The following is a 123995-nucleotide window of genomic DNA, read 5'->3' on the forward strand; positions in this document are numbered from 1 at the left end:
GTACCTTTGATTTGCGAGAAAATAGATAGTATTTATTTCTAAAAAAATATGAATAAAAGAACACATTAAAATTGTTCCTGTAACGGACTGGTTGGCTTATCCTGACTTGCCACTGTGAAGGACAGAAAAAATATCCATAAATGGACTTATCAGTAGGTATGAGCTTGGAGCAAAGCTGCACGCTAACCACTAGACTAACAGCTAGTCTCTGAAATGAACATATTTTACTGAAAAAACGTTCATAGTGAAAAAAAATAATATAATGAAATTGAGCCCTGAGACTTTCTTCATTCTAGACTTGCCACATTTTCTAGACTTGCGTGGGCTTTCTTGGATATATATACTTCAGGGTCTGTACGGCAGACTAGCTAACCACCGATACATGAGTTTAAGAGTTTATGCTTGCTCACTGAGTTCCCTACAGACTGTTCTGCTGACGAACCTTCATTTAGGAACAGGAACAACACTCTAAAGACCTAAATAATTGTTTTTTGACTTTGAAAACTAAAACAATACTCACGGAACTTATGAAAAGAAAATCATCTTCATCTGTCGAGCTTTTGGTTTATTTCTGATACAGCTGTTGTCCTGAGTTCGAATCTTAGGCATCCCTGGTCATGCTTTTTCCTCTTTTTGTTTTATTTTCATATTATTCTTCGATGGCTCAAGTTCGATTCCACGCATGGGTACAACGTATGAAGTCCAATGATGGTATCCCACGCCGTGATATTGCTGAATATTTTATTTATTTATTTATTTATTTATTTATTTATTTATTTATTTATTTATTTATTTATTTATTTATTTATTTATTTATTTATTTATTTATTTATTTATTTATTCATTTTTGTAGTTGACAATTCTCATTTCCTGTTTCCCCTGTTACAGACAAGACAATAGAGCCATGGTACTCTAAGGTCCTTTGCATGATCGCTTCATTGATTACAGGAAAACAGGGTTTTTTTCTAACAAAGCACAAAAAAACAACACCTGGCAGCACAGCACATTCACTCACCAGTCGCACTTGCAAGTTTCACATGTTTTCAGCAGGTTTATTTAAGTTCATTCAGACTATATTTGTTTTCATTAGGGAACAAGATGAAAGAATTCAGAAAGTCATTTGAAATTTGCAAAATCATGACATAACATCCACTGTTTATGAAACGTATCTTGTTCACGTTTACTGAAGGATATTTTCTTTTCAATAAAATATCTTGTAAATACTGTCTAAAATGTTTAAAACTAAGAGTAGTTTTAATACCTAAAGTTTATACATGATGAATTTATACTGCTGGAATGTTGCTAAAAGTGTTTTAAAGCAGACCCATCTCTAGTGAGGTAAATAAAGCCGAATGTATAACTAGTAAGGTAAATACAACCAGGCTCATGGCAAATGCAGCTGAGCATATGGTAAATGCATCTTACAGGTATATACACCTAGGTTCGCATCAGCGTAAATGAAGTTCAGGCTGTTGTAAAGTATATACGGTCCCCAGTAAGTTAAACGTTTTGTACAAAGTAAACTATGGTAAACACCTCTGAGGTTGTTATAAGGTAAGTACGGGTAGGTCAATAAATAGCAAGGTAAACAGTTATGTAACCACATACAGGCTTATAATTAGCTAAACTCTGCGCGGCTTATAGAAATACAGATCGGTTTAAAAATAGATATTCATATACAGTGTGGATAAAGTAAAGGAACAGCACTCAGGCGACGTGCGAGTGCGTGAGTATGATTTTACACCGCTTTTAGCAATATTCCAGCAATACGACGGCGGGGATAACAAGCAGTAGGCTTCACACATCGTGCCCATACTGTTCTTGACCTGACTTCATGAAGCGCATATACAATTCCGCTTAACACTAGGAACTTATCATGTGTTCCGGTAGGGTGCCCGTCTTGAAGTCACTTTCCGTTGTGCCGTAGCAGTTGGATCATATGAACAAACTACTTTCTGCAGACTGCTGTTCTTTTCAGATCATAAAGGATTTTTCGTGGGGAATTTAAACAAACTGTGGGGTTCATTTGGAAAATAATACATTGTTCGAATTCAAGAAGGACAAAAGAAAGACACAAATTAAATTGCCAATACCATGTACGCATGGCTGTTCAGCTAAAGGTACATGGAAAACATGCGTATCTTGATTACACGTCGACGACTTAATCTGACAGTGTAAGCAGTTGGGGGTAGAAAAAAAAGCAAAACATTCTAATTCGCCCTCATTGAGCGTACTTATCTTGGATTTACACGCATAACCAAAATTCGATAATTAATTTTTCGCCAGGTGTGCCATGCATCGTCCCACGTGGCCAGGTGTGACCAGGTGTTGCTAGATGTGATGTTTCGGCATTTGGGGTCGATTCAATATCCGCAACACAGTTCGCTCACTGGACGCCGTTCATGATCTATGTAAATGTTGATATCATATATTTTAGATATTCAAATTTCCCCTGGTGTGAATTAATTAAGTGTAGCTGATTAGTTGAAGGTTGGTCCCTTCCACCTGTATTGTATGTGTTTGATAGCCGATCTGTAAGGTTGGGTCTATAAACCCGTAATATACTAAACACGTAATATACGCATCTGGCAGACCATGATCGTCGCACTTCACCACCGTCTGTTTAGGCGAAGTTTTACGTTGTCACCCCAATACAAAACACTGTATGACTGACGAGATCCTTACTTTCGATTTGTTCAATATAAATGAGCATCCTTAATCAATCACCGCCGTAGGGTAGTGGATAGGGTGTGTGCCTCGAGAACTGTAGGTCGATGGTTCAGTTTCGGATCTCACCATACCAAAGGATTTTAAAAGGTGTTACTTAATGTCTCCCTGCCTCGTGCTCGCCATTATTGGATAAAATAAGCGAAAGATTAATCGGTTATACCACGTCAAACTACGGCATGTTGCTGCAATGAGCCAACGTACACCGACACGCACGCACACACGCACGCACGCACATAAGATGTAAGTACAGTGGTCTTGAATATGAAGATAAATCCCATTCACATCACCGGAGTAATGCAGGTGTTAGACTAGGCGGTGGAGTAGCCTGGTGGTTAAAGCGTTCGCTCGTCACGCCAAAGGCCTGGGTTCGATTCCCGTAATGGGTACAACGTATGGAGCCCATATCTGGTCTACCCGCTGATATTGCTGGAATATTGCTATAAGCGGCGTAAAACTAAACCCACTCACTGACTCACTCTTAGGCATCCATATTTAATTTGTGCAGGATCCGGAATAAGGAAATTACTAGGGTTACCTCACAAGTCGGATTAAGGAGAAAACCAGTATGGCAAGCCATTCTCGACAAGTAGGCCCTGTTAGCGGGGCTGCCAGACGAAACACATTTTCATTGACAAGGAAAGTTCAGTTTCACGCAAACTATCATTTGAATATCGATCTCTATTTGAGTAGACAACATATGAGGGTCAAAATTGATTCTGTGGGATATAGATCCAATCACTCCAATTTCTGTTTGAGAAACGACTGTCCACAGTCAAGGACTTGACGAAACAAATGAAACAGTCACTTGGTAATGTGTCACGTGTAGCCGTCATTCAGGCTGATGCAGGGCAATGTTTCTTTCGTAAATCTGAAGGGATCGGAATCAACCCATGCTTACAGCACGACAAAGGAACTGCAACATGGCGACTACATTCATATGGTGGACATAAGAAAACCATACGTGATGTATCAAAGCCATTAGTGGGAACCGGGTATATTTTATGAGAACCCGTTGTCTGCTCCAAGAAGATATATTTCTGCAGACCGTTCTCCTAAATGTTAAATCAGTCAACTTTAAAAGTATCAATTTAATTTGTACTGTTAATAAATCTCCATCCACCACGTAACCGCATCTGCTCACTGTACATATCTCCCTTTTCATTGATTTTCTCCTTGCGTTATACTGTATGTTATATTTAGTTTATGCATGAGCCGAAACATTTACATGGAACAAATCTATTTTGAACAAAGTAAGAAGACAAATACATATTTTGAGACTACCCGTACACGTCTATGAATTTGTGCACCTAATAATATTTGCGGGTGTTGGTGAAACCGAATGGACAGTTGTTGCGAAATCGTCCATGCGACTTCTTGCGGATGGCGTGGTAACTAGGGTATTGGTAGTAGTCGTATTTAAACTGTGTACTCGGCTAGCCAAGTTGCCTAACGCGCATCACGGTGTCCTCCGTTCATAAGGCTCGTCATTGTGAGTGGGTGAGTTTAGTTTTACGCCTCATTCAGCAATATTCCACCTATATGGTGGCGGTTTGTAATAATCGAGTCTGGTCCAGACAATCCAGTCATTGTGAGTGGGTGAGTTTAGTTTTGCGCCGCATTCAGCAATATTCCACCTATATGGCGGCGGTTTGTAATAATCGAGTCTGGTGCAGACAATCCAGTGCTCAACATCAAGAGCATCGATCTGCGCAAATGGGAACTGATGACATGTGTCAACCAAGTCAGCGAGCTTGACCACCCTATCCCGTTGGTTGTCTCTTACGACAAGCAGAGTCGCCTTCTGTGGCAAGCATGGGTTGCTGAAGGTGGATTGTTTGGTCCAGACTCGATTATTTACAGACCGACGCCATGTAGCTGGGATGGTTCTGAGTGCGGCGTAGAACTAAACTCACTCACTCACTCACCTAAACAGGTTTGTTGTGCCACGTTTCTCGGAGCACCCTCTGAACACAAGGCCAGTCTTTGCAGGCGATAATGCTAGGCCACATCTGCATGTGCCGATGGTGATTTCTTACTGAAGAGGACCAGATCCCACTCACAAAAAACAAATGTCTGATATCGCTTTAACCCTGTCCCTTTGTTATCTTTTTTTGAAATTCGTTCATGTCCCAATCATTGATGCTGCACGCATAATACTATGCCATGACGTCAGCCTGAACAACAGACCACACTTGGCGAGCATGCACAAAGAGTTACTGTTTCTGCATTGAAAACATACCCTGATTTTAGAGAGAACAGAACCTAATCTCACATGCAAATCTTCATGCAGTGTCTAGACTGTTGTCCAATTACTTAAAATGATATGTGGCCGCCGCGAAACCTGGTTCTTGTGTACTTATCAGCTTCACCATTTGACCAATCTTGGGGTGAGTGAGTGAGTTAATATTTATCGTCACATCGGCAATATTGCAGCCATATCGTGACGAGAACAAGTAATAATGACATTGTAGATCAAGAATACAAGAAACTAAAACCCTGTTGGCGAAGAACAGTAAAACCAGTAGTATATGTCACAGATATCCATTTAAGACCAATCTTAGGCTGCATCAAAAAATGAAATGTTTCTTGGGCACAATTTTTTCAAAAGTGACGAGGGCGGTAGGATTTTAAAAAAAAATTGATAGAAACAAAAGTGACGAGAAAGGAACACGTTTTTATTTCTTTTCTCTCAGAAATACAGATTGGGAAGTTTGGCACGAGTTAATGAGTTGTAGATTCAGTCACACTCGCTCTTACAGACCCTCATTATTATAGTGGACAATTGATGATTGGGACGTGGCAAAGTCAAAATTATTTTTTAAATGGCAGCAAAAAACTGTTATGTTACGCGCCGATGCCCGAGAAACATTTCACTTCTTTTATTTGGCCTTATAGAGAGTTGGGAGAGATGTGAGTGCGTGAGTTTAGTTTTACGCTGGTTTTGACAATATTCTAGCATCGTATCTAGCGAGGGATACGAGAAGTAGGCTTCACGCAATTGCACCCATGTCAAGATTTGAATCCGGGTCTTCGGTAAGTCGAGCCAACGCTTTAACCACCTGACTACCCCACTGCACAACTGCACACACACACACACACACACACACACACACACACACACACACACACACACACACACACACACACACACACACACACACACACACGCGCACACACACACACACACACACACACACACACACACACACACACACACACACCCCAAAAACAAACAAACAAACAAACCAAAACACACACACACACAATAACGAAATCCAATAAAAAAGGTAACAAACTCGTTGTATGTTTCATGTTCGTGGGCATTCCACCTCCCTGGTGCACACACAAACACACACACACACACACACACACACACACACACACACACACACACGAACGCTCCCATTAGCTTCACCGTAGAGAGTCTGTGTATTTCTCTCTCTGTGTGTGTTTGTGTGTTCTCTCTCTCACACACACACACAAACACATAGAGAAAGAGAGAGAGAGAGAGAGAGAGAGAGTTGTTGACTGGTACATGAAGTATCATCCAAGTACAGAGGTTTAATTGTCGTAATTTGAGTGAAACAAAGGCTGCTTCAACTTCTGTCGCTTCATTTCTTTTGGTAATTACAGCAGACGTGTACATATGTTACCTTACGACATGTGTCGTTTGAAAGGAAAGCCACGCCTGCCACATGGCGTGAAGATTTATTGACGGCAAGTGAAATTGTTGCGTTTATGCGAACTGTTACGCACAGTATCATGGACAAGAAATTGCAGTATCACACGTAAGAACAATGTGGGTGGGCAACGTCATTATCAGTATACAGTAAGACTCAGAAGACGCGTCAGTAGTTGATCACGAAGTTCAATCCGAGGCACCGCTGTCTCCAAAACTGAAAGTACCGTTGGCGACGTCGCGAACGCTCCCATCAGCTTCACCGTAGAAAGAAGCGGAGCTAAAGTCACATTCCAAATGTAAACATTTGGTTGTAATAACAAAATCCAATACAAAAACTGTAACAAAATCGTTGTATGTTTCATGTTCGTGGGCATTCCACCTCCCTGATGCAGATACATGTACCTAACACCCCCACCCCCAGCCCTATATCCGTTTCATCAAAAGTAGCGGTCAACAGTTGCAAACTATTGAATGGTTAAAAAACTATTGAAAGCCTTTTGGAGACTATTGACGATGGAGATTTACTTATCACAAACTATTGAAGCCTTATTTAGGTTTAATTATAATCAAGAGCGACGTTCTGGTGTCAGTTCGGGCAAATTATGACAGTATAGAACCTACGCCAGTCTTAGCTGTGGTACTGTAACATCTGCATGAATTTCAGATAATTGATACTTTGAAACAAAAAATACAATTTGTTTATACAATTTCTATTGAATAGGGATTAGTTTCATGTAACCTGTAATTGTTAGTATCACTAACTGCATAGGTGCGCTCTATTATGCCTAGTGTCTGTACAAGTTCTGTTGAGTTGTAGGGCAGGGGCAGGGACAGGGACACCCTATTTGACTTTCACGGACTGTATACCCGTGGCGACAGTAAGAAGGGTTCAGTCCTGTATGGTGATTTCATTCATTTACACCCTGAAAACATGTGACCTTTAAACACAATTCTAAACATGTTTTAACCCAATTAGGGTTAAAGTTATTGGGCTTGGTCTATTTGATTTGAATTAAAACAGTATGGCGCTGCGACTTGTTAACGAGGTTGATAGATGTTGCAGTGAAATTTCGTTGTCTTCATACCAGTTTCATTGAGGGGTTTTCCGTATAAATCACTGCAGTCTGGTTTGTTATGTTCTCGCTCTTATCCCACGGGGTTTCAGTGTCAGATATAACGTGGTCCCAGTCTTCCCCGGGGACACCTGACCTCAGTTTGACAAACAGACTCACTCAGTCTTAAATTTACTAGTACCAATCTTTACTAGTATATAAAAATAATGATAAGAGTAATTTTTGTTGTTATTTCTGAAATGTTGATTTGTGTTTCTCTCTGATGATGATGTAGAGACTAGGGGTAAAGGATGTGGGTAAATGATATTTGGGGGCTGTCTAATAACGATGATGTTAGTGCGTATAGAAATGTACATATATTTTACCCATTTTGACGATGGTCATTTTTGTTAAATGATATCTGAATATTTAAAAGATTAAGAATGCATGATGATTAACGATAAATAATGACAAGAATTAGGAACGCGTTCGATATGACTGGACTGTTGATAATTATTACGTAAATATTCATCACTTCCGTGTTAACGCATCGCACAAACGCAAAGTAATTCATTACATAGCGGTGGAGAAATTCGATTGGTTTGTATAGGGTTCAAGGGTCAAACTACCATGCTTTATACTCGGAGAAGGCGCATTGGTCAATACTGAAGGTGAAGGTCTCAGTAAACAACATGGCTGCTTTAAGTTGGTTGTCGACGTGTGCACTGGTGTTGGCGATTGCGTTTGCTGACAATGAAGACGTCGCGAACAAAGATGTCATGCGAGGCGTAGTCAAGGTATAATTCTTAATCACTGGAATATTATTTTCAGAATGTTAATATGATGACACGTTTTGTTTGCACTTAGAGCCTTCAGATCAGATTGGATTTAAAAATTCACAGCCGAACCATTGTGAAGTTTGTCGTATCATTACATTGGCCTAAGTATCAAGTATCAAGTATTTTTCTTAATCAAATATGTATGCCAGCATGAATCAATACTGGTAACGTTATTTTCTATTTTTTTAGTCCCATCCCAAATTGCAATACAATAGAAAAACACTACTTTCAATGGATGTCAGTTTTGGGTATTTCAGTTTGCATTTTTTAGCTTCTACCGCGTATTTATTTGTTCTTAATTGAAAAAATAATCGACTGTTGTTCTCTGCGTGCTTTCTTTAATCACTGGTCAGTTCAAAGAAACGAGCCTTCAGCAGCATAAGATAGGCAGTTACACTTTGCTTTTTCAGCTGCATAACAGTTACATAAATATGACAATTGAACAACTAATAAGACGGACATTGAAGATAATGTTCAGTGGCACGGCACTTAATTGTTGGTCAGTAATACATACATGCAAGCTGATAGATCACATAGGTTAAATTACTACGGAGTGTGTGAAATTTGAAGCACATAGATGGATTTAGGGAAAACAACTTTATTTCGGTTTACTTTGCTTATTTTTTTCAAGTACATGAGGTGTTGGGGTACCCTGGTGGTTAAAGCTCGTCACACCGAAGACCCGGGTTTGATTCCCCACATGGGCACAATGTGTGAAGCCCATTTTCTGCTGTACCCCCACTGTGATATTGCTGGAGTATTGCTAAAAGCAGCGTAAAACTAAACTCACTCACTCACTGCAAGTGCACTCTGCTTCTGTGGATCTCTGAACATGACTGTGTCAAGCTTTTCAAGACCAGTCTTAATTATCTGCAGGACCCATGAAAGGTTTTGAAATATGACCTACCAAAATTCAAGAAAATGAAATAATCACTGCACTAGAGAGAATGGCCTCCTGACATAAAGAATGCTGTTTCTGTGCCAAGAGAATATGGCCAACATAGCTGTTCCAAGATCAGAGGAGATTATATGATTGTATATATCCTAACAATAGAGATTCACTTAATTGTAGGTCGGCTTTATGAGATAGGCTTTATTAAACTGCATGTATTTTTTAGTTTCGATATCCATAGCGGTTTCACCTTTGGCGATTGATTGGCGGTTTCGATAGTTATGATGAACAAACCAATTTGACTGATTGTACATTTTACTCGTAAAATTAGCTGATGATGGAGAAACAAGATAAGGTAGTGTTTATGTTGACAAGTAGATTAGTACTAATTCCAACCTTTGTTCTAGTTCTGCCATGGTCCCTACTATTGTGATGTAATGTCAGTTGTTGGCCTGTTTATATATTGTATATCTCTGATAAACTTGCTCGTTTACAGTCCTTTTGTGACAGGTGTTTATAATATACTTATTATTATCATGAAATTACAATTTGTTTTTAGAGACGATATAGCTGAAATATTGTTTAAAGTTCAGGTCAAGATATCCAATCACCCCGCTACGCCCTGTGACGTGAGAGTGAGAAAACAATAAATAAAATAAATAGATCATCTCATCTGATACTTTCACATCATCTCGTGTTTATTCAGTAATTAATTCCTGATAGGTGAATGTGCAAGCCTCAAGTAACCCTTTCTGGTCAGCTGCCGCTAACTGTTGAGCTGTTCAGAGATGCTTCACCCTCATCAGCCATCTGTCACCCATTTGTATCATCAGCTGGAATTATACTACTGTTATTTGATAGATAGGATTCTTATTTATTCTAGGCATCTCTTTAGTACACGTGCCAAAATATTTGTAATCAATAACTAGACACTATGTAAAAAATATATATAGTTTTATGATATATATTGCACTGCATTTCCTTTTTATTATGATATTGATATAGAGATGAATACAAGCAAAATAAGATACACATTCTTTTCTGTTGCATATATGGCTGTTTTTTTCTAGGAGCGGTGACTGATTTCTCCCGTACAGTAGCTGTTTCTGCGAATTTGTGGGGTTGGGGGTGTTTTTGCTGGTGGATGTTTTCACTATAACCTCCCATGAAGATCCATGTTGGAATTTGCATTCAGGAACACATGTCGTAAAAAGCGACAAACGTAATCGTGTGGTCAGGCTTGCTGATTTGGTTGACACATGCCTTTGTATCACAAGTGCATGAATCAATGCACATGTTTCACTGGATTGTCTGGTCCAAACTCGATGATTTACAGACCACCATATAGCAGGAATATTGCTGATCATGGCGATAGATAAACGTAAACTATATATGGAACAATTATAGATAAATAGGGGATCTGTAACTTCGAGCAAAACTGCCAAAAATGTCTGCTATATCTGTAAATAATTGAGTCTGAACCAGACAATCCAGTGATCAACAGCATGAGCATCAATCTGCGCAGTTTGGAACCGATGACAGGTGTCAACCAAGCCAGCAAGCCTGACCACTCGATCCCGTTAGTCACCTCTTATGACAAGCATAGTGGCCCTTTATGGCAAGCATGGGTTCTTAAAGGCCTATTCTATCCCGGGACCTTCAGGGATCCTGAAAAGAATAGATATATTTCATGTCACTGTTAAGTGGTGACATGTTGTATGGATCAGTAGCAAAACGGGGTCCTGAACACATTTTAGAAACAACAGATTATGAATAAAGTCCTAAACATTAAAACATTTTTCTTTTACAAAAGTTGATGTATGATATTGTCAATAGCACAATTTGCATAGTAATAATAATAAATTTCTCCTGTTTTTATTTCACATAACCAACAGAGGTTCAAAAATGTCTTTAAAAGCCACTTGCCACAGGACAAATGACTTGAAGAAAGTGATTTGTCCTGACTAGTTTTCCACTTGCACATATTTTTATGACATAATGGTGATGACGTAATTTTGAAAGAATAAATCAGCATGGTATTTGATGTTAATGTTTTGTGTACTACCGATTGAGAAGTGATAAACAGCATAGAAAGATAACCATACTTTATTATCATTGTGAAATTTAATAGCTACATTTGGAGCAGACATGAAATGAAAGTTATTTGCAGTTTAAACCATAAGTCTAAATTATCTAGTAGCCCATGGGCAAGTAGGTTACCGTTATTTGATTGCCCGATATGAACACTGAATTGTGCTGGGTGTAGGGCGATGGACATTTTGAACTCCTTACCAATCATTTTTGGCCAGCCCCAGCTGACTAGAATATGAGTTGCAAGAACTAGCATACAGTCAAGTGGTTAAAGTGTTCACTCGTCTGGCTGAAGACCAGGGTTCAATTCTACAAATGGGTACTTTGAGTGAAGCCCATTTTTTGTGTCTCCCATCGTGATATTGCTAGAATATTGCAATAAGTGGTGTAAAAGTAAACAAAACTGAACTCACTCACTAATATGCTTCATAACAACATGTATTACATTGTTGTTTCAGAGTTGTTCTGGATGACGACTGAATCGCTTGCCAGAGGTCAAGAGGTTTATTAGAATAGATCTCCCTCTGTTGTATCCTTTCTCATTTCTTATATTTTTGGAGGCAGTAATTTTTATCTGCTGGTTATTTGTAACTGTGGGTTGAAGATGGTTATCACTGATAGCATGGCAAGCTGTGGACAACCATTGCGGTCCTGATGTTAAAGTCCCAATCAGAAATGTTTTGTTGAGTAATGGGGAATGTAGCAGGAAAACTGATTTTGGGATTTGCTATTTAACTATTGTCTCCATTATGTTCATTACTTACATTTGTAGTCACAGTCAAAAAGAAAACAGGTCCTCGAAATTATGGTATATATTCACATCATATGAAGCACTGGATTTACAGATCTCTGAACCAGGAAATTATGAAGATAACTTGATAATTGTCACAAATCTTGGATAATTATTATGCAGAAATGGTTTTCTCAAGTAATGGAAAAATGGTGTCGGGTCATATTGTCAACTATATGTCGTATGTATTTGTTTCACAATATGTTGATGTTTGTCATTGGCTCTTAAATCATAACATCAGATTCTAACTCTTAACATTATACCAGAGTAAGTCATGCATTGGTTGTAAAATTAGCTTGTTCATCAGTAAAGCTGTCATGGTGGGCAAAAAGTAATGTTTCTTCTCAAGTCACTGCATTGCATATTCAGACAAATGGACTTGTTAAGAACCTTGACTGTTGTAGTCACAATGTTAAGTTCGAGACAGTGCATGGTGCCAACCCGGAGCTGTTTCTCCTAAACTCAGAAGATGATGTGGTTTCGGTGAGTTCACGTTGTGAAGGGTCGCTAGTTGCAAAGTGATGTGGAGGGTGGGTAGATTGATGAGGGTGTTGAGGGGGATTTGTCAAAGGATGAGGGAGCGTAGAGTGGGTCAAGTGACAAGGGTGTTGAGGTTGGGACAAGGGTGTGGACGATGGGTCAAGGTGCGAGGGTTTTGAGGGTGGGTTAAGGAATGAGGGCATGGAGGGTGGGTCTAACAAGGCTGTTGAATTTGGTTCTCTCCATTAGGGTGTTGAATTTGAGTCCCTTGATGAGGATGGGTCAAGGGATAAGTGAGGAGTGGGTTTGGTCCATGATGAGGGCATGGAGGGTGAGTCCAACAACGAGGGAGTGGAGGGTAGGTCAAGTGATAAGGATGTTGAGGGTGAGTCAAGGGACGAGGACATGGAGGTTGGGTCTAGTGATAAGGGTGTCGTGGTTGAATCAAGGGACGAGGGGATGGTGGGTGGGTCTATCAGTGAGGGTGTCGAGGTTGTGTGAAGGGATGAGGGCATGGATGGTGGGTCTAGCAATCAGGGTGTTGAGGGTGAGTCAAGGGATGAGGGCATGGATGATGGGTCTAGCATTGTGGGTGTCAAGGTTGAGTCAAGGGATGAGGGCATGGATTGTGGGTCTAGCAATGTGGGTGTTTAGGTTGAGTCAAGGGACGAGGACATAGAGGGTGGGTCTAGTGATAAGGGTGTTGTGGTTGAATCAAGGGATGAGGGCATGGATGGTGGGTCTAGCATTGTGGGTGTTGAGGGTGAGTCAAGGGACGAGGACATGGACGGTGGGTCTAGCAGTCAGGGTGTTGAGGTTGAGTCAAGGGACGAGGGCATGGTGGGTGGGTCTAGCAATCAGGGTGTTGAGGTTGAGTCAAGGGACGAGGGCATGGAGGGTGGGTCTAGCAATCATGGTGTCAGGGCTGTGTCAAGGGACGAGGGCATGGAGGGTGAGTCAAACAGTGAGGGAGTGGAGGATGGGTCTAGTGATAAGGGTGTTGTGGTTGAATCAAGGGACAAGGGGATGGTGGGTGGGTCTATCAGTGAGGGTGTTGAGGTTGAGTCAAGGGACAAGGGCATGGAGGGTGGGACTAGCAATGTGGGTGTTGAGGTGGAGTCAAGGGACGAGGGCGTGGAGGGTGGGACTAGCATTGTGGGTGTTGAGGGTGAGTCAAGGGACGAGGGCATAGAGGGTGGGACTAGCAATCAGGGTGTTGAGGTTGAGTCAAGGGACGAGGGCATGGAGGGTGGAACTAGCAATCAGGGTGTTGAGGTTGAGTCAAGGGACGAGGGCATGGAGGGTGGAACTGGCAATCAGAGTGTTGAGGTTGAGTCAAGGGACGAGGGCATGGAGGGTGGAACTGGCAATCAGAGTGTTGAGGTTAAGTCAATGGACGAGGGCATGATGAGGGTGTTTACGATTGGGCCAAATTGTTTGGTCCTGTTTGACAGATTGTAGAGGCTTTTAGGTTCAACCATATCTTTGAAAAAAGGTGATATCGTTGCATGAAACTGTTCACAAAAGTCAGGTTGTCAATGGGTTGTTTTGAACAGTTTAGGAAATTTAGATTATGTATGTAGTTTGTTTCCTTGACAACAAATTTGACTGACTCATTTACATTTAGGTGTGTGTGTACATGTATATGTTATATAGAGATATAACGATCGTAATCTTATTTACATTATATTGTTTTGATAACTCAGTAACTACTCTTGCATTCTGACAGGAAGATCAAATGGAAATTTTAACTTGGATATAAACTAATATTAATTTCTAATAGTTCGATAATCTGTTCTTTTGAATTTGTTGTGATGAGATTAGATGTTTTCAACATAACATTTTGTGTAGTATTGCATGCCAAGTGCACTTAATTTGGGAGCCAGGATCTTTGCTCAAGTCCTTGTCAACCATTTGTTTTTAGTGACCTTCAAATGTGATATTCTCCTAAAATGATCATATCTTTTGTATTTGCAGAAACATGACCTGTCAGAATTAACTCAGAATGAGTGCACAAGACTTTTGTTGCGAAAGGGATTTTTTAAGAAAGGCGATGCCGAAGAGAATGTTCCGGATGATCATCTGGATGGTCCATACACAGAAAAAACAGAGGCACAGATTGATGAAGATTTAAAGAAATGGCAAGAAGCAGCTCAGAAGCAGAAGGAGGAAGAAGAAGCATTATTAGAGAGTATTAAAGAAGGAAACAAGGACTCCAGGGATGAACTTTAACATGTTGAAGTAATAATTAGCTTTAATTACAGGTGCAACATGACTAGTCCAATTAAACTCGAGTAAAGGTGACATAAGTTCTTTTAGAAACTGTTTATTTTCATTTAGTACTGTGTTGGATATGGAAATGTGAAATTGAAACAAAAATATTTCTGCTAATTATCTTGGAACACAGTTGAGGTGTTAATTTACAATTTTGGGATGAGTCCAGACCAATTCTATTTCTTGTTTTAGGGGTTTTTGTCCTCTGAAAACTTAAAGGCAGGCGTGAAAAAAAAATAACAATAAAATTTCCAGTCAAAGTAATATTCCTTCTAAATGCTCTAAGTATTTTACTTTTGGCAATTTATGAAGTGAATACGGGTAAAAAAACAACTTAAAAAGTATTTTTTTGGTGAGTTTAAATTTTTAGCCAATAAAAACATTAATATTTTATTTTTTGAGAGGGAAAAATAAATTTATATTTTTTTCTTATTCTTGAGAAAATATGGCAAGCAGATTCGTAAAACAAGAAATGAAACTGGTCTAGCCTTAGGGGTAAAAAATACTGGTTAAAGTTATCCTATTGTCACCTACTACAGCAAGTCCATATGCAATATTTCTTTTGAGAATGAATGTAAGTGTATTTATGTGTTGTCATGGTATAATGAATACAATGTGAAACCACTTTTTATGTTTATTATAGATGTAATTTGACAAGGATCAGATTTCTGTCAACCCTGTTCAGTTGGGAATGTGTATGTTGAAAAATTGAAGATCTTTTGATCAACCTGACAGAAACATGAAATAAGGGAAAGAATTAAAGTGTATTCCATTGCATCTGAATTCAGTTTGATTGGGACTTGAATATTTGATATGGAACAATTTGATATATTTTGCTAAATATTTCTATATTTTGGGAATATACTATCTCCCTTTGATATTACACCAAATATATTTGATACATAGTTTTGACATTGAAATATTTATTCTTCAACTGTTCATTTATTTCAGGGAGAGTTTTCAGCACTTCTATGAGAACTAAGTTCATTGTTTTGCAAAGTTTTGATGTGAAAAGATACCCACTAGAATGAACTGAAGAATGGTTGGCTAGAGTACTTATGGGGGAAAAAAACATTTCTTTTTGCTGTTGTGATTTTGAGAAAATATGGAAAAATACTGTACTTAGAAAATGATATTTTTTATAAACTTTTGACAAACCATTTCAAGTTTCTAGATTTGTTGGTGATAGTGATTAAACAGAATGAAGTTGTGAAAATCCCTGCAATTTTTAAGAATACTTTGGTTCTGCTTGTGGTCAGTGTGTCAGGAACTTAACTGTAATGGTTGTTTTGGAAATTAAGTGATCGTGTTGTTAAATGATATTTATAAGGCTGTTTCCATTATTTATTGGTGTAATATTGTTTTGACAGTGCTCTCCTTGCAACTGTGAAAGCGTGATTTATGGTTCTTTATTTAGAAACTATGAGAATGTTTCTTACTTTGCTCAATCAGTTTTGCGTCTTGTTTTCGGATGGTGTCAGGCATATTGTTACTTGGAATTTGTAGCATGGTCGTATCCTTGTTCTTATGTTTTATCTTCTGCTGAAAACAATGTGCGTAATGTATTTGTGCATGTCCAGCCATCTGGTGGCTGTCTTGGCTCGTAAATGAAGTCAGGTGTCTAAACATTTGACACGTGATGGATTAACGTTAGGGTGCGAGACAGCCTCCATTTTGAGAGACGTGTACAGCTCTAAGTGATGTGAACACATCATGTTTGTCTGAACTCAATAAATTATTTTACTTTGACTTGTGTTTTGTTGAATGAATTTTGTCTGTAATTTAAGTCACCACACCTGCCTACCCAGAGGTCCTTGCAGTCACGATCCGTGAAGGTCCAGGGTAGAAAAGGCCTTCAGCAACCCATGCTTACCATAAAAGGCGACTATGCTTGTCATAAGAGGCGACTAACGAGATCGGGCGATCAGGCTTGCTGACTTGGTTGACACATGTCATCTTTCCCAATTGTGGAGATAGATGTTCTGTTGTTGATCACAAGGTTTTCAGGTCCAGACTGGATTATTTACAGACAGCTGCCATATAGCTGGAATATTGCGGAGTGCGTCTTAAAACTAAACTCACTCACGCACTCCTTACAGTCAAGAGATAAGGGTCGGTCAAGTGGAGGAAGTGTCAGCCATGCAGAAGGCCCCTGTTCTCAGGGTCCCCTGAGATGGGCATTGATATGATTAATGCAGCCAATTTTAAATTCACAAAACGCAATCGTTCACCTTCAGGGCACAATCATTATACTGATATCAACATGTAGAGGAGACTCTTCAACAGGAGGGTATTTCCGGGTAACAGCCACCCCGATGGTAGGCTAGCCCAGTTGATAAAGCGTTCACTTATCACCTCCAAAGACCTGGGTTCAATTCTTAAGTTGGTTCAAAGTGTGATGCGCATTTCTGCTGTTCCCGGTGATGACATTGTGGTAATATGGCTGCAGCTGAAGACGACGTAAAAGAATCCATAACGTATACTGACTATGAATATTATATCATCACCTTCGAGCGTGAAGTCGTCCAGCTGTATTGATCACAACGTCTTCGTTTAGGAAACCACGATTCCGATGCTTCTAATCTTGTAACTTCGTCTGCCGCATAAATAGTGTTGTGCCTCGCTTCAAGATGACATATTTAAATCAGTCTGTGAAACTCCCAAACATTTTAGCTAGAGCGGGTTAGATGTAAAAATGACCGAAACTTGCCAAAACAAAATATCCTCGCATACAACATGTCAAAATCTTAACCCGACCTCGGGACGGTGAATTTGAGAATCTGGCAGTCCGTGTTGAACTTGAAAATAACTCGTCCCAGGCGGTCGGAGAGGCAAGTATTTCGAATGCCGTTTAAATGTATGCGTGACAGTAGTAGCGTTGAATGTAAGTTTGGATAAGAAATGGATTTTATTATGTAATTGTTACCATCACTCATAACAATGTTTATATACTGAACACCCCCCATCCCGGTAGAGGAACCGGTGTAACATCTGTCCGATACATTGATCAAGCGCTGAGACCCTTCGTTCAGCCACATTTCGTTCGTCATGGAAAGCACGTCTTCCACAAGGACAACGCCCATGCTGCCAGAGTAACTGGAGACTTTCTGCGTCAAGACGATATACAAACTCTTCAATGGCCTGCCCTTTGTCCAGGCTTAAACCCGATAGAACACTAGTGGGACCGGATTCTAGGGAGGCTCAATCATGTGCGACCAGCCACCCCGATGGTAGGCTAGCTAGCCCAAGACAACTGCAGTTGAACTGTCTCAGGTGTATCACCGAGTCCGTGCGCAAGTTACTAAAACTTCTTCATCAGCTGTCTCATTCTCTTCATGTTCAGACGATGCAACGCTGTTGCCAACGCTCCGAAATTCGTCTTTACGTATTGATGATGAAACATGTCAATTGTGAAATCTTTCCGACAGTTATTATGTTGCTTACATGTGTTTGAATTCAACTGCATGATTTCCTGTTTTGAAATGGGAGTGACAACAAACATTACTCGGTTAGTGCATCATTATCGTGTGTAACCTCCTCGCGCTTCCACTACATATGTGCACCGATACCTCATGCTCCTAATCAAGTTCATGAAGTAGGCTTGTGGAATTGCATCCCATTCCTCCAAAAGAGCTCTCCTGAGTCCTGCAAGATCCACTGGTTCTGGATGGCGCCTGTAAACACGACGACCCAGTTCATCCCACGCGTGCTCAATAGGGTTGAGGTCTGGTGAACACGCTGGTCATTCCAGACGCTCTACATGTTGTTCCTGAAGGAATTTCGTCACCTGTCTTACCCTGTGTGGCCTAGCATTGTCATCTTGCAGTGTGGAGGGTCGACCATAGAAACCATGCATGGCCTGCAAGAAAGGCACTGCAAGAGAAGCCAAAATCTCATCCCGATAGCGCTGTCCTGTCAGATTGCTTTCAATGACGTGTAGTGGTGTTCGACCATGGCAGTGGAGGTAATCCCTGCCCAGACCACTGTAATTCTTTCTCCATTACGACGGTAAATCCTCTGCCTACCATCATGGAGGCTCAAGTTGAACCGACTTTCATCAGTGAATAAAACTGAACACCACTGACGTTGATTCCACCGCCCATGACCTCTACCCCATCTCAAACGCACCTGCCTATGACGTGGTGTCAGTGGTGGGCGAACTGCAGGCCACCAACACTGAAGTCCTGACGCCCTTAATCTTCGACGAACTGTGCTCCTGGATATCCTTGCATTGTTAACATTGAAATGTTCTGTCTGGAGATCAGCAGAGTTGAGGAACCTGTTACGTAACGCAGTATTAACCAAGTGTCTATCCTGACGATCTGTGGTGACTCTGGGACGACCTGGACGTCGTGCATATTCCACAGTTCCATTAGCTCTAAATCGTTGCTAAAGTCTACCAATTGCACTCTGACTCACACTGAATCGATAAGACACCTCTCGCTGTGTTTGACCAGTTTCCAGGAACGCTACAGCTTGACCTCTTTCAACAGGTGTCAAAAAACGTCTCATAATAAGGACCAAATTCAACCATCAAACTGACCAGATAACAGCAACAAAACAATCATTTATACATGTAATGTAATCATTTATACATTTCACACGTCTTGAAAAGCCCGTGCAACCCATGCACGTTGAATTGCAGGTTGCTTTCCATGTTAATGAAATTAACCAAAAAGGCACAATTGTGATATGAACTTATTGGCATTAAAGATGACAAAAAAAACCCTCATTATTATGACCTGGTGTCTTTGTCCAAGCTGTGAAACAAGGTATGAAACATTGGATATTTCACTTGAAGCATTATTATAAGTGAGCTTTATCGCTTTCATCAAACAGTGTTAAATTGGCTTGACCCTTCAATAATGACGTCGAGTACTATTGTTACTGTCCGCATTTATTCAGTCCACCCACTGCACGTGTGTGGACACATGTGGAGGTTCAGGTCAGTTAGTACCTGGTGACACCACCCTTGGCAGCGGTCGCTGCTCGACACCGACTTGGAAGAGATTGCACAGTCGTCGGAGATTTGGTAAATAATCGTCACTCCTCCTGCGACCCGTTGGCGTTTTGCAAAAAGATTGCCTTGAAGCACCACTAACTCTGATCTACCCGTGTAGGACATATCCCCCGCACACCATGACGCCTGCACCACCAAATCTGTCCACCTGTCGGACGCAGTTCGGCGCTAAACTTTCATGTTGACGGCGCTAGACACGATGTCTCACCATCCCGTCGCTGAAGGCGGAAGCGCGATTCATCGCTGAATCACACGCGTTCTCCATATACAATGCCATTATCCTTTTGCATCAATGGGCAAGTCATTGTCGGTGTAGCCGTGTCAGGACATGTTTAACTTCTGCTCGAATTCCAAGGCGATTTCTGATGGTTCGGCCACTAGAGACCATGGACATGTCCGGCAGTGTCCGCTTCTGCTAGAAACGTTGGTGAAAAGCCTGGATGAATCGGTCCATGAGTACTAGTGGTCACTCATGGTCTTTAACTTTTGGGATGATCTTGGTCCATTGACGTGAGTATATCGATGCCGTAACCGGGATATGGTGTTGTGGCAGACGTTGAAGTGACTTGTAATGGCAGACTAGGACTCACACAGCCTGCTTCCAAACGTCCAGTGGAGATATTTCGTTCAGTAGCATTCAATTTAACACTTTGGATTTTTTTTTTATCTCGGTTTATATTGTAAATTTAATAACAAAACGATGAATTTGGTGTGGCCTTTTATAGTCGATGTCTCTACTCATGTGTCCGACATATTGCACATGCATTAGGTGAACAACTTTTTCTGCATGCAATTTTCATGTATCGTTTTTGTATCACATGACAAATAACCTTTACAAATATATTTTGAGATGTGTTTGGGGGCAATACACATAAATCACGATGTTTGGGTCAATGTTTATACACTGAATACTGATTTGATAAATCCGTCCTGGAGAAAATGAGCTAGGTGGTTGCCCAAGAAACAAACAGCCAAGAAAATGCACGTATGCGTGCGTGCGTGCGTGTTTTAACTATAGATTTGTTTTGATGTTATTTATCTCACGTGTATGTTTCGCATAACTTTAAGACTGTGGACACAGCCACTCCACAAATCGGATTTCCGAAAACTGTGCACGTTGTTCTATAACTAGAACGCAATAAACAACAACAACAACAACAAAAACAATGGAAAATAACTTTTATAAAAAATGTTGTGATTAATATCACACTAAAAACGAACCACTGACACAAAAACTGTAAAACAACACGACGTCTACTCGGGAGTATTTGAGCAGATCTGAACCGGGACGAGGATCCCGGATACCCGAGACGGGTGGGTAATGAGTTGGACCCGGGTACCTATCACATTACCCAGATGTTATGATCTTGTGACTAATGTATAACAATGTAATATGTTATTCTTTCGAGATTAAAATGTTGTATTGTCTATGACGAATTAGATGTAATTATGCAGTCACCTATTTTGAGTGAGTATAGTTTTACGCCGCTTTTAGCAATACTCTAGGTATATCATTGCGGGGTCACCACAAATGGCTTCACACATTGTACCCATGTGGAGAATCGAACCCGTGTCTTCGGTGTGGCGAGCGAACGCTTTAACCACTAGGCTACCCCATCATCCCTCCTACGTAGGAAGATATGACAAGCGTAACCTCTGTGGGAAGAGAATGTTGTTTTGAATATAACACATGGTTAAGATATGGTAAAACTCGTTATCGTAGCCTCCGAGCTGAAGAATACATTGGCATTTCTTACATATTTGATATCAGGAATTAACAGGACGGGTATCCGGGCTGGGTAGGGTAATAAGGAGTGGGGTAGCCGGGCAGAAATTCAGGACCCGTTAGTTATAGCATTCAACGGCGTTTCTGTGTTCAAGCATACTGACGATCTTTCATGTCCATTTCTCCAGCATTGAAGGGCGATGAGAGTAGCCTGGTAGTTAAAGCGATCGCTCGCCATGCCGAAGACCAGGGTTCGATTCCCTACAGGCGTACAATGTATCTGATGTACCCGCCGCGATATTGCTGGAATATTGCTAAAAGCGCCGTGAAACTAACACTGAACACACTCCAACATTTTGTTCACAATTGAAGCTAAATTCTCTGCAACTTCACTTTGCTGTAAATGATGAGTATTGACTCTTCTGAGAATAAGTCCCCGATTCTTCAGCAAAAACATGAAACACCTTAGATGAAAACAGTGGATCATTGTCACTTTAAAGTTCCGTGAGTATTCCGTCTCTTGCAAAAATCGATTGTATGATGTGGTTTGTAGCTAATTCACTTAGAGTACTGTGCAACTTCACCGCTTCCTTGTATCGTCAACTGTAACCAGTCACTTGTAGTAGTCAGATCCAGATTCAAGCGTACCAAGCCAATATTTTGCATGTAAGCCCGATATGTTGCAAGTATTTAGATGGTATTGAGAGCTTGTCCAACATTTATTTTCAAATTCATGTGCAAGCCCGTTTATTTTTCTTTTAACATAATGATAGCCACGCCCCTGCATTCCACGTGATTAGGTTTGCAAGATCTTCTCTCACAGTGTGGAAGGAATACTAGTAAGCGTGATGTGACCTCTGGTTTCTTTTGTTGAGCATTTGAAACGTCTAACAGGTAGCACACTGTGAAATGATGTCCGCAGTCAGAGAGTTCGTGCCTCTCAAAAACAGTCCCTTCCTACTCCTCTTGCCCATCGCCCAGCGGTCTGTAAACAACATGGACGGGGCAAACCGACGGCTGATGGTCAGTCAGCCGAGTCTCTGAGTCAGACCACCCGATCCACAAAGTGGTAGCTGGGTTTTCCTCAAACAGGAGGTACAAAGTACTTATTCCAAGTCGGAGCACAAGCATCGCATAGGTTGTGGGAACAGAGGTGACGTAGTACTGATTTCTCACCTTATCAAGTTAACACACGTGATGCACAGAACCTGCCTTTACGAATGCAAACAAGAACGGTGTCACGTCTGCATTTAACTTTGTGCGACACATGTAACTAACTGCACTTTGGATTACATTGGACGGAAGCAATTTTACTTCTAAACAATTCCACACAGTCCATTCTCAGTTTCATTGGATACCCCGCAAGACTGGAACACAGTAAGAATTTGTAGGCGAACTTCCAGCGGCCAAAGTGACGTGAGGATCTCATATGACACCCAGTTTGATGCCGTAGCCTTGTATGTACTGGTGGAGGAACCCAGGTAACTGTAGGAAATAAATAGTGTAACATCAGTTTTAAAAAGCCTCTTCCTCACTGTGCGTGTGCGTGTGCGTGTGCGTGTGCGTGTGTGTTTTTGTCGATTTGACGGATGTTAACACAGATAGAATTTGCTGATATTTGTTTTCATTCTGTACCACAATAGAGAATTATGATATTCCTATTATCAACGAAAACGACATTGCCATGCTAAATTAAAACCTAAGCTTTATACAGAACACCTACTGTCTACACAGAACATACCTTCCATGTAGAACACCTACTGTCTATGTCAAACACCTTCCGCCTGTACAGAACACCTATCTTCCATGTGGATCACCCGTCATCTGTCAAACGCCTACCGCCTATACAGAACACATACCGTCTATGTATAACACCTACCATCTGTACAGAACACCCCCTTCCATGTGGATCACTAACCAGATATGTCGAACACCTTCCGTCTATGTAGAACACCTGTCTTCCATGTGGATCGCCTGCCATCTATGTCAAACATCTACCGCCTATACAGAACATCTATCGTGTATGTAGAACACCTACCATCTATACAGAACACCAACCGTCTAAGCATAACACCTACCATCTATAGAACACGTACCGTCTATATAGAACAGCTATCGTCTACGCAGAATTCCCCCATCTATACAAAACGCCTACCGTCTTCATAGAACACCCACCGTCTACACAGAACACCCACCTTCTACATAGAACACCCGCCGTCTACATAGAACACCTACCGTCCACTGTTGGCATGTGTCGTCCTCTATATATCCCTGTATGTCCGTGTAGGTCTGGTGTGGGCGGGTCTCGTCATGGAGAGCTTCACACAGCTTACAAAACAAATTCTCCATGTGATTGCTCCTGATCAGGCGATATTCACGGTGCCAGTCAAAATAACTGTTATAAGCAGTGTCGTTCTTGTCCAGATACTTGAGATACTCTGCCAGCTCTTGAATGGTGTTGAAGTCGCTGATGTCAATGAAGGAGTGCGGGGGAGCCACCTTACTGTATTCCCCACCCCCGGCAACAATCGGGATCTGCCAGTCAACCAGTGATGCACTAAACTTCTCAGTGATGTAATCACGGCAGTAGGAATTTTCTAAAGCCATGTAAAATTTATAATGCCTTGTGTCCGCCATGCTATTTAATTCGTAATCCCCACATTTCCCATACGTATCTACTTGGATGTGTTTCTGTAATTCTCTCACAACCATCTGTCGCCTTGCTTGGTCGCCACAGTTACTGGCCACCCAGAAGACACCTGCTGTTTTTGTGGCAGCAATGTCCTTTACTTTGGTCAATTTTTTGGGCAGCTTCTCTGTTTGGAAATACGGCAGCTGTATGTCACTGTCTGCCCTGTACATTAGCGTCCAATTGAACACGCCCCCGTACGACCGGAAGTCTTTAGCAATGTTAGGAGGTGGTTCGATGTTATACAAACCCCACACTTGGTCTGTTATACGATATTCTGGCATGGGATATCCTATGAAATAATTCAGTAAATCCATGGCATGAAACACAACAGCGTGACTCTGAGCTATGGTGGACTTATCACTACTCAACACGCAGTCCGACACAGGGCAGGATGAAAATGCGGATGCAAAATCAGTTACCCATGATGCATCACCAAACCATGGCGTCCAGAGCAGGATCTGCAGAGTTCTGTTCAAGTTGGTTCTGGTTTGGGGGAACTTCTGCACAAAAGTTCCTTGTTTCCGGGGAGCTTTTATGAGAATTCTTGGTAACCACATCTCCACTGGCGGCGTTAGTAGAGCCTGCAGCGACAGCATTAGAGCGACGATCACGACGAGCCCAACGAGGCGGCGGTTCCGTTTCTTACTGGTGCATCTCCAGGTCTCGGTTAACATTACTGTAAAGAGAAATAGTCTCCTGAAAAGTAACTCGGTATTTTTTTAAACACCGCTTTACACAGAATATCCTTTAATCACTTGGAATAAGATCTCATTTGTTGTGTCTAAGAATCGCTCGTGAAATATATTTCCATACAATATTGTAATGTATACACGATGACACAGCAACCGAATGGCTGTCGACCGAGTTATACGTATTCTAGCTATCGTATGTTATCACATTAACTGATAAAACTGGCGATAACAACAGGTTTGAACTTTACAGGCGCTATCTCCGCGGAAGATATCAACATGTACTGTCCAAGAGATAAGGTCCATTTATTTACCAGGAGAGGTTTAAAAGGTTTGAACATCGGTTCCCATGGAAAAATGCCTGACATTTCAGGAATAAGTGAATGAACACACGTAATCTAGCACAGACTATCTTTCAGTTTATTTACATCAGATATGTTAAGATGGATTACGTTAAGCGCATTATCATGTAGTAATTTTTAGCAAGAACTTCTAACTAGCTTTGGCGTATCATTCACAAATATGTACGGTTAACATGCTAATAATACGACAACTATTCATAAAGCTAAATAGAACGAGTTGAGTGAGTTTGGTTTTACGCCGCTTTTAGCTATATTCCAACAATATCACGGCGGAGGACACCAGAAACGGTGTTCACATTGTATCCAAAAGGGGAATCGAACCAGGGTCTCCGGCATGGCGAGCGAACGCTTTAAGCACTAGCCAACCCTACAATCCCCTACTAAGAGTTCAGAAGAGTAGGGTTGATCTCACGTTCAAAATTATTGCACTTATGTAGCGACGCAATATGACATGGCCACTGAGGGATCAAGTGTGACAGTGAAACTAAATAACTAGCTGACAAATGAACTAACTGACTGGTTAACTAAATAGCTAATTGAATAACTGATCGACTAATTACATAACATATAACTGGTCGACTGACTGACTGGCTAGCTAACTAGTTAACTGACCGACCAGCTAACTGTGTAACTAACGAACTAGCTGAGTGACTGGTCGGCTGGCTGCGAGCTAACTCACAATAGGCTGCAACTGAGTGACTGACTGGTTAACTAAGGGCACAAGGTAAGTATACTTCTTCGGGGAGCTCCTCTTTTAGTTTAATACTATAGGTTATGATTACAAAAAATCACGTCAATGCGACTTCCGCTGACCTGTGTTACGTGCCATGAATAATCACATAGCACATACACAGACGATAATGTGACTTAGAAGATAAGTAGTTTGGTTTGTTCAATTTCCGGGATTCACTGGAATTCAAAATAGGCAAATTTGGTTTAAAACCGACGGCGTCAGGGACAAGGAATCGCCCACAAACGTTGTTTAAACCTAAAACAGCCACCATTACACAACATATCGCTCCAATAATATTCGACACAAATGCAACTATTATAAATGACAACCTTCACAAATGCAATAACATCAGACGTAATTACAGTGTTCCAGTAACATGGCCATCGGTATCCACCAGAATATGACAATACGCCCCCTAGTTTCAGCTGAGAGAGGTGCTCCATACCACCCACAATTCCCTGTACAATGTTCATGTCGTTTAATATATCATATCTCGTGATCTCCACTGATCACGTGATGTTAGGTCGGAGTAGTCAATGAACGCGTGGTAAGCGTGATTGTTTGTTAATAAAGTTTGAGCCGTAAATGCATCCAGGGTATATAGTGGAGACTTTTCGGAACGTATACCCTGGAGATATCGAGGATGTGAGACTGGCTCATCTGTCGGTTAAAGTATCTGTAAAGTATTATACTTTTCTATTACAGATAGTAGCTCATATATATGCGTCCGCGACTATCGTCTCACGGCAATAACTGACGCCCTGTGACAATGTCGGACTGCTGGGTGGAAACTGGAGACCATTCGTGACCAAGTCGTGTTATTTCAGGACATTCCTGGGGGTTACGGAAAGGGGCGAGCGGTGACGAAAGTGCCGCTTGAAACACGAACCAAGCCAGAGAAACATTGTTTTAATCTGACTGGCTATTGATTGATATATACCATATTGCAAAAACGGCACTTACCTGACTAAATCCACGCCAACAGATGTGTGTCAGCAGTGTAATAACTGTCTACAGCCAGCCATCGACTGTCGGCATGAAGATGGTCAACGTTGCGAGTTCTCGTTCACCCAGCAACTGGGAGGGATTAACAGTTATTCATGCTTGACTGGACAAAAATATGTTCTTTTCATCCCTGTGAGATATGGTCGAGCAAGCTGAAGGATTATCGCACAGGATTAGTCTGCTCAGTGCCGTTCACCATGCCACCGCTAGACAATAATTTTAATTTGTTGCAAGATCACTCCATACTAACTGAATACATACATGGTGTTGCATTGTGGTCTACGTTTAAATCCAAATCGTAAAAAGGTCAGTACTTAATATTTAGGGGCTGAGATTTAGTATCGGGAGCCATCTAAACCTATACAAGATGAAAGACTTTCTGCAGCATGTTTGTAAAGAGCATTGATGATAGTACTATGTATGTTCAACATCAAAAAATGATGGTGCCGACCACGGTGCCGTTGTTTTGGATGACGTCACACAATTGAAGAAGAGGTGCGCGATAAGGAAAGCGCGGGCCACTGGTTGACTGACGGTTGCATTCACTAAAGCCGCCTGTCACGCTAAAAATAGATATACTTGTCCGTTATTTACACACAAATCTAGATCAGGCCAAGCAATTCTCGGTGTACAGTCACGCCACGTTAACATACCTGTGTATGTTTAATAGCTATGAAGGGCCATGGCAAAATGGTATAACTCTACGCTTTGCCTCTCGTACACAGCAGGTGAACCAAATGTGATTACAAAATCAGTCAAATTGTGATTTAATTATTGTTGTAAACTTCATAAGTGAGTTTATTTAAGCCATTGAAACATCGACATATACATCAGAAGACAATTAGTTAAAATGAATCCTCAGTTATTACTACACACAACCGTTGTGCGCTTAAAAAAGCAGGTCACAATAAGTAGTTTGCATTTGAAATCAAGGAGTGATCATCTGGTTTAGACAGGTTGAGACATGTTGAAGATGTATATGTATTTCAAACTTACCGCCCACACCCTTTCACTTACAGCTAGCTCACATTGCTTTGTCATCAGTCCACGATAAACTAAGCTGCGATACACATACATGACCTCACACACTAAATTACAAAACTTATTAAACATTGAGAATATTTTACGCAAACTCAGTGTATACCGCAAACCGATATACAGAGAGACAGAGAGGCGACAAACTCTCGCACCCCTCTACAGCGATATGGCAACTATATGGTTACTCGATGATTTCACCAACAAACAGCTGTGAAGTATTATCATAACGTGTTATCCAGATATCTCTTACAATGCATTCCACTGGGTCCACAGCGCGGGGCTTTGGGTAACGGTTGGTCGAGTTAATGATAAAGGGGTGATTCACTGACCCATTTAACGTGAGTAGGCTTAAACTATGAATGAATGCCACCTCGCTAACCCCCCGGTGGAAATGAACCCTCCCTTCGCTGACTTTTGTGAAAGGTTTTACTAATTTCAAATCACTCCAGCAGAAGACGAGCGACCGAACAGGACGTGAGAAGAGAACGCGCTGCGCTGACATTGCATCAGAAAACCTGTCTTGTTTCTCATTTCATTAGCTGACACCGCTCAAGAAGTTCGCGTTTTTTACAAGCTCTCGGGAGACAGATACTTTGTGCCGGTCACAGCTTCTCTCCTACCGTTAGCGAGAGACAGGTGTAGTGTTAAAGCTTGGTATGAATGAATTATCTCCTTTGCTTTAAAACTGATGTATTTATCTGTTTTAAGTTATACATCCCCACTAGGTACTATATATTGCTCGTGGGTGAGAATTATTTCTTGTTCATTCACCGGCTAGGGAGGCTGACTGATGTTTCTAAACCCGACTGTATGAGAATAATGGAAGTGTACACGTCTCATATGGAGGTCGCTCCCGTAGCTCACTTCGAATTGAGTAAGTCATGGTAAATGAGAAAGTGTCCCCATTCAAATGATGCGAGAACCTGGTCTCTGATGTTCGCAATGCATCTTGAATAGAGTTACTGAAACCAGCTCTCAGTGACTAAGGGAATTCTCATTATGACGTGACTCACTCATTAGTGTTAGACAGACTAAATGTATTTCCTATTTGAAGTAAGGTGATATCATACAGGGTTATTTTGCTATATAACATTCTTACGGGAAGTAAATGAATGAAGTGATAGTTTAAGGGAAATCGCCACATGTTACTTAAGGGTAATTTGATTATGATTTAATAAGATCTGTCGGCACCGGCTAGGGAGGCTGACTGATGGTTCTAAACCCGACTGTATGAGAATAATGGAAGTGTACATGTCTCATATGGAGGTCGCTCCCGTAGCTCACTTCGAGATGGGTTAGTCATGGTAAATGAGAGAGCGTCCCCGTTCAAATGATGCGAGAACCTGGTCTCTGATGTTCGCAATTTATCTTTGAATAGAGTTACTGAAAACCAGCTCCCAGTGACTAAGGGTACTCTCATTATGACGTGACTCACTCATTAGTGTTAGATTACTTGGTGTACGATTGTCTGGTTTGAACAGGTTACACATGGTGAAACATGTCTGAACTACATATGACGATAACATTGCTAACGGGAAGGGGTAAAATACTGCTTCTTGTTTATTCTTTAAGTTATGCTGCTAAATGTTAAATCTAAAAAATACATATGATGTGTGCATATGAACTATATAACATGAACTCATACTTTAGCATGAGTGTGAAAAAAGGCTGGCACAAGATTACAATTTCATTCGGTAACCAGCAGCTGAACAATTCGGAAGGTTTTGAAGAGATCTCTCACAGAAACAACTGATACCTATCACCTAAGGGTAAGAGCCAATTTCCTATGATTAGTTTCAACTGCATGTTCAAAATAAGAATTCTCATCCGCCATGTAATGTTTAAATATGTACTTCCCTAAGTACTATAATAATATAGTTTCTATATTAGCAAATGTACTTACATAATAATGTTTTGAGTAAAGTGCACATTATAAATAAAGTTTTACATTCCTTTTAGATGGAGCAGAAGCGAGATTTCCTCAACAAGGTGAAATCCTTACAAGAGCTGGAAATATGGGCTTCAAATCACCACTGTGCAAATGATCCCGAAGTGAACCTAAAACGCATTGAACTGTTAGCCACCCGAAATGTGAAAACGTCAGAGCAGCGTACTCAACGGGAACCAACACATTCCATGCTGCACCATTGTCACCTGTGTAATCGGACATTTACACAGAATAAATCCCTTTTACGTCATGTTCGGACCGTACATGACAACAAGAGATTTCAGTGTGAGCAGTGTAAGAAGTCTTATTCTCGCCTCGATGCACTTCATGGTCATAGCTGTCAGTTATTCTGATGTATGTTTAACATTTGGTGTTTGTATGTCTGTGTGATTGTGAATATATTTGAATGCTTTATGTAAACTCTATGATATAAAGGTTATACAGGTATTAGTTCTATTAACTTACATCGTATGTTTGAGTAGAATTTTGTGATTATCATATTATGTTTGTGTGATCATGAAATAAATAGTTTAATGTTTATTTAGATTTGTGTTATTTTTTATGAGTGTTGTTATATTACCGGTGACTTAGCATTCAAAGATTACTACTTCTATCGCAGGTCTCCATATATAAAACATGGATTTTGGCATGCTTAAGAACAACTCAACTCAAAAGTTGGCTAAGTATGAATCACAAAGGTTCCCATAAATAAATTTGAAAAAAAACCCCCCAACCCTGCCGTGTTATGTACACATTTTATTACGTAAAGACATCAATACAGGGATAAACACAAACATACATTACATTCTTGTTAGTGATTAGATATTCGGTGTACATATGTGTCATATACAACCACAAGTGTTTTTTCATGACTTCTCAAAGTTCATCGTCTGAAGGTTCATTGTCAGATTGTTCATCAAGTTCTATGTCTTCAACCTTGGACAGGTCCACCTTGGAAAGGATATCCTTCACTATTGGTTTCATCCACTGTGTGATTTTAGCATCCATATCTGCATGATCCATGTCAGGGTCCAGAGCTCTCACTTTCTCAAAAAGAGGCTTGAAGAGCGGTCCAAAACCAAAATAGCTGGCGAACCTGATGGCTCTTACAAGTCTTTCCAAGAATGTCTGTTCCCAGCACTTCTTCAGTTTGTTCTCAATCCATCTCTCACTCTTGCCTTTATCTTCGTATTCCTCCCTCTTTCTCAAGATGTCGCCCTTACAGCTTTTCAGTGTCTGATCCCACATGAATTCAATACCCTTCACTTCTCTCTCTTTGTCAATGCCAGTGGCGTTAGATGTTTCAATAGGGCGTAGGATGTCATCTTTGCTTTCACTGATGGATTCAGTTTTAGTCCGTTTCTTTAAAGGTTCACCATCATTCTCGGGACACCAAGTTCTCACATGACGCTGGAGGTCGTGATTGTTCTCAAATACAATTCCACACTCGTCACAGGAAGGCATGTTCTCGTCTTCAAGGTTGTCTTCAAGGCTGTCAGTGGCAACAGGGTCAGAGATGTTCACCTTTGCAGTGTCTGCTGTAAACTGCTGCAAGAACTCATTTGGCTCCTCTTTTATACTCTTGCTGAAAGTCTCAAACTGTCTCGATACTGGCGGTCCTTTTCTCTCCATTTGAGATGGTCCTCTGTCATCTTTTGATAGTATATTTGGTTGTAGTCGTTCTGATTCAAGAGTAGTGGGTCGTAGATCAAGTGTCAGATTCCCATACGGTCTTTGAACAACTGTCTCATAGGCTGACAAAAACCTATCCGCATTGTTTGGGAAAATGCGTCTAGCAAACAGTTGAACCTGAAGTCTATCCACTGGCGAATTAAAAAGGGTCACATAGTGCGAATTCAGAGCAATGTCACGTGATTCTTTCCCTCGTGGAAACAGATTTTGTAGCAGCAAGAAGATAATGATATTTTTGTGATGAGAGGTTCGGGTAAATAGCTGACTGACACGTTTGTCATCCTTGGCTTCAGACATCAAGTCATCCAACACAATCATGTTGTTGTTTCTTGCATCTAAGTAGGTGTCGTCAAGTACATTGTAAGGAATTCCTTTCACAAACACCACATGGGGTAACTGTTCACAGATCACCTGGTACAGGGGCTGCCATTGAGTATAGCACCAGATAATGTGATTAGGTGCTGGCTGTATACATCCTTGCATGAGAAGGTTGTAAACAAACATAGATTTACCACTGCCAGTAGGACCCACAACAACTGCATTAGAGGGGATGGCAAACTTGAAATGTTCTAAACCATTGTATCCCTTAAGTAACGTTGCTGTTGGTGGCGGTGGTGTCCTTGGTGGTGGTGGTGTCAGTGGTGTCCTTGGTGGTGGTGGTGGTGGTGGTGGTGTCAGTGGTGTCCTTGGTGGTGGTGGTGGTGGTGGTGGTGGTGGTGTCAGTGGAGTCCTTGGTGGTGGTGGTGGTGGTGGTGGTGGTGGTGTCAGTGGAGTCCTTGGTGGTGGTGGATATGCTGCACTGGATTTAGTCAAGTGTGTATTCCGCCGGTGACGATACATGGCATCCTTTCTTGAAAATACCTTTCCACATTCAGGACATGACGTTGACCCCATGGTGCATAGACATCATCTGAACATAGACATCAAGTTTGTCCTATTTATACCTCCTGGACATCTGTCTCTGGGACCCAGCTGTTGAATTTTTTAGGATAGCCCATCCATTTCACAAAAACCTCTCTCCGACCAGCTCGTTTCCTCTTCTTTAAAACTTTCTCCACACGCCACATGGTGTTTGCAGGCTTATAGACTTTCTGAAGTTCATTTGCATAGAAGGAACCAGTGATGTGATCCCCTGCCATATCCTTGACTTTATAGACTGGTAACCCATCTCTGTAGTAGCGTCTTCTTATAACGAATATTTCCTCTGTCCATTTCTCCTGATAGTCGCGTTGAAAGGGGCGTCTCAAATGTGACAGCCTTACTTGATCTCCTACTTTGAACTTGAAGGGTTTCCGTCTGCTTTCATTCATCTTCTCTGCTTTGGGTTTGACTTGTTTGATGAGGGGATCAATGTACTGTTCTTTCCAAACAATAGGTTCATTGACTTTGTTGATATCAGCAGGTGGTCGTTCATTCAGCGATCTATGGGGTCTATGGTTGTAGTCCCTTACAAGATCTTGTAAAATGTGTAGATAGTGGTATGTTTGCTTGTAAGTAAAGTATCTGTACATGGTTGTCTTGAGAGTCCGTATCACCCTCTCTGCATAAGACGCCTTTGTCTCATTTTGAGTGACATAGTATCTAATTCCCTTGCTGGCTAGGAAGGATCTCACTTTCTTGTTATCAAATTCGCGACCTTTGTCAGACCTTATGATATTTGGTAGAGTACCTCTGGAAAATATCCTCTTCAGTGCTTTAATAACAGCATCTGGAGTTTTAGTTTTCAATGGCTGTACCCAAAGAAAACGAGTAAACACATTGATAACTATCAGTAAATATTTCACTCCATCATTTTCTGAAGCAATATTTGAAACATCAGCCAAATCAATATCCCAGCGATCATTCAATCCCGTAGCTATCACTCTGTTCCGTTTGAATCCGTATCTCAAAGGTCGCTGAAGTGAATAGCCATCTTGAGATGCGAGCCATTTCTTGATGTGATGTGAACTGATTTCAAATTTGCCATCCTTTTTCACCATGTGATATAACTTAGTTGGCCCCGAGAAGGAGGCTGGATGTTTGGGATTAAAGTAAATACTGGACAAGTAGCCTTCCCATCCTTCATCTGGCATGATTACGAGTTAAATGAAGTAAAATAACACAAAACCCACATTTATAAGCTAACACTATAAGCTTTAGGGTTGTCTCCTACTTGGTTAATTCTATAAATACCCCTTGTTGTAATAAGGTTAACAAATTAGGTCAGCACCATGGTCGGCACCATCAATTTTTGATGTTGAACATACATAGTACTATCATCAGAGCATATTGTTAGATTTTAAGTCATCGTCATAGTAAACTTATATGAAGTAAATTGATAACCTGAACCTAAATACTTAATGACCTAAACCTTACTAGGTAACGTTTCGTTTCCTTAAATACCTGTTTTAACATCAGCACTTATACATATGTTTCAGCAACCCATGCTTGCCATAAAGGGTGACTATGCTTGTCGTAAGAGGCGACTAACAGGGTTGGGTGGTCAGGCTCGCTGACTTGGTTGACACGTCCTTGCGCAGATCGATGCTCATGTTGTTGATCACTGGGTTGTCTGGTCCAGACTCGATTATAAATTTACAGACCGCCGCCATATAGATGGGATATTGCTGAGTGCGGCGTAAATCTAAACTCACTCACTTACATATATGTAATCTGTATGTTTTATCTAAAGGGATTTGTGAAGCATATAGAAATTAATTGTAAATCTTGAAACTATCACCATAAATATTGTTATGTTGTGTCTATGCACTGCCATGGCGATGTATATAAGGGTATTTCATGTATATTTAAGATGATGTATATGAGAGTATACATTTAAGATAATGAGTATATTTTATGTCTATTTGTGTATTATGGCGAAGTAAGTTATTATGTGTCATGTAAAATGTACACATTTTCGATCAATTATTCTGTCACAGCCATTCCTTTAATGAAAAGGTTTCAAAGTTTACAGGATCAAGCAACCCAGTGGCCAAATATCACAGGGAACAAAATAATAAACGCACCGTTTCTTTCAGGGGATTATCTCGCCCCATTGAGCAGGAACCCTAAACACAAAAGGTGCTGGGCAAGTCTGGTCACCCAGTCAGCAAGGTCGGTTGGGACTGTCCAAGCTGCAGCTCGTAGAAACATGCACCTGTTCACGCCCCAGTAGGCTTTGGATTACTTCAGCTAGCTCTTGTTAATAAAAAAAATGTTTTACTTTTTAATGGCAATGATTATTTTACGGCCAAAACCTGCTTTTATATACTTTAAACAAGAAAACGTTTTTTATATGACTAAATTTATATTGTTGCTTTTATCATATCACTTATATGTAACATATCATAAATAGTCTCTCATAACCCTTAAAGGGTGGCTCATCTGTACATTTATTAGATGAGACTTAAAGTATGTCTGTCAATAAACGACGAATATTCGAGATAAGGAGTACTATTTACCGATTAATTGGGCTGTTGAGCGGATCTCTGCGAAATTTGAAATGAACACTTGGATACTTAATGTATGCCATGCTGTTATGTGGGTTGAAGGTTATGGCTGCACACGCACACACGTATGCACACACGTATGCACACACAATGCATTGTAATGCTGGTCTTGCATTTGCCACAATTTATTAAGAAAGAGTCAATGGTTCAAAATTAAAAATTACACAAGTCAGAGTTCATTCTAAAAGCGTATGAAGAATCAGATAATGAAACAGGAGTCAGTGACGTCACCAGTAGCAAATGTGATCACCTTGGGCATCCATACACACGGATGAACATTTTAGCGCAGTTTGGCTTAAAACTTAACTCACTCACTCTACTACCGTCTGTTGTCATTACGTCTACTTTGGTGTCTATTGTTACAACTGGTTCTATGCTATTGATATCATGTGCTACTGTGTCTATTGGCACTACCCTTCCTACTGTCTTCAGTTACATGTCTAGTGTTACTACATATCCTACTGTCTTCAGTTACATGTCTAGTGTTACTACATCTGCTACTGTGTCTATTGGCACTACCCTTCCTACTGTCTTCAGTTACATGTCTAGTGTTACTACCTCTGCTACTGTGTCTATTGGCACTACCCTTCCTACTGTCTTCAGTTACATGTCTAGTGTTACTACATATCCTACTGTCTTCAGTTACATGTCTAGTGTTACTACCTCTGCTACTGTCTTCAGTTACATGTCTAGTGTTACTACATATGCTACTGTCTTCAGTTACATGTCTAGTGTTACTACATATGCTACTGTCTTCAGTTACATGTCTAGTGTTACTACATATCCTACTGTCTTCAGTTACATGTCTAGTGTTACTACATATCCTACTGTCTTCAGTTACATGTCTAGTGTTACTAAATATGCTACTGTCTTCAGTTACATGTCTAGTGTTACTAAATATGCTACTGTCTTCAGTTACATGTCTAGTGTTACTAAATATGCTATTGTGTCAATTGGCACTACCCTTCCTACTGTCTTCAGTTACATGTCTAGTGTTACTACCTCTGCTACTGTCTTCAGTTACATGTCTAGTGTTACTAAATATGCTATTGTGTCAATTGGCACTACCCTTCCTACTGTCTTCAGTTACATGTCTAGTGTTACTACCTCTGCTACTGTCTTCAGTTACATGTCTAGTGTTACTAAATATGCTATTGTGTCAATTGGCACTACCCTTCCTACTGTCTTCAGTTACATGTCTAGTGTTACTAAATATGCTACTGTCTTCAGTTACATGTCTAGTGTTACTAAATATGCTATTGTGTCAATTGGCACTACCCTTCCTACTGTCTTCAGTTACATGTCTAGTGTTACTAAATATGCTACTGTCTTCAGTTACATGTCTAGTGTTACTAAATATGCTACTGTCTTCAGTTACATGTCTAGTGTTACTAAATATGCTATTGTGTCAATTGGCACTACCCTTCCTACTGTCTTCAGTTACATGTCTAGTGTTACTAAATATGCTACTGTCTTCAGTTACATGTCTAGTGTTACTAAATATGCTATTGTGTCAATTGGCACTACCCTTCCTACTGTCTTCAGTTACATGTCTAGTGTTACTACCTCTGCTACTGTCTTCAGTTACATGTCTAGTGTTACTAAATATGCTATTGTGTCAATTGGCACTACCCTTCCTACTGTCTTCAGTTACATGTCTAGTGTTACTACCTCTGCTACTGTCTTCAGTTACATGTCTAGTGTTACTAAATATGCTATTGTGTCTATTGGCACTACCCTTCCTACTGTCTTCAGTTACATGTCTAGTGTTACTACATATCCTACTGTCTTCAGTTACATGTCTAGTGTTACTACCTCTGCTACTGTCTTCAGTTACATGTCTAGTGTTACTAAATATGCTACTGTGTCAATTGGCACTACCCTTCCTACTGTCTTCAGTTACATGTCTAGTGTTACTACCTCTGCTACTGTGTCTATTGGCACTACCCTTCCTACTGTCTTCAGTTACATGTCTAGTGTTACTACATATCCTACTGTCTTCAGTTACATGTCTAGTGTTACTACCTCTGCTACTGTCTTCAGTTACATGTCTAGTGTTACTAAATATGCTACTGTGTCAATTGGCACTACCCTTCCTACTGTCTTCAGTTACATGTCTAATGTACTGCTGTGTCTTTTGTTACTTTTGCTACTATGTTCATTGTTACGGGATCTGCTACTATGTCCATTGTTACTACATCTGACAAAGTAAGATGCACCTTGTGGAGATCGAGATAACATACATCATGTTGGGACTGAGGTAAGATACACCTAGTGAGGCCAAAGATATCATACATCTTGAGAAGACCGAGGTAAGATACACCTTGTGAGGTCCGCAGATAGCATACACCTAGTGAGGCCCAAGATAACATACACCATGTGGTGACTGAGGTAAGATAGACCTTGTGGGGATAAAGTGAGATAGACCTTGTGGAGGCCAAGGCAATATACACCTTGTGGTGACCGAGGTAAGATACAGTTTATGGCGTCGAGTTTTTAAAGATATCCCCTTTTACACAATGTGGGGTCTGGGATATCCCCTCATACACCTTGTGGGGACCTGGATTAGATGAGGTCTCTATTATTCTAATACTTGATCTGAGGTGACACATTAAAATTTTAGGATCATGCGATCAAACTACAATGCATTACAGAAATTAAAGACTATTCCATTCAAAACTGATACCCCAAGAATAGCCTCAGCAAGGTAAAACAAACACACAGACACTCTTGTAGGGGCCTGGATAACAAGAACACACAAACAGGTATCACTGACATGAGAAATTTATTCACAATAGCAAACAAATATAAATTATTCCTTAAGACAGAATAATTTCCTTTGTCCATTATTTGACTCATACAAGAAAATGAAGCCTGGGATGATAGTGACTGTCATCTTTATTTCACATCTAATAAAACTCATTTCCCCTTGGACACCTATAGGATAGACTGAGAACATCACTATTAGCAACAGACTGATCTTCTTCAGAGGACGCAGCTGACATTTCACCAGAAATAAACATGAACAACTTCAATGGACAGTGTAGTTGTGCTCATTCATGGTGCCATGTGGTCGTGGAAGCACGGAATCCATCCATCAAGAGACGCTAACATCAGTAAAAGAATTCAAATAAACCCTCTTGTGAGCCTGGCTGTTTATTTTCTGTAATTCTGGACCAGGGCAGCATTTACAGTTGTATAAAAATATCCTGTATCTCAGTCAGATGAAAATCCAGAAATGTCCCCCTCAAACTTCAAAGTGGGACATTAGAACAACCAACATGTAAAGTGGCCTTCACATGGCAAACTCGAGTTTGAGACTCAGAATGTGAACATTCCAACAACCCACCACCAACATCAATTCCAGAGTTGTCAGACTATTGTCAAGGAATAGGATCGGTGTCTATTCTCTATACTTTTCCATCAAACTTTCGGTGTTGTCAAACTCATGTTGGTCAGAAACAACCTATCGCAGTCAATGAAATTTGTCATGTATCCCCACCGATAAAAGCATGGCACTCAAATGACACACAAGTTTGACAACAGTTGTTTGACATAAGAAAGTGCAAGTTTGACGTTCTAACTTTTGGCATGTGTTGTCATACTTAAGTTTGCTGTGTGAAGGTAGCTTAAGGAGTCTAAAAGTTGTTTTTTCTGATTGAACACACCATTATGGCTGCATGGATGAATATCAAAAGTCTGTGTGATGCAACAGCAGAATAGGAAGGTTTCATGGTTTAGACATAAGCATCAAATAGTCTACAGATGTCAGAAAGCTTTGTCTGTGACTGGAGCAGGGGTGTGACACAACTCCCACCTCATTCACCACTACATACTGTGATACATGAGTCACAACATGAAACCTATAATATATAACATAACCTGCTTCATATTGTATGAGGAAGTGTGGTTTTATATCGCTTTTGGCAATATTCCAGCAAATATCACGACAGGGGGGCACCAGAAATGGACTTCACACATTGTGCTCACGTAGGGAATCGAACCTGATCTTCAGCGTGATGAGTGAATGCTTTAACCACCAGGGTACCGCACTGTTCTATATTCGAGGAAGAAGGGGTATGTTCTAGATGTTCCTCGCATTGCCTGTATGGAAGTCTTGAGCGTGTGTGAAATTTCACAAAACAGTGAATGACTCCTTTGCAACATATTCCATGCAGCTTGGATATACTTATACAGTGGACTCTGTAAACATCGGCATTCTGTCTACAATGGCACAAAGTTTCAGTCCCGGCAGAAATGCACTTAATTATCATATAGATACATCTGTAGACATCGGTTTCTGTCTACTTAGGATATCGGCATTGTTTTTCAGTCCCAACGTACAAATTGTTATGAAAACAAGGCACATGAAAAACGGCACAACCCTTTGATGCAATTAGGTCCAAATGATGTGACAACACAATTCGCGGTTACTACTCGAGATTATTCAGAAATGGGAAGTGTCAATTAGTGTCTTGTTAATTAGTGTGTCATACGTGCCCCTTACATAGAATGGTGAATAGTGGGCAGTTTGACTGTAAACACTGTAACAACATATTTCCCGATATTATTCAGAAAGGGGAAGTGTCAATTAGTGTCTTGTTAATTTGTGTGTGATACATGTCCCTTACATAGAGTGGTGATTAGTGGGCAGTTTGACTGTAAACACTGTAACACATTTCCCGATATTATTCAGAAACTGATGTGAGTTGACACTTCAACAAAAAAAGTGCAGTTGATACTTCTACATCATGTGCAGAACTTGGAAAGTGCAGCTGAGGACATTGAACTCGAGCCATCGGCACAGAAAATACAAAACATGATCAGAGACTTTTTTACAATGTGAATGACCTTGATATTATTTGAATGAGTAATAAATGACTGCATGCCTTGTTCCTTATTCAAACATGTTGTTCATGCTAACGAGACAGTACGACTTCCATTGTGTGTTGGTGTCATGAGGCAAACTGCCTATACCAGCACTTTGTCATAACTGGCATTTTGTTTGGTCCCGAGTGATGCCGGTATTGACAGAGTCCACTGTACTTATAATTTTCTCAAAGGACAGATGGTGAATACTGCTGACCTCCATCGTTCAGTTCATAGCTAAACTTAGAAATTGCTGTTCACAAATCAATACAGAATGAAGTCAATGAGCAACACATGGGAGGGTCAACTGTCACTGTGCCTTGATACTCTCAGACTTACTAGTATGACATCCATGAAGCTTATTCTATGTTTAATTTGAACTAATTGCGTGAGTTCCCACTTTCATTAAACCAACTATTGCAGTGTGATGTGCGGGAACTGAAACCACTGTTGAAATCCACAATCCTGTGACAAATAACAAATTGTTACCACACAGCTCTTACTGTACATATTACATTCTTGGCAAAAACTAGAAGCACCCTAAGTTCTGTAACTTTTAGCACTGGACACCTCACTCACACTTTGTCCAGCAAGATCATCCTATTCGTGGTGAAACCTATCAGCTGTGCCACACCGGTGTTTCTGTGAATCTTCCATGCTTCTACTGCAAGTGTAATGAGGATACTAGCCATTAGTTTGGTCTTGTGCTGCTTTTAGCAACATTCCAGCAACATCATGGCAGGGACACCAGAAATGGGCTACACATATTGTCCTTACTTGGGGAATCTGACCTCAGTTTTCAGCTTGACCATTAAGCTACCCCACTTCCCTTATTAGCTGTAAGAATGATTTCAAATAAAACATGATTTCTTTTTCCACAACAGATATCACTATATGTCAAAATATCCTGTGATGAGGAAGAATTCTGCAAGCAGAGCAAGTTCATCAAAGTATGCAAAGATTAAGATGAAATTCCGAACTGACAGACACCACAAACCAACAAATAAATAACTCAAATTAGCTCTATTAACAACCAACACTTACTGCCAATATTAAAACATTCCTGACAACAGTCAGCATACTGAATTATGGTTTAATACTGGCATCAAGTGTTTGGTGATACGGATAACAGTTTCACATTATCAATATGATAACGATAACCTTAGGGTGCTTTCACAGGTCTGCAGTTAATACCAGCTTGTATAAAGAAGAATGCTGTTTTCTTGACCAGCATGGTGGACCTGTCTGTATATCACATCAGCATTAGACTATGTAAAGCTGAGTTATCTCCCCTTGCTGTCCATGGAATCCATATTCCTGACCTGTGATTTGAGCACATGTCACAATACTGGGTATTTCATTTTCTACGAAGCTTGTCAACCAAATCCAGCTTTTCTTCCACTTCCTCATCGCTATGGTAACCATTACCCCCTACAGTGTATCCCCTGGTCGCTTGCAGAAGCTCAGCATCCGGTCCTTTGTCTCTGTGTTCGTACAATAATACATTCAATGTGTCCTCGTATATCCTGGCCTCTGGGAACTCAACCTGGAAAACATCAAACCATGATTGGTGGCAAAGGGAGGAAATAGTATAGGTAGTGAAGTAATACATGTCTCAAGGTTACATCTCTTGTAAAGCAATGAACAAACAATGTGACTGAATGATGGTTTTATTCACACACACTGTACCCATCGGTGTAATCCAACCTGGGTCTTTGGCGTAACAATCTAACGCTTTAACCAATTACCTTAACCAAGCCAATCCTTGTCCAAAATGAATTGCTTGGAAAGGTAGAAGGGAGGTATTTGTCCGATCCACTTGGTTTGAGGGACAGAGATGAAAGTAGGTATTAGCGTGGTCAGAGGGACATACCTTGGTGTGTTTCTTGTCAGTACCGTACACTATGGATGTACAGCACACCTCGGCTATCTTCTGTCCATGTCCATAGTAGGACCAGCAGCAGATCTCGCTGCTGCCTATGACATCCTTGATGAAGAGGATCCGTCCATTAAAGCGGAGTGACAGTTTGTCAAAGAGTTCTAAGTTCTTGAGTAAATTGTCATCAGAGTTACTGAAACATATCAAGGAATTCTATATCAAACACTGGCGTTTTCAAGGTAATGACAGAGAAACAACTATCAGCAGAATTATAATTTACTGTAACAGTCTGTTACATACAAATTATATTTTAAGCCTTTGAAAATTTAAGGTGCTCTTTAGAAAAGTTCACTGATGTTTCATGAAAACTCTCATAAAACCATGACTGCTAAACGATTTGGTTATTTGGAAAGCTATGAGTAATAATAAATGATACATTTTTGGCCAAACCAAAACACCTGGTGACGCAAGGAACATTTTTACACATATACCTTTATTTTGTTTCAAGAGTTTATGTTTCCTTTTGCCACCTGCAAAATTTACAGGTCTACAATGGCACAACTATTATATTCAAGTTACTATTGTTACTGCGTGAACGTAGCTAAATGCTAACAATATTTAAGTAGCGTCATGGAAACCTGTAATTAACTCTGTCTGTGATAGCCAAACTTGTGGTCGATGGCATGAGCAACAATCAAAACCACTCTGCATGATAAAACAACTGAAACAAGTCAGCTACTCAACAGGGTTCCAAATGAACTGAAGTCCACCAGTCTGAGACAAGAAAACTCAATGGCATGTGGAGAAGTGACAGTTCTTTAAAGACAAACAGAGTTACATTTGCCTGATGTAACACTGACATTTTACTTTTCAAATGATGTACATGTAATTTCAAATCCTGTCATGGTTTTAGTCTGGGTACAAGCACAGGAAACTCGGAATGTATTCTGCCCCACAGGTTTTGTCCTGTGTAAACATGGTAAATGTTCAGCATCGCTTACCTGGTGTAGGAGTACTTGTTGTTGTGTCTGTTGCAGATCAGCTTCACAACTGGCTGGAAAAAGCCCAGAAATACCAATTATCAGCATGTAGACAGCAATAAAAGTGATATTACTAGACATATTTCACTACGGCATTTATTAGTAAGGTGTCCCCATAACTGTTTTACCTTTAGAGTAACAAGCCACCCAAAAGGATTTGACTGTACTTGTAACTGTTTTACCTTCAGAGTAACAACCAACCAAATGTTATTTGACTGTCTAAGTAACTGTTTTAAGTTCAGAGTAAAAACCAACCCAATGTTATTTGACTGTCCAGGTAACTGCATTACCTTCATAGTGGATGATACCAGTTGTTGTTCCTCTCGTGTTGAAGTTATCAGTGGCACCTTACAGATTGGTTCCAGTTCTTCCCTCTTCTTGAGGGCAGCTTCAATCAACTTGACGAGATCCTGTACAAGGTAATACTTAGCTTCTTGAAGCAGTTCATACAATTCCCGGCGGTTCTCTGGCAGTGGAAGTGTTCCATCACGCAGGAAGTTGAGGATTGTCCCGAAGTGCTTTCCACATCGGTCAATGAGGATCCAGCCTGAAATATACCGCATAACCATTTGAAATAAATCTGTCATGTCACAATATGTCTTAGATTCCAAAGATTTCCAATGTTTTCTGATACCATCATGAGAAAAATGGGAAGCTTATAGTGCATCATATATGTTATGAACATTTAACATGGAAAAAGAGCATTTCATACTGGGTCAAGCAGATGAGGGAAAAGAATATATGCAAGGGTATCAGATGAGAAGTGTGGTCACAATAGCATAAAAAAACTTAAATGTCAAGACACACACTACAGAGATCACAAAAGAAAGTCATAACATCAACCAAGAAGTCCAATGCCCTCAGGAAAAATGTCAAAATGATCACAAGGATAACAACTGGACATCAAGTGAAAGCAGGAAGTGTACGGAGTAGATGTTACAGGTTTGCATTAATGTCTTTGAAACCTCTTCCAGTAAAGAAGTTCACTACTTTCTTTCACCAATGTGATCAAATTACTTTTCAATCACTTAACCATCACCTCTCCACCCCCAACCCTGCCTCAAAATCCAGATACACTTTGACTATCCTGAGACAACCTTTCATCGTTTCTTATTGCAACCTAATCTTTTCATTTTAAAAGAAAATGAAAGAAAGGTAGGATGGAGAATGTAGGATTGCAGTGTGAAAGGAGTGGCTATAGGTTAGGTTACACCTTTTACCTGATGCTGTTTAGTGTTTGGACTTTACCATTCTACTTTTTCTGATGCCGTTTTAACATTATCTTTCGAGGCCATTCTGAAATGCCATTTTGATCATGGTTCAATATCTTGTCAAATCCGAGATTCGAACCAACACAGTATGACTTAAACTAAGGGGCACAACTCCACATGGTAAACTGCAACATCTTTCATACATGGGAATACACACACCTCCAAAAGCCATCCATGAACTGTAAAAGCTGATATTTACACACACTGAACCCAAAACAATCATCAAGGCCGATTCTTCAAATGCCGATTACAGCACAGTGGCCATTTCTAAAGAAAACATACAAATAAACTAAAACATGAACATTCATAATGATAATGTGGATTCAGAAACAGAGCTGTTATCAGGTGGGACTAGATGCTTACCCTCAGAGTCTGTCAGCACTTCCATCCGTCCACTAAACATGGCTCTGAGCATTGTGTCATGCTTTGTTAGAGTTCCGATCGTCGTGTAGTGCAATGAGCCGCCGACATTTAACTTCACATATTTTGAAGTGTTCCCTTTGATGACCGTTTTGTGGGAGTCGCCCGACATTGCAGTAGGAACAGCCCAGTCTACTGGGCGAACGTTTGGGGAGAAAATTGTTCTGTTCGGTGTCTACGATGGCATAAAACGTATGTTCCACCGGGAAATAGACAAATTCTGAATGTTTTCAAAAGACTCACAGCTTAAATAGGCGTTTCTAAATATAGATATGGCCAAGAAAGTGTCATGATATATGTACTGGCTGGAAATGACGTCAACTTGTTCTATTTCCGGACACTTACTGATGTTGTTAGTTTCGAATAAACTGAGATTGTTGTTATCTGTGGACAGAGAAATATATAAATCCCCATAAACTTAACGAAATCAAGAGTTGCTGCAAAATATGAAACAGTTTGGCTAGGCAACAAAAACAAGCAAAAATCTATTTATAGATCAGGATACGTAGCACGGCTACAAATCACGGTTCAAGTACATGGTGTTCTACGAGGAAAAAACTAAAACGAACAATTACTTTTTTTAATAGGAAGCCTGATTTGGCTCCAAAAATATCTTAAGGTTCGCAGAGAAATCAGCTAACATAATTACATACAACTATTTTCAATTTTAAATTTACTTTTTGTACTTTAACACGGATTATTCTGCATTCTGTGGACATCCATTTTCGATTTTTGTTCGATTCCGAATGAGAAGTGTCTTTTCTGTTTACATCCTTGCAACATTCCATAAGCGAAATGGCGGACGAGGCGCTTGCACGGGCAGGACTTCATTTCGATGAACTCAATAAGATAAGAGTTTTAGAACCTGAAGTTGCACAACAAACTGTTGAATTGAAGGAAGAGTGCAAAGACTTTGTCGACAGTAAGATGGGGTTTGGTTTTTTCATAGGATGCTATGACATCTTTAATTGTTTATTTGTAAACAAACTTGTTCTTTTTTCACTTTACCGGGCGCACTTTTTACGGTTAATTAGCGCTCTCTAAAGATAGGAAGGTACCAGACTATAACCTCAAATCCTAACCCTAAAGATCGCAAAGGGTGTCTAACCCTAATCCGAAGGGACCGTTCATTTTGTGTGTGTGTGCGTGCGTGCGCGTCTCTCTCTCTCTCTCTCTCTGTGTGTGTGTGTGAGAGAGAGAGAGAGAGAGAGAGATGATTTTGGAAAGAGTACCTCCCTCTTTTTACATAGAATATTTCCACCTTCTATGTAACATTCCAACACTGAACGTCTGAAGTAAGTTCATTGATTGTTTTTTTTATACCAGTTTTAGTTTAGTGAAGGTATATTTAGGGTGAGCTGTGCATGTCAGTTTGTAATTTAAGCTTTGATTGGGGTTGGGGGTATGGGCAGAACTCTTGCCATGATTTTTATGGAGTTGTATGTACAATGTGAATGAATGCCCCACCTGTAGAGGCACTACAGTGAGATAGGCCCTGTAAACTGCATTCTAGCCATATGGTATTAGATACTTGAAATGATTCATGTTATGCGCATGCGCACAGCAAGTTGAAAATTAATGTGAAGCCAATGAATATGTAGTAACAATATGTAGTGGAACAGCTTTGTGAAGGCATTGCCTGTTTAATGCAGAGGTTCCATGACTATGTGTCTTATTTGTGTTTTGTGCAGTTATTCCTTTTTCAAGTTATTTTACCCTTCATGGTTCTCATTTGAACTGGAACAGACTGTATGATGGGTCCATTTCTGACAATGGTCACACCCCAGGGAATGCTGGTTCTTCCTAAGAGTCTTGTCTGTTAGTTTTATGTAGCATTCTGAATCTGAGTCATTGGACCAATCAAAACTAATTAAAACAATAATCTTGCTAAGAAAACTGACAGTTAAAACATCTTGTAATCATTACATAAACAGATGTGTGGTTGACTATACTCATAAAATAAACACTTAAACTCTATGAGCAACTGATGAGATATTCTAAATAAACAATACTGAGATGTTGTGAGATGTTTTCTCATAAAATAAACACTTAACCTGAGATGTTTTATATCAACAATGTGTGACATTCTTAGATGTTCAGGATTAGAACTACTGTAATGAATATATTCTAATCTTACTATTTTATACAATTTGGTCCCTTTGACTTAAATCTATGGCCCTTTTGACTTCTCGTTTGCTCCTTGACCTTTTCAGTTTTGTCCCGTTTGACCTGTTGGCAATGCCATACCTGGCGTATCATTCTGGTTTGCACCATCTGTGACTTAATATTTTTTATATACATGTCGCTTTGTGTAAAACAAGAAATGCATTCATATGTGAACATCATCGATGGCTTTCTTTGAAGTTAGACGTAAATGAATGTGGTAGTAACTGTAGTGGTTGGCAATACATCATTGCATGGGAACTACCCCTTACTGTATGGTGTCACACTGAAGGGTCTCTTTGAGTAATTTATATTATTTACTTCTTTAGAAATTGCTGATTTCCAGAAGATAGTAAGTGGCTTCATTGAAGTTGTGGATGGTGTTGCAACGGAAGTGGAGAAGGAAAAGATGAAGGTATGTTGTATCAATTACATTACACTTCCTTAACAGCATTTAGTGGTGTTCCAATGATCGAAAATCAATTGGAAGAAGGTTCAAAAACGCCTATCGATTGTAAAAATAATATTTTCAATTAATCAGAGTTTTATTGTTTTACTATTTAGTACAGGTATAACAAACTTGAATGAAGTATACTAACCATTAAATTTGATGAACATTCACAAACATACTCAAAAGTGTAAGGTTATGCTCATTGTAAAATGTACTCATGGAAACAAATAAGGGAACACATGAGAGTACAATAGTTCCGTTGTTTATTTCCAGACTTTCATCCACAGTGCAATGCATACCTTGTGAAGAAACCTGGAAAATAATAAAGGAACATGTGTACTTGCATGCGTTCCCTTATTTGTTTCCATGAGTATATTAGCCACTTTTTTTGGCTTATGTATGATTCTAGTTCTCTTTCATTTATGCGTGCATTTCATTTCAAGACAGTTTTAGTTAAAAAAAGAAAAAAACATTAATTAGAAAGTCTTGGGGAAACACCCTTAAAATTATTGATTACATTAAAAATGTATATATTTCAGTTTTGATCAATAATCGTTCAGCACAAGCCCTCTGTTAATCTACATGTATAGTGAGTTTGGTTTCTGATTCTGAACACTAACAGCATTACAGTTGAAACACTTCACAGGACATGTTGGAGCTTTGTAACAAGAAACATAACAAAGCTGTAATTTCCTGTGTTGAAGTGTTGTTCCATGTCAGATACATATAAATCTGTTGAAAGAATAATTCTTTGCAAATTCTGTTCGTATATTGTTACAAGTATCGGAAACTACATAAATATATGTGATAAAATTCTTGTAGGTTCATACTCATACGATGGGATGTCAAAAAGTAGTGAATCTCACCATAACAATGATGTAAAGGCAGCTGTTTTTTATGTTTTATTTTTCTACATATCTGTCTACCTCAAGAAAATTGGTTTGCTGTGTACCAGCCTTGTGATCCCCCATTTTGTTTGACTTTTTATCTTGGTACCTGCAAAAAACGCAAAATCTGCAATAAATGCATTACAAACTTCAGGAAACAAAATATGCAGGAAACATTTTGTGTGTTTGAGGTAGGTAGAAGTCCGCTAAAAAAAATACTCAAGACAAATGTGTTAACACTAAAAAAAATAGTAACTGATATGTTTAAAAAAAACTGAATCGATCTGAAATCATATGTTTCATGCAAAGTTTGCCGACGGTGAATCGTGACATAGCTAATATCAGTATTGCCCATTTGTGCAAACAGTCTAGGCAGGGTGTATTGCAGACTTGTTTTGTGTGGACAGTCTAGGCAGGTTACATTGCTGACATATTTGTTGCAGGCAATCGGTGCACGGAATCTCCTAAAGTCAATTGCTAAGCAACGAGAAGCTCAGCAGTTGCAACTAGTCGCACTCATCACAGAGAGGAAGATGCAGCTGGAGAGGTCAGTTACCTTGATTATGACTGCAGCACAAGTGGAACTGGGCTATTTGACATTCCTAGTTTGACTCGAGAAACATGTCTGTGGAAACAGCGCCTATTTACCTCAATGCTTCTACTTACCTCATTGTTCTCTTTACTTCAATAAATATTGTACAGTGTGGGGATTGAAACCAGTTTCTTAGGATTAAGCATAACCATGAGACTATTTAGTTGCAAAATACATTTCATATCAAATGTACAGGGCTGCAACAATCCATTTTGATTCATTGAAAATTGAATCTGACACCTTAGTTTCCAATTTCTGATGACTATCATCACTATTTCAATTTGAGATTAGAATATCTATTTAAGTTATTTTTCCACATAGAGAACATAATTTGTACTCCAACTCAAGCAGTTTTAAGAGCTGAAATAAGAGGAAACATGATTGTTGATGCCTGGGGTAATTACCAAGTGAGAATCCTTGTTAGTAGACATCACCAAATTCCTGATTTTCTAGTCAAAGTTTGGAAAAAGTTTTCAGTTTGATATGTTTTGTTTAATAAACTCTGAGAGTAAATGAAATCTGGTGTTTTACTTGTATGAAGAATCAAACTGAAAATGTTTGAATTGAGGGTTCAGTAGTGAAAATTGAGATCAAATCGAGGTTTTGGTGAATCATTGCAGCCCAACAAACACTTAAAACATTCATGCTCCATCCTTCCCATCACCATGCCAGTGCAGAGTTGGAACAGGGAAGTGTTAGATGACTGGTTTACATGGATTTTTTTTGTCAGGTGAAATAGGTTGCATTCATATGACTCTTGGTGTTACCTCAGTGTGTCAGTGTATGCTTATGGTAGACAGGAAGTATATCATCCTGATCACGTTGTGTTTCTTTGGTCCAGATTGCGGATCCAGTATGATGCCTTACAGAAAGCTGAAGGTGAACAGAATGAGTTCATTGAGCAGCTGATTCTCCAGAAGTGACCAACATCTTTCATAGTTCTGTCCGTCCAAACATTTTCATCTGTCCTTGTACATAAATGATATATCATTAATTTATTAAAGAAATTACATCCTCAGCTTTTGTGTACTTGATCTTTGCTAACACAGATAAGTGATTTTGTTGTACTACAACGAATCCACAGGTAATGCTTCAGTAGTTATGACAATTTGTGAATAAAAACTAGTTACCAGTCAAGACTGCTACTAGTCTCATACTATTCTCATACTAGTGAATGTATCAATCCCTAAAACATTAACATGGCAGCAGTGTCCATAAGCAGGATTCAGAGATCAACGCTGGAATTGCATAAAGACCAAATATCAATCAAGTGAGTTTATGAGTTTGCAACACTGGGATAGAGTGAATGAGTAAAGAGTTTCACGCTGCTTTTGGCAATATTTCAGCAGTATCACAGAGGGGACATCAGAAATGGGCTTCACACATTGGGACGATGTGGGAAAATAAAAAAATGGGCTTTCAGCATGACGAGTGAACACTTTAATCACTAGGCTACTCCACAGCTCCTGGATACGGGTTCGAACTGGAAACTTAAGAAACTAAACATATTCCACAAATACAACAACAAGTGGCTTAAAGATACAGATGTTTAATTACACATTTATTCAACATCCCAGCACCATTACTCATGATGCTGTTATGCCCAAGCATTTTATGGGCACCAATTCTGTTTCATACACTTCTTCCCACTCATGTAGAACTGATACTTTGGTTGATAGCAGCATTCAACACAACACTCAGTTTAACACTTTGAAGATGCAGACAATAACTAGTTTGTAAATGTCATCTCATTCTGTGTGTTCTTTCTCATATCTCCTTGAAAGAATTCAGTAGTAGTATATGTAAATAAATCCTCCAATGTAGTCTACAGTCATCTATACTGCAGTTGAAACTGATCAGGTCTCCCCTCTACATCTATTTCTCATTTGTGAATAATTAATAAGCCTCTGTTTTGATTTCTGCAAGTTTTCAAATTACAGAGTATGAGGATGTACTTTGATGTAACCTCTTCAATTATATCTCGTCTCATTCTGTACATGTTTAACTGAATGATCTTTCCTCTGAAGATACTTAATGGGGAATATGAATGAAGACAGAAGCAAGCTTTGACTAGCCACAGAAATGTGAGGACCATGCAGTACTTGAACGCTTCAACCTACTGATGTCACTGGCATCAACCAGTATGACCACTCACAATGTGACCACTCAGCTACTAAATGGTAGTTGTTTCTCTGAATGTGTAAATATTGAAGCACAAATACAGCTTGATGCATGAAAATTTATGTAAGGACTTTTCAAATCCAGCAGTGTCCTGCTTAATAGTAATCTCATGTGAAATCTTACTTATGATCAAGAAAAACAAATAAACAAGTAAACGACAAAGTAATGAACCAAAAAAAAAAAAAAAAAAGAAACACTCATGCCAAATTATACTATCCATTTCACAAATCATGTACAGAATTTGAGAATGTTACCAATTTCACTTTACTGCATCTTGAACTTTATAACCCAGCACAAGGTCACCAAAAATAATATCAGAGGCTACAAATCTTCCATATGGAAAGATGAAAACTCTCAGTTTTATCAATAGTTTTTAACATAGGGTATTTTTGTCACCTTCTCTGCCCCTCTCTGGAAGGGTCTCACGTCAAGTCATTCTGTGAATCACTCCAAGATCACACAATCTTAAAACATCTCCTGATTCTTCAGCTATTGTGAAGTGTCGCAGGTGTAAGAGTAAGATCCTGGAGGGCAGAAGTGGAATGGGTCGTTACAGTGACTGGGGGGAAACGCTAGGTCAGGAAGGTGTCGTCAATATCCTCCTTGCCTCCGTGCTGGGGTTGTCCTGCCAGTTTCTTCAGTGTCTTGTTGACTGTTTCCTTCAGGGACTCCTGCATCCCAGATTCCAAACAGCTCATGGTACTCTGCAACAGTGTAAGGAGCTGTGACAAGCCTGTTATCACACGATAGCATCAAATACTGCTACAAACACCAACCATTAGAAATACAATTTGGAAACGAATACTTGTTAAATGATTATGTCAGCAATATTCCTGCAAATAGCACACATGAGCAAAGCCTTGGACAAATTAAGTGTTTACTATCACTGCTCAGTTGCAGTGTACACAACATCCCAAATTTGTTGGATCCTTTAACAAGTATGAATTCCTGCTCCACTGTTGACATTAATATGACACACTGACCATCTCCATGATCATAAAAATTATTACACTGTTCTGCTGTTATTTTATAATTTATTTTCCTTAAATAGCAATGGATATTCCCTTTATTACAGTTGTTGAACTTCAATACATCAAACTGAAAGCTTGTTCCTTGCATGTTCCATATTTTGTTATCATTTTCCAGTTGTGTTTGACCTCTGATAACTCAAAGCCTTTATGTAGACTTTTCACCTTGACACCACAGCACCACTGACCTCCAGTTCATCATGAATGTTGATCACCAGAGATTGGGACAAATTCAATAAGTAAGGAATGCTGATCCATCACTCTATATTTATTATTCTGTAGGTAACCATGGTAACTCACCTGCAGCACCGCATCCCCTTGCCTCATGTGCAGCATGGCAACCAGGGCGTACTCGCTGCTGGCACGGACCATGGTGTTCTTCTCCTTGGTGCCGTTCACAAGAGGAGGGATGAGTGGCTTCACAAGGCTCTGGGGGAGTGGTTCTTCCACAGACTGAGCAAGGTATGTTGCCACACGCCCGACAAGCTGCTTCACGTCATTGGAGTCGTGTTTCATTCCCTTGAAACATCAGCACTTATCCATGTACATATTATAATCTCTTTACACACAAAAAAACAAATCAAAGAAAAAAAATAATTAAACTCATTTTACAAAGTATTTGCCAAAATATTACTAAACCAAAACAATCAGTAATGAAATGTGACTATAACAACAAATGCTCCTACCTTGATAAGAGCAGCAAGCAGCTCTGGAGTTAACTCCCCTGTCTTATTCTGGTGTTGAAGTATGTAGGCGATTCCACGTAAACCACTCTGGCAGATTGGAATCTACAGAACAGGAAACATACGTTACACACTACAAGCACTCTAATACATGGAATTAAGACTCCTGGACAATTAGCAAGATCAGCGTATCATCATCAGGGTCTCCTGTATCTGGCACAAATCTACATAAACCCATCTCCCATTTGTTCAGTTCGTATTTCCTATTGCAGCTCATTGTAACAAAATACCTGTTTCCATGACAGCTTCAACCACATACACTGTAGCTGAACTCACCCTGTCAGCGCTGGATAAGTCCATGATGACTTTAGTGACACTCTTCACATACTGCGGGGTGAGGATTTTATCTGGGCATGTCTTGAGGGCCACACCTAGCGCAACACTTCGACCATGACGTAGTTGCCAATCCAGACTGCCACCAACCTCTGACATGAAATCAGAAATACATTACCAACATTACTTGACAAATACATACAGACATACTGCTGTCTGGTCATTTTCCAGTAAAACTGCTTGCTTAGTCATAACTCAAAACCTCATATTTTGAGTTGCAGGTCCGCTGGGTTAATGTAACATTGCAGATATAGTGTCATCAACACAACAGACAGCTCTCCCATACACCTACCCAACAAATAGTCCAACATGACGGTTCCAAGTTCCACCTCTCCCAGGGATCCACACAACACTCCCATACAGCCAGCTGCAACCATCCTTGTACTGTCCTCTCCACTTCCAAGCATTCCACTCAGCGTTGAGGTGAGCTGCTTGCGGATAGACTCGGACATCTTACTGCCTGCACCAGCCAGACAGAACCGCAAGGCTTGCAGCATGGTGTCTCTGTGTAGACAGAAATTCTGTATGTTTGTATTTCCTCCAACAAAACAAAGATATACTACCTGCTGCTTCTAGACAAGCATACTGAGACTCAATGTGTCATCTCACGACTGTATGGGGAAGTCAGTTGAACACATCAGTATGTGTGGATTCCAGACAAGAATATGGTCTCAACTTGTGTAATGGTGCAGTGAGCAGTATTCAAGTTGTATTAGTCCTGCAAATCAGGGGCTGATGCAGTAGGGAGTTACATGACATCAAGTAAACATGGCCATGCACTGTAGCATAACTAACAAGGGATACTCACAGGATGGTAACTTTGTGTTATGATAATCCCGAGCCTTTGTAAGTGTTTCCAGGACATATCATGGTGCTCAGGTTCCTTAATGGGTGAGTGAATGAGTTTTGTTTTTGCTGCTTTTAGCAATATTCCAGCAATATCACCGTGGAGGGACATCAAAAATGAGCTTCACACTTTGTGCCCATGTGGGGAATCGAAGTGAGGAGTGAACACTTTAACCACTAGGCTATACCACTGCCCACTGGATCAAGATCACCACCGTAAGTCAGGTTGTACACAATGCACTGAGTCAGATCCCTAGTGTCAAGTGTGCTGGTGTATAAATACACCGAGTTAGGTTCCTAGTGTTGAGTGTGCTGGTGTACAAATACACTGAGTCAGATACCTAGTGTTGAGTGTGCTGGTGTACAAATACACCAAGTCAGATCCCTAGTGTTGAGTGTGCTGGTGTACAAATACACCAAGTCAGATCCCTAGTGGTGTTGAGTGTACTGGTGTACAAAGTGATCTTAAGAGCTGAGACGATCATAACTCCCATACCTCCACATGAAAAGTTGTAGCACTAAATCTGTTTTGGACTGTGCCACACTGATGGCATCAGATATCTCAGAGGTACTTAACACTTCATCATGACAACCTGACTATTTTCTATCTCTGCATCTAGGGAGCAACAAACATACTTTGACAGGTCTGTCTGATGCTAAGATGCTATATCTCATTTCTACCCTGCATTATCATCCAGTAACATCCTGCCAGCCATGACTTACTTGACACTGGTGTCTTCAGTGCTACGGATGCCTGTGTGCAACTCAGTGAACAGTGGATCCGTTCGCGTGTGAATGACGATCAGCTTGCCCAGCGCAGCGGCTGCCTTCAGACGGGTCGACCTGTTTGGATCATTCAGGGCCTTCAGGAACGTTGTCTGCAGCTGCGGCAGGAACGGCTTCAGCATCATGCCAACCTTACAAAAAAGAAAGAATCAGAACATTACATGTTTCATTTACTGCCAACTGCCCTACTCAGTATTCTAGCTGTATGACACTGACCTGTACATAACGATGTCTGTACCAGACACTAGTGGATGATAGCTTAACTGTGTTCACGTAACACTGAAAGACTGAGAGGGTACGCAAGTCCCAAAACATTAGAAGTCAAATTTACTTTTCCATATTTTTTTCAGCCGTAGTATTACTATTATTTAATTTGTGGCTAATCTTGCATACAATCGCCAGCAGCTGAGGGGATGGTGTAAATCCAGCTAATGACCATGCAGGTAGCAGAAGTACTGTAAGTCCCCATGGCCCCTAGTATGGTGACCTACCTTCAGTTGTTGGTGATCTATAGCCTGATTTTATATTGTACTGTCTGAATAGTGATATTGGTTTTAACTTTTCACGCTAGTTTTAATTCTTATTGTGATACTCTAGTTGTTTTACTGTCCTTCGTTGATAGGTTTTTACCATATGCATAAATTCCTTTTTCCAAGAATGTTCTCGTAACGATATGGCTGCAATATTGCCGATGTGACGTTAAATTTTAACTCACTCACTCACTAACACTGAAAGAATCTGCATAGTGGGCTGTTCCAAGCATTATGCTCAGGGGAGACATACATTCACCATCAAGACCTGGTACAGATGACAGATTTATTACACCACAGGGTGAAGGAGCAAATGTTGTATAGAGAGTTTAGTTTTACGCTGCTTTTAGCAATATTCCAGCAATAGAATGGTGGGTGACACCAGAAATGGGCCTCACATGTAGTACCCATGTGGGGAAATCGAACCTGGGTCATTGGCATGATCAGCTGATGCTTTAACCATTAGGCTAACCCACTGACAGAAGCTCCACAGCATGACATAAACATAGAATTTTCAATGGAGGCTCAAATGTATGACATCAACGTAATATTACTGCCCACAAATATATACAGTTAGCTATAATCTAGTTGACTCAGGCAAATCATGTAAGTTTGGAGATTGACACACGCAGACAGACACAGCTTGACACATTTCCCATACCTTGCCCAGCAATAATGTTAGAGTCTCAAGGACAGCAACCTTGACCTGCCATGCAAACCGGTCTCCAAGGATACGGATGAGTGGGCCTGTGATGTTGACGACGGAGGGCTTCAATGCCTCAGGGCTGGTGAGGTTGATGACCTCCCCAAGACCAATGGCAGCAGCCTCCTTCATGTCAGGGGATCCATTCAGAATTCCTTCACGGAAGATTGGTAAGACTGGTGTGATTCCCTGGAACACAGTAACAGGTACTTGGCATTACACAGGTATTTTATAACGCACATCTACACAAGTACCCCAGTGAAAGATTCCTGATTGGTTAGAGAGTGAAGATTGTCTTAAGCAGAACCATCCAAACAGTCACATACACATCATATTATGTATGAAGGTGAATTAATAGACGGTACAAAGAGACAATATGCTTGAAAACAACAGAGGTAGACCCAAAATATAATTTAACATGTCAACAATTGATTCTGTAAAACACAAGAGCAAATTTTGACATTTCTCAAAATACTTGACTTGAAGTCATGTTAATCTAAATATAAAGAGAAAACAAAATAATCCAACAGTATGTATAGTCTTACCTTCTTTGGAATGCTGAAGCCAGGGAGATTGGTGCCCTTAAAGTCGGACACAGCAAACCTAACAGCCGTCCTAACGTCCGCGATGTGTTGCAACATTTCAGATGTGTCTAGTTTCTACAAACAAACACAGCATGGGCAGACAAGTTAAGAATTATTATTCATTTTCAGTAAATTATGTTTAATGATTCAACATTTGTAAATATTCAAGCATTCAGAAATGATCTCCCTTGTATAAGCCCATTTATGATATTCTTTTCTGTTCAGCAATTCTACTTTAAAACAAAAAATATTGTTGCAATACAAAAAGAGATAAGTTTCTTAAAACCAACTGCTACTCACTTTGGTAACAGCATCCAAGCAATTCCATGCTGCTAGAAGAATATTATCCTCAGTGCGGGTGAACAAATAAATAAGTCCCCGCAAAAGCTGGGGCACATATTCCGAGAAGTCCAGCTCCGTCTGTTTACAGAACGCATGGAGGATTGTGACAGCTGAGGCACACATATTAGCATCAGACATCTGACTGGCACTCAGAAGGTCCTCCATGATGGTCCGAACACCAACCTCATCCTCCACTGACAAAACAACGGTCCTACAGTAGCTCAGTTCCTTGAAAGAGAATCAGTCAAAATATTTCACACCGGAAAACATAAGTTCATCAAAAATAACAAAATAATAATTATTATATAATTACTGAACCACAAAAGAAACTTTCTAAAACTGATCGAAACTTGATTCAAAGTTAACATTCAATTTAAAAATGACAACTACATAAAACCACAGTCATTTGAGAAAATCAACAGAACTACATCAACATCAGACAATGCAACTGCTGTAAAGGGTTGGTGGTCAAACTTCTTGTTGGGGTTTCTGCCAATGGGACGGTTATCCATCTGGCATCGGGTACCTGTTATTGGGTTTGGGCTCCAGAGTGACAGTGAGCAAGTTTAATCTTATGCTAATATTAGCTATATCTCAGCTATATTTCTCAGCAGGTGACATCAGAAATGGGCTTCAAAGATTGTACCCAATGTAAAAACTACTATGCTACCCCATCGCCCAGAAAAAGGGTGTAGGGCATGTTTAAATAGGGGAAGCCTCCAACTGCTGAGCTGTCGATTGTAAATGTAAGGCAGCAACTACGCAACAGCTCCATTCAGTCTACACACAGAATCTTCTGAATTGAGGATTATATCTATCCTCTTACAGGGCCTGTAGAAACAAAACCTCAATTTTCCTCGTATGTAATGATTATGTAAGTTCAAGGCAAAATGTGAACTTAAATTACAGTATGAATTTACAAGTTGTTGAACCCACCTGTTCTTCGTCAGGTGTTCCCGCCTTCTCGCTGAGTGCCGTCATCAGTGCCGGGAGAATCTTGCCAAGATGACGTGTGAGAGCATCCCCAGCGACTGATGTCAACAGAGACAGAGCCTTGGTGTTGACAGGAGGGCTGATCAGCTGCAACATATATCAGAAGCAAGTACACTATGGGCAGATATGTATACAGTCAATGTGTGAGAGAGTTTTACACTACATTTAGCAATATTCCAGCAATATCTCAGCAAGGGACACCAATATGGACTAAAAACAATTAACCCAAGTGGAAATCGAAATGGGTCCTTCTGCATGATCAATGAACGCTTTAACCAGAAGGCTATCCCATCACCCCAACATACATACACTATCTTGTATATAGACATAAAATCCGACATGTATTTGATCAAGTCTTTGGGGAACTGGGAACAATTTTTAACTGGCACTGTTACTGAACTGCCAAACAACATACACTTTTGTTCGCTGTTGTTTTATACTGCAGTCAGCTATATTCAAGCTATAAAACTGCGGTCTGAATAATTGAGTCTGGACAGGACATTCAAATTGATAAACAGAATGGTTGTAAAGGACAACTCTATTCACCTGGGTATGAGGTAAGGAAAGACAACTCTACTGACCTGGGGTATGAGGTAAGGAAGGACGACTCTGCTCTTGACCGTCATGACCTGCTTCAGGCCGTCCAGGGCTGCCTCCTCCTGAGATGGGTCATCCTGCAATGGTGGATCATAAATTGTATTGGCTAAGTTGAATGCAGATTTGGACATATGCCATATATAATATCCTGGTATGTCAATCACGAAGTGGTGCTGCTCGTAGACACGTACCACACAGCATTCCCCACCCCCATCCCCCCAGTAAAGTGGTGCTGATACACACTGAGATAATTCATGACTGTTTTCTGCCTACCACAGGATCCAACAAAGACATGTGCTGCCGTTACAACAAGAAGCTCCTCATGATCCACTGTCAGTTCTTATTGAGGGCTGTGACAACTGCAGCTAAGGTTCAGCTTATCGTGTGATTCAGTTTGGGGCAAGCCCTTTGTAAAGCATTACACAATGTTTTCCCTTAAAACAGGATGAAAAGGATGCATGATCCAACACATGAATCAGTACGGTGAGCCCATAAGGACAGGTTTCATTCTGACAAATGATGAGTGAGTTTTAGTTTTACGCTGTTTTCTGCACCAGGTGATACCAGAAATGGGCTTCACACATTGTGACCATGTGGGGAATCGAACCTGGGTCTTTGAACAAACTTCTTAACCAAAGGCTACTCCTCCACCTATCCCTGACAAATGACTTAACACGTTGGCAACCCTGGGTTTGAAACAATGTTTACCAGTTACTATTTACTGACCATCCGGTCCTGTTAGTCACCTCTTACGACAAACATGGGTTACTGAAGGCCAGTATTCTAACTCCGACCTTCACGTGTCACAAAGGCTGGAGGATTTTGATAAACAATGAAACGAATTAAAGTGACACAGAGTTTGCCAGTAAAGGACATAAATATTCATAGAAATAAACATCCACTGACTTCATGTTCAATCGCCAAACTTTATGGGAATGTTACTGGTCTGAATTAAAGCGTCTGTGTCGGCAACAGTGGGCAAGCAGCTACTTCCATCACTGTCCACTGCCGAAAATTGAATTGTATTGTATTGTGTATTGTATTCGACAAATCCTGGTAGTAAAGCAGATCTCACCAGTTGTTTAAGTAGAGCTGGTAAAATTTCATCCAGGGCTCGGTTTCCGATGTTGGCATGTAGGTTGTCGAAGGTTTTGGCAGCAGCCTCTCTTACATCCGGGAGCGAGTCACACAGTGCTCTCCTCACTGTGGGTATGAGACTGTCTGCAAACACTAGCACCTGTAACACAACGCAACAGTAAACACTCCAGTGACCCCTCCATAATAGGGACTGATGTGAAAAATGATTTATAAACAGGTGTATGATGGAGACTAAGTCCTTACATGGTCCCTGCTTGTAGAGGCCATGATCTCGCTAAGGCCAATGCAGACTCCCTGTCTCTGGTCCTCCTCTTCTGAGTCCAGTCCCCGCTCCAGGATTGGGATGATCTCAGGCAGAACACGCTCACCTAGCTTTCTCACCAGGTCACCAAGGGTGCGCGCTGCCACCTACATAACGAAACCACTCACATAAACATGTCTTACACACAAAAGGAGGCTCAAAACTGTATGTGTATGATCAAACTCATAAGTACAGAATCAAACACATACACTTAGAATTCATGTAAGCGTTGTAAATGTATGACCGAACTCATCAGAGCATGATCAAACTGATCAGTGTAGAATCAAACCTGTAATGTACAATCAAACTCTTCACTATACGATCAAAGTCATCTGAGGATGATCAAACTTGTACGTGTAGGACCAAGTTTACAAGTACAGACTCGAGCTCACCGTTCTCTTGTCGTGGCTGGTGCTTGCCAGACATCCCAGCAGTAGTGAGAAGAGTGTAGGTAGAATCTCCCGAAGAGTCCTTGGAGTGTTGCTCACGATCACCTTCCAGACATGGAGTGCTGACTGCCTCACCAGGAGCGCTGTGTCCGACCTGCCCATGTACAACCCAGCGAGCACTCGGTTCCGTCTTTCAACCCCCAGGGCTTTGGTGATAGCCTGGGTAAAAACAATGGAACAATTCAACAATGATGAACAATTCATCATTGGTAGCAATACTTCTTTTTTCTATCTGTATCACATTCAGAGCAGTCTTTCAGCCATCTTGGTATCAAGGAACTGCAATCTCATTCTTCACTAATATGGGAGAAATATGTAAATTGAATTGGTCAGTTGATTACCATTAACAGTGTTACAGTCACATCATGGTGGGTCATACGCCCCCATGATTTCATTGTTGAGGAGGCCTATATGTTTGATTTTTCGTTCTTTGATGGAAGTTATTTGCACGGGCAAGTTGCTGATGATCTTCTATCAATACTCAGGGTCAATCTGAAAGCATTTCTGTATAGAAATGCCAGTGCGTTCATCTATTTGAAATATACTGCAGAGCACTTCAAGGCAAGGACTCACTTACAAACCAATATACTTTCTGGTGTAGTATGTTGGTGTATTCAACACAATTACAGAAGAAACTCTGGCTATAGAGAACAGCAGCATTTCAAACACAGGCAACAGTTTCATATCTATTTCCATCAGTATATAGTAACAGTCCTAACCACGGTGATTGTCGAGTGCCTACCTGTTGTGATGTCTCAGTTCCGAAGTTGTCATCCTCCCCAGCACTCTCGGTGGACATTTTGCCAGACACACCTGTATTATGAACACATGATCAGTATCTGTCAATATATTATCTGTTTGGGACAGGACACAACCCAATAAATGTACGAGAATTTGTACTTTACTAAGAAAGTGTAATTCCAAATATAACATGTTACATTTGACCACTTTCTAAAACATGCCATGGTGTCTCAATATATACTACCCACCAAAAGAATAGACTAGTGTAAATGCAGCCATGTTTTTCAGTCAACAGTTCCAAACTAGATTTGGCAAAATATTAAATTTTGTTTACACGTATTGTTACAGACACTGTTTACTTATGAACTGATGAATTGTAAAACAAATTCGTAACACTGAAAAGATTAGTGCCTCGTGTTCATTAAAAATTGGCAATTTTCCCACAAAATCTTACATCAATTTGATGCATGATCCTCATTTAATCCACCTGCAATACCGCTAGTGGAGAAATTCATTTTTGATGTAACCACATAACATACAGTGAGTGCTTTAAGTGAGTTTAAACTTTTGATAGGTAGTAGACTTTGTTGTTACAAGAGTGTACATTGCTACATGTAAAGGCTCTGCTGTATCTTGTATCTTCACCTGATATCTTGTAGAGAAGGTCTCCTAGGAGCTGGACGGAGCTGAATCGGATCCTCCAGTTGTCAGCAAACAGTCCGTTCTCGATCTCTGGGAGAAGTAGTGATATGGCGGTGTCGGCAAACAACGTGATGATTCTCTGGCCAGCCCTCAAAGCTGTGTCACGTACGTACTCACTTTCATCAGCTAGAGCCTGAAGTACAAGGATATAACTAGGCTCATTAAACAATGAGGGCTTATGTCACTATCATCAAGATGAGAAACAACACTCCCCACAGCCTGGACATTCAATGCCATGATGTCAAATATTTTTGCAATTCACTTTTCAATGGAAGAGATGCAGAACAATTATTAGATCCAGTTATAAGTCTCAGACCAGAAATTCTGACTAGCACACACTGCCAGTGGGAGATGCTTAAAATACAGATCAAAAGTCTATCTGTCATTGTTTCCAAGGCCCAATGGTTCCAGAAACACTGCAACCATTGCAAAAGAATTTCAAAAGAGTTAGTTTCCGACAAATTGCTTTTTGCTGTGTTGAAAATCAAAGTTTGTACAATGAAACTAATCACATATCATGCCCTAACTGGCCATTAGAAAGGAAGCCTTCTGTCGGGAAATTCACAACTACTGTTGGGAGCAGAACTGCACCTACCTTCAAGATGGATGGTAGAATCGGGCCAACAAATATGGCAAAATCCCTGCCAAATGTTGTGGGGAGATAGATGTAGGTCATGATGTAACCGTCCCGGACGAAGGGCGCGATGTCGTCTCTCTCTGCCGTCTCTATAATGCCAGGCATCAGCTTCTTCAGTTTGTCCAGCCCCATACCACCGATGGCCTCGCTGAGACCTGAGACAAAAACATGACTGAAATACTGCCTTGGCTTTAGGTAGAACTCTGATAGTGGACTACTGCTGAATTCAAGGAACAACAAGGAAGTCTGGGTCCCGGTTCAGAGAGTTATCGTATCACTACTACTGTCGTACCTCCTATACTGTAAAATAGACTTATTATTGTATTATCTACAATAGCTCTCTGAAACAGGGCCCTGGACAAGATTATATATATAGTGACTGATATCGCAAGCATCAATTGACAGTCATTTTGGGATGCAAAGACACATTATCCTGATCCTGAGCTGACCAGTCCTTGCTATACCGATTAGTGCTGAGTGCCAGACAGTGCCATATTTTAACATCTTGCGGCCGCAGTATGAGCCCAGGACCTTCCACTCTCCCGGCAGATGCTCTAACCTCTACACCATGGAGGAGGTAGATCCCAGAAAGGGAAATAACAGTACCAACAGCCAGGTGAAGCAGCAGGTGAACTGAAACACAGCCCTTGCTTCCGCTCCAACATAATTTTAACTGTCATACAATAACAAAAATAAATAACAGTTTGAGTCATTGTTTAAAGATAGACTGGAGACTATAGTCTCAGAACTGTATCCACAATGTGGTCTTTTACCTTGTGCAGCCCCAGATCTGTCGACAGAGCTCTGTTCCGACACAAGGTTCTCCATGAGCCAGGGCAGGAGCTCCTCAAAGATGGTCTCCCCCATTCCCTTCACCATGGCTCCCAGGGCACGAGCCGACACGCTGCGCACCTCCGGCACTGGGTCCAAGAGGCACTGCTTCAGGCCGGGAATCACTGACTGCAGGTATGGGGAGAGGTCCTGCAGACAAACAAAAGAGCAGTCAGTCAGTCAGTCTGGGGATCAGTAATCTTTGTGATATCATCACAATTATCTCATAAAACTGTGAAGAGGTATATATACAAGATTATCAATACTACATTAAAATTCACCTGCAAACTTCAACCTCAAGATTATATGATTAACAAGGACTCCTGACTCATGCTTGTTATGCTTATCACCTCCCTTTATGCAGATAGTAGGACACTTGAAATTCCCTGAGGTTCATTTCTAATTGAAGCAGACGTACAATACTCTCACCCATCGGGAGCCTCCCTTTCACATCAATACAGTCAGATGACCAGCTATGCTTGCCACTCTCGCCAAAACTCATAAGCCCGACACAAGAATTACAGTGAATTCAGTGACCTGAGAGGGGCGGCTGGGAGGGCTTGATGCCAAGAGTCAGGATAAGCATAAAATATCATTTTTATATCATTATTTTTTTATTATTATTACATAATTTTCCTTATCCTGACTCATGTTTACTATGCTTACAGAATCCGACGGAAACAGTGGTCGTTCAGGCCACGCTGGATTCTGCCGACTGTCATCCAGTACACCCAGTACTATAACAATCATAGTTCGGCCCTGTTCTTCCAATATTCATCTGTGAGATGGGGCCAGGGTGTGTGGTCACATCCAGTCGGACTTGTCTTCTCTTGAATCATTTGGTTACTGGAATGTGGTGACATAGATCAGCTAGCGTCCTGCTAGTGTGTAATGGAACTGTATGTCAAGATTTCCATCAAGACCACTTGCGACCCTTCTTTGTGTACAAGTACATTTAATACGAGTACAGGGTCATGATCACTCATGCTAGCCTATTCAATACGTGTGCATGGACTCTCAACCATTATATTCCGTAGAGCGTCTTGGTCTCAGAAAGTCATGTGATAAAAGGGTGAGTGCCATTGTGCAACTGTTAGTCCTTGTGTGACAAGTGGTCCAAATTCGTGATTGCCAGTGATGTCATCCGTGGTGATGTCTTGTAGGTAGTGGTTGGTAAACACAGCGTTTGCTTTACAAATGACATAATGACAAATCCCGTGTATCGTGTAGCCCAAGGACTGTAGATAGTGCCAGGATGTGGAACTGTCTGTCCGGTTGTCCAGGCAGTTGATTTTTGGTGATAAAATCCCATCTTAGTAATAGATGTACAATCTGATAATGACTTAAGTCGAATCTTGTGCCACTGAAGTCCAGAATATATATTTCTGACATTCGAACCGCTGTTGCTTGGGAGAGTAGGAACAGCGTTTTTTGTGTCAATAATTCAAGAAATGTCCAGTCTAGTGGGTCGTAGATATCACTCGTGATGTGTTGTAGTACGACATTCAAATCCCAAGCTGGAGCCTTACACTTACATTGTTGGTCTTCCAGCATGAATGAATGTTGTAAGGTGAGTAGTTCAGGCACTTTAGTCAGTTTGATCCCCGTTTTCATGGTGATAACCGAGCTGAGTGCAGACAAGTATGTAGAACTGTAGAACGTTTCAGCCCTCTGATATGTTGTAGATGACATACACAACCTGCTACTTGTGGATGTGTGGCCTTCATTGCAGTGAAGTCTTTCTACCTATTTATTGTCATATAAGGTGGAGGGAAGATCTACGTACAGCTAGTGTGACTGCCTTCACTACTCTAGTAGAATATATTTGATGCTTTAAGCAGGCTTTGATACGATCCATAAGTGAAGTTGGATTGTCGTGTGCTTGTTTGGGGTGCTGATGGACGAGTAGGTTCTTCCACTCTTGTGGTTGTCCTAGTTCCTCGATGAGTAACCTCTAGCTGGCCAATAAGGCGCAACCAAAATCAGATTTATCAGCAGCGTCTGTTTTATCTTTCCGACTTTCAGTAGAAGTACTGGTGGGAAGAAAGCGTAAGCGTTTAGTCCTTCCCACAAGATGCTTGAGACCATCTGTTGCTCGCGCCAACAGATCCGGTACTGGAGATACCAACGTTGGCATCTGCTTGTTGAACCTTGTAGCAAATAGGTCTATTTGCAGGGATCCAAATGTTTGACTGGTGAGTTGAAACGCCTCTCGATGTAGCATCCATTCCGTTATAGATGGCTGAATAGGGCCTGAGAGCACTTTGGCCGATACTTTGCGTACACCTGGGATGTATCATAACTTAACGTGGACGCTCAAGTTGTCAACAATGTTGAAGAGTAAACAATTTACGACAGATTAGATTAAAGGACCAGGGAAGGAAAGAGTGACAAGAATGGCTGGTCATAAGACCGTATTGGTCGAGTGTATTGTATGTCCGCTTCAGTTAGAGGGGAACTTAAAGGGATTTCAAGTGCTCCACTATCTTTGCATAGAGGGAGGAGATAAGCATAATAAGCATGAGTCAGGACAATCACAAATTGAGTCTATTTCATATTTAGCAATGAATTTACATTAACTACAGACCTGCAGATGCAATTTTGACACATAAAGACTGAGATTTATTTTACTGTTCTTGGGAACACAGAAACAGAGGTTTCCACTGTGCATCGGGTGCAAAAGGAAAAGTAGCAAAGATATGAATCAAGGCAAGGACAAATATTGATATAATGAGACTATAATATCCACAGACGTGTCTTCTATGCTCAGTCAAATTTGTTGTTTTACAATATTGCCCAGATTCCAGCTATTACACAACAACTTGTAGATAACGAAATCTACACCTGTTTAAGCAGCTATGATCCCACTTGGGAGCACACATAATAAAGGATATAACCAACACTGACCCAAACGGTCAGACTCCTGCCACACTAACCTTCTGATCCGTGAGGGAATACATGTTTCCCATGATCTGAGCAGCCATCTTCCTTGTGTCTGTTGTCCGGTCCTGGAATGCTCGCTGGATGACTGGCATGATAAGAGCCAGTGAGGGAGCATCAACAAAGTGAACAAATTTGGTGTTGAGCAGGATGTGAAGACTGGGTGTAGTCTTCTTGGTCGGGTCCTGTAGGGCGTCTATCAGGTCAGGCACAATTGCTGGAGGATAAGGCATCAAAAAGGTTTATCACAAGATGCATGAGAAATTATGTTTTGTTAGTTATTTAATGCACACTCAGGGACATTCAAGGTATAGGATGTTGGTCTATTAATAATCAAGCCTGGACCAGACAATCAAGTGATCAACAGAATGACTTTTGATCTATGGAATTGGGATATGATGACGTGTGTCAATGAAGTCAGTGAGCCAGACCACCTGATCTCCCTACCCACCTTGTATGACAGGCACAGAACCTCTGGGTAATTCCCCATGAATTACAAATTTGGATTTGTTTCAGATGATCCTTTCACAAGTAATCTATGCACTACAAAAACAGTAAACACTTCAGCTTCCATCTCTTGGTGGTTTCAGTGATGAAACTCAGCAGGTTTTGTACGAATGCATGCAGAAATAAAATTATAAGTATGTAGTCCACATGTTTGTGTGTGACATTTTCAGTACAATCCTGAATCATGTTACAATGTATTGTTTGTTTATATGTTGCGGTTTTAAGGTACTTTTTGAAATTATGTAGATCAAAATCTATGTGTCTAAAACCTGCATGCAAAATATTTTTTGCATGGTTTTATTAATTTTCTTTGCGTGAAAACCGCATGTTTCTGCGTTTTAAGAATCACACAAGTCACAGGTACCCACCTTGAATCTCAGGGTTTCTGATAACAGATCCAATCTGCAAGAGAGCTTGTGAGCCAGCCCGTTGTACCTTGATGTGTGAGTCTGTGAGCACCTCCGTCAGTTTGGGCACGATGTTTGGAAGACATGCTGACAGCTGTTTGGGAGCACAGTGAGCCATGGCTCCTAGCAGCTCAACAGATCCTGTAACAACACAAAATCAATCACAAAACTACCTCGAAAGATTAAGAAGATTTTTGAGCATTCAAATTGAAGTATTGTTGATGTCTGTGAAGTGGGCATTCACTTGATACAATATTGTGGCTGCCTAGGCAGAGACACAGTGACAGTCTTAGAGCCTGAACTGGCAAAGAGAAGTTGGGTTACGCCACCTTCAAGATTACTACATTGGGACTGGGACTAATGCTGATTTTGAAGAGTTACCCTATTGTAACATCATGCTATAGAATACCAGATGACCAAACAGTACACTACTTGGCAAGCCAGTCCTGGTTTTATTTAATCAATACCAAACACCTGGCAAGGCAAAAAGTACAATCGCTTCAAATTTTTTTTAATAGCAGTCAGGTATCACACCACCCATCGACTGCTCTCCAGGCAGGTCTCTTCATGAGACCTCAGAGGTAATGGTTAGAACCCAGTGTTTCAGGCATTGTGTCTCACCTGTCTTGGTCCTCCATTGGTCCTCTTCCAGGCCGTTGAGCAGTGCCGGGAGCACCAGTTTCACACCATGGGCACTCAGGTTCCGCATCACTGCCTTTGCACAATCATCAGCCGCCTGAATACAAACATAAACATCTTGTGTAATTATATCATATTTTACAAAACAACACAAAGCATTTCTTCTAACAGCTGGAAAAATGTCTGGACCAGACACATTTCATTGATTGATTTCAATGTACGAAATGTGATATTTATGATATGCAGAAACAATACAAACTTTCATAAAATTGTTCGACAAGACACTCAGAGTTTCAACATAGCAATCTATGGAGTAATATCACTCACCTCCCGCACATACTGGTTGTTGTCTCCAAAACACAACAGCAAGTGCTGGATGATATTCACGATGTATGGCTCAAACAACCGTCCAAGCATATTGCACAGCATCTCAAAGGCAAAAAGAGCACCTGCAACAGGAGGCAGGTACTGGAATCATGGAATGATCTACCCATTAGGATTTATTTTGATTTCTCTCACCCTTTACTCTAAAAATTGTGCTGACTGACCCCCACACACTATACACATAGAGTAAACTCTAGCTCGCAGCACCTACCCATGATCTAAAGCCTCTAGGCCTAAGCCTCAACTAGCACTTCTCCTGCCCCTATGTCTACAGTCTTCCCTAGCACTACCAATTCTCCTGCTAGTAGATCTACACCCTTCCCTAGCAATGCTCCATCCCTTTCCACTAGATCTACAACCTCTCTTGCACTAGTCCTTCACATACCCCAAGATGTACAGCCTGCCCTTGCACTAACCCTAGATCCAGCCTCTGGGCTAAATGTCCTGGCCCTACAGCTTCCCTACCTTCTCTCTTGCGTGGATTCTTTTTATCCTGAATGGCTGCAGTCAGGGTGTCCATTATCTGCTGTTGTTTCAACGCGAGCAGCCCCATTCCCTTGATGAGTCCTGCCAGGCCATATGCAGCACCACGGCGCTCGCCGTAGTTGTCTGACTCCAGAAGCAGATGCAGGAGACGCTGTACCAGATCGGGGGCACCCTGCTTGATTGATGGCACCAGTGGGGGCAGACAGTTGGCTACAGCCTCTTGCACCTGTCATAGATAGGCAGCATGAAAGCAAGTATTCCAAAAAAATCCATAATAATAATAATAATAATAATAATTCCATTCCGTCTGTGCATGCCATCAATTAGGTAACTGAGCCTGTCTATTACGATGCTTAGATTGCTTGGGAGCATGGTGTTTTGCTTTGGTCATCTCAATGCACTGGAACACACAAATGACACAACAGCGTACCTTTCACAGAATACACCATTACCACTCATCTCTGAATGATGATCACAAGGTGTTCTGTGTGCATTCAGCCTACAACTCAAGCTGCCTTTCAAGGTCGCATGGTATTATTGACCTGCCTGCCACCTACAAATAGTGAGTGAGTTTAGTTTATGCTGTCCTCAGCAATATTCCAGCTTTATGCCATCAGTTGGTAAAATAATCGAGTCTGGAGCAGAAAATCCAGAGATGAACAGCATAAGCAATTATCTACACAGCCAAACTGATCACCCAATCCTGTCGGTCACTTCTTACATCAAACATGGATTACTGAAGATCAGTTCTAACCCTGATCTTCAAGGGTACCTTGAAGTAGTAATGACACTTACCTCCTGTGAAGGTGTAGAGAGAGCACTGATCAGCTGGGCAGCTATTGGTTTCACTTTAGGGTTGTCAGAGTCCAGATGCTTGGCCAGTGTCCCCATCAGGATGACAATGCTCTGTCGGACTGTGTCGTTCTGGGCAGTGTCAGGTGCGTTTGCCATGAAGTTTTCAAACACTGGTAACAATTCATTCACGTTCTCCTGCAGACATGAGGGTCGAGCAATTTATAATCCAATTTGCTATTACATATCAGACTGAATGAGTTTAGTTTTACACCACTCCGCAACAATTCAGCTATGCGGTGGTGGTCTGTAAATAATCGAGTATGGACTAGACAATCCAGTGATCAACATCATGGGCATATATCTAAACATTTGGTAACTGATGTCATGTGTCAAGCAAGTCAGGGAGCTTGACCACCTGATCTCACTTACAGTATTCCAGCCATCACACCATGTGGAGTATTAGATACGAGGAAAAAGAAAGAATTATAAAATCATCCACTCCATGGTTAGCCATACCTTTCCATGAGTGTTCACACAGGCCAGTGCTGCATCTCGCATCTGGGAACGAACATCTGGGTTCCTGTCTCCGAGAGCGTTAGGGACGTAGAAGTCAAACAGGTCAGAGATACTATCCTGTGGGACAAGTGCTGCCATCTTATGGAGGGCGAGCGCGATACCCGACCTGGCATGCCACATGTCTGGGGGTTGCTCCTCAACTAACCGTCCAAACTGGTCCAGCTGGGGTGGTGGCATCTGAATAATCAATAATAGCTTTGTGCAGAATGAACTCAAAATATGAAAATTTGAATTTAATTAATTGTGGCAACCAATATGTAATTTTCTGAATAAAACTGACATTTTATACTTATCATGACTCATGCCTATTTGCTTATCACCTCCCTCTATGCCAAGTTAGTGGAAGACTTGAAATCCTTTGAAGTGCCCTTCTTTTGAAGCGGACGTATAATCACTCTCACCCACCAGAAGGCTCCCCGTTACCCATCACATTGGTCACATGACCAGCCCGTTTGTCACTCTCTTTGTAATTCCATAAGCCTGACACAAGAATCCAACGTGTCTGAGTTGGGCAGTAGGGAGGGCATGACATCTTAAGTCAGGAAAAGTATAAAATATCAACTTTATTCAGAAAATTACATATATTTCTTTATCCTGATACATGCTTATTTGTTCAGAGAATCTGACGGAATCGGTGGTGGGTCAGACCACGACCTAGTACTTTCCCCACCTCGGGAAATGTAACAGCATTTTTATTCAGTCCTGTTCCTCCAATATTCATCGTAAAAGATGTAGAATCACATCCAGTTGAACTTCTCATCTTGCGAAGCGATCGCTGATTGGAGCGTGATGATATATAGATCAGCTAGCATCTTGTTTGTGTCTAACATTACTGTATGTCAAGATTCCTATCAAGACAAGTTGTGACCCTTCACATGTAGAAGTATCTTCATTATGAGGACCGGGTCATAACCACTCATGCTTGTCTGTACGAGATGTGCGCATGGACACTGCCATTCTACTCCACAGAGCATCTTGGTCTCAACAAGTCACGTGATAAAGAGTGTGATTTTAGATATACTAGTTTCTTCCTCCAACTAGCTATCTATAGCAACTCTTTCTTCATGATGTCCTCACACAATCCTTCTTCATGTACAAGTAACTGTTTTACCAGTACAGGGTCATCATCATTTGTGATTAAGAGGGGTGAGTGAAACTCAGCGCATTTGTAGAACCATTTGTTGTTGTGGTACATTAAGAGGCCCAAACTGGTGAATGTCAGTGACATTCTCAGAGGTGATGTCTCGTAGGTAGTGGTTGACAAACACTGTGGATGATCTCCAAAAGCAGCCCTCCATTATTGCTGTAAGGGAGCTATTTCCATGTAGAGAGGGTGTTGATGCCAAGACTTACACTTCATGTGGACTGGAAACTTGAGGGGGTTTAAGTCCTGCTGCTTTATAGGCCCTTAGTATAACAGCTCTCATCCATACTGAGATAGTGTTGTGGGGTACTTCCGTAGGTGTCTCAGTATATAATCGGAAGGAAGATGAAGATGTCAAGTAGTCATTGATCATCTTATAGGTGTGGGCGTTGTAAGACGCCTTCAATGGTGAAATGAGGTCTAGCCCAGTCGTAATCGAAAATGTAATCTCTGAGTCTGAGAAAACGACTTCTTTTTCCCTCTGATGTAAGCTGGCACCTGTCCAGTGAGTCATCTCTATTCTGTCATGAATGCATTCGCGTGTGGTCTGAAACGGTTCATTGAACGTCCTCCCTGTGCAGAATGTCGGAGAGATCGTCATGTCTGCGTGCATCCCTGGAGTGGTCGTCATTCCGTGAAATCTTCCATGTGGAGACCACATCCGATGAAGATGAACAATGACGACGTCTTCAAGGGGTTTCAAATGTTCCACTTCGCATGAAGGGATGAAATAAGCATCAGTCAGGATAAGGAAAAATTACCATAATTTGTTAAAAAAAACCCATTATCCTATGTACATTCAGAATATTTTGTTGACAATACAATAATTGCAATCTTCTCAGATTCATATGTGTGTGTGTGTGTGTGTGTGTGCGCGCGCTTTTGTGTGCGTGAGTGGGTGCGTGCTTGGGTGGGTGGGTGGGTAGGTAGGTAGGTAGGTAGGTAGGTACATATGCACATACAAGTTTAGGTCAGAAAGTCATTGTATAGTTCCAGCTGAAACCTGACAGATGCCTGGTGACCTACACTCTTCAAGAATTCAATGTAGCTTAAATATTAATCAGACAAGTCCTTATCATGTTTGTCTTAGGTATAAAACACATTTTGATGCTGTTTTTATACAACTGTTATAATTTGTTTTGATGAAATAACTTATCATGTCCAGAAATGTCACGTCCAAATATTTCAATCACATCACTTGTGTGCAGTATGTTAATTATTGTCATCTTCATGAGAAAATTTGTACCAAAATGTCACAATATCAAATGCTGACAGTTATGATGGGTTAAGTGTCAGAGCCATGTAGCCTGTACACAGACACACAGATACAATCATATACATGTTGAATAAGCAGTACTGCAGCCAGGATTAACTTGGATGATTTTAGAAAATATGGGGCATTTTTCAGAAAATCTTGAGCCTTCATGGTTAGTCTTAAACACTTACACCTAAAAAATACTGTAAGTAAATTTTATAATCACGTTCTTTATTAAACTGTTCTGTTTTTTTTTTCTAAGGGATGAAAGTCAAATCTCTACTTCTATTTGCTGTAAAAAAAAGCTAAGGATATGTAGATAACAATGATGATTGACACTTGTGTACCCAATGACTAGGCCTTGCAGCCCGTTTCCATTTCGTCTGCTTGGTCAAGACATTTAGCAATATCAATCGTAACCTAAAAAAAAACCCCAAAACACCATCGATACCTTCTATATTTTGATCGTCTGCCTCTGATGACTCGATGTTGCTGACAAGTGATATTTTTCTGGCTTTCATTTGTAAATAATCTGTTATCCTTCTCTTCGGCATTGTGACGTCCAACAAACCAAGAAAGTTTGATCCTAAACTCCATACAACACGTCAAGCTCGAAACTACACACCGTCATACAAGCTCCTTACATCAAACATTAATGTTCCACAATCCAAAATACCCACATTAGCAATGTGCGAAGCTTAAGGAACCTCGTTAATAGTGGCTTCTTTCTGGTTTCAGAAATGGACGAGAAGTTATGAATGTTTTGTGTTTATTACTGACATTTAGGTAAGCTAATATTGTTTTCCAAATTACTGACACAGTCATGAATTAAAATAGCCATGTAACAAAGGTAACACCACGCCTGATGAGAAAAAATGTGCAAGAGATGATAATTTGTACCAATTTTGGCCCATATGTTTATGAGTAAAGTGACAAGGTGTGTACAATTTGTGAGACTCCTGCAATTATGCTGTCTGGCTGCAGCGCTGAAAAAGCCTATCAATTTAGATGTATCCTATTTTAAACCTTCTTGACACAGCATTACAATGAACAATTTATCTCTGTCAAGGCAGGCAGTAAGACAAAGTGGGTGATATACTCACAAATAACTTGTCCTCGTACTTCTGAAGCAAAAGTTGTATTGTGGCAGGAATCAGTTCCTGGTGAACCCCCAACACTTGAGCCAGCGTCTCTGCCGCTGCTCGCCGGATAACAGCCTCATCATGGATGACATCCTCCACTAAGGCAGTGCTCAGTTCCTCACAAGGCTCCTCCAGATCTAGATCTTCCTTCAGTCTACAAGTCACATGTAATATTTGAGGTTGTTGGTACTCATTCTGACATAATAACATTGCCACGAGAATATACGGAGACTCATTCTAATGTCATGAATTAAATGTATCAAAGTGACTTGAAAAGTGTTTCGATATTCTGTAGATATCATGTAATATATTTCTATCTAAGAAACAAAATCATATGAAATGTATCAATGTGACATGATAAAAGTCTTCCACTTGCAAGCAGTACTAACCAGAGTCTTGGGTTTGAGGAGTACAGCTAGCCAGCTTTAGTGTAAAAGAGATTAGTGATGCCATTTGACTGTGACATGATGGTAACACGATGTTCTCAACTATATTGTAATAAACATTAATTCTAGCAAAATCTTCTAGCAGAAATCATTTGGTCTTAGGCTCCAGATGTGCATAATAAAGAGAGGCACAAAGATGGAGTGAGTGAGTGAGTATGGTCTTATGCCTCATTCTGCAATATGTCAGCAATATCATGGCTGGGGGTATCAGAATTGAACCCGGTTCTTTGGGTGGATGAGTAGTCACTTTATCCACTAGTCTATCCCAACACCCCTCAACAAAGATGGAGCAATGATTGGGAGCTCGGAAAAAGGTGCATGTGTGCACACACTATCTGAAACATTCATAAAGGGACTGCGAGGAAATGTGTCTGGAAAACACTTTTAGTTGTGTTAACCACTTGTGTAAGAGCCAACCCTTCACCTGGGTATGGTGTGATGCTGTGTTATTCTCACCAATTCCAAACTGGAATTTCAGCTGGAACTTCTGACCAAACCCATGATGCATACAACACAAACATTACTTACTTTTCTGCTAACCTCTTCACATGGTCCTCCACATCGTTGGAGGCAACCCACACTCTTTTGGCGATATTCAGTCCAAGATCAAAGTTGTCATCTATGTTTGGCAGGACATTCTCTAGAGCTTGTAAGCACTGAACATCAAGACAAGGGGAATGTTGTTTATCATATGAAGTCGGTTCATGTATTATGAGTGATTACAAGGATAAAAACAGACACCAATGAATCATTGACGAAACAGACTAAGTGGAACAACATAAATATACATGGATCCATCTCTAAAAGCCTACCTGTACAGAGGCATGGATTACCTGTAACAGGGCAGATTATACCTGTAACAAGGCATGGATTACCTGTAACGGCAGATTACACCTGTCACAGGGCAGTTTACCTGTAACGGCAGATTACACCTGTAACAAGGCATGGATTACCTGTAACAGCAGATTACACCTGTAACAAGGCAGTTTACCTGTATCAAGGCAGTTTACCTGTAACAGGGCAGATTATACTTGTAACAAGGCAGTTTACCTGTAACGGGGCAGATTACACCTGTAACAAGGCAGTCTACCTGTCACAGGGCAGTTTACTTGTAACAGGGCAGTTTACTTACAACAAGGCCTTGCCTAATCATAACATAGCAAATCCTATCTGCAGCTACATACATGACTATCTTACCTGTAATGATGCATCCCGAACAGCAGTGCATGGTGACTGTAACCCTTCTAATAGAACAGAGATCTCCTCTTGGCTGACTGTGGCACAGCCGTCGTCGCCATTGCTGCAGCAGGCTATCTCCCTCAATGCCTGTGTGGCACCTTGCTGACAGCTGCCTGGCAGTGTTCCCACCACTTGCAGACACAGCTCCAGGAGCTGCCTCAGAGGGAGCCAGCTTGGGTTGTACTGGATGTACAGGGAGAGGACACATGTCACATCAAGTTTAACAGATGACAACATTGTCACAAGGACCAAAACATGATGACCTTAAACAGTAATCAACCTAATCATGTTTTCTTTGAGAGGACCAATTTTGTGCCTAATGATCAAGATACCTTTTTCTGAAAAGAAATAGTAGGAGACAGTTAAGAAAAGATCACAACTGATAAAAAATTGTATTTTTAGATTTTGAGAGTAAGTCTGAATCGTTTCCATGGAAATCAGGAAAAATAAAAATGCCCAAAATCTGCAACTAGCAAAAAGCATCACTTTTGCATCTGCTTCATATATTTGCCAAGTTTTGCTGAAACTTTAGAGTTGTGATCCAGAAATGAAGCACATTCCTTCCTTTTGAGACTAAGTCTGAACTGTCTCCGTGGAAAATGAGAAAATAGTAAATCACAAAAGCCTGCCATCAGCAAAAGGCATCACTTTAAGTTCTGACTGATATATCTACCAAGTTTTGCAGATAAATATTTTTTTTGTTATGATCTGGAGATGGAGCCCACCCCTCCCATTAGACTAAGTCCAAAAAGCTTCCATGGAAACCAAGAAAAACAAAAATGCCAAAAATCTCTAATGACCATAGCTTCAATCATAGTTTCAGGTTGTTATGTCTGTCAATTTTGATCTAGAAATATTGAACGGCTTTTGAGTTATGCTCCAGAAAGAATATGATCATGGATAGACGGACAGGCAGACGAGGCGAGGGCTATATACGCCCGCAATACATGCCCAGGTAGATGGTAGATGAATCCTAAATATTGTCAATAAACGGTAGGTGATATTTAGAAATTAATTCATGGTTAAATAGGAATTGAAACTTCACAAGAAAGGCCACCTGACGATGCTACTACCCTGGCTGAATGTCACAGAACGACACTGTCACTCACCTCTTCCCCACATGTTCTGCAATCCTCTCCAACCTTCCTCATCTTGGCATGCTCAGTAATAAGCTGTAAAGCGAGGCCACAGACAGCCTCATCTCCACCCACTGTTGCCGCTCCCTTCCGCAGAACACTCCACAACAAGTAATAAATAAAAGCAAATGTACAGGCAGGGAACAGGGACTGCTCCCTCTCCTCAAGCACCAAATGTAGGTCGGCTGCGCGGTGCAGCAGTTGGATCACACGACCTGCTTGCTCAGCACGTGCCTCACGAGTCCAGTTCACAGAGATATCACACACTGGCTCCATCTGTCTGAGTGTCACATTGCTCACAATAATACCTGAAATATACAAACATGAGGTACACAAAAATGTGCACTTAAAGCACACAAGTGTCAGTAGTAATCCTCATAACATCAGTGGTTTGTTACTTGTTTCAAACAGAAGCATTTCAGTTTCTATGGCAGTATGCAATATCAACTAGACTGGATGAGACAATCCAATGATTGATATGATGAGCTCACAGGATAGGAGAGTGAGTGAATATGGTTTTATGTTGTTATGAGCAATATATGCTGGGTATAGACAAATGGACTCAAACATGTCACCCATCCAAGTTTCATAAAGTAATCCAGCAACATGCCTCTTGCGACAAACATAGGTCGCTGGTGACCAGTTTGAACATGGAATGAGAAGATAGTTTACTTGTATATAAGGCCATTTGACCTACAGTGCAAAATAGTACACAGTACAGATGCATTACCCGATATGTATGCAATATGTGTCAAAGAGGCAAATTTCACTAACAGTATTTCAGAGAATACACTTAATACAGCTATAGGACAAGGTTGTTAGACATGTTACATATCTGAGGACACTGGATGGAGATAAAATGGCCGGTTGTAAGTTTATATAGGATGGCACATCATACAGCTGAGCTATCAGATGTGTACATACCACAAATCAAGGAGATCATGATGTTAACACTATGTCACAGGATAAACATATTTTAAATGCTTTACAGAGTTGTTATTGTATTAAATATCCGAGAAGTTTACATAGGCTTCAGGCAAAGACATATTTCCCACTTGGTTGGCTATAGAATTATACATCAGTAACATTTTTACTGACAGTGTCCAAACATGGAATGAGTGACTTAGAGAACACTTTGACCACTAAGCTATCCCAATGCTCCAAAAAGAGCGACTTCAGTTTTTCACCACTTCTGCAATATTCCAGCACTATCACAGAATTGGACACAGAATAGGCTCCACATTTTGTACCCTTGAGGGGATTCAAACCCAGGACTACATGATGAGTGAAAGCTTAAACTACTCTTAAGCTACATCACCAACCGTTGCTGACATGCAACAAAACCGGTCACTAAGCTTTACCACCATTAGATGGCCTCTTGACATGGACAGTTTACAGCAGACCAATTTTGACAACAGTCCACATGGGTAAACACTGATAATTTTAGGATGTTACAATATCTGACCTTGAAGTTTATCCTCGAATGCTGCTTGACCGAGATCTACAAAGACTTGACTAGCCCTTGAAGCAGCCAAGGGGGACTGAAGCAAGGGAGACAACAACGCACAGATGTCCTTCATGTAGACGCAGAAAGCAGACTTGTTCCCCTTGAGAGCTGCCAGCACCAGACTGCATGCGCACTGCAGTGTTTTGTCAAGCTGCCGCAAAAACAATTTCACTCAGTCCTAATGTTGCTGACAAATCATAAATCAAGAGACACTATTATCTAACATCACGAAAAACCAAGCTGCCAAAGTCAGTGAAGCAGAAATGAATGAAAAACATATTCAAAATGTTCAATTACAGAATATCGAAAGATAGTCATAACCTAGTCATCTTGGACTATATTGAATGTCAAGTGGCAACTATTCACCCATTTCATTGCTATAAGGTTAAAAGAAGTTATACTTTATGAATAACAAAGCACCGTTTGTGTATGGTTATGAACAGCATTTCGGTGACATCACACAGATGTGGGAGGGAAACCCAATGTGACTAATGTCTCCACTTAATACACATTAAGGGAAACACAGACACTAACGAGGCCAAAGACCAGAAGCTGGGATGGCTTTGGCTGAAATCGAAGGGACATAACTCTCACCCCTCTCAGTCTTGTTCTGATTTCTGCCTCTCTTTCCTTCTGCGCAGCGACCATCTCCTCCTGTTTCTTGGTCAGTTTTGGGCCAGTGTCCTTCTTCCCCTTTTTCTTCTCCAGTTCCTGGCCAAAACATCATGACAATTTCAGAGAATGTGATCTACAAGTTTCGTGGAAACTTGCATTCAGAGCACTGCAACCAGATGTGAGTAGTTTGAAGAGGACCTTATGCTTTTCCCAGTCTATAAGGACTTTATCATTACTATCACATTAACATAACTGAAGAAACAAGCAAGGTTAAAAATATCAAATTGAAAAGTGTTTCGATTTGTCATTTAACACCCCAATATTCCAGCTATATGGCACCCGTCTGTAAATAATGACGTGTGGACTAGATAATCAAGTGACTGACATCATGAGGATTAGCCTACGCTTTGGGGATACAATGACATATGTAAATCAAGTCAAGGGCCTGTCACCCAATTTTCATCAACCTTTGAAAAACAAGCACACTACAACTTCATAGTCTTTTCAGATCCCATTTTGTAAAACTAACGTAACACATTTTATGTGAAATCCTGCAACTACATGTGGTGAAAATGATTTTATATGAATGTTTGAAAGTCATTGAAGTGACCGAATGTACTTGACACTGAAAGAAACCATTTCAAGCTATACAACAGCCTGTAAATGCTGTAGTCTAGACAAGACATGACAATGATCTATGGTATTAATAACCAGTGGTGTACCGATCTATCAAATAATCAGTTTATTGATTGTTTCACAATCAAACTTTGATATACGATTGAAAAAATTCCAATTAATAATGCTGTATACTATCTTAAAGAATAACATAAACGATTGGTGTTCATGTAGTATATAGAGGATACTAAACGACCTTCTGTGTTATACAATTTTCACTAAACGAGTTAATGATTCGGTATCAAACAAGCAAAAGTGAGTTTGATACTAAATTTTTCACAAGTTTAATAAAAATGGTATTTTCTGGAAGCGAGTTTAGTATTCTGTTTATTACTCTGCAACATAAATTGATAGAAATTGCTGCGACATTGCCTACAGTGCGATGACTCAGCTTTCGGAGAGTCAAGCAAGGTCTAACACCATTGTGTAGCATTGTGACGTCATAACTGTAAATCAGTGATATGTTAAGGCGCAGGATTATTATCCAATGAGAATTGTCGCTAGTAGACATCGCCAAGATGATGGTAGATTTCATGCTAAAAAAGTCGAGTCTGAGTGTTAAATGAAATGTAATGTTTTCACTTGTAAGAAAAATCAAATAAAAAATTATGAAACTGCGGGTCCATTATCGAAAATCATATTGAATCGAGGTCTGGGTAAATCATTGCAGCTCTAGATGATACCATGGGATGCACTAAGAGATGCACGAGGTACTGGAGATCAACTTGAGAGAGACACAGAAACAAGCATGGAGTATCATGTTACTACAAACATCATTCTCTTCCCACAGTGGTTATTTGTCATATCTTCCTACGTAACCTCTGTTCTAACATGACCATTTCATAGGGCGAGTGTTCAAGACTCGTGTTTGGAGGCAATCAGATTTAGTAGTGCAATCAGCAACCTTGTTTCAAAAGTGATCGTTCGCAAGATCTTGTCAATTGCCGGATGCATCGGGAAAACTAGAACCGCTTCCTGAGCACGATACTCAAATGTTTTCTTATACGCAGAACGCAGTCATGTCATAATTGTTTCTCCACATTGCTTGCATTTGTCAAGTTGAATTTAAGTCGATGTAACACGTGTTCTGATTGGACAGAAAAAAAAGGGAGATAAATCTGCTGCCATTTTGTGCCGCTAGGGGATTTTATGAGAACTGCGAAATATGGCCGTATTAGAACACAAGCTCGTAGGAGGATATGACAGGTAACCTCTGTACAATGTACAAACATATCCAACCTGGATTCCAAGAGAGACAAGCATGAGATGCTGGGCTCAAGTAGCTGCCACCAAATCCAGAGGAGAAGAATGGTTTATTTGCACTCTGCAGTATTCCATTTATATGGTGGCAGTATGAAAACAATCAAGTCATGACCACACAATTCAGTGATCAACACCATGAGCATCAATCTCCCAAACTGGGACATGAAGACACGTGTCAATGACGTCAGCAGCCTAAACACCTGATCCCATTAGCTGAACAATTATAACCCAGACCTTCAAGGGAGATAAGCATGGGTTGCTGAAGACTAATTGTATCCAATTCTAAATCATGGGTCCCTCAAGGGTCAATGTTCCTTGGTACCTCACCTTCCTCAGCTCCAACTCTGCTAACTGTTCCTTGTGGGAGTACAGGCGATTCTCTCGCTTGATATTGGTCTCCTTCGTCTCAGACTTCATAGCACTGTAACCATCGAAGCATCATCACACCATGACTGCAGGTAATGTGTCCACACAGACATTTCTGTTGCCATATAATTCATATACTGACAATAAGAACCTATTTTTAAAATTTCACATTCCAAAAAAAGGACATCATATTTTTTTCTGAAAAATCACAATATGCTTCCAACACACTTTCCACAAATGATAAAAGACTTGGAAACAGACATATTTAAACAGCATAATATATTGTCAAAACAAATGCTGCAAAATAATGAACCGGGTAAAAATTGTAGTGCTTACTGTTTTATCTACCAATTCATCTATACTACTCAAAACAAATTCAAGAAGACTTGATTCTTCCATAACACAAAAGCTAAGCTGTCACGGCAACTAGCTGTTTCATAACATTTTGAGAAGAAATCCCTCCCCTCAACAGAAGCTTATGGCAGTATTCAACATACCTCTCAATGATGGAGTTGTCATACAGCTGTCCGTCAGGTGTGAGGAAGATATGGTAGTCGGTCTGGGTGACCTGTGTCAGATCTGGATTCCCGAGAATCTCTAGCACGTAATGCAATAGTGGAGGCAAGATGGCAGCTGGCTCCACAAACGCCAGAGTGCTCACTGCATTGCACACACTCTGTCATGAGAGATAAAACAGTTGATAAAAGGATTGGATTGAGTAAATACTCCTGCAAGTATATAAATGAAATCTCATATGAAATTGTGACAGGCTACTTTTAACTTCTTGTTATTTGTTGTTTTATGCTGCACCTAGCAATATTCCAGCCATATGACAGCGGTCTGTAAATGATCAAGTCTGGACTACACAATCCAGTGATCAATAGCATGAACTTCGATCTGTGAGTGAGTGAGTGAGTTAAAATTTAATGTCACATCGGCAATATTTCAGCCATATCGTGACGGGAACGGAACATTAAAATGGAATATATGAGTATTATAACAATCAGTCGACGAAGGACAGTAAAAAACTAGAACATCACAGAAATGAATGTAAAACTAGTAGCTATGCCTAAAACAATTTATCTATAGAGGACAATACAATATAAAACCGGGCTATAGATTGCCAACAACTGAAGGTAGATCACCATTCTAGGGACCATGGGGACTTACAGTACTTTTGCTACCTGCATGGACCCTAGCTGGATTTACATCATCCCCTCAGCCGTCAGCAATTTCGGAAATCTAGCCATACAATAAAAATACACTTATACTACCATTAAAAACGTGGAAATTTAGAATTTACTTTGCATGTTTGTGGACTTACGTACCCTCTCAGGAGGACAATAATTTTACAATACTTCAACCCCCTTTGAGGGTACAGCCACCAACAATTCAAGTTACTAATTCAAACTACCAGTCATTAAAATACATCTATTTACAGAAACATATTATTCAAAATTCAACCCAAAAATCAATTTCTTTTAAAAAAGCTATAATTAAATGAGAATTAACGCTGGTAAAAAGATCCTTAATTGTTTTAACTGTAAAATACTTATCCCTTGTGATGGAGAATTCAACACAGTCAAGCAGAATATGCTTGACCGTGACTCTCTCATCACAAGGGATACAAAATGGAGGATCTTCACCTTTTAACAGGTACGCATGAGTGTATCTAGTGTGGCCAACACGACATCGTCGCAAAATAACCTCTTCAAATCTGGACTGACAACCCAAGTGGGTATAACCAATGTAAGGTTTTGTCTCATGTAATTTATTGATACCCACTTGGGTGTCCCACTTCTTTTGCATCAGATCACGGATATAAGATCTAATGGGGGCTTTGTAATCACTATAAGGAATAAGAAGTGGTGTCACAGATTTGTTGAGTGCTGCTTTAGCAGCAAGGTCAGCCAGTGTGTTACCAGAAATGCCTACATGGCTGGGTAACCAACAAAAGACGATGTCGTATTGGCCAGTAGCAAGATCATTATACAATTCAATAATTTCTATTAAAAGTGGATGTTTGCAAGAAATATTTTTAATAGCCTGAAGGCAAGAAAGAGAATCGGAATAGATTATATATTGTTTACGTTTCGGGTGTCTTTGAATATATTTGAGAGCTGTTAATATGGCGTTAGCTTCAGCTGTAAAAATAGAACTATTATCTGGTAATCTAGAAGATATTGTTCTGGATCCAATGACAGTGGCACAAGCCACTGCGCCACCGTCCTTGGACCCATCTGTAAATAAAGGTTTGTAATTGCTATATTTATGCTTTAATTGATGATATTCTTGTTTATATTGTAAGTCATTTGTTTCTGATTTTTTAAAAAATGTTAATGTTAGGTCAACTTGTGGCCTAACCAACTGCCAAGGAGGAGAAGAAAGAAGACGGGAAGGCGATATACTTTCCAGCTCAATACCGGCAGAAGAAATAAATGGTTTAATTCTGTGCCCAAGAGGTGGAACAAGAGAAGACTTTTTGTTATACAAATCTTCATAAAGGGGATTGAACACACAGTTATAGGCAGGGTTAGATTCATCAGAATATAATTTAGTAGTGTATTGTAAAGACAATTTTATACGACGTTGAGTAAGAGATGGTTCATCGGCCTCAACGTAGAGACTATCAATAGGTGAAGTTCTGAAAGACCCAAGGCAAAGTCTTAAGCCTTGATGGTGGACAGAATCAAGAAGTTTAAGGTTGCTGTTGCAGGCTCCACCATATACGATGGAACCATAATCGAGTTTCGAACGTATGAGTGATCGATACAGGTGTAAGAGGGTTGCTTGATCTCCTCCCCACTTTGTGTTGGAAACAACTTTCAACAAGTCAAGAGCCTTCAAGCATTTAGTTTTAAGGGACTTGATATGAGGCAGAAATGTTAAATGGGAGTCAAAGATTAGGCCCAAGAACTTGGCCTCCTTTACAACTTTGATGGGAGTGCCATCTAGAGATAGTTCAGGGTCCTTATGTGGTTTATATTTTCTGCAAAAATGTATACAGTTAGTTTTGGATTTAGAAAATTTAAAGCCGTTTTCAAGACACCATTTATTTATTTTGTTTAAACACAACTGCAGTTGTCGTTCAATAGTATGCATATTTTTCCCACGACAAGAAATATTAAAATCATCCACAAATAATGATCCATCAATTGAATCGTTTAAAACTTTTGATAAACTGTTTATCTTTATGCTAGAAAGTGTGACAGACAAAATACTGCCTTGTGGAACACCCTGATCCTGATTGTAATGATCAGACAGGGTAGAACCCACTCGAACTTGAAACTGTCTGTCCTTTAAAAAATTTGCTATAAATTGAGGTAAACGACCTCGCAAGCCGTAGTCATGTAGGTCTCTTAAAATACCATATTTCCAGGTTGTGTCATATGCTTTTTCTAGATCAAAAAAGATAGACACAGTATGTTGTTTATTAATTAGTGCATTTTTAACAAATGATTCTAAACGCACTAAGTGATCGACAGTACTTCTGTTTTTACGGAAACCACACTGTATATCAGTTATAAGGTTATTTGTTTCCAAGTACCAAACTAGTCGATTGTTTATCATGCGTTCCATGGTCTTGCAAACACAGCTAGTTAATGAAATCGGACGATAATTGGATGGATCCGTATGATCACGTCCAGGTTTAGGTATGGGTACTACTATGGCGTCACGCCATGAGGGAGGAAAGTTACCCGATGTCCAAATATCATCAAAAATATTGAGAAGAGTTTCTAGGCAGGATTCTGGAAAGTGCTTCAGGAGTTGATAATGTATGTTATCAGCTCCAGTAGCAGTGTCATGAGCTTGATCAAGAGCAGTATGGAGTTCATGAATAGAAAACGTTTCATTATAATCTTCCCCATTATCAGAATTGAAATTAATAGTTTTCTTTTCTTGTTGTTTTTGATATTGCTGGAATTTTGGTACATAATTTGAAGAGGAAGAGTGTTTAGCAAGGGTTTCACCTAGTTTATTAGCAATATCTGATTTATCAGTAAGCAATTGATCTCCATGTTTGAGATGATGGACAGTAGATTTAGTACCTTTACCTTTGATTTTCTGGATCATGTTCCATACCTTGGACATGGGTGTCCGAGAATTTATTTTGGACACATAATTTTGCCAAGATTGGCGTTTGTTTTGTTTAAAAGTACGCCGCGCTTTAGCATTTAAAATTTAAAATTTATTTAAATTATGTACCATAGGATGGCGACGGAAATAATGTTCTGCCTTTTTCCTTGCCTTCCTAGCTTGTTTGCACTCATCGTTGAACCATGGTTTTCTTATGTGTGGAACTACAGAGGAATTTGGTACACACTCATCAGCTATGGAATTCAGTTCATCAGTAAAACATTTAATAGCATCAGGAACGTCAATAAAAAGTTCGGGTTTAAGTTTTTCAGCACACAGTGTTTCATATAAAGTCCAGTTAGCCTTTGTAAAATTCCGCCTTGATGATGGAGGAACATCAGATGGAGTTACAGCTTTTAATATAGTAGGAAAATGGTCACTTCCACAGAGGTCATTGTGGACTGACCATTCAAATTCATTTAATAGTTCTGAATTTGTAAGTGACAAGTCGAGAGCAGAATAAGTCCCTGTACCAGGGTGTAAATATGTGTTGGAACCATCATTATAAATACATAAATCATTGTCAGAACAAAAGTCCTCCAACAATTTACCTCTAGTGTTTGTATTTACACTACCCCAGAGTGGGTTGTGGCCATTTAAATCTCCCATTATAATACAGGGCTTTGGGAGCTGATCATATAGAGCTTGAAGATCGGTTTTGGCAAAAGCCGAAGATGGTGAAATATAAAGAGAGCATAGCGTAAACGCTACATGTAAAATAATTCTCACTACAACAGCCTGCATATTAGTATTAAGTGAAACAGGGCTTTGAATAACATTTTGTTTGACTAGAATGGATGATCCGCCAGTGGCCCTATCACCCAGAGGTGAAAAACAATGATATGCATTAAAATGGCGAAGGTCAAATGCATCTGTTTGTTTTAAATATGTCTCTTGGAGACATAACGCTGAAGGTGTGAAATCTTGGACTAATAGCTGTAATTCATGTAAATTAGTCCTCAAACCTCTGCAGTTCCATTGTACAATATTATTGGAATAAACTATCTTTTGGGGGGATTTTTTTGGGATCTACCCCGCACTCTTTTGGAGGGCGACAAGCTATGTGCTCTAGAATGGACGTTTTCAGAAACGTCCATATCTTCAAGAGACCCATATTTATTAAACAACTGAATTTTATTTTGTGACCCCTTAGGAGCTCTGCCACTTTGTTGTTTTGAAGCATCTGACTTAGGTTTGGGTTTAGTTTTAACAATTTGTTGTCTATCAGCTGTTGAATGAGACTCAGAGCGTGACTGTGAAGATGACTTATGATCAGAGGACTTTGATGTAGTAGGAAGTGATTCCTCAGTCTGGGATGATATAGCAGGGTATAAAACCTGTGGGGAGTCGGAACTGACCCAAGTCAAGGTAGTTTGGCATCCTGTGGATGATTTTGTTATTTTAGAGCTGAATTCAGATGATGATTTTGCTACTGTAGCATAACTTTCTAGAAGGTCAGATCTCTTCACCAGTTTCTTTGCCTCAGAAAAAGAGATATTTTGGGTGAACTTTATTTTGTTAATCGCCATTTGCTCTTTCCATATTGGACACTGTTTTGACGAAGATGAATGGTCGCCAGAGCAGTTAGTGCATTTTTTAAAGTCACTGTCACAATCTTCTGTTGTGTGTGTCTTCTCACCACAGTGAGCACACACAACAGACAATGTGCAGGTAGATACACCGTGTCCATATTTCTGACATTTAAAACACCTGAGCGGGTTGGGGATGTAGGTTTCAACTTGGATATTGCAGTAACCCGCCTTTACTGATTTGGGAGCATTTGGCAATGAAAAAGAAAACAGATAGGTATTTGTTTGGATTGTTTCATTGTTTTTTCGGGTGGAAAAGCGCTTCACATACAGCACACCTTGATCCTTCATTTCGCATGCTATATCAAGCTCGGACATGTCAGCAAACAACCGATCACGATCTCTGACGATACCTTTACTTGTGTTCAAGGTCTTGTGAGCAGAGACCGTGACCGGAATGCCCACAAAAGATTCAATGTTCATCAGATTGGTTGTCTGCTGTTTCTTGCCACACTCTATTAGCAATGCACCCGAACGCAAGCGTCTAATGTTCTTGACATCCCCAGCAATACCTTGAATGCCCTTAGATACTGCGAAAGGGTTCAACTTCAATGGTGTCTTGTCCGGAGTCTCAATAACGAGGAAACGTGGCAAATACTCAATCGATAGAGACGGTCTATGAGAAGTATCAACGGGATCAATTTCAAGTGGACGTTTGGTTTTTTTGGGGGGTATTTCATAAGCCATGATTGGTGTCATATGATTCATCATCCGAGCTCCCCACCCACCACGGAGTATCACAAGGACAATGCTAAAGCAAGCGGGCCTCCAGCTTGCAGCACCAAGGATACCCGGATGATATACTCCAGCAGAAGAATTAAGAGATTAATAATTCTACCAGATTGGCCCATGAGCCACCGCCTTCTGGCATAGGACTCTAGGCAAATTACAGAACAACATACTTCAAATTCAACATGTTTTAGATTATAAAGCCAAGTCCAAATTTACAACGATTCCAAATGATATATGTGCATTGATAAATATAATAATGCTCCATGCACAGGGCTTGGCATGACCAGCCGATTGGTCGAACCGGGCCTATTCGACCACCCGTCTAGGCGAAGTCAGGGCCGAAGTGGTGTATTGAGCAACAGGAACACGGTTGCAAGCTCCTATTACTCTCAACCACCAGGATCCCCTCCTCCGCCGACACAGGGCTGCAACCCACGGCAAACGGGTTGGTGGACCAAATATCCCCCCGGGTCCACTACGGGGATGTCGGCGAGCTCTTGGCGTTACCCAGCACCCACCACGAGGAGGTGGCTCGCCACGCGTGCCACTTCGATCTGTGCAGTTGAGATACGATGATGTGTGTCAACAAGTTCCAGTACCAGATCGTCACAGATCAATGCACTCAAGAATATTCCAGCTAGGTAGTAGCTGCCTGTGTTTGATATAATGTACAAGAAGAATTGTCACTAACCTAGAACTGATACTCCTTTCATGAGGCACTAAGGTGATTGTACCTCACTAAGGTAACCCTAGTGCAATGTTAAACAAGCATTGTCACTAAGGTGACATATTCCCCCACTGCAAAATTATCAAATCAAATGAAAGTGAAGGTCGTAATTTAAGATAAAATTAAATGTAAAAAAAAACATGACCAGTCAACCTCTCTTGATATCTTGCTCTGTAGTTGTTCAAACAATTTTCAAGACTCACTTTGATCTTGATATGAATGTGCAATATGCAAAAATAGTAATAAAGAGATTGCTTATTGAAAAACATTCAAGGGGAGTCTTGAAAGTCTATGAAGAAAATCCAGTGAACTGTTCTTGAGAGATCTCGCGGACAATCTTAACATTTGAAAACTCCAAAGTGTCGCCATAAGTTAAAAATTAAATGAAGGTCACTGACTTTCCCTAGATAAAGTTTGGGGTTGAACATGAAGAAAAGTTTTGAGGGGTCCTTGAGATATCTTGGTGAGAAAGGTAAATCAAGAGAAGGTCAAGGTCACCAAACCTGACTGGGACCTTTCTTACACTGTAATGAACCTAGGTACCAAATATGAAAAGAATCTTGTCTAAGGTTCTTAAGATATTCCAAATTATATGGACGGACAGAGCCTAATACTATATTTGTGCTAAACATGGTGTGGAGGGGGGATATTCAATCAAGCGTCTGTACCAGTTCATTAACTTGCTTTTGCCACAGACATGGGTTGTTGGACATGATGACATGACATTGGTTTTGTAAGAATGCTCATTATATAAACGACATCGATCTGAAAATAGTACCTCTGAGGGATTTTCATTGGTTTGAACCAGATTCAGACAGTCCTTGATATGACAGCGAACAAAGTTGGCTGCATCAACATTCAGCTTTCTGAGGATATCCACCCACGCACAGGAATTGGCATGTGCTGAAATAAACAGAAATCAATAAAACAAAAGGAAAATGCAAACATTCCAGCCGCCTTGCTACATAATAGATTCCAATCTGCGCAAAGCTTAGCAGCATCAATCTGCGCAGCTGGCAACTAATTATGTGTCAATCAAGCCAGCGAACCTGACCACGTGATCCCATCAGTCACCTCTTACAAGAAGCATTGTCACCTTCTTTGGCAAGCACAGGTTGCTGGAGGCCTATTCTAACCTGCATCTTCATAGGGTAATATACACTGAATCATGATGCATTATTATTTCAGAGTGATCAGATTATGCTGAACCGCCCGAGTGTGTGTGTGTGAGTGAGTGAGTGAGTGAGTGAGTGAGTGAGTGAGTGAGTGAGTGAGTGAGTGAGTGAGTGAGTGAGTGAGTGAGTTGACGCTGGCATGCTAGGCCTTAAGGTTGTGGTATTTTGTTATTCAGTGCCAAAGAACGAGTATAGGAATATTGCTTGACACTGGGAAATATTCCAGGTTTTCATGCAATGCTCACACAAATTCCATCCAACCCACTGGGTTATAGTTTACAACTAAAACACATGACACTGAAGGTAATTCACCTATGTAAGGATGATGGGCCGTCAGTAACGTTGCCAAGGCGATTGACTCTGCCTCTTTCACATCAGCCTTCTGCACTGAGCAGATAGTGATGAGGGCATCAGAGAGGATTCTGGGGGAGATGATGGTGGCACTGTCTCCGGCACCATCATTGCTGTCATCATCTGCCAGCTGGTAGTTCTGGAAGTCAGACAACTGCAAGAAAAGGTATTACAATTGAAAATTTTATGAAGTTCCTTAGTACATGTTCGTAGCAGAAATAAAGGAGTTGGGTGGGAGAGGTGTGGTGAGGGAATGTCGGAGCAGTGAGGGAGAGGAGAGAGCATGGCAGTTGAGGTGATAAGGTGAGGGAGGGTGGGAGTGGTGAGGTAAAGGAGGGCATGTGGAGGGAGACGAAGAGGAAGCATGGCAGTGGAGAAGGGGATGAGGGAACTTTGTGGGAGAGAGGTGGGGTGTTAGGAGAGGAGAAGGGAGCATGGGTGTGGAGCATGGGTGTGGAGTAGGGGTGTGGACTATAAGTGTGGAGCATGGGTGTGGAGCAGGGGTGTGGTGGATAGGTGTGGAGCAGGGGTGTGGAGCATGGGTGTGGAGCAGGGGTGTGGACTATAAGTGTGGAGCATGGGTGTGGAGTAGGGGTGTGGACTATAAGTGTGGAGCATGGGTGTGGAGCATGGGTGTGGACTATAAGTGTGGAGCATGGGTGTGGAGCATGGGTGTGGAGTAGGGGTGTGGTGGATAGGTGTGGAGCAGGGGTGTGGAGCATGGGTGTGGACTATAAGTGTGGAGCATGGGTGTGGAGCATGGGTGTGGAGCATGGGTGTGGAGCAGGGGATGGGTGGATAGGTGTGGAGCATGGGTGTGGAGCATGGGTGTGGAGCAGGGGTGTGGTGGATAGGTGTGGAGCATGGGTGTGGAGCATGGGTGTGGAGCAGGGGTGTGGACTATAAGTGTGGAGCATGGGTGTGGAGCATGGGTGTGGAGCATGGGTGTGGAGCAGGGGTGTGGAGCAGGGGTGTGGACTACAAGTGTGGAGCATGGGTGTGGAGCATGGGTGTGGAGCATGGGTGTGGAGCAGGGGTGTGGAGTAGGAGTGTGGAGCATGGGTGTGGAGCATGGGTGTGGAGCAGGGGTGTTGAGCATGGGTGTGGAGCATGGGTGTTGAGCGGGGGTGTGGAGCATGGGTGTGGAGCATGGGTGTGGAACATGGGTGTGGAGCATGGGTGTGGAGAGTGGGTGTGGAGCATGGGTGTGGAGCGTGGGTGTGGAGCAGGGGTGTGGAGCATGGGTGTGGAGCAGGGGTGTTGAGCGGGGGTGTGGAGCAGGGGTGTGGAGCATGGGTGTGGAGTAGGGGTGTGGAGCGTGGGTGTGGAGCGTGGGTGTGGAGCATGGGTGTTGAGCATGGGTGTGGAGCATGGGTGTGGAGCATGGGTGTGGAGCGTGGGTGTGGAGCGTGGGTGTGGAGCAGGGGTGTGGAGCATGGGTGTGGAGCAGGGGTGTGGACCATGGGTGTGGAGCAGGGGTGTGGACTATAAGTGTGGAGCATGGGTGTGGAGCATGGGTGTGGAGTAGGGGTGTGGTGGATAGGTGTGGAGCATGGGTGTGGAGCATGGGTGTGGAGCATGGGTGTGGAGCAGGGGTGTGGTGGATAGGTGTGGAGCATGGGTGTGGAGCATGGGTGTGGAGCAGGGGTGTTGAGCATGGGTGTGGAGCATGGGTGTGGAGTAGGGGTGTGGTGGATAGGTGTTGAGCATGGGTGTGGAGCATGGGTGTGGAGCGTGGGTGTGGAGCATGGGTGTGGAGCATGGGTGTGGAGCAGGGGTGTGGACTATAAGTGTGGAGCATGGGTGTGGTGGATGGGTGTTGAGCATGGGTGTTGAGCATGGGTGTTGAGCATGGGTGTTGAGCATGGGTGTGGAGCAGGGGTGTGGAGTAGGGGTGTGGAGTAGGGGTGTGGTGTGGAGCATGGGTGTGGAGCATGGGTGTGGAGCATGGGTGTGGAACATGGATAAGGGGCAAGGAAAAAGAGACAGTAGTACTAACCTTCTGTGACTGAAGTAGAGTGTTGAACTCCTTGATGAGGCAGAGTGAGACCTGGGACCCACCCAGAAGTGAGAGAAGCCGATTGGTGGAGTTGATGGCATGTTTCCTTACAGTCCAGGACTTGCGTGTCAAGCAGAAGACCACCAGCCTGTAGTACGGACTACACATGTGGAGAGAGGGAGTGAGTCCTTGAAAATGTTTACATCTGGGCAACAGGTATGTCAACGAGGCCACTTCGAAATAGGCAGATTTTACTTATGTCCTTGAGGTGATCAAAAGTGAGTGATGGTGGACAAAGTATGCTGTGAAAATATTTTAATTTACAGTCCCAAAATATTTCAGAGTTTTGTGACAAAGATGTGTTCACATCCATTTTTTCCCAAACATGATTCCACTTATTACAAGGTAAGAGTACTAGGGCATATTCTGAAACAGAATCCTAATAATAATTTATCTTTATCTCTGACGCACACTACCTTGCAATAGTCTCAGTCATCTTCTGGGGGAAGTCCAGGATTAACCTCTCTGCCAGAGTGACAAGGTTCTGCAGGGCTGGAATGGATGAAGAGATAAGATTTTATCAGAACATACCCTGAGGATGATAATGACCCCAAATGTAAAACAAATGTCAATAAAACCTGAGGCAATAAAACCTACACAACATGAACACTGATATTGCTATAACTACGGTGATGGCTAGCTCAAAGTACCTGGTATTTCCCTCATAACATAACCATAGATGTTTAATTTTAAATTTTGGGCAGTTGAAGAAAATATTTAGACATAAAAACTTAAAATTAATCATAATAGTTCCGTTTTTTCCCAATATGCCTGTTTCCGGTAAGGGCACTAGTTTCAGTTCCTGGATAATGGCTGTGATCACTATCAACCTCCACTGACATCATTATAGTAAAAAGTTAGTATTTTGCATTTATTCTCTAATTCAACTCTCTCATAATTTCAAATGATAGGGCCACATCATAAAGAGAGAGAATATATTATTGTCTATTGTATATTATATAACAATATTGATATATACAGTCAAGTCTCGTTAATCCGACATTGTCCATTGCACATCAAATTGTCGGATTAATGAGGATGTCGGACTAAATAAAAGAGACAAAGTTACATTTATTCAATTTGTTACCAACAAAAGTGTTGGAGTAAGCCGATTGTCGGATAAATGGAGGTCGGATTAATGAGACCTGACTGTATATGCACACTTACTTTCATCTGTAGCGACCGACAAGAACTTCTCATTCACCAATAGCTGTTTTTTGTTGTCTAGAACTGTCGTCCAAAATGTGCTGAGTTTACTTTCTGAAACAGTCATTATTAGAATCAAGATAATTATTTGAACAGTAATTAAATGTAATAATGCTTTGATGCATGCTGATTGTTTAAAGCCACTAAACAGTTTAGAATTAATCTTCAGCCACTCGGGTAGTCAGGCTCCCTGACTTGGTAGACAGACATCATCATATCCAAACTGTGTAGATCAATACTAGTACTGTTGATCACTGGACTGTCTGGTCCAGGCTCGATTAATTTAATAATTACCATGATTACAGACCACTGCTGCAGACCTAGAATGATGAGTGTGGTGTTAAACTAAACTCACTCTCTCACTCAAGCTGAAAGACAGTAGCTTCCAAGTACCAGTGATTAGTACCATCAGGAACATTTTCCATGCTGCATAAGTACAGTGAAATGGAGTCCATCCAAGTTTCATACAATGATCCAAAATGATCCCAAAACATGTCTCTTGAGACAATCATACATTGCTGAACAGCAGTTCGAACCCTGAATGAGTGAGTTTAGTTTAAGGCCACACCATTCCAGCAACTTCACTGCAGGGACACCAGAAATATGATCTACACTTTGGACCCATGTGGGGAATTGAACCTGGGTTTTCAGTATGACGAGCCAATGCTTTAAAAAATAGGCTATGCAACATCCAATCAAACCTGGAAATGAAGCTCTGTATGTAAGTTGCACCACGGTATGTCAGCATATTGCATGAGGATAATACTAATTTTATCAACATGAGTAGATAAAGTTGATATCACAAGGATGAGATTCTATATATCACAAAAAATCATTCTCTTTTGTTTTCAAAATTCTCTTCCCACAGAGGTTACTTGTCATATCTTCCTACGAACCTCTGTTCTAATACTGCCATATTTCTCGGTTCTCATAAAATCCCCTAGCGACACATAATGGCAGTAGATTTACCTCCCTTTTTTTCTGTCCAATCAGAACACGTGTTAAATCAACTTAGATTCAACTTGACAAATGCAAGCAATGTGGAGAAACAAAAATGACATGACTGAGTTCTGTCTAGAAGATACATTTAGTATTGCGCTCGGGAAGTGGTTCTAGTTTACACGATGCATCCGGAAATTACCGAGATCTTTCGAACTATCGCTTTTGAAACAAGGTCGCTGATTGCACTACTAATTCTGATTGCCTCCAAAAACGAGTCTTGAACACTCGCACCATGAAAAGGTTGTTATAGAACAGAGGTTACGTAGGAAGATGTGACAAGTAACCACTGTGGGAAGAGAATGAGTTTTCAATGAGAAATGTACATCGCTAAACACCATGCTACCTTAAGACTTGCAGTGAAGGCATGTCACATCATTCTGACATCATCAGATTCATGAAGTCATAGCACTGTCAGGGCAATGTGCAAAATCTACTGTCAATATAATGTCTCCTAGGAGATATCATATGATCTCTCACAAGCAGTATCTCCTGTGGAACATAGATTGGGATGATAAAAAGATATTAAAGTCCTCATTGTTGTTTGATACAGATGCAGCATTTTGGACCAACTTAACACCAAGCATGGGTGAGTTGGAATAGGTGCAAGGACAAGTGAGAGGCAGCTTCATGTGTAAGAAGATGTTCTAACCTGACTCAATATCGACCAGAGAAAGACGGACTAGAAGACAGGCTGCCGAGACAGCCTCTGTGACAATCTGTGACTGAGTGGGCTGCTTGTGGGCTTTGTCCAGTGTCTGGATGAGGATGGGAATCACTTCCGTCGCCTTGAGCAGAGTATCACCTATACAAAACAGAGCTAGCTTTAGAAAAGCATGGGAATGTGAGTGTAGTGAGGGCTTTAGCACGCAGCAGATATCAACAACCAACAGACACCCACAAAATTTAGACAAACCTGTGAAAAGGAAGCAGAGAACAATTGAACTCATTCCAGTTGCCTCTTCTGAGCATTATGTGCACGAGTTTGAAGTACAAATAGTACTCATGTAGGGAATCAAACTTGGGCATTTGGTGTGATAAGTGAATGCCTTAACCACTAGGTTACCCCCACCGCCCCTCACATTGTGATTAACATTGCCTTGAATAGTATTCCACTTACAGTCTAAGGCCAAATGCTAGAAAAGTCTGCTGGAAACTCACTGACTCCAAACAGGAATTCCAACCTATCATCAGAGTTTTCAGGTGTACCCAAGGGACATAATTCTGCACAACAAACTGTTCTCTGAGCCGCCATCTTGGGTATTGAGTCACTGATGTGTTAACATGCAGTAGTAGTATTTATGAAACACCAACAGTCCATTTTTGTAAGGAGATTGAAAATGAAGATGCATTCGAGTGTGTGAATCTATGAAGTTATCTGAGCTGCTATAACTAAAGTATAACCAGTAGTACTGGTGGATCACCACGGTGACCACATCTCCTTACCATGGAAAGAGGCATTCATACAGAGAATGTAGGCATTCCTCACAGCTGATGTAGTTGTCTTCAGCGTTATTCCTTTCTGCAAAACAAGATGGACAATCATGGCCAGGATGCTTCTCATTAATACTGATCTCGTAAACATCAGGTTAAGGTTAGTCTCTGGTAATCATGCCCTTGCCAGAACAGGCAACTACATTGCCACATAGTCATTGAGTCAATTTGATTTTGCTTACCAGTGCTCCTGATAGTTTCTGGTATAGACGTGATTATTTGCAAACTGGTGACATATGGATGCAATAAAAACAGAAGAACCCTCACATATGAGGTATTTAAGATGAGTGAAAGCAACAGACTGCACACTGGTGTTATTTATCATGTCAAAAGTGAATTACAATAATTTTATCTGGCTATATCAGTACTCTCATAGAAGCAATGGTGAATGAGTGAGCAAGTGCAGTGTTTCCTCTTCTTCATACTAATGTCTAAAATTATTGTGACTAAGTTTCATGCCATTTAAGAAGATTTGGTGCTTTCTAATGTATATTTATATGCTGTTATATTCGCGAACAGACTATACCAATGATGTAATTTCAGATAACATGACCACTGTGATCTACCTTGAACCACTGCATGAGCTTGTCTGGGACGACAGTGTAGAACTTGGTACACCACAGGGACAGCATAGCCAGTGCATGGACCAAGGTGCCCTCGTGGACTGTCAACACAAACAGTGAGCACTGTCATCTCACAATGTCCTAGTGAGGTCAGTTAAGTGTTATAGGAACAAATGAGCACAGGTAATGTTCTGACAGTTTGTGGAGTAACCTGAGGTAGCCAATACCACTTACACAGATGCTATTTGCTCATCAACCCTGTCTATAACACTGGATGAAACCAAATCAGTTTCTTTTGTCTTAGGAACCAGCTCAATTGGAACTTGCAAAGATGGTTGTAGGATAAGACCTGAGAACAGTCTGACTTAGTTATCTGGCGAGACAGAATTCTCTGTACCTCTGACCCTCTGTACAGTCGAGTCTTGTTAACCTGACATCATCAGTTGCATGGCAAACTGTCAGATTGTGGATGTTGGACAAAAAAATGAGACCAAGTTATGTATATTCAATTTGTTACCAACAAAAGCGTTGGATAGAGCCAATTGTCGGATTAACAGCGGGTGGATTAACGAGACTTGACAGTATACTGATAAATCAGGAACACATCTCTCCTGAACCTTTGTATATTGGTAAATCAGGAACAGTTCTCTCCTGAACCTCTGCATATTGGTAAATCAGGAACAGTTCTCTCTTGAACCTCAGTATATTGGTAAATCAGGATAGGGACATATATAGATCATACCCTCCTGCTGAAGTGTGGTGAGGAAGAACTCGGTGACAGTAATGCTGAGGTTCTGAAGCGACGTGCTGCCACTGACAGTGTTGTAGAAGAGGCTGCCCACACCCTGCAGCACACTCAACTTCTGGTCTGCTACTGTCAGCTTGCCCTCTGATCCTGGAACCCAGAGTATGCACGAATTGGGGGTTATACTGCTATGATTACTGAGTGAGTGAGTGAATGAATTTTGCAGCACTCAACAATGTTCTAGCTATATGGTGGCGTTCTGTACATTATCAGAACTCACAATACTGTGATCAACAGCATGAGCATTCTGTAGAGACTTATTACCATTGAGAACACCGAAAAAGTGAGTGACAAGTTTTTCTGCGGCTTCAGGGTCACTAATCTGCTTGGCCAAGTTCTTGATGGCTGCCTGGGCTGTCTGCCTCATTCTCTCATCCTTGGAGATCAGCTGGGCTGGAGAAGACACACATGATATCATGACAGACACTTCAATAATAGAGAACGACAGAATGTTTATATCGTAAGACATATTACACCTATTTCTGTACTTAAGCCTCTTGACAATCGAGTGAGGGTTACCAAACCGTAAATGGTGTATAGCTACAGACATACTGTCAAGCCATCGACTGCAATCCAGTCATGTTTGTGTTACACATCCACCAAACATGCTGAGAACCCCTCAATCACTCAATCGGTTCCATGTCTTACGACAACAGTGTATATTCAGAACTTGTCCCTAACTTAATAACTTTTGCATTCTAAGTTTATCATCAATGATCAATCATCAATGGACAAAGATGTACATGACATGAGAAACCAATCATCTGAACTAGTGACTGTTCCTATTGCAACTATGTTTAGTCTGACCACCTATTGCCTGAAGTACCCAAGTGACAAGGCTGATAATGGGATTTCTTGGTTGTGGCAACCTGTGTAAATGTCACAATAAATCAACAGGAAGCATCAGTGCCTGATGTTTTTTATTCAGAGCGAGGCAACAAATTATGTCGTGCTGCCATTACTTTAACGCCAGTGAGTATCGTTTTATGCCGCAATAATCCCATCATGATATGGGACACCAGAAATGGGCCTCACAGTACCCATGAAGAATCAAACTGGGGTCTTGGAGCGTGATCAGCAAGCACTGTAACCACAAGGCTAACCCAGGGTTCCTTTCCACTCTTGACACAATAATGAAGGAAGATGTCACACTTACTTCCCAACAACTTGGCCAAATCCTGAGAATACTGACTGAGATCAAGCTTCACTCCTGCAATCATGTAGCTCATGGCTGAAAAATAATAACACATAATAACAGGCATTACAACAGTTCACTGTTTAACGGAGTATTCGTAGCACTAGACAATATAGGTTTGCAGAACTAGACAATATAGGTTAGGTCAGGTGACCTTTCAAATCTGACAGTAAGTGTTGAGGGAGCTACATACATGAAATGAGTGAACACTTTCACACTGGCTTATCTGAATTTTGAATCTCAAAAAATGAAGTTAAACAGCAGGTTCCAAACATAAATATAATTGTTACTATCTGTGGGTACATCGAAAGAATATTTGCCCTCTGTGTCTGCTTAGATTTTTCATCAGATCATATGAGGTGAGCTGACAAAGGGTTCAAGTCGTACTTAAGAATATATCAGTCATATGATGATGTGCATGTGTGTGTATGTGTGGCTGCTTGTACTAAAGTACTGCCGAAAATAGAAAAATAAATGTTTCTTTTTTTCACATCTATCTCTTCAATTGATGTAGTTGATATGTGAAAGTGCGAAATATCTGTTAAACTAAGTTCGACCTAACTAGAGTTCCAGTGGTAGGAAGAGACGGCATGTGAAAAAAGGACTTTACTGGGGAGAGATTAGTGCAGAAATGCAATGCAGATTTTTTCAAAGTGCAAAGTGTCTTACTTGGAACACACCACGGCTTTGTGGAAATTAGTGTGTGATAATATTGTTTTACAAAGGGCACTATTTAAATGCCCATTTTCAAATTAGACATATGTATTTTCATTATAAAGGATAGCTGTCATGAAACTATTAAGGATGTAGCTAACATGAGGTCTCACTGTCACTATAAAAAGAAACAGACAGGATGGGTTGTCTCAAAAGTAAAACCAGGATGGTTAAGCAGATGATGGCTAGGGTTGGGGTGGGGGATAGAGATATCAACTAAGACATGACAATCCCATAGGGATCCAAAGTACGGAAGTACACGGCATTTCCTAACACATATAACAACATTTAGTCCTGTCGATCTTTGGGTGTTCATGCCACCCCTATAATATTTACAGACATTTAATATGATACTTATGGGTACCAGGTATTATACACTTCTACATATCTTAACATAAACTTCTTGAAAGAACATGTACTTTTTCTAATATTATAATATTTCTAATAATATAAGAGGTTAATCAATAAATGAGACATATTCGACACATGTGAAGGCACAAAATATCTTTGAGATGACCCCTTGTGCCAATAGGCAGCGCATGCATTTTATGCACTTTCCGTCGTCATACCTGGCCCAGTGACCTAATTGCCTTCTATAGTCTGATCTATTGTTTTTAGCAGCTAGTCGTATTTTTTAAGTTTTGCCTGATTTTACAAGTAAACATGCTTTTCTAGATATCCTCTTACTCATCCCATGGACTGCCCAGTTAGGCTGAAGTAAGATATTTCGACAAATCCTATTTGCAGTTGTGTAAATTTGAGGGATACAGAGTAACAGAAACATGTTTTTTTTTCCATTTCTGACAAAACTTTAGCTTGTACCCATTTATGCTGAGCGCCAGACAGAAACCAACAAGTACAATATTTTAACATCTTTTGGTATGAGGTTGCTGGAGATGGAACCAGCGACCATTTTGTCATGTGACAAGGTAGTGCTGAATCATGGGAGTTACGACGCTGGTCAACTGTAGTTCAATCACTAAAATTATAATAGACCATGATAAAATATTCTGTTGTCACATTTCAGAAAAACACCTCTTTGAACCAAGATATATTTTAACCAGGAAAATGGTACATCATATCTTATAATGAAATAAGATTCCTGATTTATGAGAGTAAATTGCCTGATATATAGTACCTGATATATTGGTGACAACATTTGATAAAAATATCGATAACAAATATTATCTGTGACCTGTGTCTGTTTCCACGAGTAAGGGAGACAACTCTCACAACATGGCCACACATTACACCACCTGTCTGGCACATGCAGCAAACAAGATTCCTTGGTTAGAAGTCAAGAATTGGTATTAATTTTAACGATTAATTTTGAATGTTCTGTGATTAATAAAAACTTACTCTGGAGACATATTTCTGGACTACGAAGCATGCATTTCTGGGTAGCTGGCAAAATTTGACCTTTGAAGTCAGCATGGGTCACATGACGCAGGATCTCATGGCAACTTTCCTGGAAACAAATTGACACGAGTGAGTTTGGTACAACAGATGCATCAACAGGTTTCGTACAGATGGGAAAGTAAAGCTTCACAATGCAAATTCACCCACGCACGCATTGCAAAGTGGTTGAAATGTATGAATTCCCTCCTTTTTGAAAATTCAAGTCAAACTGCTACTAACTGGGTCCTGCCTGATAAAGGCTTAAATACATTTTTTGTTTAATGTTTAAATTTTAGTTTTTTCAAGCATGTGCGAACTTTGGATAAATGTGGGAGGCAAGCGTCAAGAACAGGTGGTGCTGATGTACACAATCAGCATGTTTGGACCAGAAAATCCAGTGAATGATACCATGAGCAACACATTTGATAAATAGGATGAATCACAACATGCATGTCAGTCAGACCACACACTCCACAAAGTCATCCCTAACTACCAGCATCAGTTGCTGTGCCATGTTCAAGCCTGCCATATCGCCACGACAACAACTTTCAACAAGTGTTTGGCACTAATGTGGCAATGTCCCTCGCTGCTAAAAAGGAATGAAATATTTGTAAAACATTTGTTACTTTTTACTTTTTGGTCACATACAAGATGCGTGAAATGACTGGTATCTACATAATCAACCAAAGTAGGCTGTCGACAAAATTGAAGACATTGGTTGCAACGTATTCTGAGATATCACATTAACATCAGTTTGAAAAGTGAACAAAGTGCCGTGTTCACATTGAAAATAAAATCAAGGTTACTCAAATCAATGTCTGTGTAATCGCCCAATGTGGGCTGTCACCAAATTTGAAAACACTTGGTGAAAAAGTTCGTGAAATATCTCGTTAACAAAACTCTGAAAAGTGGTCAAAGAGTTGTGGTGACCTTGCAAATGAGGTCAAGATCACCTAAATCGACTGGTGTCTGCATAATCCCCCAATGAAGGCTGACATGAAATCTGAAGACATTGGGTCTGCTGAATACATAGTCTCCAGTTCTGCGTTGCAGCAAGGGACAACAATCTACTGGAACAATCCACCCTGATACTGACCAGAACATGAACTGGGGGTCTGGTCCGGCTCGCCAACACCACTTTCAGATAGTCCTCCACAAACCGCTCCTGAAACACAAAATACTGAGTTCGTGTTCATCCAACACAAGTCTTTCAAATCAATGCCATACACAAGTACAATAGGAATGTCCAGTTTGCATTAGATTTCATATATATTTTCATCTAAACAGCCCCAATAAAATTTTGGATAAAATCATGAATGTCTCTATCAAAAGCAGCAGATAGTCTTAAGACACTCTACCAAAACAGTTTCTCTTCTCAAGATTAAAAGTTGTACAGTATTCACAGTATATGTTTGTGAGTCCTGTGGTCCTAGACATGAAGATGGAAGCCAAGGGTCCAAAGGCCAGTGTTTCATCACATCAGAAGAATGTCTAAACATTTCCTACCTTGTGCTTATCAATGGTTGCTTGATCTTTCGTTGCCACCAAGTATTTGAATAGCAGCGCCACAGTGCATAAATTATGCATGGAAACTTCAAGACTTTCTAGTGCTTGTGCATACTGCTCAGCTGATCCTGGTACCTGCAAATGTTGATTTTCACAGGAAATATTATAACTGATAAAAAGAAAAAAACATTTTAAGAAAACGTAAAACAATAAATACGCATTAAAAATGTCTTAGCATAATGAGAAGAATGTAATTTTCTAAATAAAATTGATATGTTATACTTATCCTGACTCATGCTTTATTGCTCATGTCAAGAGTAAAGATAGGAAAAATGTATAAAATTAATCACGAATATCAAAAATGTCCTTGTCAAATTGAGTGAGTGAGTGAGTGAGTGAGTGATGGGAGCAAGATCAAAATTGACACATCATGCTTAACACCTTAGTGAAATCCATAAGCACAAATACGGTGCTGAGAAATTTAGGCAAACCTGTAGAGGTTTCCAATTCTTTGAAGAGAATCGTCCTTGGGGTATATATATGCATTTTCTGCTGCCGGCAAACGTCACGTGACAGTTGTGTCCATGTTTTAATAAAATACTGTTCAATAAACAAAAAGTCTTTTTGGTTCATTATACGGCCCCTCACCATATGGAGTCACCCCTCTGCTGTGCATGCACAGGCAACGAGGTAAGCATCTAAGCCAGTATCATCATTCCTTCTGCTGAATAAATCAGTGAACAGAATTGTGGGGAGGTGGGTGGCCCTACCCCAAGGATGATTCTCTTCAAAGAATTGGAAACCTCTACAGCTTTGTCCAATTCTTTTTCATAGTGATCGTCCTTGGGGTACATATATGCATAAGCTCAGGCTCCCAAAGACCGAATGCTAGGGAGGAAGGAATTCTGGCACAGTACGTAATGATAGCGATAGTAATTACAAAAATTAACTTTACGCAAAAAATATTCACCTGTGAACTCCCAATTAGCTTCTGCAAGAGGCATTATGGGAGGGAACCAATAGGGAGCAACCACACCGATAACCGACCTCAGAGCTAAGCATGATACAGTGGAAGCTGTTTTACTCAGACCCTAAGTAACTCGGTTTTCTATATAATTCGGAGAGAATTGTTGGTCCCGGCAGAATTTAACTAAGCTATCATTACATACAGGCTAACTAATTCGGACTTCATATAACTCGGATTTTGGACAGAAATCTCCGCCCTTCAAGGTAATTTACTATGAAAACATCGCTAATTAACTCGGACCAGCAGGACTGCCTGGGGTGGAAGTGCTTTGTAGTTAGCCGATTACCGACTTCAAACGGATTATCAGGTGTGATGATAAGGAATTAACAAAGCAGTTCAGCAAGATGACATGACTCACTCAGTGTCATTTTGATGGTAGGCAATTTTGTTGTAAAAAGAGGATACTCCACTGTACTGAATCGGTGGTTTGCACAACACAAACAAACCGACCTAAGGGACTATTTCCGCAAGTAAAACATGACCATGCTGAAAATCAAACCATTGAATAAATAAATTAATCCATCCAGTACATGTTTACTTGTTCGTTTTTTCACTTATTCAGTTAGATGTGTCTTTCATCATCAAAATACTGTTCATGCGTATCTCCTGGTCTTGACTCTCACCAGTCCAATTTGGACTCCTCGTGATTCGGACACAAAAGTCGGTCCCAGTCAAGTCCGAATTAGACAGCTTCCACTGTATATATAGCACTGTAAAAAGTGCAAATATAGCCAGCCCATATTGTGATTTCTATAGCGAGCACCGTAAGGGGGAAAACCCAACCTAGACTGACAACAAATCATACCAGATCGTCAGTCGTGGGATAGGTCAACAGTGGAGACATAGCACTTATATGCAGTAACAGCAGCGTCAACTGTCAATCAACCAAGACTCACTCGGCCAGGGTGGCAGGACATTGTCCACTGTACACTGGAGAGAACAGTACGGCCAAAGTGGGCTCTATCACGTGAGTGCGTGTCAAGTTGGTAATGCTTGATAAACATGCTAGGCCTGCTCCAAATAGCAGCAGAGCAAATCTCTTCAATGGGCAGTGTCAATGCAAATGCTTTGGAAGCGGCGATTGCCCTGACCAAGTGAGCCTTCAACCCCTCAGGGGGAGGCTTGCGCTTAGCCTGGTAAGCAGCACAGGTGACCGAAACTAGCCAGCGAGATACAGTCTTTTTACTAGCCGGCAACCCAGCCTTCTCACAACCGTAACAGCAAAACAGATGGGTACCCGTATGGATCCCTTGTGTTCGTTTGATACAGACCTTGAGGGTCTTAGGGACATCCAGCGGGTGAGTGCTCACTACAGAGGTCCCTGATGTAGAAGTCTGGGTGAGAGTAGGAGGTATGATAGGAGCTGTCACATGGAAAGTGTGATCGATCTTCAGACGGTAGGAATCCGGAAGGTCAGAGCTAGGTCTGCAGACATGGCATCTAAATCACCAACCCTTCTTCCAGATGTTACAACCACCAGAAACATGGCCTTCCATGTTAACAGCTGAATGGAAATAGCCGACAGACGTGAGAAAGTAGGACCGGACAGCCAATCAAGCACAATTGACAAATCACAAGGTGGGCTGCCTAACAGCAGGTCAAACCCAATCCACACCAGCTAAAAAGCGCTGCAAAAGTCGGTGCTGTCCCAGAAGAGAACCATCGATAGGGGTGTGAAAAGTGGAAATAGGGGTGGAGTAGCCACAAATGGTTATAGCCGCCAGGCCTTCTTCCAAACGAGCTAGTAAAAACTCAAATTCTCAGACTAAATCCGCAGAAAAGGAATCTGCAATCCCCCTATCTGAACACCAGTGCGCATAGGGGACCCCCTATCCTCATATTGAACGTTTGTCGAATCCTGCCTCCAAGCCAGAATTGTGTCTGCAACTGTCGCAGGAATTCTGTGTGCCTCAAGTCTAGAGCATGACAGAGGCCAAGCCACCCACTGAATCCTTGGAGTGGAGTGAGAGTGAGAATGTCTGGTCGCAAAGGTATTAGAACAGAAACCTGAGAATTACGGTAACCAGCTCTGTGACTGCCAAACCAGTGCCAGAAGCACAAGCAGCCGAGGTGGCTGGGTGGACAGCAGGGAGAGGACCCGGGGACTCAGGGAGAGTGGTGAAAACGCCCACAGAACCTGTCCTGACCAATCCAGCACGAAGGTCTCGGACGCCAACGCTCTCTGGTCGGTATTTGAGAGAAGAACACAGGTATCTGATTCGTCTCGCCGGACGAAAACAGATCCACCTGGAATGATCCGTACAACTGGGAGATAACTCTGAATATCTGCCGATCGAGCATCAACTTGTGCAGGGCCAAGATCCGGCGAGAGAAAGCGTCTGCTTGCACATTCTCTAGCCCCGGGAGATATATCGGAATCACCTGACAGTTGTACTGATTGCACCAGAGAGGAAATCCCATATCTCCCGAAGGAGCGCTCGGGACACCGTGCCGCCTTGCTTCAGGATGTAAGTCATGGTCGTACAGTTGTCCAACTGAAGACAAACAACCTGGCCCCTGACATGATCCAGAAAGCGCTCGAAAACCAAACGTACAGCTCTCAATTCTAAGACACTGATGGGAAGACTGCCTTCGGCTTTGGACCAGCGTCCAGACACTGACAGATTGCCCAGAATGCACCCCCAAGTTGAGAATGGGACGGAACCCGCTGTCCTTCGGAACGAGAAAGTACATGGGCAAAAGGCGGAACCAAACACCCTTGTTTGGCAGTCGGAGCTGCATCCGAGGAAGCCGAGCCTCCCCTGAGGGCGACCGAAGTGAACACACACACATCCACAACTGGTATCAGGAAAAGCAAATCATCCCCCAGCTGGTAACACCAATCAAGCTCTGGCAAACCAAAGTACCAGCAAGGAGGGGATCCATCACATCAAGCACCAAGGAAGGGAGAATGCAAAACTGCATCTGCGAAGGCTGCCTAGGAGCAAACGCCTTGCCCTGCAGGCGGAACTCAGCCGAGTTTGGGCGGTAGTTGGGACTGCAGTCTGGGGAATACCTTGTGCAATACGCTGGCGCACCTCCCTCAAGGCTGAGGAAAAACAGATAGCCTCCTCGACCTCCCCGACGTCCATAGCCTCGATCTCCAATCCCGAGGCCAAGCCGGAATCCTCTTGAAAAGAAGACCCACACCCAGACCCAGTGGATGACCAAGCCACAGCGGGGAAGGAAGAGTCCAAGGCACCTTCCACTCCAGTCACCGAAACATTATCCAAACACTAGTCCCGAGATGCAGGAGGAAGCTCGGACAAAACCGCTCTCATGGGGAGGGGTGGCGCAGGGACCGGAACCCCAGGAATCTTCAACGGAGCGAGAGAGGGACTGGGAGCAAACCCTCCCATTCCGGGGTAGCCGAGGCATCCGGACCTGAAGACAAAGGATCGACAGCCACCTCCAGGCTAGCGAACAGAGCCCCGCAATCCACCCCCCTGACTCTCCGTCGCCCGCCCAGAGTGAGGATCTCCTGCTGGAGATCTCCAACCGACTCATGGACGAGGACTTCACCGAGTCCATGTGCTGCTGAAACAACAGTGTTGTAAGTGACATGTCAAAATGTCCAGCCTGATACAAGGAGCGCTGTGACAAAGGGGCAGAAGACTCAGGTTTACTGCTAGACTTAGACTTAATTTCTTTAGCCTTATCATGCTTAGCCCGTTTAGCCTTAGATGGGGGAAGCTCCTGGGTCAGCTCCCCTCCCGCAACTCTTTGTAAAAGAGAGGGTTTGCCGCTCTCCTTTCATAGGCACTGGCACATAGGCACATTTATCATGCTTGTTTTGAGAGGGAATGTTTGTACCACAAGTGGAAAACGCTGTACAAGCCTGAAAGCCAACATGCCAAGCATAAGCTGATGGCTTGCACAGCAGCACAAAATTAGCAAGTACTAATCACCAAAAATTACATGGACATTCGCGACATGAACTAATCGGTAATAGACGCAATACTTCAACAAGCGGGGCGACAACTTTCCGCCATGGGAAAGAAACACGTGCATAACCAACGGGAAAGCCAGTGCAAATTGTCACAGACAAACAACTCAACTGCCAGGTTTAATAAAACGTTCTGTTCCCTATTAACGAACGAATAAACCATACATTCAGTTGAGGAAGACTCAGACATCTTCAAAGTAACTAAGAGTGAACTCTTTCCAATCGTTTTCCAGCATGCAGGTCTTATAAGTATGGTGACAGCAGAAGGAATGATGATACAGGCTTGGATGCTTACCTGGTTGCCTGCGCATGCGCGGCAGAGGGGTGACTCCACGTCCTGAGGGGCCGTATAATGAACAAAAAAGACTTTTTGTTTATTGTAGAACATTTTATTGAAACATTGATACAACTGTCACGTGACATTTTCCAGCAGCAGAAAATGCATGTATGTACCCCAAGGATGATCTTTATGAGAAAGAATGAGAAACATAATCACGGTGAACCTGAATTTTAACTCATAATCACACATGTCAGGCATGCAGAGTTAGGAACTCTGTCAGTTCTTACTTAAGGCCAAACGTGGACTTTGAAGGTCTAGATATATCCCAATAGTCACCTTTGGTGACTTAAAGGACTCTCACAACTATAACACAAATCTGGCAAATTGCTGTGTACGACATAGGTTACTTGTCTGTTAAAGTTGTCTCATTTACATAAGGTCCATAAAACTTACACATTTCCAAACTCGGCACATCTTGCGGTAGGCAGATTTGTCAATGGCCTTGTTTCCATCAGCCAAAGCTCCAAACACCAGTAACACTTGGACACTGACCTACATTGGAAAAACAAGGAAAGGAACATTATTTGGGTTAATTCACTTTACCATTAGAACATCAGTCTTGAAGTTTTACATCTGATCCTTAACACGATTGAACAGTTTCCTGGAACCAATAAAACTAACCACATTAAAATACATGGTCATAGGCAGTGACAGACACTGAAATAAACCTGAAAAATCATAAAAAGAACCCTACAAAACCATTTCTGAGACTTTCATTGAAAAATGCTAAGAGTGAAATCTGTCTTTTCCCTTCTACGAGTTAACATTATTAACCCAACAGTTAAGGGGTACTAGGTAGGGTGAGGTGGCAGTACTCTCTTGTGTGCTTCAAGATACACATAAACTGCACACCTGTATGCTGATCAACTGACTACCTGGGCAGTCTCATCATGCACAGAGGAGAGATGGTTTTGAACAAACACACATATCATTGTTATTATGTTTTACAGATTAACATAGATATGCAGCAGAGAGGGTTCAGGTGATCCTGGCACAGTCAGACCAGTAAGGCTTATCATCAGCTCAACTCCCTTGAGACATTTCAAAGGCGAGGTCCACATATTTATCATGCTTTTCCTGAATCGTGCCAATCACATTGCTGTCATTGTTATCATTATTGTTATTATTGTTCTTGTTTATATTATTACCATTTCCTTGAGCTCCTGCTGTGAGAGCCCCTTCTCCGATTTCATCACAACTCTCAGGGCTTCACAGGTCCAGCTCAGACCCATCAGAGCTTCTCCTGAAGAGCTCCGGCTGAAATCATTGCAATTTGACAGAGACAGATAAGCTGCTTATCTGGCTAAGATATGCATAAAAAATTTAACAGTGACAGATTGAAAAGTAATTGTTGCATACCAATTACGCAATTCAAGGTTAGATAAGCAAAATGTTCAATACATATGAGTAGTATGACAGTGGGGATTCTATTACAGGTACCATAGGGGTTTCTTCAGGCTAATGTCAAAAAAAAAAAAAAAAAAAAAAAAAAAAAAAATGGATGTGCCCCTAATTAGGTCCAGGTTAAAAAATGGGGTAACAGGTGAACACACTTGTGGTTATCCTTGGTGTAAACATAGCCTTAATATTTGGCAATGACTTGATGTAGTGTGTCTGCCATGAATTAGCTGAAGTGGGTGAGGGAGTACGGGGCATTTCACTTTTGGGTCTTGAACCTATAATCGATTAATGTATCCATGAGATGTTGTACCCGTTTGGTGCCCATGAAACATAATCTGGTGAATTTCCTGTGACTGATGACTGGATGCAGGTTGGTCCAAGGACGTCCAACCCGGTCTGAACAACTGTTTCTCAAGCAATTTCCACTTGCCGATAATGACAGACAGAGATAAACCATTAATAAGAAAGCGACAATACTGTGTCCATCTTGCAAGTAATGCAATGCTGAATTCTGTTGGCCAGGTTAAGCAACTCTTCACAAATTAATGTTGTCGTCTACTTTGATCTACATGTCGTCAGTACCTGGTTTCCTTTTTCAGCTATTCCAAATAAAAATATTTCTCCAGTCATGTTATACCTTCTGTAACTGCATACATTATGTAACATATCATTTGCATTAAAGACAAGTTGTTACATATTGTAGGTATAAAATCCCCACTGGGCTTATCTAAATACGACTGGTAGAATATGTTTGACTTATAAATAAATAAAAAAATTGATCTTATACATTAAAAAACTAATTTCCTAATATTCTCACAACCACATACATTTCATGAATAAGTTTCAAATAGAACATGAACACTAGATTTACGGAGAACATATTTCGAGAGGTAAATCTTGTCATGTGACGTGAGAAAACTGTCGGGAGTGATCTTGCGTGAGACCTGGAATGAATGCTATTTCAAACAATACTGATGATTGCGTGAAGGATCTCTTGCCAGTTGCAATCCAGTTCTCATATGTTGCAATCATTTTTATCCTTTATTTGATATAATTTATATACAGGGATTGGCAAAGAGAACTTTGACAATGGGCCATTTTCAGGATTATTAGCCACTTCGTGAATTTGAATGGGTCACTGCCCTTGTATCAATAGTAGACTTCCAAATTTTAAAAGGCCATTTTTCATTCTAATGTACAAAATGGCCCATGGCCCCTGCCTTTCCTAATCCCTGTATATAATGACAGTTTTGTTCATTCAAAGTAACAAAGAGTATGTTTAAGTTTTTCCACGTTATTAAATAATGCAATGTTTAGTTCAGCTCTTGTGAATTTTCTAAATTACGATCATATCTCATATACCAAACCGAAACGGACCAAACCGAAGACCTTGTACCTCAAAACGTAACGTACCGTGGTGAGAGTGTACCACTTCACCCCTAATGCATGTCAAAAGCTATCTGAATTAGTGTTAATAAAATCAGTATCAATACAAAAAAGATATTACCATGGAATGACTGTATTTTTCATTGCCTCTCCAGCTGGACTAAGAACAGATTGTAGATTCTTGATAACCACATCAGGGCTCTTTTTGGCGAGAACCTGTATCAAGGTGAGAACTGCATGCCGTGACCTCCCATCTCTGTACTTCCCAAGGGCAAATACAAGGAATTTGAAAATCCCTTTGACAGCTGCTTCTGGCAGATCTGATGGAGGGAACACACATAATGGAACAGTGTCACAGACTGGCTAGCTATTCTCGAAACGTTCGTAGCCCTACGAACTTCTTAAGCCCATACTTAACACATTGGCTTCAATCAAAGTTCTTAGGGCTATGAACGTTTTGAGAATAAGGGCCTCTTATGTCTTACTTTTTTACATTAGGCCAGACCAATGTTATTTCTTGTTTTACGGATCCGCCTGCCATATTTTTTCAAGGATCAGAAAAAAAAGTAATTTTTTCCACTCAAAAAGTAAAATCCTAATGTTTTCATTGGCTAAAAATGTAACCTCACAAGAACATACTTTTTATGCGGTTTTTGATGAATAATAACTTCATAAATTGTCAAATGTAAAATACTTTTGAGTGTGTAGAAGGAATATTACTTTGATTGGAAATTTTATTTTTATTTATTTTCCTGCCTGCCTTTAGGTTTTCAGATGACAAATATCCGTAAAACAAGAAATAAAATTGGTCTGGCCTTATATTCACATTAGTCAGAGAAGTGTAAACATGTATTCTTTGTTGCAATAATGTTTGCAGCTTGAAACTTTTCTGCTTATATATACTGTGAATATTCAGTTATTTGGAATCATTAGAGTGATGAACAATCTGATTATCAAACTGAAATGTCACTTGAAGTGTTCAAACCTTAAAATAACAACCAGAACTGAGAACTGGTAACATGACCTTGGGCCCTGACTCGTCTGGGATTTACTGAATGGGAAATTGTGCCATCAGCACCCCCAGACCGAATACACAGACAAAGTGTATTATTCTGTCATTCAAAATATGTGTGAGTGCTGAGGTGAGACGAAATGGGGGCTTAATGTTGTACTTTAGAATATTTCGCTCACATAATGACATGCATGTGCAAGTGTGACTACTTATACTAGCCCAGACTAAGCTGGTTTTCTAGTCTAGCTCAGTGAGATACCATGCTGTGGTTAAGCATGAATACCCAACTATGAATGCTATTTCATAATTTGGTAACACGCAGATTTCACTTCTGTATCAGTGTGCATATACCTTAAATGCAGCTGAATGCTTCATGACCTTTCTCTGACTGACTCACTGTATTTTGGTAGCTCACTACTTCTAACCATCAGTTCCCGAGTATTTGCACTCAGCATCACTTACAGCATCACAGAATTATCAAGGATTGTAAATAAAGTTCCCTTGACAGGCTAACTGGGAAAATATCTTGTGAAAGAGCTAATTATTTCTAAAATACTGATGTACTTCAACTGTATCACTGTGTGTGAAACATACCCTGGTCTTGTGGCTAGTAAAAATTCATCAGGACTACTAAATAATAAGACTGCAGTGGTCCTGGTGGCCAGTGAATTTTGTATTGATAGGTAAGTAAATCCACAAATGGTACTTTGGACTAGTGTACTACAGACATGATCTCTAATTATTGCCTACTCTCTGGTCCTGTGGTCTAGTGGGAAATTTTGAAAGGTTTCTTTGCTTGGCATCACATCCTCGATATCTCCAGTGGATACGTTCCACTAAGACTCCACTGTACCCTGGATGCATCTATGGCTCAGCCCTATAAATATATTACCTCACTTCGCTGTTTTTTTTATCCAGGCAGGTGTCTATGTTGGGAAATTGAGCGAACCCATTGCAACTCAATTTTGTTTTTCAAATCATCTAACCGATTAAACTTGACAACACAAAAGATGGATTAGTTCTCTGAAGGAGGGAGAAGGAGTTCTTGCATATATTTTTTCTTAATTTTCGGACCTATCAATTCGTCTGTGTCATTTAGCCAAAAGTTGAGTGGCACTGCAAACAAACCATTGCATCTGTGACTGCTATCTTTGTTGACACTGGCAAGCTTGGTTGTATCGGCAGCTTAGCTGATTGGCTACTGTGAGAATGCGGAGCCAGCAAAGGGAGGCAATAAAATCAAAGGGCTGAACAGTAGATGCATCCAGGGTATAGTGAAGATTCATCGGAACATACACCCTGGAGATATCGAGGATTCTGGTATCAGTGCAGTAACATAAACAAAAGGCAAGTCAGCTTTAATCATGTTAATGAAGCAAGTGTTCAAAGTTTAATACGAGTGCTGAGAAAGGGTCAGCCAGGAGTTCCAGAAGCATGTACACAAGTGCTGACAAAGTTATTCATTCATTAAAATGTACTGTGCCGTCTCCATCCTTTCTCAAATGCCTGGCTGTCCCTTTCTTTGCACTCCTCCCTATTAACGAATAACTGAGTTAATATTTTAATGCTTCATTTTTCCACCTTTGTTATGGTTATCCCTTTATCTTATCTTGCATATAACCTGGTGCAACCCTTCATTGCCCCATATACTTGAAAACAGTGTAAGAACCCATACTGAAATGCTTCCATTATTAAAATAAAAAAGTTGATCATCAATACAGTTGTGTCACCTCAATATCTTAATGATAGTTTCTTAAATTGCTTTCAGGGCTTAAATTCTGCAAGAACCTCACAGATGATTTTGATCATGATTCGGTGTTTCGTCAAGTATTATATGTTTATTAGTTTTCGAGTTAGGCTGCAATTCACTGGTCCGCTTTTAAAGGGGCACTGATGCGGAGCAAATAATGTTTCTCGCCAACGGTCTAATTACAAAACCAAACTGCAAATTGGTCAGCGCCCGCTCCCTCGACTGTGACAGACAAAGGGACTGGGCTCCAGTCCACATTAACAGAATTTCTTCAACTAAACATTCAGGACGCTGGATGCCCATCATATCCATCCATGGTATTCCTTGTCTGATCGTAACAAAATATCCTAGTAGTGTAGTTTTTTTCCGGATGCTTGGATGGTATAGTGACTGATCCAATTTGATCCTATTTCTGTGTTTTTTACCTCGATATTAAATCATGTTATGTGAAAATATGATGTCTACAGGCACGTAGCAAGCCATTAGTTTCGGTCCGAAAGATTGCAAAGCTTTATATTCAGATAGTTTTGAGTGCTGGCACAGCCGTGATAGTAAATATCATACGTAAATTTTGGCACCTAAGGTAGCTACCCTCATTTATTATTTATGATAATAAAAACACAGTTGATTTATTTGAATTCATAAACTAAAAACAATGACTTTGCCACTGGTAGAGAAATCTGAAAATTTTCTTATGTAAAAAACCCCTGATTACACCTATTTATTCAAGTACACATCAAATGCCTGTATCATGTATGTATTTCTTATGTAACGAAGTTCTGTTGGTATCCTCAAAACAGTTTTGGCCCGTAAGTGTTTTCAGGCTGCATGCAACACAGAGATTACATCTTCCTTGCTGTAACTCGCGTTTGATCGTGTAAACCTACACATGTTATTTGTCATCATTCTCTTGGTGGTCAGTTAATGAATTAATAACAGGTATAATTAGTGGTAACACCACTCAGGTTACTCAACAAAGGTTCCCATTTGACATCTCTCCTGTCTGGAGTAAATACTCAACATTATAAATTAAGGTCTGTAGTGGCAAATGTATTGTATGTTATGTAATATGAGCATGGAAGTGATGCAAGAAGGTTTGCTGAGTTACAAAAACAAACATCGATCAAAGGATTAACCGATAACACACTGATTGATTAATTACTTTTATCTTCTACAGCGGATTTGTCAAAAGGCTGTGTGTGTAGATGTACTAATCTACACTGACAAAAATGACTTGACCTTGATCTGTTAATAATTAAACTATCAGTTGTGCATACGGACTGCACAGCAGAGGTCACGAACCAGTCACAAATTCTGAGATATCATCCGGGTACTCAAAGGAGAAAAACAATAACAAAAGTTTAAACCAGTCCACCGAAATTGCTCCGCATCAGAGCCCCTTTAAGTCCACAGACTGTACTAACAAGACCTTTATGTTTCTTGCCAAGCTTTTGGTAGAGCGACAGAGAACCTTACTGTGTGTCCTTAGAACACATATCTTTTCATGTAAACCTTGATGATGTAGTAACCTTTAGACATTTCTCTAGGACACACATTTTGTATCTTGGGGAGCCCATTAATATAACCTAGGAACGCAATTGTTTTTACATATACGGCTACGAGTCTTTGACTCCCAAAACACATACCTACTGCAAATAAATGATACTTTGAGCGTGACCAGACCAGAAAAATAACTTTTATGGGTTTATAATCACATAAAATGCCAATTATTACTTTCGATTTAAAAGGGTTTCGATTGAACTTAGTTTCTGACGCAAATGCCTAGTTTCGATCTGTTTGTGATCGAAAACAGGACAATTTAACATTCCGTGCCTTCTCCGATCAAGATGAATTGCTCCTGCAATACGAAAAGTATATCGGAAAAATACATTCAATGTTTGATAAGAGTCATCTAATAATGCATGTGTCATTATCAACAACACGAGCATCGTTGATGTCAGTATTTCTACCTGTTTCAGCCGCCAACCTGGCCACATCTTGCAGAATGCTGATTCTATCTTTGGTGCTCGAAATTGTGACATTTTGAGCAAATTTCTTCAAAACATCTGAACCTATGGTACTCGATGTCATGTCGTTTCAAGCCGCTTATCTAGTTTCTCTTCCACAGTTTCTAGTTGTTGTGACATAAGCCACGTGTTATACACTAGCAGACGGACGCATGATCGCCGCCATTTTGTCAGTTGTGCAATGTGCTACGTGATGTACTACAACAAACATATCACTTGTTCGTAAACTGGCCATATCATTGCTGATATTTAAAGATGAGTGTACTTCTGTTCTTACGGCAAACACGTTTTACCCATAAAGTATTCAATAATCTTCACCATTTCACCCCAGCCTGGCGTACGTTTATATGTTTACTACAAAATTATTTCAGTAGATCATAACTACAGAAGTTTGCGAAAGCAGAGGGCGCGGAAATTGAATTATCTTGGCCCAGATATTTATGTAATACGACGTACGCATGATATTAAAGGAACAGACGGAAAAGACAACACGCTCAAAGGGCAAGTCTGTCTCACAGTTCCCGAACCACACTATTTTCCCTACTGCTTTGCCCTCTAAAGGAAACAAGTCTAGATTTTCGCTAGGTCTTTCTGGTCTCCGTGGGACGCCTTTTAAATTTATATGGGTTTGTTTGTTACTATCAAAATTATATACATTCAGAGGACAAGCATTAGAAATCGTGTCTCGCGAATGACGCCATAAGGGGCACGAACTCAGGATCGACACACAGAAAATTAAAAGGATCACACAATAAAGTCGGAATGTGGCTTGTGGAAAGTATAATATGTCATAATGTCGTAAAGTCATGATGTGTTGTTTCTTTGCTCGTTTTGTTTAATTTAATCACCCGAAACATTTACATTACAGAATAGTGATACCTCTGTGATTTTACTCAAGATTGCCATTGCCAATTAATACTTTTACAATGTGTGGATGAAAACACATGGGCTTGTATTGATGAAAATAATACCCCCTGGGTCCAACAAGCGTACACTGATATCCAAAATCCTTCTTTATATGTATATGAATATCAGCGTACGCTGAAAGTTTGATTGAAGTGAACCAGAGTGTAGATTATACTGAACGCCTTGAATATATACCGTGATCGACCAGAGTTATGACTATACACATGCCAGGGTAAGACTGTAAACTATAATGCTGTAGAGTGATTATGCTGTTCGGGATTTGAACCTACGAACATATTTTTCTGTCATGCTCAAGGGAGTTAATTCTGCACTGAAAATTGTTCCTCCCGGGTGACTGAGCTACTTTACCAGTGAGTGAGTTTAGTTTTACGCCGCACTCAGCAATATTCCAGCTATATGGCGGCGGTCTGTAAATAATCCAGTGATCAACAGCATGAGTCGCTTTTTATGGCAAGCATGGGTTGCTGAAGGTCTATTCTACCCCGGGACCTTCACGGGTGAGCTACTTTACCAACGGTGACATCATATGGTATTACAATACACGGGGGAGAGATCAGTTTTTTGAGGGTGAAAAGGTCGTGGGGTGAGGTGCACACTGTATTTTCACCCGCTTCCACGAGTGTCTCAGTGGTCAGTTAATAAACGTTCAGGACAAGGGGGTGGGGATACCCCTTCCCCATGGATCCACCTATAGACAATGTAATTTGATATTGTTCCTTTCAAATTGATGTACGGAAACTCATAGCTATTCGACACATGATAGCGTATGATGCTTTTTCCGATATTGCTTGAATGCCCCTGAAACAGTGTAAAATCATACCCGCTTACCTAATCAATTTCTTTGATACAGTTACCTTGGATGCCATGCATCTTGTTGTCCTGTTGTAAACCATTCTTCTTGCAGAAGTTGATCTTAGAGAATGGACATGTGGTATCAAGTTACTACAAGCCCTTAGTATTGTGTAAGTGGCGATTATAGAATGCATAACATTTACAGTTTCCGGACCTAAGAAATCTTCTTACAGAGATCAGATATCAATATTTTGCAAGATGTTTGTGGATGTTCGGAAATGTATGTGAATAAATGTATGTGAAAAAGATTAAGTTCAATTCAGCCATCAAATTTAAGGAAGGCTTTAACGAAATTGAGATGCTTAAACGGGTTTAAACTCATTAGACCTGTGAAGGTCCGGGGTAGAATAGATGCTTACCATAAAAGGTGACTGTGCATGATCCCGTTAGTGGCCTCTTAAGACAAGGACAGCCGCCTTTTATGGCAAGCAGGGGTTGCTGAAGGTCTATTCTACCCCGGGACCTTCACGGGTCAGATCATGCTCTTGATCACTAAGTTATCTAGTCCAAACTCAATTATTTACAGACTGCCGCCATACAGCTGGAACACTGCTGAGTGTGGAGTAAAAGTAAACTCACTCACTTGAACTCATTACATATAGATTACCCAATGGGTCTGATTTTAATGACTCTTTATGTGAATTTTGTAACGGAAGGGGAAGAAGATTAAAACCATGTGATGCTAATACGTCCATCTTATATACAGCTTCGTATAAGATATATTTGCCTGCATATTACTAAAATTACTCATCAATGTATACTTTTATGTCCTTAATTATTACATAATGATGAATTGTATTTAAGCTAGCTCATTTTTTGTCAAAAAGATGTACGTTTAGAAATTCTGCAAACCACTAAGCGCCGGCACTAATTGTGCCGTTATGAATTTGATGACAACCGTGCCGTTGGCCTCGTGGCCAAAACACAGGCAAAACAAATGCATGCATGTCCTATTCTGAAATATACTCAGTGACGCTCCTAATGTCTCGTGGAGTCGTACAAGGCACCTCTGATTGTCTTTTTCCCCAGAAACTCTAATGTCCCATTCACATTTCTGGCTCGTATACTAGGTTTTTGGGTTTAGAGACATCTCCAGAATGTTTCACAACATTTTGACCATTTAAATCAGAAATGAAATGAAATAGTGAATTTTGCTCTATCCGTCGATTCCTGTGAGACCAATTACATAGTCAAGAGTTCGGGCGCGTCTTCACCATGTACTGCTTTCTTCCAAACATCAACAAACACTTTTGTAGAAAGGCCACTCGAAAAAGTCCTCTCCTACTTACACGTGAAGATCCGGGTTAAAACTGACCTTCAGTAACCCATGCCTGTCGCAAATGAATTTGGTTTAAATCCGCTTTTAGCAATATTCTAGCAACATCACAGCGGGGAACACCAGAAATGGGCTTCACACATTGTACCCATGTGGGGGATACGAACCCGTGTCTTCGGCGTGACGAGCAAACGCTTTAACCAACGCCCGCCGGTCGTAAGAGGCGACTAATGGGATCGGGTGACTTTGTTGACACGTGGCCTCGTATCCCGGTTGCGTAGATCGACGCTTGTGCTGTTGAACACTGGATTGACTCGATTTTTTTACTGGATCAGATTTTATATGGTCAATTCTTTTGTTTTATGGACGTTTGATTAATAGCAAATATTTTGAAATATCAGCTCTGTAACTAAGTTCTGATTCCCTAATAAGGCCTACCAATGCAGCATTACCTGCGAATGAGACTGTAAAACATGTTCGCGTGTTAGATGCACAGTCATAAATAATCACACATATAAAATTGCAAAGCGCACGTAAAATCTCGTAATCATGACTGCAGGATCGTCAGAAACAAAATCCAAACAATCAAATATCTCTCACCCCTCATGACCCTACCCTTGTTAAACAATTCAGGCAACACAATTCTTTCCTTCTAATGTCTGAATGAAAAAAAATATATTTTCACGATGCAGTACACAATTACATAAGGCCATAACCGATGTTAGAAGTACTTGGGGGTATTTTGTTTATCTAAATACCTCAATTCCACTCATTCTGATTGTTTTAATTATTTTCGCACATACCTTTCATCGATAGAGGGACGAGTCTTCTTGGAAGCTACGGAAAGGGGTGTGTGGTGACGAATGAACCCTCTCCTTTCCCGGCATTTCTTCCGTCCACGTTCGAAATATTTTGGCAGTCTTTTTAAAATTGACCCCTGCCATGCTGTCTGAGGTCTGCTGTGCAACATAGCCATTGGTTCACCCCTCAGCCAGTCTGATTCTTGTCAAATGGGTTTGGTTTACTCTGCTGTGATGTCCCAGTTATACCACGCCTCTTCAGGGTATGTTTATAAATCCATCCTGGTGATGTCAGCTATAACTTTGTGCTGACAAATACCAGAATTGTAATATAACTTGGTTTCCAACACACAATCACAGGCTTCTGGTGTATCCAAGGGACGCAACTCTACATAGTGTACAATGACGTCCTCAGGTGGTTGGGCTTGTGTGCCAACTCGCCATCCTTACTAATAGACAATGCAATACTGTGTGACCGTTTATCCAAAGTATTTAAAATTTGTGCATCACAGGCAAGACATAAGTCATTGAAACTGAAGTACATGTACATCCAGTATCTTAATGAATTCTCTGTGTTCGCTGTAGTTTTGTACACGTGGTGTGGCACGTGCTGACTAACGTAATAATACTGCACACTGAGAATGAATTCTTCCTGCAAAAATTACATGATTGTCTGCCAGGCGAACTAAATAGTAAATATCAGAAGTTGAGGCTAACCCAGTATCGCACCACCGAGAATATCCCACGGGTGACGAAATATATAAACATCAACTTTCAGTTGCTGTTGATCACTGGATTGTTAGAACCAGATTCGACTGTTTACAGACCGCTGCTGCCATGTAGCTGAAACTTTGCATTAATGTAGAAACTACAACAAATCGAACGAACGAATAAACGAGCGGACAAACAATAGGGAAGTAATAGTGAACCTAGTAATCATAGGGGCATGTCGTCGTTGAGCACTTTGTGCAGATTATCTACATCTATCATAAACAAGATTATTAATACCTTTGTCGAGGATGAAGGTGCAACTTGCAACTGGTGAATATTGTGTGCGTGCGTGCGTGCGTGCGTGCGTGCGTGCGTATTGCAAAACATCATTCGAAAACATCCTGCATGTTTACTAATTCGGTCCACTCTTGGAAATAGATATGTTTAAAGCAAATGGTATCCTTTATTTTGATTGTTTCACTTGTGTTAGACAAGGATGTCCACATAGTCCCTTGTTCTCCAGTTTTATGAAAGTATGGACCCGACCATTCATTAGCAGGGGGTGACCAACATCGCCTAAGAAATTAGTGTGCTATTTCCATCTGTATTTTGGGATGTCTGTGATGTAGGAGTGAACCCTTAATTTAATGGGAGTACTGAATTTGCGGGATGTGCACCCTCTCCTCGTCATTTTGAGGACACGGATTTGATACCCTACATGGGTACAAAGCGTGAAGCCCATTAATAAATGAAGTACATCCGCCGTCTACATGGGGCCAACAGAACGTAAAGCCCGTTGATGAATTGCTAAAGTGGCGGATACTAAACTCACACAGTCATTTAGGACCTTGGTTTGACCTCCAAATCACTTCACAAATCCAGCTGACGCTTCTTAACCAAATCAGACGTCCCAGCACAGACGTGTCAGTTTGTTTAGGAGGTTGAAACCATAAGGATTCAATGGACGAAAAATTCATTGATCTGATGGTCGGGCTCTGTGGAAATGTTTGACAGAGTCATTATCCAAAACACAAGTCCAGTCTAATCTTTTGCCTGTCTGCCTGAATGTCTCCATTGGACCGTGACGCCGTGATCAATGAATCGATGCTCACGAGGTCAATCAACTACCAGGTTCCACCACACTCCATTATTTACAGACCTCCCCCACCATGTACTGTATACTGCTGGACGTAGCATTAAACAATAAACAGAGATTCAAAAGATTCGACTCTGGGGGACTGATAAATGTTTGAGTGAAGCAATCATGTGAACAATGAAGCAGTCATGTGACCAGTGTTTGTGTAATTATCCATTGAATCTTTTACGCATGTATAGTGCTCTGATCATTGAAAGATCATGTGCTTTTACGTACTGAATTCTCTATCTAATATATTCAGCTGAGTGGTGAATAAATATGGTGCCTGACATCAGTCAATATAGTTAATATCACAGGATCTAGATAAATATCAGAGTCAATGTAGTCATTATTTCCCTCTGTCAAAGTATGCCTGATTCTGGACAAACGACTGAGGGCTATGCTTATTGTACCTTTCACTTCAAGTTCTCTAAACATTTAAACGTAAGCTCTCTGAGTCAATATTTACATAGTGTCAAATTCCCTATAACCGCGTTTCTTTCTTCGAAAGAAAACGAATAAGAAAACACACGGAAGTACGAGTGTTACTTTAACATTTTCCAGGTTTCTTTACAAGCCATGTACTGCACTGTGAATGAAATTCTGGAAATATATAAAGGAAAAATTTTGAAGGTGAGACAACATTTTGTTCTGTGGGCGGCGTGTTAAAGTCGCGTCATTGGTCCCAGGTGAGCACAGCAGTTCCAGGAACTATAATTCTAGTCGGAATCCGGAAGAATATACCTCTTTGGAGTAGATGATCGACTGACAGAGGAGTGAGCTGAGTTTAGTTTTACGCCGCACTCACCAATATTCCATCTAAATGGCGGCTGACAGAGGAGTCATTTGAGATGTTGAAGTGGAATAAACCGCCATAAACCGGTCCCGCGAGAAGTATATGTACAGAATGAAGATTTACGGCATGCGACAAAGACTGTGACGTCATGGTGTCAGTCTGAGGCAGAGGATAAGTGACCAGAGCGGTGAAGTTACAAGGGTTTGACAACGATTTATTGATTGACTGATATCGTTCTCATTAACTGAAGAGTAACTGTTTATTGATTGAACATTTTTGTGCCCGGAAATTTGCGTGATTTGATGTGTTGGTACACACCATTTTCAGAGAGGTTCTGGATGAGACGTTTTCGGGATTAGCCTAATGGCGGCCATGTTTGTTTACAAACAAAGCAAACGATTGTGTGTGTGTGTGTGTGTGGTTTTTTTTGGTTTTTTTTTGCAAGGTTGTTCATTTAAGAAAAGTATTTCTGACGCAATTCTATTGCAAAACGATATCTAATACGAAGTCTATTCATATTCTTTAACCTTTATGTTTTCTTTTTTAAATATCGGAATGTGTGATTACAGCATGTTCTAATTGTTAATGAAACGGTAGAAGTTGCCAATGAACTTGTGTCATAAAACGTGGTTCCGTCAGTCAGTCGTATTCGTTCTCTGCTTAGCCGACAATCAACGTTGAGAATCACCCATGTGCGTAAATATGGGTAAATACGTGTTGTAAATATGGGTAAATCTATGCTGTAAATATGGGTAAATATATGTTGTATATATGGGTAAATACATGTTGTAAAAATGGGTTGGTAGGGGGTGGGATTGTGCATAATTTTACAAACTGGAAATTTCTTTAGGGACCAAAATAGAGAATAAAACACAAGCCCATGTCTTTGGTAACGTTAAAAAAATAACCGTGTGATTCATCTATTGAAAATCTAAACAATATCAATAAGACACGATTTCCAACTCATACATTGGCAGTGAGTGAGCTGATTGTATCTGAAAGACGAATTCATGTATGAAATAAGAATGGCTTATATATAGCTCAGCCCGTTCGTGATTAGCGAAAACGGTGCAACTGACATGATTTGGACAATAATGTTCGCCAAGATATTTTCTTCTCAGTACCTTAAAAGTTGGGAAGAAAAGATAAAACGGAATTCATATTCAATTCCAGAACTACACAAAGGGCATAATCGCAAGGACTTTTCTAGATCACGTTTTCTACTGTCATTGATCATTAGACTTGTAAGACCCAGCCTAAATCGAACAACTGAGTTTCTAATATTCTTACTTGCTCTTATGGTCACATGAGCTTTTGGGAGGTTTCAATTCTGTACTGCCCAAAAGTTTTGAAATTGAAACCCAAAACGGCCCAAAATTCCGACTTTGTTTTATTTCCGGCACAGAACTAAAAAACTATACCACTTATAAAGTTGAGACTTACCCTTACCTGGTGCCATTGTGGATTTTGGTTTTCAGTTGTATTATGCCCAAATTGGAAGTTTTCCTAAAATATTATTTTGGTATTCAATAATGGTATTGCAGGCGATCAGACTATAAGCGGGAGTATGTGAACTGCACTCACATCTACCTTGTAAGTGAATGTAATTATTATATATCTATAGTATAAAACTATTGTTTTTCAGTACCCTATTATTCTGTTTGTGAGAAGACGCAACTACTTTGGACCTTTCTCGTAAGAGCTGATCATTTCGCGAGATGCACTAGCCTGTATAACCAGTCGATCTAGTTAAAACAAAAGAAAAACAAACACATGTTACCGGAATAATGTCATGCATTTGCCTTTAATTAACGTTTCAAGTGAACTCGTCTGTCCTTTTACACACACAAGCGCGCAGGCACGCATGGACGCGCGCACGGTTGTCAATTTTGAAATCATGCCCCACCCCCCACCCCGCACTATTATACTAACAGTAGAATCGATGTACTGCGGCTCATGAGATATACCGGTGTAAAAGGTTAAAATATCTGAATAAAACAATTATGAAGAAGGTGACGTACAACTTTTTTTGCATAGAAACTGTGGTGAATTGGGGAGTATTATTTTGGCATTTCAACCCCACAGACGTACCTATCCACGTTGTACCGAAATACGAACCAATCCACAGGTGAATTTGGATGTCGAAATAAATAAAAAATGCTTGCAAGCAATAATTTTAATAAGTTATCTATGTATTGATTCGTAGTTCAAAAGTAAATGAATCTCTGGTCTCCCTGGGGTTCCTTTTCAATTAAAATGGCTTTCTTGTTGCTATGAAGATGATATATATTCAGAGACTAAACCTTAGTCTAAAAAGGTGACTGCAGTTACCAATCACTTGCGGACATCTCACCGTATTATCCTGCTCGGAGTATGTTGTTTCCCACTTCTTTCAGCATCTGAGAATGGCGGTTTTAGCTATCGACTCGATAGTAATACTCACTCTTGCAATTTCGCGAGCTTTCGCGGGATTTCGCGAGATTTCTGACGGTATATGGATGTTGCGTGTCGATTGTTTTGAATTGTCCATTCAGAGTTTGAACAATTGAAGAAGGCAATGTTTCCACTTGCAGCATGTTATTTATGCGAGACAGGCCGTGTCTTGCAAGCCCTTTAGCCCAGTTTATTCAGAAACTCCAAAGATTTTAGTTGCTTAAGATTTTACCAGTTATAAATTTCGAGGTAGTCGTCGTCATTGCCTGCTGTTGGTTGTGGTAGCCGTCTTTTTTAGCCACGGCTGGTCGTTTACTGGTGTTAGTAGTCGTTTGTTGCTTCCGATGTTGGTGGTGGTGGTCGTCGTTTGTCTCTGCAGGTAATCGTATGTTGCTAGTACTGATGGTCCTTCTCTGGTCGTTGTGGTTGCCGTTTGTTTTTGCCTCCCCACTGATTGTTATACAAAGCTTTGTCTGTAAAAGTATGTCCCTGATATGAATTTATTGTTGAATGTGAACATTCGACTGTCATTTTGCTTGTCTTACGCGATTCGAAGTCAATACTGAATGTAACCTCCAAGTGACTGCATGACAGCCAGCATTCTCCTCCTCATATCCTCTGTCAGCCTCCTCATCCTCAGAAGGGACAGTCTGCGTCATTCGTCGAGCAAAGCAGCTTACCAGTTGGGCAAGGCTCTGTACAGGAGGACCCCTGCGTTGCACACGGCGACCAATCATGTCCCAGATATGCTCCAAAGGATTAAGTGCGGGGTTCATGAAATCGT

General features: G+C 40.8%; 5 protein-coding genes across 5 annotated transcripts; 2 read left to right on the forward strand and 3 right to left on the reverse strand.

Moving 5' to 3' along the window:
* The first annotated feature begins 8107 nt into the window (after nt 1-8107).
* LOC137293645 (selenoprotein M-like) lies at nt 8108-16579 on the forward strand. Its single transcript, XM_067824319.1, has 4 exons — nt 8108-8261; nt 11745-11815; nt 12481-12559; nt 14534-16579. The coding sequence occupies exons 1-4, from the start codon at nt 8157-8159 to the stop codon at nt 14786-14788; spliced, it is 510 nt and encodes a 169-aa protein (XP_067680420.1). The 5' UTR covers nt 8108-8156; the 3' UTR covers nt 14789-16579.
* Nucleotides 16580-21010: 4431 nt separating this feature from the next.
* LOC137280383 (alpha-(1,3)-fucosyltransferase C-like) lies at nt 21011-26531 on the reverse strand. The gene is made up of 3 exons (XM_067811880.1): nt 26415-26531; nt 23812-24944; nt 21011-23061 (listed from the first exon to the last, which is right to left on the reverse strand). Exons 1-3 carry the CDS (start codon nt 26434-26436, stop codon nt 23002-23004), a joined length of 1215 nt encoding a protein of 404 aa, XP_067667981.1. The 5' UTR covers nt 26437-26531; the 3' UTR covers nt 21011-23001.
* Nucleotides 26532-37989: 11458 nt separating this feature from the next.
* LOC137293713 (BTB/POZ domain-containing adapter for CUL3-mediated RhoA degradation protein 3-like) lies at nt 37990-45048 on the reverse strand. Its single transcript, XM_067824423.1, has 5 exons — nt 44646-45048; nt 43302-43558; nt 42973-43025; nt 41966-42164; nt 37990-41638 (listed from the first exon to the last, which is right to left on the reverse strand). Exons 1-5 carry the CDS (start codon nt 44812-44814, stop codon nt 41450-41452), a joined length of 867 nt encoding a protein of 288 aa, XP_067680524.1. The 5' UTR covers nt 44815-45048; the 3' UTR covers nt 37990-41449.
* Nucleotides 45049-45419: 371 nt separating this feature from the next.
* LOC137280399 (intraflagellar transport protein 20 homolog) lies at nt 45420-49813 on the forward strand. Its single transcript, XM_067811881.1, has 4 exons — nt 45420-45624; nt 47195-47280; nt 48647-48750; nt 49637-49813. The coding sequence occupies exons 1-4, from the start codon at nt 45498-45500 to the stop codon at nt 49716-49718; spliced, it is 399 nt and encodes a 132-aa protein (XP_067667982.1). The 5' UTR covers nt 45420-45497; the 3' UTR covers nt 49719-49813.
* Nucleotides 49814-50328: 515 nt separating this feature from the next.
* LOC137293652 (stalled ribosome sensor GCN1-like) lies at nt 50329-114468 on the reverse strand. The gene is made up of 51 exons (XM_067824333.1): nt 114225-114468; nt 109614-109812; nt 107854-107962; nt 107099-107197; nt 101393-101527; nt 100983-101051; nt 99848-99956; nt 97736-97810; nt 96844-96972; nt 96517-96669; nt 95778-95875; nt 95164-95239; nt 94370-94522; nt 92680-92772; nt 91929-92004; nt 91453-91612; nt 89415-89607; nt 88706-88830; nt 81240-81418; nt 80704-80797; nt 78418-78534; nt 77782-77974; nt 76290-76624; nt 75139-75363; nt 74470-74597; nt 73457-73649; nt 69895-70131; nt 69379-69573; nt 68563-68809; nt 68041-68162; nt 67696-67810; nt 67036-67215; nt 66157-66377; nt 63163-63370; nt 62348-62544; nt 61696-61885; nt 61052-61122; nt 60253-60468; nt 59803-59967; nt 59537-59698; nt 58446-58538; nt 57808-57951; nt 56830-57099; nt 56491-56604; nt 55904-56134; nt 54650-54843; nt 53373-53584; nt 53024-53172; nt 52691-52792; nt 52305-52523; nt 50329-51680 (listed from the first exon to the last, which is right to left on the reverse strand). Exons 1-51 carry the CDS (start codon nt 114343-114345, stop codon nt 51549-51551), a joined length of 8022 nt encoding a protein of 2673 aa, XP_067680434.1. The 5' UTR covers nt 114346-114468; the 3' UTR covers nt 50329-51548.
* Between the last annotated feature and the right edge of the window lie 9527 nt (nt 114469-123995).

The sequence above is a fragment of the Haliotis asinina genome, chromosome 1, assembly GCF_037392515.1.
Source record: "Haliotis asinina isolate JCU_RB_2024 chromosome 1, JCU_Hal_asi_v2, whole genome shotgun sequence".
In the NCBI taxonomy this organism is placed as follows: domain Eukaryota; kingdom Metazoa; phylum Mollusca; class Gastropoda; order Lepetellida; family Haliotidae; genus Haliotis; species Haliotis asinina.

Bases quoted from the DNA above. Each gene is read 5' to 3' on its own strand.
- LOC137280383 (XM_067811880.1), bottom strand. From the start codon at position 26,436: ATGGCCATGTTACTGGAACACT. The intron at 24,945-26,414 runs GTAATTACGTCT...TTCTCTTTACAG, and splicing joins GGCCATGTTACTGGAACACT to TAATGTTAACCGAGACCTGG. The intron at 23,062-23,811 runs GTAGGTGTTCTA...TATTTCCTACAG, and splicing joins ACACATGCCAACAGTGGACG to TTACCTGGGTTCCTCCACCA.
- LOC137293713 (XM_067824423.1), bottom strand. From the start codon at position 44,814: ATGTCGGGCGACTCCCACAAAACGGTCATCAAAGGGAACACTTCAAAA. The intron at 43,026-43,301 runs GTAATGCAGTTA...GGCTTTTTCCAG, and splicing joins TGGTATCATCCACTATGAAG to CCAGTTGTGAAGCTGATCTG. The intron at 41,639-41,965 runs GTATGTCCCTCT...GATGTTTTCCAG, and splicing joins CTGACAAGAAACACACCAAG to GTTGAGTTCCCAGAGGCCAG.
- LOC137280399 (XM_067811881.1), top strand. From the start codon at position 45,498: ATGGCGGACGAGGCGCTTGCACGGGCAGGACTTCATTTCGATGAACTC. The intron at 47,281-48,646 runs GTATGTTGTATC...TATTTGTTGCAG, and splicing joins TGGAGAAGGAAAAGATGAAG to GCAATCGGTGCACGGAATCT. The intron at 48,751-49,636 runs GTCAGTTACCTT...TCTTTGGTCCAG, and splicing joins AGGAAGATGCAGCTGGAGAG to ATTGCGGATCCAGTATGATG.
- LOC137293652 (XM_067824333.1), bottom strand. From the start codon at position 114,345: ATGACATCGAGTACCATAGGTTCAGATGTTTTGAAGAAATTTGCTCAA. The intron at 56,605-56,829 runs GTGAGTAGCAGT...GTTTGTTTGTAG, and splicing joins GCTTGGATGCTGTTACCAAA to AAACTAGACACATCTGAAAT. The intron at 53,585-54,649 runs GTAAGTCATGGC...CTGTCTACACAG, and splicing joins ACTGAAGACACCAGTGTCAA to AGACACCATGCTGCAAGCCT.